General features: G+C 43.9%; 1 protein-coding gene across 2 annotated transcripts; it reads left to right on the plus strand.

Annotated features, from left to right (window-relative positions):
* Positions 1–42,545: 42,545 nt before the first annotated feature.
* CEP78 (centrosomal protein 78) lies at positions 42,546–112,700 on the plus strand. 2 transcript variants are annotated; one of them, XM_068236727.1, is made up of 16 exons: positions 42,546–42,701; positions 45,650–45,930; positions 52,888–53,063; positions 55,381–55,453; positions 65,479–65,582; positions 67,552–67,726; positions 69,493–69,606; positions 71,419–71,483; positions 75,131–75,230; positions 78,304–78,436; positions 83,229–83,268; positions 94,144–94,290; positions 98,691–98,768; positions 103,395–103,561; positions 105,419–105,554; positions 112,012–112,700. In XM_068236727.1, the coding sequence occupies exons 2-16, from the start codon at positions 45,666–45,668 to the stop codon at positions 112,504–112,506; spliced, it is 2,268 nt and encodes a 755-aa protein (XP_068092828.1). In that variant the 5' UTR covers positions 42,546–42,701; positions 45,650–45,665; the 3' UTR covers positions 112,507–112,700. The 2 variants fall into 2 exon arrangements, with proteins under 2 accessions (XP_068092828.1, XP_068092836.1); XM_068236735.1 differs by having other exon boundaries at positions 42,547–42,701; positions 45,650–45,918.
* Positions 112,701–123,309: the final 10,609 nt, after the last annotated feature.

The following is a 123,309-nucleotide window of genomic DNA, read 5'->3' on the forward strand; positions in this document are numbered from 1 at the left end:
TGCACTGGAAGAGATGTTGATGTCACAGGTTTTCTAGTGTATGAGGCATTGTGGCTTAGCGAGCTTCCTCTGCACTTTCAGGGAGTGTAAATGAAGCTGTATAATCTGTGACATCTCATTCTTCTAAATAGCTAGGGGTGTTATCCATCGTCTTTATTGCTGCTGTATGCGTAGCTGTCAGTTTAACAGAAGTAGAGGCCAATAAAAATGTGCTATACTGAGGACCATAATTTCCTCTAGTAACCTAAAGCTACATTTAATGTTAAAAGTGAAGCTGTTCAATTTTTCCATATTTTTTTTAGCATTTACTAAATATGAATGATAAAATGTCTTAAACATTAAATGCATTTGGTGAGAGAAAAGCAACTGTCTCCAGGCAAGTCCCACTGCACAAATTTTAGGCTGGGTTTCCACTAGCCACCGCGCGTCGTACAAGACACAGGCGGCACTTCCTCTTCTGCGAATACGCAGCCGAATCCCAGAAGCCGTGCCATGCACTGCTATGGGATTCGCTGCCACTCACACTAAACCTGATAGCAATGTCGGGCGAATCGCTATGTTAAGCGATTCGGCAGGCGACACCATTATCCTTTATGGCAGAGTTTCCCCGTGCGATTTGCCTACTGGGAAACTCGGCCTGTTTTCCGCGCTAGTGGAAAGGGCGCTTAGACAATTTCTTGTCAGGTTCTTCCCTTATTAACCACTTGAGGACTGCGGGCTTTACCCCCTTAAGGACCAGACCCTTTTTTTCCATTCAGACCACTGCAGCTTTCACAGTTTATTGCTCGCTCATACAACCTACCACCTAAATGAATTTTACCTCCTTTTCTTGTCACTAATAAAGCTTTCTTTTGGTGCTATTTGATTGCTTCTGCGATTTCTACTTTTTATTATATTCATCAAAAAAGACATGAATTTTGGAAAAAATTATTTTTTTAACTTTCTGTGCTGACATTTTTCAAATAAAGTAAAATTTCTGTATACATGCAGCACGAAAAATGTGGACAAACATGTTTTTGATTAAAAAAAACCCCATTCAGCCTATATTTATTGGTTTGAGTAAAAGTTATAGCGTTTACAAACTATGGTGCAAAAAGTGAATTTTCCCATTTTGTAGCATCTATGACTTTTCTGACCACCTGTCATGTTTCATGAGGGGCTAGAATTCCAGGATAGTATAAATACCCCCCAAATGACCCCATTTTGGAAAGAAGACATCCCAAAGTATTCACTGAGAGGCATAGTGAGTTCATAGAAGATATTATTTTTTGTCACAAGTTAGCAGCAGAGGCGTAGCTAGGGTTTTCAGTGCCCGGGGACAAAGACTATTAATGCGCCCCCACGCCAAAAGGGGGCGTGGCCACATAATAATGTGGGTGTGGTTATGGGTGGAGCCAAATGTATATGGAGGTTAGCAGGCTCACGCTCACCCACCCTCCCTCAGTATGTACCTTCCAGCATGTTCCAAAACATATTCAGCAATCATGAGCCCCCCTCCATCAAGACAAATTCAGCAATCATGAGCCCCTCCCCCCATCAAGACAAATTCAGCAATCATGAGCAAACATGAAGCCCCCAACATGACCAACTCAGCAATCATGAGGCCTCCAACAAGACAAATTTAGCGATCTTGAGGCCCCCAACAAGACAAATTCAGCAATCATGAGGCCCCCAACAAGACAAATTCAGCAATCATGAGGCCCCCAACAAGACAAATTCAGCAATCATGAGGCCCCCAACAAGACAAATTCAGCGATCTTGAGGCCCCCAACAAATCATGAGGCCCCCCAAAAATTGGTAGCCCCAGGTCTATAGGTGTCCCCAGAATAGGTGGTCAGCAGTATAGATGTCCCCAGAATAGGTGGCCAGCAGTATAGATGTCCACAGAACAGGTAGCCAGGGGTATATGTGCCCAGTATATGTAGGCAGGGGTATGTGTGCCCAGTATATGTAGCCAGAGGTATATGTGCCCAGTATATGTAGCCAGGGGTATATGTGCCCAGTATATGTAGGCAGGGGTATATGTGCCCAGTATATGTAGGCAGGGGTATATGTGTCCAGTATATGTAGGCATGGGTATATATGCCCAGTATATGTAGGCAGGGGTATATATGCCCAGTATATGTAGGCAGGGGTATATATGCCCAGTGTATGTAGCAAGGGGTATATATGCCCAGTATATGTAGATAGGGGTATATATGCCCAGTATATGTAGCCAGGGGTATATATGCCCAGTATATGTAGGCAGGGGTATATATGCCCAGTATATGTAGGCAGGGGTATATATGCCCAGTATATGTAGCCAGTGATATATATGCCCAGTATATGTAGGCAGGGATATATATGCCCAGTATATGTAGCCAGGGGTATATATGCCCAGTATATGTAGCCAGGGGTATATATGCCCAGTATATGTAGGCAGGAGTATATATGCCCAGTATATGTAGCCAGGGGTATATATGCCCAGTATATGTAGCCAGGGGTATATATGCCCAGTATATGTAGGCAGGGGTATATATGCCCAGTATATGTAGCCAGGGGTATATATGCCCCGTATATGTAGTCAGGGGGTATATGTCCGCAGTATATGTAGGCAGGGGTATATATGCCCAGTATATGTAGCCAGGGGTATATATGCCCAGTATATGTAGCCAGGGGTATATATGCCCAGTATATGTAGGCAGGGGTATATATGCCCAATATTTGTAGCCAGGGGTATATATGCCCCGTATATGTAGTCAGGGGGTATATGTCCGCAGTATATGTAGGCAGGGGTATATATGCCCAGTATATGTAGCCAGGGGTATATATGCCCAGTATATGTAGCCAGGGGTATATATGCCCAGTATATGTAGCCAGGGGTATATATGCCCAGTATATGTAGCCAGAGGTATATATGCCCCGTATATGTAGCCAGGGGTATATGTCCCCAGTATATGTAGGCAGGGGTATATGTCTCCAGTATATGTAGCCGGGGGTATATATGCCCAGTATATGTAGCCAGGGGTATATATGCCCAGTATATGTAGCCAGGGGTATATATGCCCAGTATATGTAGCCAGGGGTATATATGCCCAGTATATGTAGCCAGGGGTATATATGCCCAGTATATGTAGCCAGGGGTATATATGCCCAGTATATGTAGCCAGGGGTATATATGCCCCGTTTATGTAGCCAGGGGTATATGTCCCCAGTATATGTAAGCAGGGGTATATATGCCCAGTATCTGTAGCCAGGGGTTTTTGGAGACAAATAATTACATTTTTACATTATACAATGGGTTCTCCTGTAACACTAGACCCAATTCTTTGTATTCTGGGTGTTATTCAGGATGAAAGTCTGCAACCCTGCACCAAGTTTTTCATCCGTGAGACCCTGTTTGCGACAAAAAACTTGTGACAAAAAATAAAATCTTCTATGAACTCGCCATACTCCTAACGTAATACCTTGGGGTGTCTTCTTTCTAAAATGGGGTTATTAGTGGGGTTCCTATACTGCCCTGGCATTTTAGGGGCCCTATACCGTGAGGAGTAGTCTTGAAACAAAAATGACCTGTGAAATCCTAAAGGTGCTCATTGGACTTTGGGCCCCTTAGCGCAGTTAGAGTGCAAAAAAATGCCACACATGTGGTATCGCCGTACTCAGGAGAAGTAGTATAATGTGTTTTGGGGTGCATTTTTACGCATACCCATGCTGAGTGGGAGAAATATCTCTGAAAATGGACAATTGTGTGTAAACAAAATCAAACAGTTGTCATTTACAGAGATATTTCTCCCACCTAGCATGGGTATGTGTAAAAATACACCCCAAAACACATTATACTACTTCTCCTGAGTACGGCGATACCACATGTGACACTTTTTTGCAGCCTAGGTGCGCTAAGGGGCCCAACGTCCTATTCACAGGTCATTTTGAGGCATTTGTTTTCTAGACTACTCCTCACGGTTTAGGGCCCCTAAAATGCCAGGGCAGTATAGGAACCCCACAAGTGACCCCATTTTAGAAAGAAGACACCCCAAGGTATTCCGTTAGGTGTATGGCGAGTTCATAGAAGATTTCATTTTTTTGTAACAAGTTAGTGAAAAATGACACTTTGGGAAAAAAAAACAATAAAAATCAATTTCTGCTAACTTTTGACAAAAAATAAAATCTATGAACTCGTCATACACCTAACAGAATACCCTGGGTTGTCTTTTTTCTAAAATGGGGTCACTTGTGGGGTTCCTATACCGCCCTGGCATTTTACGGGCCCAAAACCGTGAGTAGTCTGGAAACCAAATGTCTCAAAATGACTGTTCAGGAGTATAAGCATCTGCAAATTATGATGACAGGTGGTCTATGAGGGGGCAAATTTTGTGGAACCGGTCATAAGCAGGGTGGCCTTTTAGATGACAGGTTGTATTGGGCCTGATCTGATGGATAGTAGTGCTAGGGGGGTGACAGGAGGTGATTGATGGGTGTCTCAGGGGGTGGTTAGAGGGGAAAATAGATGCAATCAATGCACTGGGGAGGTGATCGGAAGGGGGTCTGAGGGGGATCTGAGGGTTTGGCCGAGTGATCAGGAGCCCACACGGGGCAAATTAGGGCCTGATCTGATGGGTAGGTGTGCTAGGGGGTGACAGGAGGTGATTGATGGGTGTCTCAAGGTTTATTAGAGGGGGGAATAGATGCAAGCAATGCACTGGCGAGGTGATCAGGGCTGGGGTCTGAGGGCATACTGAGGGTGTGGGCAGGTGATTGAGTGCCCTAGGGGCAGATAGGGGTCTAATCTGATGGGTAGCAGTGACAGGGGGTGATTGATGGGTTATTAGTGGGTGTTTAGGGTAGAGAACAGATGTAAACACTGCATTTGGGAGGTGATCTGAGGTCGGATCTGCGGGCGATCTATTGGTGTGGGTGGGTGATCAGATTGCACGCAAGGGGCAGGTTAGGGGCTGATTGATGCGTGGCAGTGACAGGGGGTGATTGATGGGTGGCAGTGACAGGGGGTGATTGATGGGTGATTGACAGGTGATTGACAGGTGATCAGTGGGTTATTACAGGGAAGAACAGATGTAAATAATGCACTGGCAAATTGATAAGGGGGGGTCTGAGGGCAATCTGAGCGTGTAGGTGGGTGATTGGGTGCCCGCAAGGGGCAGATTAGGGTCTGATCTGATGGGTAACAGTGACAGGTGGTGATAGGGGGTGATTGATGGGTGATTGATGGGTAATTAGTGGGTGTTTAGGGTAGAGAACAGATGTAAACACTGCATTTGGGAGGTGGTCTGAGGTCGGATCTGCGGGCGATCTATTGGTGTGGGTGGGTGATCAGATTGCCCGCAAGGGGCAGGTTAGGGGCTGATTGATGGGTGGCAGTGACAGGGGGTGATTGATGGGTGGCAGTGACAGGGGGTGATTGATGGGTGATTGACAGGTGATCAGTGGGTTATTACAGGGAAGAACAGATGTAAATAATGCAATGGCGAATTGATAAGGGGGGGGGGGGGGTCTGAGGACAATCTGAGCATGTAGGCGGGTGATTGGGTGCCCGCAAGGGGCAGATTAGGGTCTGATCTGATGGGTAACAGTGACAGGTGGTGATAGGGGGTGATTGATGGGTGATTGATGGGTAATTCGTGGGTGTTTAGGGTAGAGAACAGATGTAAACACTGCACTTGGGAGGTGATCTGATGTTGGATCTGCGGGCCATCTATTGGTGTGGGTGGCTGATCAGATTGCCCGCAAGGGGCAGGCTAGGGGCTGATTGATGGGTGGCAGTGACAGGGGGTGATTGATGGGTGATTGACAGGTGATTGGCAGGTGATCAGGGGGGATAGATGCATACAGTACACAGGGGGGGGGGTCTGGGGAGAATCTGAGGGGTGGGGGGTGATCAGGAGGGAGCAGGGGGCAGTTTAGGGAATAAAAAAAAATAGCGTTTACAGATAGTGACAGGGAGTGATTGATGGGTGATTAGGGGGGTGATTGGGTGCAAACAGTGGTCTGGGGGTGGGCAGGGGGGGGGGGGGGGTCTGAGGGGAGCTGTGGGCGATCAGGGGGCAGGGGGGGGGGGAATCAGTGTGCTTGGGTGCAGACAAGGGTGACTGCAGCCTGCCCTGGTGGTCCCTCGGACACTGGGACCACCAGGGCAGGAGGCAGCCTGTATAATACACTTTGTATACATTACAAAGTGTATTATACACTTTGTATGCGGCGATCCGGGTGCTAGTAACCCGCCGGCGCTTCTGAATGGCCGGCGGGTTACAGCGCGAGGGGGGCAGAGCCAGGCGCCGGTGGCTGATCGCGTCACGAATGACGCGATCGCTCCGCCCATGCCCGTACAAGGACCACCGCCTCTGTGCATGCGGCGGTCCTTGCAGGATCCACTTGCCGGCCGCCTCTGTGCAGTGGGCGGTCAGCAAGTGGTTAAAGGATACCCGAGGTGAAAATAAATTAATGAAATAAACAATTCTTTCTATCCTCCTTCTCCTAAAAATGACTTTATAAGATATTCCACAGTTTTATTTCATATTTAAAACTACTTTTTAAAGGGACTCCGAGCAGTGCAGAAACTATGGAAAGATGCATATAATTTTAAAGGTCTCTTTCTCCTCTTTCCAATGATATATAAACCGCTGCCCTACACCTTTTAGTTTTTGCTATTTTCACAATTGAAATTGCTGCGGACGCGATTTCGATCGCGAAAATAGAAAAAACTAAAAGGCGTAAGGCAACGATTTAGGTGTCGTCAGAAAGAGGAGAAAGAGAGCTTTAAAATGATATCCATCTTTCCATAGTTACATTGTATTACACAGGGCGACTTTTTCTGCTGAATGGAGCTGCTGATTTTGAGAAAAAGTCGCCCTGTGTAATACAAAGTAACTATGGAAAGATGGATATCATTTTAAAGCTCTCTTTCTGCTATATCTGACGACACCTAAATCTTCGCCCTACGTCTTTTAGTTTTCTCCATTTTCGCGATCGAAATTGCGGCTGCAGCAATTTTAATTGCGAAAATAGCGAAAACTAAAAGGCGTAGGGTGGCGGTTTATGTATCATTGGAAAGAGGAGAAAGAGAGCTTTAAAATGATATGCATATTTCCATGGTTTCTGCACTGCTCGGAGTCCCTTTAAGTTTTTAGTGTTTTATTTCTTTTGCTCAATCGAGCAATCATTTAAGTATGCCAGAGCTAAAATCTATGAACTACTGGCCCTTTTTATCTCTTTCCTGCTCTCAGAAGCCATTTGCTGCTTGGAGAGTGTTTTATAGTTGTAATTTTATATCAGTGAGGGTCACACTGTAGTCCTACCCAGTCCTGACTCACAGGAACTGCCACTTACATTTAACTCTTTCAGTCAGAGAAAGAAAAAAAATGAACACAGCATAGTTATTTGTGTGCTAGGCACTGTACATACACATGTCTATCTCATCATGTCACCTTGGGTATCCTTTAAAGCTGCTAGCCAGGAGTAACTAGTGTATTTCCTGGCCCAGATTTGAACCTGGAACCCTAATACTGCGAAGCTAAAGTGCTATCCACTATGCCACCACAAGGCCACCATGACAGCAACACTCTGTACTCAATGGAGCAATCCTTTTTTTTTTTAATTTGTACTATGCAGAAGATGACACACATTTAAAAGGTAACATACTGTTTGAGCATTAGGTTTAGTTTTCAAGAGCCACTACAGGTAGTCCCCAGTTAAAGAATGAGATAGGAACTATAAGTTTATTCTTAAAGGACCACTGTGGCGAAAAAAGACAACCGACAGGTTTTGGACCAGCCCATCTCCACGAAGGGGCCTTAAAGTTACGCAACAGCATAATAACCTTTAAAGAAAAACATTTCTTTGTTACAGCTGACACAAATCCTGCAATAAATCTGCAATGTATCTACTTCCTGCATTCATGGAATCAGACATAATCCTGTGTTTACAAATTAGCTGCTCTGCCGTGGCAGAGAAGATTTTAAACTGACAAGCTGAGAGATCAAATTGCAGTCACAGATGGGGGGGGGGGGGGATTTGACAGGCTAAACCCTCTAAACACATACAGGGTGCATTTATCAATGTTTAACTTCTGCCCTGAGCAAGAGTTCAGGTTTACTTTAAACTGAATCTGTCCATATTTTGAAACACTGTGCAGTCTCTGTCCCCTGTACCCCCTATATGCCCCTCATGCATCCAGTCTCCCCCTCTGTGTCGCCTTCTTTCCCCCATTCCTTCAATGTCTATCTCTGTCCCCCCTCTGTGTCACCTCTGCCCCTCTGTGCCCTCAGTGTACTGCAGCAATATGTATTTTTTAGATTGGTTTTCCACAGACTCAAATTTCTCATTTTCAGGCCGTTTGTATTGGCAGGCTGTTCGTAAGTTGGGTGTTCGTAAGTCAGGGACTACTTGTACAATGAAAGTTTTGACATTCAGCTACTCTTATATTTGTGCAAAAACACACTCAGCAATGCTACTTTGCCAAATATCTGACAGCTATTAATTTGTTTTCAGGGAAGCTGAGAGGGAAATAGATCTCTCTTGGTCTTCACTTGGTCTCTTCCACCTGACAGGATGTCAAATGGCCATTACTTCTCTGTAAACAACTGCTTACTTGGTCACATTAAAGGTAGCCATACACTGGTCGATTTGCCATCAGATTCGACCAACAGACAGATCCCTATCTGATCGAATCTGATCAGAGAGGGATCGTATGGCTACCTTTACTGCAAACAGATTGTGAACCGATTTCAGCCTGAAACCGATCACAATCTGTTGTGGTGGTGCTGCCGCCGCTCCCCCCGCCCGCATACATTACCTGCTCCGCTGGTGCGACTGCCCCCGGTCACCGCTCTTCTTCTCCGTCTCCGCTCTGGTCCGCTCTGGTCTCCGGCATGCTTCCTTTCTTCCTGTCTGGGGGAAGTTTAAACAGTAGAGCGCCCTCTACTGTTTAAACTTCCTGCCGGGACAGGAAGAAGGGAAGCATGCCGGAGACCAGAGCAGACCAGAGCGGAGACGGAGAAGAGCGGAGACCCGGGAGTCGCGCCGGCGGAGCAGGTAATGTATGCGGCTCTATTGCGTCGGTCGTCGGGCACTCGAACGCCGCTAGCGATGCGCTCTTTACCCGCGGGCGATCGACGGTTATTTTCCGCACGGCGCGATCGACGGGATCGGACGGAATGGATCGAAATTCGGCATGTAGCGTGAACGATTGGCAGCAGATTCGATCCCAGTGATCGAATCTGCTGTCGAAACGGGCGCAAATCGGGCCAGTGTATGGCCACCTTAAAGTTCTAACAGCCATTACAACAGCCATTACCTCATTACAGTAAGTGACAGAATAACAGGTGTGTGTGCAGCAACACAATGGGCCTGATCCAATTCACTTTTTCTACTAAGTTTTCTCCTACGAGATTATTTGTATCTTCTGTTTAAAATAAAGGTAGCCATACATCAGGCGACTTGGAGGCCGATCGACCATCCGATTCGATTATTATAATAAAATTGGATTAAAATCGGTGCCACCAAATGCATGGCCAACCGACAATGCGATCAATTTCGGGCCAAAATTGGTTGCATTAGTTGATTGCACATGCTGCAAGATGTAGGGCCGACATGCTTGATCGGGTGGTAACGGCGTGCAATATTGGCACAAGCGACGGAAGCGACAAAACCCCCAGCACTGTCCCCGCAATGTTAAAGAGAATCTGTATTGTTAAAATCGCACAAAAGTAAACATACCAGTGCGTTAGGGGACATCTCCTATTCTCCTCTGTCACAATTTCACCGCTCCCCGCCGCATTAAAAGTAGTGAAAAACAGTTTTAAAAAGTTTGTTTATAAACAAACAAAATGGCCACCAAAACAGGAAGTAGGTTGATGTACAATATGTCCACACATAGAAAATACATCCATACACAAGCAGGCTGTATACAGCCTTCCTTTTGAATCTCAAGAGATCATTGTGTGTTTCTTTCCCCCTGCAGTTCTCATGCATTGAAGTTTCAGGCTGCTTGTTTTTCTCCTGCAAACAGCTTTGCCCTTGTCTGTAATTCCTCAGTATGTGAAAGCCCAGCCAGCTCAGAGGACGATTTATCCAGCTTGTAAAAGATAAGAGAGAAGAGAGAAGCTGCTCTAATCTAAATAATACACAGGCAGTGTGCATAGAGGGGCCTGGAAGGGTGAGTTCATAGCAGAACCACAACACTGAAGAACTTGGCAGCCTTCCAGACACAGGATGACAAGTCTGACAGGGGAAAGGTACATTGATTTATTACAGAGATAGTGATAGCAGAAAGTGCTGCAGTAAGCCAGAACACATTAGAATAGCTTTTGGAACTTGTAGGATGATAAAAAACAGGATGCAATTTTTGTTACGGAGTCTCTTTAAGTAAATGCTCTGTAGACTGCTACACCAATTTCTCCTACTGCACCGGCATTCTCAAGGCCTATACGAGCGTCAACTGATTCAGCTAACTATAAGTCTTCCCATTTCCATAGAAACATAGCATCCATAGGCCATTGTTATTGAATATCTACAATTAAAGAATCAACCGATCTGTCATTATTATATGTTTCTTATCAGAGGCTTCCTGTGCAGTGCTGGAGTGATAAACCCACAAATGTACAGAGATTTTGAGGATTTTCAGCATATAACAAGAATGCTTCACCAACTTTCTTTGAATCTGTAAAGGTAGTGAGGAGTTGTTTTTGTTGGTACATTTTTGGGAATATTCCACTTCTCTGTGTTTCTGATCATCTATTCTAAAGCTTCGTATACACGCTAGGTTAAAAACGGCCAAGGCGCCTGATAATGACAGCCTCTGCCAAAAATCTAGCATGTGTACCGCAGCCCCAGAGCCGGTTCTCTCATGAAGCAAGGTGAAACACTTGCATCATGCATAGAGATTACAGGGCAGCATGTTTGTATTGTGTTCACACTTACAGCATGCAGGCAGAGTAGGAGGAGAAGCGAGAGGAGAGTGAGGTGAAGAGGTCATCATTGGGGAAAAGCAACTTGTTGTGCTGTGTGAGGAGTCTGACAGTGAGGGGGAGGCAGGAGAGCAGCAGTGTCTCATTTGACTCGCACAGCAGAAGGGAGGAGATGGCACTGCTGTCATGACTGAGGGGGAATGGAGGATGGCTGACGGTGAGCAGTTTGTTTGTCACAGACTCACAGCCAGCCAGTGTGTTATTGTGTTGAGCTGCAGCATGTCATTTCTCAAGTTGTTGCAAATTCTCCCTCACTGACTGAGAACATTAAGGGAAGCAGAGTAAATTGTTGTGTGCTGTGCGATCACCGGCTGAGAGCATTGTTCTCTCCACTCACCTCGCTAGCCATGTGACATCATTCCCATGCCGCTACATCAGCCCTCCCTCCTGCAAATCAACATAACATGTTGCTAGACTACAGGCTGTAGGCTAGCAACACATCTGTACAACCTAGGCTCTGCAATGTCACCCGACGGAAGAGGACCTGTACCCCACTAGGTGACATGCCTCGTATGTGTGCATAAGGCTTAAAGCGGAATATAACCCTGCATTTCAACTTTGCTCTAAAACATTATTTACAGCATATTATATGCAAAAAACATTTTTTTTTTACTAGACCAGCATTGGAAGGGTTTAACACAGAGGCTTAAAGTTCCATGGAGAGATATGCAGAAGTTCAGATTGTTACATTCTATTTAGTTAAATGTATCTATTGAGAAATGTTACACACTCTTTGGCTGTCCTCCAGCTCCTTCTCAAACAAAATGTATCTATGTCAGCTTCTGATGCGTCTGCAGAAATCTCCAGGAACTTTAAAGCACTGTGTAACCCTTCCAATGCTGGTCTAGTAAAAAAAAAATGCTGGTTGCATATAATATACTGTAAATAATGTTTTAGAGCAAAGTTGAAATGCAGGGTTATAATCTGCGTCCATCACTATTTACAACCCATAATAAAAAAATTATATTAATATACTCCTTTGACATGTATATTTAAAAAGTTCAGACCCTTAGGTAACTATTTATGTTTTTTTAATTGTATTTTTTTTTTATTAAAAATTTTATTTGGGTAATTTTTGGTGTGGGAGGTAAACAGCTAATTTTAAATGTAAAATAATGTATTTATTTAACCACTTGAGGACCATGGTGTTAAACCCCCCTAGTGACCAGGCTATTTTTTTGTATTAAAATGGCCACTGCAGCTTTAAGGCCAAGCTGCAGGGCCGCACAACTCAGCACACAAGTGATTCCCCCCCCCCTTTTCTCCCCACCAACAGAGCTCTCTGTTGGTGGGGTCTGATCGCTCCATAGTTGTTGTTTTTTTATCAATATTTTTATTATTTTTTTTAATAAATGTTGCTTTTTTTTCTTCTTCAGTCCCGCTCCCTCCCTCCCCCCGCCAGCGAATCAGCATGATCACTCCCAATCACTCCCCGGCCTATGGAGGGGACAGCCGTGTCACCCGGCTGTCCCCTGTACAGCGTTGCTGCTGACTGCAGCGCTGTAGGGGGTAATTAGACAGCGGTTTCGCCATCTAAGTCTCCCGAGCGGTGACTGCCGCTCGGAGACTGAAGATGTGGCGGAGCTCCACCCCCCAAGCAGGAGATGCACGCGCAGCATGCGCGCGATCTCCTGCTAGCCCCATAGAAGACCGTTCACGCCAATCGGCATGGAGCGGTCCTGGGGCTGCCGCACTGCTCACGCCAATTCACGCCATGAAAGAGGATGGTAAACTTTTTTTTTAACTCTTTTCTGATAAGAGGCGGTCGGTTTTCCTGCGGGGAACTTCAATCAATGAATGGGAGCTATAATACCGTTCATTGATTGCTGGGCTAACGGCCGGCGGCGGGAGCGAGCGCGGGAGCACCCAGCATGGCACTACACATAGAGTTGAGCCGAAATTTTAGTAATTTCGCATTACTAAAATTACGCATGCGAAATTTGCGATTACGATGCAAAATTACGGTAGCGTAATTGCCATTAAAATCGTAATTGAAAATACCGTAAGCGTAATTTTCAACGCGTAATTTCGCGTTTCGTTCATGCCGTAATTTCGCATTAAACGCTACCGTAATTTCGCGTTAAACCGTAACGCTCCGTATAATATAAAAAAGCCGCCGACTTTAAGGGTTAATAGCAAAGTCCCCTTAAATGCTAAGAGCCTCAAATTTGGAGAATATATTAAGGAGATCAGGAGGAATAAGAGGAAAAATTTTTTTTTCAAAAAGACCTTATAGTTTTTGAGAAAATCGATGTTAAAGTTTCAAAGGAAAAATGTAAACATTTAAAAACCCGCCGACTTTAACGGTTAATAGCAAAGCCTGCTTAAAGTTTAGGAACACCAAATTCCCAGGGTATATTAAGGGGATCAGTGGGAATAAGAGGAAAAATTTTTTTTTCAAAAAGACCTTATAGTTTTTGAGAAAATCGATTTTTAAGTTTCAAGGGCGAAAATGTCTTTTAAATGCGGAAAATGTCAGTTTTTTTTGCACAGGTAACAATAGTGTATTATTTTCATAGATTCCCCCAAGTGGGAAGAGTTTTACTTACTTCGTTCTGAGTGTGGGAAATATAAAAAAAAAACGACGTGGGGTCCCCCCTCCCAGACCTCTTTAACCCCTTGTCCCCCATGCAGGCTGGGATAGCCAGAATGCGGAGCTCCGCACCCTGACTATACCAGCCCGCATGGTCCATGGATTGGGGGGTCTCGGAAGGGGAGGGGCAGCCAAGCTTTCCCCTCCCCCTCCGAGCCCTTGTCCAATCCAAGGACAAGGGGCTCTTCTCCACCTCCGATGGGCGGTAGAGGTGGAGGCCGCGATTTCCTGGGGGGGAGGTTCATGGTGGAATCTGGGAGTCCCCTTTAAACAACAATAACAATAACAATAACAATAATATTTATATAGCGCTTTTCTCCCTGGGGACTCAAAGCGCTGTGACCCTGCATTATGCAGTCTCAAAGGCTCGGGAAAAGAGGTCAGTTTTAAGCCTTTTTTTAAAGCTGTCCAGAGAAGGAGCCTCTCGTACTGATTGTGGAAGTGAGTTCCATAGAGTAGGGGCTGCGTAGGAAAAGGCCCGAGCACCAAATGTTAAGTGTATCCTGGGAATAACCAGCTTCATCTTGTTGGCAGAGCGGAGGGTGCGTGAAGGGGCATAAAGTTCCAATAGATCCGCTATGTATTTGGGTCCCATGTGGTGTAGAGCCTTGAATGTCAGCAGGCAGATCTTAAAATTGATTCTCCATTTTACTGGCAACCAGTGAAGAGTTTGCAGTACTGGGGTGATGTGTGAGCTGCAGGGGGCATTGGCTAGGAGTCTGGCTGCAGCATTCTGTACTAGCTGTAAGGGGCGCAGAGCCTTATCTGTAGATCCGATGAACAGGGCGTTGCAGTAGTCTAGGCGGGAGGATACAAATGCGTGAACCAGGGCAGGTAGGTCTTCAGCTGGGATAAGGTGTTTGATTTTCGCTATATTTCTTAGATGGAAGAAGGAAGACTTGACGACAGCTGATGCCTGCTGTCTGAGTTTTAGATTTCCATCCAGGATCACCCCAAGGTTTCGCACAGAGTCTTTATACTGTACAGTATCTCCCCCAATTGCTAGTTTGAGGTGGTGAGCGTTTTGAACTTTATCCATCATGTGTGGACCACCTACCACCAACACCTCTGTTTTGTCAGAGTTCAGCCTCAGCCAGCTGGTGTTCATCCAATTTTGTAAATCCACTAGACACGCATTTATGGATGCTGATGGGTCTTGGGTGCCAGGCTTGAAGGACAGATACAGTTGTGTGTCATCTGCATAACAATGGTATCCTAGGCCATAGTTCTGGATTATTTTGCCCAGTGGGAGCATATAGGCTGCAAAGAGTAATGGTGATAGTACAGAACCCTGTGGAACTCCATAGGCAAGTGGCACTGGATTAGAGTAGTGTGTGCCCAGACATACTTGCTGTGTCCTGCCAGATAGGAAGGTCTGAAACCATCTAAGAACAGTACCCCTTAGGCCACAGTAATTCTTCAGTCGCTGGATAAGAATTTCATGATCCACAGTATCAAATGCTGCTGACAAGTCAAGAAGAATCAGAATTGAGCAATCACCCTTGTCCCTTGCAGTAAGTAGATCATTCATTACTCGGACTAATGCTGTTTCAGTGCTGTGCCTTTTCCTGAATCCTGACTGAAAAGTATCAAAGATGTTGTTATCTGTAAGCCTGGCTTCTAGCTGGTTGGCGACTGCTTTCTCGATAACTTTTGATAGGAATGGTAAGTTCGCCACAGGTCTGTAGTTGGTTACAGAATCAGGATCTAGTGATGGTTTCTTCAGGAGGGGTTTTATGATTGCTTTCTTTAGTTCTTCTGGGAAAAGTCCACTTTGCAAAGAGCACTGAGTGATTTTGTGAAGTGCTGGCCTGATCAGCTCTGGGCACTGCATTAAGGATCCAGTTGGGCCAGGATCCAGGTCGCAGGTAGTGGGGCGGAGACTTTGAATGAGAATTCCAAAATCTTCTACACTCAGAGTGTCAAAGACTTGCCATGGTGGTACGGTAGTAGGCATATGCAACGTCCAGTGGTCAATTGATGTAGTTGGTGTAATGCTGGCACGGATGGTAGACACCTTGTTTGTGAAGAAGGCAGAGAATTCTTCACACCTTTCCCTGGAGTATGTGGTTGGGGCTTTTAGGCAGGAAGGATTGCAGAGTGATTCCACTGTGTGGAAGAGTTAAGCAGCTCTGTTGTTGGCTGTAGATATTTTGTGCGAGATAAAGTCTGATTTTTTCTTGGTTATTGCTTGTTGGTATTGTCTGAGGTGTTGAACTAGGATAGATTTGTGCTCCTCAGTCCCTGATTTACGCCACTGTCTTTCTAGTCTGCGCCCTTTCTTTTTTAGATCCATGATGGTTTTGTCAAACCAATTAGCTTTCTGCTTTTTGGTTGCTGATTTGGTGCGCCATGGGGCAATACTGTCAAGTGTTTCATATATCGTGGTGTTGTACTGGGTTACTAGAGTGTTTGGGTCCATTTGGCTGTGGAGCAGATTTGTAAAATCCAGGTTGGCAGTTATCCTCTCCGGTGTTAATTTACTCAGGGGACGGGTTTTGATTGTTTCTTTAGGGAGCTGCTTGATAGGGTGATGTTCAATAGTAAACTGTATTATGTGATGGTCTGACCACACCACTGGGGTTACTGTTATGTTACTAATGTCCATTCCAAGGTGGAACAGTAAGTCTAGCGTATGCCCTCCTCTGTGGGTAGCTGATTTTACAACTTGTGTGAAGCCTAGTCCACCCATGAGATTTATTAGTTCATTTGCATCTTGTGATTGAGTGTTATCAGCCCGGACGTTGAAGTCACCAAGGATGATCCATCTCGGATAAGACAGATGCCCACCCCCCCTCCCAGGAGAAATGAGTATAGAGGTACTTGTACCCCTTACCCATTTCCTTTAAGAGTTAAAGTAAATAAACACACAGACACTTAGAAAAAGTATTTTAATTGAACAAAAAACATAACCACGAAAAAAGTCCTTCAATATTCTTAATTAACCATTAATACTTACCTGTCCCTTTAAATAAATGATCCCTCGCAATATCCTCGGAAATGTTCTATCAGTTACAATGTAACAAAGTTATTACAATGTAACAACTTTGTTACATTGTAACTACGCCGCACCCGACGCCACTCGCCGCTCAGCCGCCGCATACGCGTCCTACACGGACCCGACAGAGCTCTGAGCTATATAGCTCAGAGCTCTCTAAGCATCTTTGTATTTGGGCTCCAAGGAGCCCCATTGGTCCTTAGCAGACCAATGGGGTTCCTTCTGATTTAAAGGAACCCCATTGGTCTGCTAAGGACCAATGGGGCTCCTTGGAGCCCAAATACAAAGATGCTTAGAGAGCTCTGAGCTATAGCTCAGAGCTCTGTCGGGTCCTGCAGCACAGACGCGGCGGCGGCGGCGAGTGACGTCGGGTGCGGCGTAGTTACAATGTAACAAAGTTGTTACATTGTAATAACTTTGTTACATTGTAACTGATAGAACATTTCCGAGGATATTGCGAGGGATCATTTATTTAAAGGGACAGGTAAGTATTAATGGTTAATTAAGAATATTAAAGGACTTTTTTCGTGGTTATGTTTTTTGTTCAATTAAAATACTTTTTCTAAGTGTCTGTGTGTTTATTTACTTTAACTCTTAAAGGAAATGGGTAAGGGGTACAAGTACCTCTATACTCATTTCTCCTGGGCGGGGGGGTGGGCATCTGGGGGACCCCTTTTTAAAGGGGACTCCCAGATTCCACCATGAACCTCCTCCCCAGGAAATCGCGGCCTCCACCTCCACCGCCCATCGGAGGTGGAGAAGAGCCCCTTGTCCTTGGATTGGACAAGGGCTCGGAGGGGGAGGGGAAAGCTTGGCTGCCCCTCCCCTTCCGAGACCCCCCAATCCATGGACCATGCGGGCTGGTATAGTCAGGGTGCGGAGCCCCACGCGGCCGGTGCTCCGCATTCTGGCTATCCCAGCCTGCATGGGGGACAAGGGGTTAAAGAGGTCTGGGAGGGGGGACCCCACGTCGTTTTTTTTTAATATTTCCCACACTCAGAACGAAGTAAGTAAAACTCTTCCCACTTGGGGGAATCTATGAAAATAATACACTATTGTTACCTGTGCAAAAAAACCTGACATTTTCCGCATTTAAAAGACATTTTCGCCCTTGAAACTTAAAAATCGCTTTTCTCAAAAACTATAAGGTCTTTTTGAAAAAAAAAATTTTCCTCTTATTCCTCCTGATCTCCTTAATATATTCTCCAAATTTGAGGCTCTTAACATTTAAGGGGGCTTTGCTATTAACCCTTAAAGTCGGCGGCTTTTTTATATTATACGGAGCGTTACGGTTTAACGCGAAATTACGGTAGCGTTTAATGCGAAATTACGGCATGATACGACTGTAATGCGAAAATTACGCGAAAATTACGCTTACGCGAAATTTCACGAAATCCTTCTTCATTACGATTATGTACTTACGGCCATAATCGCAATTACACTAATTACGCGAAATTTCGCGAAATCGTAATTAGGTCATTACGCTCATCTCTAACTACACAGCACCCAGCATGGCACCACAGCCACCTAAATACAGGCAATGAAAAGTACGTCTCCAAATCATTACTGAGCATGTGCAAACAGTCCACCGCAGCTAATAACGCGTATAACGCACAGCATACTTTATAATATTGCTACACGTTACACACAAACGCAACGTGTGCACTGTGAATGTCGCATAGACTTCCTATTGCTGTGCATTAGTCTGCGTTGAAACATTTTCTAATGTGCGACTTTAACGTCGCACTGTGAAAGAGGCCTAAAATAGGCAGTATGATTCAACCTTTTCTGTCTGTGCAAGGACTTGCGGAGGGAGGAGCAACAGATGATGGAAAGCAGATAAAAAAAAAATCACCTAATTAGACTTACCTGACCACAAACATCCTTGAGTCTTTAACCTCCCTGGCGGTAAGCCCGAGCTGAGGTCGGGCTATGCCGCCGGGAGGCACCGCTCAGGCCCCGCTGGGCCGACTTGCATAATTTTTTTTTGTTACACGCAGCTAGCACTTTGCTAGCTGCGTGTAACCTCCGATCGCCACCGCTACCCGCCGATCCGCCGCTATCCGTCGCGCCGCAGCCGCCCCCTCCCTCCCCCAGACCCCGTGCGCTGCCTGGCCAATCAGTGCCAGGCAGCGCTGTGGGGTGGATCGGATTCCCCTTTGACGTCACGACGTAGATGACGCCGGTGACGTCATCCCACCCCATCGCCATGGCGACAGGGGGAAGCCCTCCCAGAGATCCCGTTCTTTGAACGGGATCTCTTGATCTCCGATCGCCGAAGGCGATTGGAGGGGCTGGGGGGATGCCGCTGAGCAGCGGCTATCATGTAGCGAGGCAACATTTTTTTTTTTTTTAACGTATTTGCTGCCCCCTGGCGGATTTTAATAAACCACCAGGGAGGTTAAACAAAAAACATTCCTGTACTTAAAACAGAAAACATTAGTCACACTTGAAGAATTTCACACCTAGCATGGATAATGGTAGTGGAAAGGTAGCAGGGGGGTGAAAATCTCAAACATGGCAGACCTATCAGCTATTTGAAGCCAGGAGCTGCTTAGATCCCTTTAAAGTGGACCCAAAATTAAAAATACAAGATTTCAGAAATAAAATCTATTTTCTAAATTATAATAATAAATAGCAACCTTTTTTCAGCTGCATGATGACAAATATAAAACATTTTACATTTATTGGAGGAACCCCTCCCTTCCTTTCATATTGCCGGGACAGAATCCGACAGACTGGTGGAGTAGGAAGTGTCCGGCAAAGGATGAATTGCTAATGGCTGCCACCTGTATAAACCTAGTTATGGAAAGAGAAGGGTGAAAAGCATGCACTGAAATGAAATGCTCATAGGCTCGAAGGAGTGTTTATGTATATTTGTATGTGTCAGAGTGGTGCAACTAAATATTTAGAATTAAAAAAAATGTTTAGTTTGGGTCCGCTTTAAGTGACACTGCCTATTTATGTGATATGCTGCATGTTTGGGAGTTTTTTGTATTAATGGAGAGGGAAGCTTCATCCAACAGTTTGCTGGGCAGGCCTACTTAGGCTGTTGTTAAAGTCATGTAAGTTTGGCTCCACCCATGACAACACCCACATTCTGGTGCATGGCCACATCAATTTATGGCTGAAGTGCCCAAAAGTGCCCTGGATCTCTTAGGATCCTAGCAACGCCCCTGACACAGGGCCAGATTTAGGCCTAGACCACCTAGGCCATGGCCTAAGGCACCACAGGAGGAAGGGCACCAAAGCAGCAGGCTAAACTGGTGCAGCATTTGCAAGCTTGCCACCCTCTACATTTTCTCTTCAGATGTGAAGAACTGCAGACCGACATTTTGGAGACGCCTGCAGAACAGCAGACTGGGACTGTGGAGGTGCTGGAGAATTAACAGACTAGCAAGTTCATTCATTCACTCACACACACACCCTATACTCGGGCCTATCATAGTAGTGTACGCTCTGAAGTTACGTGTGACCGTTCAAATTGCCACACGATAGTGTTGTAGCGCGACCGCGTAGTAGCAGCTGTCTAGTGAAGTCTCGCGGGCGTGCTACTACAGAGTCACAGAGAATGTAGTGAAACAACTGTAAGGGCCCTTTTCCAGTACAGCGTTTGCGATTCCTCAATCGCAAAATCACAAATCGCTAGCGATTTTAAAATCGCTACGGTTTGCTAAATAACATAGGAATCGCGGTAGGTAATTTCCACTACCGCGATTTGTTTTTTACTAAATCGCGATCGCGCCGCGGAACGATTTTTGCCTCGATTTTTCCATGCAGTGCATAGCATAGCAAAATTGCGACCGCAAACGTCGGGAAACCGCTAGGAAATTTTGTACTTTTGCTGAATCGCAATCGCTAGCGTTTAGCGCAAACGCTAGCGATTGCTAGTGGAAAAGGGCCCTGTTGATCTTGGCACCAGTGGTAGGCAATGGGCTCTCCCATGGTGTGGAGACTAGGGAGTTGTTGCTCTAAAGTACGGTACTCACCCGTTCGGCGGTACTACGGCTGCTTCTCCTGTTGTCTGCACCATCCCTGCTCGCCTGGCGCTCATTCGGAGATCAGAAAGCATGGGTCTTCCTGTTAAAAGAAAAAGTGTATATAAAATTGGTCTGGAAACACTGTTGTCTTCTCTTGAGCTTAATTTTCATAGAATTAGGTGAAGTGGAAAACTGTCCTCTGGCCTGAGGAATCAGAATTTTTGATTATTTTTTGGAAATCATGCTCATTGAGTCCTTTAGGCAAAAGAGGAGAGGGGCCATGCAGCAAGTTATCAGTACACAGAATTTGTTATGGTATCGGGTACATTAACCACTTGAGGACCGTGGACTTACACCCCCCTAGGGCCAGGCTATTTTTTCCTAATTAGACCACTGCAGCTTTAAGGCCTTGCTGCAGGGCCATCCAACTCAGCACACAAGTAATTCCCTCCCTTTTCTGCCCACCACCAGAGCTTTCTGTTGATGGGCTCTGATCGCTGCTGTGGTGTTTGTTTTTGTTTGTTGTAAATATTTATCCCTTATTTTTAATTAAAATGTTTTTTTTTTCCTGGATCCCATTCCCTCCCCCCCCCCACCAACCAATCACAGTGATCAGCTCTCATAGACATCAGCCTATGAGAGCCGATCACTTCCTGCGCTATCTTAGATCGCAGCGATATACGGTGTAAATAGACGGCGTTTTCGCCGTCTTACAGTCCCTAGCAGTTAGGGATCGCTGTTGGGAGACTGATGACGGAGCGGAGATGCGCGCGCGATCTCCTGCAAAACACGCCCTCAGGACTGCAAGCCAATCGGCGTTAGGAGGTCCTCGGGCTGCAGCTTCGCTCACGCCCATTGGCGTGAGGCAGACGTTAAGTAGTTAATGGACATGGTATGGGGAAAGCAGCATTAATGCTCAATGATACAAGTTTTTGAGCATTATATGCTACCTCCCAGGTGGCTTTTTTTCAGAGAAGGCTTTTCTTATTTCAGCAAGACAATGCAATTTGCATGTTGCACAACAATACGGCTCGATAATGAAGGAATCTGGATGCTAAACTGGCCTGCCTGTCCTGTCACTCATATGAACCATAAAATACAACAAAAAAGACCCCGACCAGACAAGAATGGGACAACAATTCAAATTCAAATGTATATAAGTTGTTCTTCCCAGTTCTCAAGTGATCGCAGAATGTTGTGGGAGAAGAGGTAATGGTAAACATGCTCTTGTTCCAGAGGCCTCTTAAACAATTCAAGAGATTCCGATTTGCGATTTTGACACAATTTTAGATGCAATTCAGTTCTGTGATTTTGAATTGGTACTGCATGCTGCGTTTTCCTTTTTGTTTTGATAGCATCCAGGGAAAATCGGAATCTCAAATCTGAATTGCAAATCAGATTTGCAGTGTGCAGGGGCCAGAGATGGATTAAGAGGGAGCTATAGGCAAGGTAGTAGATTTGGGTCCCTTTGTGGTCTTTTTGGAAAGTTGAAGTGGAGAGAGGTCAGAGAAGGTGGCTGGTGGGCCCCTTGACACACACTAGGCCCCAGGTATCTGCTTGGGTTGCCTGGTGGATGATCCTGCTCTGCCCTGTCCCCATTTTTTTTTTTTTTTTTCAAATATTTTTATTGATCAAATTCCGAGACAGCACTGACATTACATTCAACTTATATGACATGTATAGTACCAGATTATAGCACAGTTGTCAAACCATGTATAATATAACAGCCAAATTGTCAATAACAACACGTCATGTGTCCCAGAACTCCATTTTAGTTTTCTCCCTTCCCCCCTCCCTCATGGGTCCCCCCAACTCCCACTTGTTCGTCCTCCCTCCTCCCCCCCCCCCCCCCCTGCATGTCTCAACTGTTAGTTTCCTTGTACCATTCTTGTTCAGACTCTGATGGGTATAGGACCATGTCCATCTATAAGTTTGGGTAGTGGGTCATCCTACCTCGAGCGGGCCCAGTGTACCATGCATATGCTCCGTTAGATACCATTTGGTCAACTTAAAGTTCCCCATTAAAGCAATTCTTTCCTCCAATGATAGTTGTATGACTATATACTTTTTCCAGACTCTGAAGAAGGCCTTGGTTCTTTTATCTTTAGCATGCAAAGTATTTAATTTATCTAAAATGAAGAGGCGGTGTAGTTCTTGCTGTACCATGGTCACTGTGGGCGGATCTTTGTCTAACCATTTCATGAAAATCGTTTTTCGGGCTACCATTAGCAATATATGTAATAAGGGCGTTGATTTTTGGTTGATGTCATTGATTTCTTTGGGGAAATAATTAAATAAGCACAAATATTGATCTTTCACTAGTTTTTTTTTACATAGACGGTTGGCATAGAGCAATACCCTCTCCCAGAATTTCTCAATGGCAGTGCAAGACCATATGCAGTGAAGTAAGTCTGCCTCTTTAAGTTTACATTTTGGGCAATATGGGCTGTAGTGCTCTGGCGGTTGTCTATATTTGATATTGAATGCGAATTTCGCTTTGTGGAGTCCCCATTTGTTTAAAGAGTATTCCTACCATCAAAATTGGCATATTTAATTTTCGAAATACAATAATGTTTCTGAAGTTCAAGATTTGCTATGTTGTGTTTGTACTATGTAAGTACTATTCAGATTTATTTACATAATGTCTCGACTCTTTTGGAAAGCATTTTGTGAAAATTCCCATTTATTTCTGTGTAATTACTGTCTGTACATCCATGTCACCATCAAAAGAAAAGGAACAGAAAAACAGAATGAACACATAAGGCAGAGATTGCCAATGTACGTAGAGAAAGAGTAATACAGAAGAAATAGTGTTACTGTTATCTACATGCAATCTTCACCATCATTTCCTTTTATCACATGACTTACCATTTGCTCACTTTAATGCTTTTCATACAACGTGTTATGGGAATGTAACAGATTTCTTGTCACTATCAGATCTGATGATGATCAGTCAGACTTTCTTTCTAATGTTAGCAACGGTTAAGTTTGAAAGGTTAACATTTTCTGAGTAATATAATCTTATTTAAAGTGGCTTCAGGTGGTAGAAAGGGGCTCAATATGATTTGCTCATACATCTGCGCTGGAGTAAATATTTTTATTCCATTTGTGATTGGATCCCCATAATAGATCTCTCAGATAGCGCATAGTGACCTAGAACTGCTAGAAAAGTATAGGGGATCAAACAGACCAAAAAGCCCTCTTGCTTAAAGAGGAGCTGTTAGGTATAGGGTCTCAGAGAAAATAAACACATATATCAGTAGCTAAACATTGGCTGTACTTACATTACATATGCATTTCACTGTCCACGTTTGGATTTCACAGAATTTGTATATAGTATATGCAGAGATTGATGCTCCTGACAGCTCATGGCAGGTTCCATGTTTGTCTGTCTCCTATGAAGCCAAATGTGTAGTCATGTCCTGCCTGCTTCCTGATGATTAGACTCACACAAAAGATCGGTAATGTAAAACACTACTGTGCAGTGAATATTAATTAGCCATGTGGCTAGGAACAATAGCGGACTCCTGCAGTGTACTCTGCTGGGAGTTTTTTCAGTGCTGTGCACTGCTGCTGTTGTTAAGTCCAATCTACATGATACGATTCTTTATACGATTCGATTACGATTCTATTTACGATCCGATTAAATCCGACATGTCCGATCGGGATTCGATTCCATTCGATTTGCCATTGCAAAACAATGGCAAACCGAATTGAATCGAATCGAATCCAGATCGGACATGTCTAATTTAATCGGATCGTAAATAGAATCGTAATCGAATCACACAAAGAATCGTATCATGTAGATGGGGCTTTACACGAGCCCTGTAACTTATCACTAGCAGCCGAGGGGAGGGCCCCAGAATGCTTTGCTGTATGGTATGCGGCTCTCGGCTTCTTAAGAGCTTGGGTCTAACATCCTTGCAGTTCAGCACACATCAAAACTAAGAGAGATTTTTAACTTCAGTATTGCCTTTTTGGCTTCCTTCTAAACTGTTTAACACGGGAGAATAGAGGTTTAAATTAGCTTTTGCAGCCTGACAGTTACTCTTTAAAAAAACTACGCTTAATATAAATTTGCCTTCTTAAAACAGAAGATATTTCAACCATTCAGTTTAAGGTGAACAAGAAAGATCTCCCATGATACATCACTGCTGAATATGCAAACCATCTCTTTATGTCCTTCAAGCATACCTGACCCAAGGCAAAGCTGCCTAAGGCAAGCACCAAGGTACTTTAACTACTTGCTGACAGGTCCACGGCAATTGGCGTGAGTGTAATGATCGCTGCTGCAGCAGGTGTTGCTGGAAGTAGTAGTGCTGCAGCTCAGGCAGTTCTGATGTCTTTCCATGCAAGCTGCATAGCTTTGTCTGTCTTTCCCTGCTGTCAGCTTGTGACTGATTATCATTCACCTGTGTGGGAATCTGCATGTCTGCTCCCATTGGATGACCTCAGTATAAAGATCTGCTTCCTGCAGGGTTTCCTTGGGTTTTCATAGCTTCAGTTTAAGCCTGTCTTGCTGTCGCTTCAGCCCTCGATCGTGTTTCTTGTTCTAAAGATACTTTGCTGGTCTTTGCATCATATATTGGTTCATTGCCAATATATATGCATACCAGCACGTTTATTATTTTCCTTGTATTTGTGTTACGTTGATACATCAGTGTCGCTGATGTATACGTACACAAACTGTTTATATCCTGTGTGCAGTTAGTCAGCTTTCCAGCACGTTTTGGTAGGTTGCGCGTACCGTGACCACCCGTGCTGAGGTAGTTACCCTGCTCCTGGTTCTGTTTGTGGATTGCGTTCATCTCTGTGAAGAGATAACGAATCCTTCTGAATCCTGTTCTGTTACCGTTTGTGGATTGCGTTCATCTCTGCGAGGAGATAACGAATCCTTCTGAATCCTGTCCTGTTACCGTTTGTGGATTGCGTTCATCTCTGCGAAGAGATAAAGAATCCTTCTGAATCCTGTTCTGTTACTGTTTGTGGATTGCGTTCATCTCTGCGAAGAGATAACGAATCCTTCTGAATCCTGTTCTGTTACCGTTTGTGGATTGCGTTCATCTCTGCGAAGAGATAGCGAATCCTTCTGAGTCCTGTTCCCTGTTTTACTCCAGTCCTAGTCAGCGTTCCTGCTTATGTCATATATCGGTTCATTGCCGATATATACATATGTTAGTCAGACGTTACAAATAGTTTCATTGATAGCTGTAATTGTAATACGCTAGGAAAACATACTTATTGTATATTTGTCTGTGTTACGTTCATCTATCTTGATCCTGCTATTTCCTGACTATCCTGTCCTGTCTTTGTGAGGCACGCCATCGCTGCAATCGCATTGGCTGCCTCATTCCAGTCTGTCTTGTTTTTTGGACGCTTGCTGTCGCTAAGTAGCCGCTAGCTAGCAAGCGTTCATTCTGTCTACCTGTCCTGATCTCCTCAGTTCTGGTTTATGCGCTCAGCGCTACTTTGCGCTGAGACGTTATAACGAAAGCATTGTTTGTGGCTGTCAGATCTGCACCGGCTCTGTGCGCCACAATCTCCTATTGGAGTCAGTCCTCCCCTCCACTATACTAGGGATAGCCTGTTTCCTTGTGCTGGTGTGTGTACCTCCTCCACGCCAGCTTATGCGTTGCATGCTGACTGTGGAGAATACACCACCAAGCCTTACAGTGAGCAGTGCAGCAGCCCCAGGACCGCTCCATGCCGATTGGCGTGAACGGCCTTTTATGGGGCTAGCAGCAGATCGCGCACAGGCTGCGCGTGCATCTCCTGTTTGGAAAGCTTCAGTCTCCGAACCGCTCAGGAGACTGTTAAACGGCGACCCCACTGTCTAATTACTTTGTACAGCGCTGCGACCTGGGACACAGGGAAGCGATCCCTATAAATCTTTATAAAAAAAGAAACACACATTGGGGGAGCGATCAGACCCCACCAACAGAAAGATGGGAGAAAAAGGGGGGGGGGGGGAATCACCTGTGTGCTGAGTTTTACGGCCCTGCACCTTGGCCTTAAAGCTGCAGTGACCTATTTAACTAAAAATGGCCTGGTCACTGGGGGAAGGGGGGGGGGGGGGGTTTAACAGTGCAGTCCTCAAGTGGTTGTTGCTCAATCCGCATACTTCTGTGCATTGTTAGTTCCTGTCCTTGTTCCCCCTGGTCCCTGCAATCACTCCTTGAGTTTTCTGACAGGAAGAGGCTGGCTTACCACAATGCTCCCACCTATCACCCTCCCATTCCCTCATATTTCCTGCCCCATTCACTCCCCTTAAAAGGAGGAAATGGGAGGGTGATAGGAAGTAACATCACAGCAAGCCTGCCTCTTCCTGTCTGAACATTTGGCTTTAGCCAAAAGTCAAATTTTGCAAGGAGTGATTACAGGAACCAGCAGGAACAAGGAGAGGAACTGACAACATACAGAGGTATGTGGATCTAGCATGAACATACTTCTGTGCTTACCTGAGGTAGCTTTGCCCGGGTAAGGTATCCTTTAAATCCAGACGCTCATCCAGAATTGCAGGTGTACACTGTGCCTACAGAGCCATACTAATCCAACATGTATACAGCTGTTTGAGAACTATTGTTCTTCATCAATGCAAGACATGGATGAATATGGTGCTATTAGGTAGGGCTTGTACTGTGAAAAAGAGAGAACACCCAGTTTGCTCATGGTGAACCAGAACCACTAGGTAAGCAAAGGGACCTTAAAGGCAACACAAAAGCACTTGAACAAAACAGCTATGCTTAATATAAATCTGTCTTCTTAAAGTAGAAGGTATTGGAAATCATTCTGTAAAATGTATAGGCTGTAGGCACACTGTACAACAGCAGGTCTGGATGTATATCTAACTTTCAGGGGGATAAAGAAATGTTTTGCATATTCATCAGTGATGCATGCATCATAGGAGATCTCTCACTCCCAGCTGAATGACTTGAAGGGCACATCTCTAAAAATCTCTCTCTCCCACTGTTTGGAATGAGTATGGAGATACTCATTCCAGCAAAGAGTTAAAGTGTACCTGAGACGAGAAGCGTCTCAGGTACCATACTTACCTGTGGCTTTCTTAAGCCCCTTTAAGGCCGCTTGTCCCTCACCATCTCCCTGGGTGGCTCCGGTTCCCCTGTAATTCAGTCTGAAAGCCTGGGCAAATCATGCTTTGCCGTGTAAGTGTGTACAGGCGCACTCTTCTGTCTCGCTCCCGCGGCTGGGAGCCTTATGCGCTTTCAAATTAGTACTGTGCAGGTGCAAAATGCTCCCAGGGATGGGAGCGCGACGGGAAGTGCGCCTGGCCTGGCCACGCATGCACGATGAAGCACGACTGACTCGGTCAGGCTTTTAGGCTGAATTACAGGGGACTGGAGCCACCCGGGGAGACAGCGAGGGACGAGCTGCCTTAAAGAGAACCTGTACTGAGTAAAAATATTTAAAAATAAACACATGAGGTAACTTCAAATGAACATTACATAGATACCTCGCCATCAGTTCCTCTCAGAAGCTCACCATTTTCTTCTGACAATAATCCCTTCCAGTTCTGACAATATTTTGTCAGATCTGAAATATATTGCTGTCAGTTATAACTGAGAGGAAAACTGGTGTACCAGGTAATGTCCATGTTTCCCTATGGCTCAAGTGGGCGATTTTACAGTTTAACTGTGTGCTGACCAGAAAGCTGTTATGGGTAATGGCCATTTTCAAAATGGAGGATGGAAAATTCCCTTGATCACAGTGAACAACCAGGATGCGGGAGAGGAGAAAGACAGACACTGAGAAGTAGATTATATGGAAGGTAAATATGACTTGTGTATGCTTATTTTGACTTTTAATTTTCAGTTCAGGTTTTCTTTAAAGTGAACCTCCGGACTAAAAATCGACTCAGCAGCACTGAAAAGGCCTAGTGTTTCTTTAACAGTTTCACAGCATCAGAACTTTGTTTCTCCTATCCAAGCCTCATTTTTTAGCTGCACAGAAGAAAACTGCCCGGGCTTTTTTCCCCTGATGCTGTGCAAAGCATGATGGGATTTCTGATGTTGTTGCTCTCGTTCTGCTGTTTTGGTGCAAAATTATTTTTTTTTACATTTTGAATTTGACATTTGAAGCCTAGCGTGTGCAGCTGGGAGGGGTTATCAGGACACAGGACAGTTGGAACTGTGTCTCCTGCTCCTTGTCACCTCCTTTTAACCAAAAACATGGCTGCCCCATGACAAAGATGGCAGCCCCCATCAATCACAAACATTTGCCTGTTCTTTTAAATCAGGGTGGGTAAAAAATTATATTACCTATCTATTCTAATTAACATAACTAATATAACTTAATGACAGCATGTTTGTTTAGGCTGAAGTTCCCCTTTAAGGATGATTAAAGGAATCATCAGAGAACTGAAAAAAATGAGGTTCACCTACTACTTGACAGTCAGCTTTCTAGCTGTCGAGGTTCACCAAGGTTTACTTAGCTCAACTTTTCAGCTGTTTGAGCTTTACTTACCCAGGGCTTCCTCCAGCCCCTGGCAGCCGATATGCCCCTCTGCTCAGCTTCGGAGTCCCGGTATCCCATTCTTTTCTGGCGAGGTCGGCATCTACTGCGCCTGCGCAAGCACCGCTGTCAATCACGCTCACGTTGTCGGGAGTGTTCTGCACAGGAGGGATCTTAGGTCTACACAATGATGTCCACTGTTGAAAAAAAATGTAAAGTTTTTGTAAAGCAGCAGATACATTTAAGTGATGCACATGTACACTCACACACCACAGGGAGAATTCTGTTTATGCAGTCAGGATTTGTTTTAAGGAAAGCATAATTTTCTTGTGATTTGCAGTGGCAGCTGTAGCCCATCTTTGCTGCCTGATGTTGAAGTCAGGACTTTTTCATTTTTCACTGGTTGGGATCAAAGCTCTGCTTATCACGTAGCACATGCTCTACTGCTTTAATGTTCTACCAATTAGCATCTCTTCCAATTTCTATGATCAAGGTCAAGGCCCACATGAAGTTTCTTTGTAACTGATGTGTTATAGAAACCTTTACTTGTGTATTTGAGAAGAGATGAATAAATGGTTATGGTCCACCTATTCCTAGCCTTCATTTTTTAAGAAAGAAGGTTTACAAATGATTTGACATTTATTAAAATGGAACCTACAAGTGGTCAAATGACCAGGAATATTGTAAAAGTAGTTTTATTTATGTAAATTATGAACAGTCATTCTGAATGTTAAAAAGGCTGTACAACATACAGTAAGGCCTGGAACCACTAGCAGCGCTCTTCTAAGCCTTTTCTAAGTGCTTGTGATTTGAAAAGCTCTTGCTAATGTAATCCTATGTGTGTGATCCCACTTGTAGAATGTGATTTAAAAAAAATCCCCCATAGCATTACATTAGCAAGAGCATTTCAAATCACAAAGGCTTAGAAATGTGCTGCTAGTGGGTCCCAGGCCTTAGGAAAGGTTCATACTTATTCCTGCCATTTTCAGCTGCATTTCTCTATACCATTTTCCAGACACTATTCACGCTCCTATGTGTTTTTTGTGTGTTTTTGTCTGCAGGTAATGGAAGTCAATAAGAAAATGCATGGGATGTGCGAATTTGTGCTGCAAGAAGTACGTTTTTTCATGCATGCTAAAATCCCAACACAAACACCTGAATTTTTGCAGACGTGCAATTTTCCATTGACTTTCATTCTATGTGCAGCAAATCTATCTTTTTCTTCGCCTTGCTGTAGAAGTCATCCCAATTTCAGTTTCAACTTAACGCATTGTTTAACATTGACACCCAAAATTTACTGTTAATGTAATTAAATTCCTTCTTTTCTCTACTCCAGGGGTGTCAAAACCTTTTAGACCAAGGGCCATATCACCATTCTTGAGATTGCTAAGGATCCTAACTAGTGAAATGTGTTCCTTCGCTGTGTCCCCCTATACCTTTAGTAGTCCCCTCTGCCCCATGTGACTCCACTGTGTCCTTCTGTGCTACCTCTATCCTCCTGTGCCTCGGCTGTGTAGGTGAAAACTGAGAAACTGTATATTTCCAATGTTCTTCTTCTTTTTCTTTTCCCCTTAAAATGCGTAGTAAGTGAAATAATTACTGATAATTACCCATGCATAGATCACTAAGGTGTCAAAAGTAGTAATACAATTAATGCAGATTAAATAGGGACATAGTTAAAATGTCAGAACTGCTCTAGTAAATAAGGAGAAAACAGGCCTACATGCGAAGTGGTTAGAGGATACATGTCAAACTCCGGCCCACGGGCCAAATCTGGCCATCAGAGCCATTAAATTTGGTCCTCAAGTGTTTTTCCCACTTTGCATTATGTTTGGCCCACTCTAGACCAACAGGGAAGCTATAATGGCCGTCAGAGCCATTAAATTTGGCCCTCAAGTGATGTCCCACTTTTTATTATGTTTGGCCCACTCTAGACCAACAGGGAAGATATATTGGAAGTGAAGGCGTAGAACACCAGAAAAACCATATGGGGAGGTGGGGGAAAGCCCTAAACACTAGGGAACTGTATAGGATAGGGATGGCCACTAGACATCAGGGAACTGTATAGGGGTTAGAGGGAGACTATTAGACACTTGGGACCTTTCTAAGGGAGGAAGGTAACCAGAAGATATTGAAGGTGGTCCGCGACTAGGTTCCAGTATTCAATTTCGTCCCACTTTGTATTTGAGTTTAACACATCTGGGTTAGAGTAAGGTTTCTACAACTGCAGGGGTACGACAAAAATGCCTCTGGTAATCACATCAAATGAAATGCAATGCAATCCACCAGTGGCCTACCTGGAGGACAGTCAAAAAAGGGGGATATATGAAAGAGGGGGATGCATAGAAGGAGGGGGGATAAAGAGGTAGAGACACAAGACAGAGAGCCTGGTGGGAGAGGAGAAATGGCAGGAAGACCTCTCTCCAGGACTTCAGATATCACCAGTGCTGTTTAGCAGGGACATGCTGTTAAAGCGGGATTGTCACCATAAAAATCAAGTTTCAAAAGCAACTGGTTTGAGTATATTAAGTGATAAAGATGCTAATCCTGCACTCAAAACTTTTTCTGCTGTTATGATTTGGAGTTATCACATACTTAAGGAGCACTGGCCCTTTAATAGTCAGTGCCAAACAGTTGCATGCTGGGGGTTCTTTTTATCTACAATATATTCCTCCTCTTCCATTTATTTCCCTGCCTAGCTGCCTATCTGAAACACGATCCCCTGCTCACTTGTGTTTACAAGCAAGTCTGAGGTGACTCAGCGATTGGAGGAGAAAAGAAAAAAACGTAAAGGGCAGAAATGACATCAGGATTTAGCCTAAACTGTGGGCAAAAGACAAGGTTCCCACCAGGAACAGAATTCTCTTCATTTACTATATAACATTCACTGAAATCAAAACGTGGACAGTACAATACATGTGTTATGTAAGTAGATCAAGTATTTATCTACTTATATATGTGTTTTTCCCCTGGCATGGTATGGCTAATCCTACTGCTTTGAAAGAAGCCACTAAAATCTGAAAAAAGGAAAGGGTCATGGAAGGGCCGGTTCTCATTATGGCGATTAGCGGGTGATTTCCGCTAACCACCGAAGCGCAAGCATTTTTTAAAGCACTGGCGCAATAGTAACCTACAAAAACAATTGCTCCGGTGCACAAATCCTTGTAAATCATATAAGCATACCCCACATCATATGGGGGAAGGCAGGTCCATACAACAATGCACTCAACCTAAAATTCAAGGACCGCCACTCAATAGCATTAAAGACATTTTATTGTATCAAAAAGATAAGACAGCCCAATTCCGTCCCACACCCCCTCCCTTTAAAACCCCAATAGCCCGCACCGGACATACATAGGAGCGCTCCTATAGCAATACAGAACACACAATCAATCACACCCCATTCATCTTCAATTGGATTGGCCAATCCTAATTTTTGAGACGAATAGAGGCTAATTTGCTTTATATAATTTCCAAGGAGTATCTCTGTTGTAATACAGTGATAGTCTTATCTCCAGGGCCGGATTTGTACTTTTCACCGCCCAAGGCCAACTATACCGTCTGTTTGGTTGTTATCTCTATGTGCCCCAATGAGAATTCTACTTACTTTCCCTCATTGGATGTCATTTGTCACAGATGACTATTTTAGTAATATGCGTATAGATTATATGTTAATTCATTATTATTAATTATATGTTATTAATGTTTTCCTTAAGAACTTTTATGTTAGGTTTGTCATCTCGTTAATGATGGACACATTGTGTCACCGTGAGAGTTAGGCTGAAGTGTACCTGCAGGATAGAGCTTACAGGTCTTGCAGGGACGACACAAGTACAGGACAGGGAGTTTGAAGGTTAAAGGTTGTTCTTGTAGATATGGATGGCTGCATAGAATAGCTTTACTGCCCCTCACTGAGCCGCCCCTAAATTTCTGGTGCCCTAGGCCATGGCCTATGTGGCCTTGCCAGAAATCCGGCCCTGCTTATCTCCAGAGGATTACCATAGATTTTCAAAATTATGGCACATGGTATAAAAGTCCACAAGACAGCGCTCCTAGATTCTAATAAGCACAGTTCATGTCCTCCATGTGTGAATAAGTTCACTGCTCGTATCGGCACCAGGCCCAATCAGCATGTCACAACTGCATATTCTTTAGCCGAATCTCCACACATCATTAGATCTGCGTCAGTCACCACCAGGTATTCCGGCTTTACCTTACATCCAGTGCGTGGGTATAATCTCAGCTTCCATGCTGCGGCGTCCCACAGTATACAGGTACCTGTAACAGCCCTCTGACTCCCGGTAATTATTGCACAATGTGTCGCTCCGTTAGAACGCCAAGTTGCTCCTCGTGTCCAGCGCGTTCAGCCACGCCCACATACGCGTTACGCCCACCAACGTGAGCTTCGTCAGTGTGATGACGCTGCGTCATCACACTGACGAAGCTCACGTTGGTGGGCGTAACGCGTATGTGGGCGTGGCTGAACGCGCTGGACACGAGGAGCAACTTGGCGTTCTAACGGAGCGACACATTGTGCAATAATTACCGGGAGTCAGAGGGCTGTTACAGGTACCTGTATACTGCGGGACGCCGCAGCATGGAAGCTGAGATTATACCCACGCACTGGATGTAAGGTAAAGCCGGAATACCTGGTGGTGACTGACGCAGATCTAATGATGTGTGGAGATTCGGCTAAAGAATATGCAGTTGTGACATGTTGATTGGGCCTGGTGCCGATACGAGCAGTGAACTTATTCACACATGGAGGACATGAACTGTGCTTATTAGAATCTAGGAGCGCTGTCTTGTGGACTTTTATACCATGTGCCATAATTTTGAAAATCTATGGTGATCCTCTGGAGATAAGACTATCACTGTATTACAACAGAGATACTCCTTGGAAATTATATAAAGCAAATTAGCCTCTATTCGTCTCAAAAATTAGGATTGGCCAATCCAATTGAAGATGAATGGGGTGTGATTGATTGTGTGTTCTGTATTGCTATAGGAGCGCTCCTATGTATGTCCGGTGCGGGCTATTGGGGTTTTAAAGGGAGGGGGTGTGGGACGGAATTGGGCTGTCTTATCTTTTTGATACAATAAAATGTCTTTAATGCTATTGAGTGGCGGTCCTTGAATTTTAGGTTGAGTGCAATAGTAACCTAATGGTAGTGATCTCACTGTCGCGGTTGCCGCCGATCGCGGGTGTCTCCGCGAAGAGCGGCAATCGCAAGCGCATTGCATGCAGCATTTTGCCACGATTCTCAAGTGATCGTGGTACTGTGCTTAAACAAGCACTGATTGCGATCGTTGGGAATCGTGAAAGTGTACAATGATTTTACCGCGCTAATCGTGGTATAATCACCTGCACAAAAAGTTTTGCGCTTTTTAAGTGTAAATATTCCCGAAGACAACTGGGTGGGAGGGGGGGGGGAGGAGCTGGGAAAAGAGATAAGATTACCTGCAATCAAGCTAATCTAAATTGCCTGGAGCTTGCTTCTCTGCTCACTACAGAAGTCAGCTGACAGCATCTGTATCACTGGCTTGTGCAACAGCAGACTGCCCAGCATTATTGATTAATTACTCTGATCAGGATAAATCATCAATAGTGCAGGGCATGCTGGTATTACAGTAGCCAGTGCACAAGGTTAATAATGACAGGCAACTACTGAAGTACTAAACACATCCTGCCACCTCTCCCAGCTAATGTCACAGCTGCAGCACAGCAATCATTCTCTCTACTCACCCTGCTGCTCTGCACATTCACTCACTGCAGGCTTTGTGTAGAGAGCGAGGAGACACATTGCCCCTGGAACACGAAGGGAGAGAAGTGCTACATCTAGTGCAGGAAGTAGTACAGTCCCAATTACTGCCTGCTGCTATTTTCCCGAATGTTGCCCAAACTATGAGAAAAGATCCCAGGTGGAAGAACACAGTGGCTGAGCACCACAGCGGCACTTCTAGCCATTACTACACCCGGTGCTGTGAGTACCTGCAGCCCTATAGTAGGTACACCACTGCAATCCACTCCTCAGAAAAATCTAGAAAAGAAAAATTGTGCCCACCTCAGTATAGGTATCAAATGTGCCCCCAGTATTAGGAAGACCGCCAGCACAGTTTACATAGCCATATGTGCTCCCAGTATTAGGTAGATTCCGCCCACCAAAGTATAGGTATCCAGAGGTGCCCCCAGTATTAGGTAGGTTTCCCCGAAGTATAGTTAGTCAGATGTTTCCCCAGTATTAGGCAGTCCTAATAGCCAGATGTTTACCCAGTACAGTATTAGGCAGCCCCCTCCACAGTATAATAGCTAAATGTGCCACCAGTATTAGGCAGGCCCTACCCAGTACAATAGCAGGGGCGGACTGAACATTAGGGCACTCGGGCATGGACCAAGGGGCCGTGATCAGTAGGGGACACAGCCCTGGCATGATTGAGAGGCAGGGAGGGGCACAGTGGTGGGTGGGAGCGCGCCTAGTAGTTACAACTCACCTTCTGCCACCGATCCCCCCACAGCATCTATCTCCTTCCTCTCTCCCAGGTGTCCATTGTGTTGGTTACAGCACCTCCCTGTGATAGCATGACCTCATGTCATCACAGGGGGCGCTGTCACCAATGTGACAGACGCCGGGAGAAAAAGGAGATAGAGGCAGTGATGATCGGTGGCGGAAGGTGAGTTGTAACTACTATGCCCACTCCCCTGCCGCTGCGGGGCACCTACCTATCTAACCTATACTGCGGGCACCTACCTATCTAACCTATACTGGAGGCACCTACCTATCTAACCTATACTGCGGGACCTACCTAACATATACTTCGGGCACCTACCTATCTAACGGATACTGGGGGAATCTACCTATCAAACCTATGCCGCGGGAATCTACCTATCTAACCTATACTGGAGGCACCTAAATATCTAACCTATACTGCGGGCACCTATCTAACCTATACTGGTGGCATCTACCTATCTAACCTATACTGGGGGCTCCTACCTATCTAACCTGTACTGGGGGCACATACCTAACCTATACTGTGGGCGCCTACCTATCTAACCTATACTGGGGGAACCCACCTTTCTAATCTATACTGGGGGCACCTACCTATCTAACCAATACTGGGGGCAACTGTACTGGCTACCTATATTGGAGGCACCTACGACTCTGCCGCGCAAGCGGGTGTGCCTTGCGCGTGTACGGGGGCCCCATAATCTCCTATTGCCTGGGGGCCCATGAGTTGTCAGTTTGCCATTGTATAATAGCCAGCTGTGCCCCTAGAATTAGGCAGCCCCCTCCCCAGTATAATAGCCAGATGTGTCCCCAGTATTAGGCAGTCCCCTAACCAGTATAATAGCAAAATGTGCCCCAGTATTAGGTAGCCTCCCCCATCTGCAGAGTACAGAGTGCCGAGGGCAGGGATTACAGCAGCACACACTTGACTCACCCCCTCTGAACTCCAGGTGCTAGAGGTCCAGGTCCTACCGGCCTTCTCTGCAGCGTCGCTGCTCTTTACTTCTTGATTCACAGATCAGGAAGAAGAGTGGGCAGCGCTGCAGAGAAGACAGAAGGGACCTGGACCTCTCGTGACTTGGTCTCCTTTACAATTCCAAAGTGCTGAGGATTGCCAACCATTCTCACACACAGACCACCGCTTCTTCAGTCGGCTCCCATCAGGTCGAAGGATTTGGGCCATCTCCCCCAGGACCGCAAGGTCTAGAAACCTTTTTTCTCCTTGGCTGTCAACCTCTTGAACTCTCTCCATGCCCCCTCACTGCCCTTGGGTTATGCAGTCGCTGGCTGTTGTATCAATAAACTGTTTATAAAAAATGTTTGTCACTGCCTCTTTAATGTATTCTGCTTACACTTCTTATACTGTGTCCTATTGCCTACTTTGAGTACTGTGCCAAACCCAATTTCGGGCACCATCCAGTCATATTTGGTGAATAAAATAATTCTGATGGCCAGCAATTCAGTCCAACTGCCACAATAGTTTAAATTTAGGAGGTCTGTGCACTGAGATAGTCCAGTCACGTTTGATAAAAGTTGAACTAGAGTTGGAAGATTTTATGAGGGATTAGGTGATTCATTTTTGCAGTGTTCCTTAGTTGAAAATAGGAAGATTTCACAACGGAGATTTGATTTCTGAAGTTTAATTCCTCTTTAGTGTAATACACCCAAACTGTGCATAAGGCCAGGGCTATTTAGACCAGACCTCAGTGGTGCTGACTGGGAGGGTTTTGCTGCCAGGTGCTGACCTCTGATGACAAGAACTTCAGTTTTGTTAGCATTCAGTTTCAGCCAGCTGTCATTCATTTTCTCCTGTACTGTAGCTAAGCAAGTGTTTATTGTTTGAGTAGGGTCAGTCATGACAGGCTTGGATAAATATAGCTCAGTATCATTATGGCAGTGGTATGTCAGACCATCTTTTTGGATGACTTTTCCAAGTGGCAGCATATATAGCTAAGGAGATAAATTTGAGCCTTGGGGCACACCATATTTAATTGGCACAGGTTTTGTCCTCTAGCAGCTAAGAAGGATCTAAATTAACGTATAATGAATCCATTACTACCACTGTACTGCTGTAGCCTAAGCAGCACAGATTTCATGGTCAACTGTATCAATAGCTGTTGAAGGATTCAGAAGAATCAGGATGGAACTGAGCAGATTATTGCAAATCAAGGTGTAAGCTGTGCCCAGTCACTCAAGGATGAGGCCAGTAGTGTAGGGGTCACCATAACAGCAGTAGCAGCTGTTATAGGGCCCGGCGTGCACAGTGAAATGGGGGTCCGCAGCAGCCTCCCCCCCCCCTTCCCCGGTGCAGAGTATTGGCAGCAGGAGCATACAAGAAGTGACTCACTCAACTCTCCAGGCAGCGATTAGCAGTCTTCTGGCATACCTGTCTCCATGACTACAGCGCCCTCTCCCCATCACATTACAATAGTGCGCTCTATCGCCCGTCACATTACTATAGAGACTGGAGAGGTAAGTGAGGTGAGTCACTTCTTGCACACTATTGCTCAGTGTCAGACTGGGAGATGGAAAAGCTGACGAAATACACCTGCTGGCAAAGCAGCTGACAGCATGTGTTATCTCTCAATAGAAACCTGTAGAAAGGCTTCACATGATTACTGCTGCTGCTGCTTGGTCAGAAAGTGGATTTCCTCAGCTTTACCACCTCCCAGGGCGATACTGCTCTTGCTGTCCATGGGAGGGAGATGGCTATCTTTACTGAGGTACCTACTGTATATCTGGCTATCTATACTGAGGCATCTAATCCTGGGGCATCTAATCCTGACTATCTATACTGAAGCATCTATTCCTGGCTATCAATACTGAGGTACCTATCCCTGGCTATCTATACTGAGGCACCTATCCCTGGCTATCTATACTGAGGCACCTATCCCTGGCTATCTATACAGAGGCACCTATCCATGGCTATCTATACAGAGGCACCTATCCCTGGCTATCTATACTGAGACACCTATACCTGGCTATCTATACTGAGGCACCTATCCTTAGCTATCTATACTGAGGCACCTATCCCTGGCTATCTGTACTGAGGCACCTATCCCTGGCTATCTATACCGAGGCACCTATACCCGGCTATCTATACTGAGGCACCTATACCCGGCTATCTATACTGAGGCACCTATACCCGGCTATCTATACTGAGGCACCTATCCTTAGCTATCTATACTGAGGCACATATCCCTGGCTATCTATACAGAGGCGCCTATTCCTGGCTATCTATACAGAGGCACCTATCCCTGGCTATCTATACTGAGACACCTATACCTGGCTATCTTTACTGAGGCACCTATCCTTAGCTATCTACACTGAGGCACCTATCCCTGGCTATCTGTACTGAGGCACCTATCCCTGGCTATCTATACCGAGGCACCTATACCCGGCTATCTATACTGAGGCACCTATACCCGGCTATCTATACTGAGGCACCTATCCTTAGCTATCTATACTGAGGCACCTATCCCTAGCTATCTGTACTGAGGCATCTAATCCTGGCTATCTATACTGAAGCATCTATTCTTGGCTATCTATACTGAGGCACCTATCCCTGGCTATCTATACTGAGGCACCTATCCCTGGCTATCTATACTGAGGCACCTATCCCTGGCTATCTGTACTGAGGCACCTATCCCTGGCTATCTGTACTGAGGCACCTATACCTGGCTATCTATATTGAGGCACCTATCCCTGGCTATCTGTACTGAAACACCTATCCCTGGCTATCTGTACTGAGGCACCTATCCCTGGCTATCTGTACTGAGGAACCTATCCCTGGCTATCTGTACTGAGGCACCTATCCCTGGCTATCTGTACTGAGGCATATATCCCTGGCTATCTGTACTGAGGCATCTATCCCTGGCTATCTGTACTGAGGCATCTATCCCTGGCTATCTATACTGAGGCACCTATCCCTGGCTATCTGTACTGAGGCACCTATTCCTGGCTATCTGTACTGGGTCATCTGTTCCTGGTTACCTATACTGGAGGCACCTACTCCTGGCTATTTAATGTAAGGTGGGAAGGCACCTATACCTGGCTATCTATATCGAGGCACCTATCCCTGGCTATCTGTACTGAGGCACCTATCCCTGGCTATCTGTACTGAGGCACCTATCCCTGGCTATCTGTACTGAGGCACCTATCCCTGGCTATCTGTACTGAGGCACCTATCCCTGGCTATCTGTACTGAGGCACCTATCCCTGGCTATCTGTGCTGAGGCATCTATCCCTGGCTATCTGTACTGAGGCACCTATCCCTGGCTATCTGTACTGAGGCACCTATCCCTGGCTATCTGTACTGAGGCACCTATCCCTGGCTATCTATACTGAGGCATCTATCCCTGGCCATCTATACTGAGGCACCTATCCCTGGCTATCTGTACTGAAGCACCTATCCCTGGCTATCTGTACTGAGGCACCTATCCCTGGCTATCTGTACTGAGGCACCTATCCCTGGCTATCTGTACTGAGGCACCTATCCCTGGCTATCTGTACTGAGGCATCTATCCCTGGCTATCTGTACTGAGGCACCTATCCCTGGCTATCTGTACTGAGGCATCTATCCCTGGCTATCTGTACTGAGGCACCTATACCTGGCTATCTATATTGAGGCACCTATACCTGGCTATCTATATTGAGGCACCTATCCCTGGCTATCTGTACTGAGGCACCGATCCCTGGCTATCTGTACTGAGGCACCTATCCCTGGCTATCTGTACTGAGGCACCTATCCCTGGCTATCTGTACTGAGGCATCTATCCCTGGCTATCTATACTGAGGCACCTATCCCTGGCTATCTGTACTGAGGCACCTATTCCTGGCTATCTGTACTGGGTCATCTGTTCCTGGTTACCTATACTGGAGGCACCTATCCCTGGCTATTTAACGTAAGGTGGGAAGGCACCTATACCTGGCTATCTATATCGAGGCACCTATCCCTGGCTATCTGTACTGAGGCACCTATTCCTGGCTATCTGTACTGGGTCATCTGTTCCTGGTTACCTATACTGGAGGCACCTACTCCTGGCTATTTAACGTAAGGTGGGAAGGCACCTATACCTGGCTATCTATATCGAGGCACCTATCCCTGGCTATCTGTACTGAGGCACCTATCCCTGGCTATCTGTACTGAGGCACCTATCCCTGGCTATCTGTACTGAGACACCTATCCCTGGCTATCTGTACTGAGGCACCTATCCCTGGCTATCTGTACTGAGGCACCTATCCCTGGCTATCTGTACTGAGGCATCTATCCCTGGCTATCTGTACTGAGGCACCTATCCCTGGCTATCTGTACTGAGGCACCTATCCCTGGCTATCTGTACTGAGGCACCTATCCCTGGCTATCTGTACTGAGGCATCTATCCCTGGCCATCTATACTGAGGCACCTATCCCTGGCTATCTGTACTGAAGCACCTATCCCTGGCTATCTGTACTGAGGCACCTATCCCTGGCTATCTGTACTGAGGCACCTATCCCTGGCTATCTGTACTGAGGCACCTATCCCTGGCTATCTGTACTGAGGCACCTATCCCTGGCTATCTGTACTGAGGCACCTATCCCTGGCTATCTATACTGAGGCACCTATCCCTGGCTATCTGTACTGAAGCACCTGTCCCTGGCTATCTGTACTGGGTCATCTGTTCCTAGTTACCTATACTGGAGACACCTACTCTTGGCTATTTAATGAGAGGTGGGAAGGTCCGTGTCCAAATTCCGCATCGGGGCCCAGAGGTCTGTAGCTACGCCACTGACTGCAGCATTGCACTGTTTGATACAGTGCAATGCTACGGGCCGTCGAACTACCGCCACTCCACCGCTGTGTCCAATTGACCAAAATTTACCGTTTGGTAGTAGTCTAATCTGGGGATACATTTTTGTACGGATTAATCAAAATTATGATCAATGTCACTGGTTGATAACCAGCAGATTCGATCATAGTTAAACAATCTGTCGGTAAAAATCGATGCATGTATGGCCAGCTTTAAGGTTAGGGTTACTAATAACAAGATTGGGGTGATTAAATTGTGAGGGTAAGATGGGGGGGCAAAGTAGAAAATGACAGGAGAAAAAAAAGGGAGAGGCAGTGAAGAGGAGAAAAACTGAGAGCGAAGAAGATATTTGCCTCAGCAGCACTGCACTTTTATTAACGGCTTTCACACTAGCGCCCATTTCCTGCGTTTTGACGCAAAGGCGAAACTTTGCTTTAACCAAAGTAAAATAAAAGTCCATGGACAACTTTCATTTTGGCTTTCACACCTGACGCTGCATATCTTTCCTGTATGACAAGACACAGACAGCCAGCATTATTAGGGAACAGGGAACCAAAGGTGAATGAGGGAGAGAGACTGAGTATAGCCTGAGATGGAGCATAGAGCTTATCTGTATTGCAGTAGGGACATGATCAGAGATTACTAGCCAGTAATAGGACTTCGGTCCCTGACAGTTTCCCACACAAGCTGAAAGCAGCCCTCCTGGAGTTTAGGGACTGTCGAAAACTTTTCAACCTGTATACCTTATCTAGCTGTGCAATACCTTACCTAGCAGTGCAAATGGAGTGATTATAACATTGGCAGTGGGAGAACAGACATATTATTTTTCTATGGACTCTGCAAACAAGGCAAGCCTCTGTTCTGCTTCATGCTGTGTACATTTACCAGCTTGCCCACCCTCTAATTGCTTTTTTAACCCGAGCCTTATAGGTCAGTTTGCTAGGCGTTGCACATATAATAGAGGACAATGAGGATCCAGCCTATTATTCAGGGATGCTTTGTTGGAATAGCCAGCGCTGGGTGAGTGTATTATCCTCATATTATGGCACACAGGACTGTGGCTGCAACAACAGAGCTGATACACAGTATAGATCAAGCAGCATGACACCACGAGGAGGAAGTGAAGAAGTTGGAAACTACTGTAGAACGCCTGGCTGGCTCTGGCTCACTCACTGGAGTCAGAGTGAGGAAGAGGAAGACAGGTCAGGGGGAGGAGAGCAGGAAATCGTATGGGGACAGGGCGGTCCTCTGTCTGCAGACCGTTTGGAAACCAAGGGAACACAGCACGCTATGGAGGAAGCCAGAGGGAGATAGACAGACAAGGCGGTGCTGCTGAACAAGGGAGCAGCTTCTACTGCTGGTACAGGTACCCGGCCTCTTCTGCATCAGCTTGCACTGGCATATGTAAGTATGATCTTACTGCTGATCTGCCCCGCTCTTATTTATTAAAGGACTGATCACATATAACACATCACTGTTTATTGGCAGATGCAGGTTTTAGTTTTGAAATACGGTGGGGGGCGGGATTGTTCAGGCGACAGATGGTAATCACTGTCCTACCGCATTTATCTATATGTACTACTATATATGTATTTATACATTTACTATGTAAACAATATTATTATGCCTCCGTTGTCTGTAAGCATTATGCTTGTGTTCTTATGTATCACTATCCATACTACCAGATTCAATTGAAACTGATAGGTTTAGTTTTGCAGTAATTCAGGCTCGAAAGACCATGCATTGTTTCCGTAGAAATATCCCTATTTTGCAGTCCTCTCTATTTATAAAGGATGATTGCTGCTTTTATACAGATTTGTCACTTTATAGTCAACCAGTCAAAAAGCCCACCCGTTTAATAATGATTGCTAAACAACTGGTGCGCGCCATCCACAGCCCCCTGGATGACACCTGCTGAGGGGATGATGCTGTAGACCTTGCCACTGACCGGTTTGGCTGGCACACTCCTCCCCTGGGTGACACATGGTGAGGTGACGATGCTGTAGACCATGCCACTGGCCGGTTTGGCTGGCACACTCCTCCCCTGGGTGACACGTGGTGACGTGACATTGCAGTAGACCATGCCACTGACCGGTTTGGCTGGCACACTCCTCCCCTGGGTGACACCTGGTGAAGTGACGATACAGTAGACCATGCCACTGACTGGTTTGGCTGGCACACTCCTCCCCTGGGTGACACCTGGTGACGTGACGTTGCAGTAGACCATGCCACTGACCGGTTTGGCTGGTACACTCCTCCCCTGGGTGACACCTGGTGAGGTGATGATGCAGTAGACCATGCCACTGACCGGTTTGGCTGGCACACTCCTCCCCTGGGTGACACCTGGTGAAGTGATGTTGCAGTAGACCATGCCACTGACCGGTTTGGCTGGCACACTACTCCCCTGGGTGACACCTGGTGAAGTGACGTTGCAGTAGACCATGCCACTTACCTCTGTGACCAGTGTGTTCCTTCCCTGCATGATGGCTGGTGAGGTGGCAATGCAGCAGACCATTAAAATTACCCAAGTGACTGACTCTTACTGAAGGGACATAGTTTGCTGCGTTGCCACCTCGCTAGGTGGTAAGTAACATCATGATCTGCTGTGACAGTCGCCCCTCTCTCTCTGCACCCCATCATCACTCTCAATAGCCTAAGCTTGTACTAAACACTATTTTCGACCTTTTGAGGAGGATAAATTTTAAAGCAATTTATATTAAAAGTTACATTTTAATTTATCCTTCTCAATGGTCAAAAATAGTGTGTTTAGACTCCTAATTACACCACAGCAAGAACACACAGGCTAGTGGGTCTCCAGCAGCTGGCAGACTTACCCTATTCCTGCAGGGTTTGCATCACGGATCAGCACTGCAGTTGAGTTCTCTGGCCTGGAACCCACTGAGGCCTAGTGCACACCGAGCGGTTTTGGTAGCGTTTTTAGGGATGCTTGTGGGTGAGGAAACGCTTGGATAATGTATTTCAATCGGCTGGTGCACACCAAAGCGGTAGGCGTTTTGCAGAAACGCATACTCCCAGGTTGCAGCATTTTTTTTTTATTTTGGAGGCGTTTCTGCCTCCAATGTTAAGTATAGGAAAAACGCAAAACGCTTGATAAAAACGCCAGATTAGAGTGGTTTTCCAGGCATTTGTGTTACAGTAGCTGTTCAGTAACAGCTTTACTGTAACAATATCTGTAATCTGCTACACAAAAAAATGCACCGCAAAACGCTTCATAATAAGAAAAAACGCTTCAAAAATTGCTAGCGTTTTGCGGATCTGCTAGCGGTTTTTGGTGTGCACTAGGCCTAACAGCTCTTTTCTAAGCGCTTGTGACTTGAAATGCACTTGCTAATGCAATGCTAAGGGGGATTTTAAAAAAATCTTCTGTGGGATCACACACATAGCATTACATTAGCAACAGCTTTTCAAATCACAAGTGCTTAGAAAAGCACTGATAGTGGGTTCCAGGCCTGTCTCCTTCTTCTGGCCTCCCCAAGCTGTCCTGCTTCTCATAACGATGCCAGCTGCCTCTCTCCCATTCAAACTGTGCACTGGGCTGGTCAGCACAGTGAAGGGGGCGGGATGGAGCAAGTCAGCATCTCTCTGATCTGTAGGATCTGCCAGGTCAGTGGTCAGGGTACATCCAGTAAATAACTATGCAAATGGGGCCTATTATAGCCCTTATAGGGGGGTGAGAACTCAGGATTGTACAGAGAGGGGGCGGGACAGGATACTAAACTCCGGCTTTACCATGCACCCAAGTTTCCCTGCGCCTTCATTATAGCCTGTACCCACCACGTGATTTTCCCTGTGATTAATCGTTTTTTCTGACCAGCGTTTATTTTTTATTGTTTTTTTTGAGCGATGACCAGTAATTTCCGCAATCTCACGACATGGGTACATGTGCGTTATCATGCGAATCTCACGTTTAGTGACGTATGCCAATAACGACAGTCACGGCGAATCTTTAAGATCCCCGGCGACTCCACACAAAGTACCGCAGTTGCTTGACGTCATTGTGATGTTGCGCGCAGGAAGAGGCGTCCCTAAACGCTTGTTGTCAAGGGGACGACGCTGGACCCGTTGGGTGATGAGCACTAAGCTTTACATGCACACATTGTAAGCAGCTGTGTTTAAGTGGTACTTTGAAAGTAAAAATTCCTAGACATGGGGGAAAAAAAAACCCTTTCTTTTCACGTCTGACTAAACTATTGTTTACATGTTACTTTGAGTGACTTAATCACTGACTGTTGTGTACTTCATAAAAAACGAATGTATTCATAAAAATATTAAAATAAGAGACCATGCTGGATGTAACTTCTGCTTATGTTTTCTTTTTCATTCTTTTCCAGAGAACTATAGTTAAAAATGATTGACTCTGTTCAGATACGCCGCCAAGGGGCTGTGGACTTCAAGTCTTATTATGAATACTTGTGCGTCTTACAAGATTCTGTACCGCTGCAGGCTGTAATGGCCAATTTACGACGAGATGCCCTCGGTTTTAATGCAGATCGGATCCGATTAGCTGACTGGCGTCCTATTCTGAATACTCTAAAGATTAATAAAAGTCTGACAAGTGTGTCTATAAAAAGTTGCCATCAGCCGGGACTTGGAGAGTCAGGTCAGGAGAAAGGTCATCTTTTGCTTAGCATAATATTATCTTCAATAATCTATTATATGAATAGCCTGGCAGGTTATCTGCATGTTTGGAATGTTAATTTATTGTAGTATGGTATAATTCAATTCCAGCCAGCACCGAATACATCACTGATCAGAGTTGTGCTCTGTTAAACTACAGACTCTTTCTTAACCAGTGTGGTACATGTACACCAGGAACTAGTTCAGGCGGTATTTTGCTTGCTGAAGGGAACCTGTGGTGGGAGACATATGGAGGCTGACATATTGACATATTTATTTCCTTTTAAACAATTCACATTGCCTGGCTGTCCTGCTGATCCTCTGCCTCTTATACTTTTAGCCACAGATCCTGAACAAGCATGCAAATCAGATGCTTGTTTCAGGTGTGTGATTCAGACTTTACTGAAGCTGTCGGGGAACTGGTATTGTTTCAAAAGAAAAATATATGGCAGCCTCCATGTGTCTTTCACCTCGGGTTCCTTTTAAAGTGGATCCAAGATAAACTTTTACTCATTGCATAATTGTGTTCCTTACATATAGTTTATAGGGCATTCCTCAAGCCAAATACTTATTTTTTTTTTGTTTTGTTTTAATACTCTAATTCCCTATAAACTAAACAAACCCACAGCTCAAAGTGCCTTGGCACTCCATGTAGCAAGGGCTTATTGGAGCTCAGTCTGGGCAGGAGGAGGAGGCTACTAGCCAGAGATTTCAGAGGCAGAGGGGAGGAGGGAGCAGGAGAGGGGAGTGAGCTGAGGGCTGAAGATGCAGTTGCAGCTTGCTTGTGTGTAATGCGACAAACAAAACATGGCCGCTATCATTGTATCGCAGGAATAAATAAACATGAAATTGTTAAATAGACACTGAAGCGAAAAAAAAATTATGATATTATGATTTGTATGTGTAGTACAGCTAAGAAATAAAACATTAAGATCAGATACATCAGTGTAATTGTTTCCAGTACAGGAAGAGTTGAGAAACTCCAGTTGTTATCTCTATGCAAACAAGCCATTAAGCTCTCCGACTAAGTTAGTCGTGGAGAGGGCTGTTATCTGACTTTTATTATCTCAACTGTTCCTGGACTATTTACTTTTCCTCTGCCAGAGGAGATGTCATTACTTCACAGACTGCTCTGAAAGAATCATTTTGAATTCTGAGTGTTGTGTAATCTGCACATATTATAGAATAATGCAATGTTAGAAAAAACACTATATACCTGAAAATAAAAGTATGAGAATATTTTCTTTGCTGCTAATCTTCTAGTAATTATTCATAGTACACAACCAATTCATTATATCATATTTTTTTTTTCCGCTTCAGTGTCTCTTTAAAGCTGTTTGCAGCTAGATTTGCTGTGTAAACTATCTAAACTTTAGATAAGATATATAGACAGTCAGTTAAAGGACAACTGAAGTGAGAAGAGTATGAAGGCTGCCAGATTTATTTCCTTTTATACAATAGTTTGTTGCCTGGCAGCCCTTCTTATCTAGATGGCTGCAGTAGTGTCTGAATAACAACAGAAACAAGCATGCAGCTAATCTTGTCAGATCTGTCAGTAATGTCAGAAACCCTTTTTCTGCTGCATGTTTGTTCAGGCTCTATAGCTAAAAGTATTAGAGGCAGAGGATTAGCAGGATAGCAAGGCAACTGGTATTGCTTAAAAGGAAATAAATATGGCAGCCTCCATATCCCTCTCACTTCAGTTGTCCCTTTAAACAGAAGAGATCTAGAAAACAATAAACTACACCCTGAATTAATGGTAATGGAAATTGAGTGTATGATGAAAAATATATCATCTGGTTTTTACCTTCAGTGAAACCTATAGGATTACATCTTTGTTGGTTCCAGATTTGAAAATATGTAATAATGCAAATTGGATTTGAGAACTGAGCTTTTCCAATTGATCAGTGAGCTTGCCCATCACATTAAAAGACCAACAGGCATTGTTGAAACAAGAGGGGATTTCTCCCGCACTGGGGAACTTCCTTCTGACACTCTAGGCCAGGTGTCAAACACAAAGCCCGCGGGTTGAATGTGGCTCTCTTTGCTATTTTATGTGGCCCTCCAGAGCTTCAGATGTTCATCATTGTAAGCAGGAAAATAACAGCATACTGCCTCCCAGGGACGGTTCTAGACTTTTTGCTATCTGAGGAATGATCGCACAGTACACTAATATTCTCACCCTCAGTATAGGTAGGTAACTAGTATAGTTGCTGCCAGTGTAGGTAACTAGTATAGTTGCCCCAGTGTAGGTAACTATTATAGTTGCTCCCAGTATAGGTAGCTGCCCCAGTATAGGTAGTATAGTAGCCCCAGTATAGGTAGCTAGTATAGTTGCCCCCAGTATAGGTAGCTGCCCCAGTATAGGTAGTATAGTAGTCCCAGTATAGGTAGCTTGTATAGTTGCCCGAGTATAGGTAGTATAGTTGCCCCAGTATAGGTAGCAGCCAGGAAGGGGTCCAGCGGGCACAGCAATGTTGAGGGGGGGTCAGACCCCCCTCCCCACCACTGTGCCCGCTGCCCCCCCCCCCCTTTCCTGGCTGCTACCCCTTCCAGCTCACCTCCATGCAGGGCCCTGAGGAAGATGCCTCTCTTGGCATCATGGGTGGGCCGGGCCTGCTGCCTCCCCATTTAGAGAAGTACACTGGTGACAGTGTTTTTGGTTAAAATATTCTGTTGGAGCAACTCATGGGACCCCTCAGCAAAATTACCATGGGGCCCTCCTCTGGGGATCCAAACCTCGCGTAGCTGGTAAAACTTAACACACACACCTTACCAAAAAGACTATTGGGGAAATGAAGGCATCATGCTTTGAGTCACATTTTATCTTGATCCTTTTCTGATGAAGCTGCGATGGGGCAGGCAATATTAAACTGCTCCACTGCGTTACTCTGCCCCCATGTTAACCATAGTTATGCCACTTTATTTGAGACTGGTACCTAAATCTTAACAAGCAATATGGCCCGTGACTAAGACTGGGTTTTAGTTTTAGATTTTTGGCCCATTACGCAACTGAGTTTGACACATTTCTCTAGGCAATTATACTAACTATAAATCATGCTTTAGCACAATTTTCTGGAACTCAGTGATTCTGCCAATCAGTTTTCATCTAAGGTAACCACTGATCATGTATATTACTACTACACACTGTGGTTGCATTGATGTGGTTTTTTTCCGGCTCACTATAAAGCCCAGTTCACCAAGCCTGCTCTTCTAGGGGCCACACAAGTAGCTGACAGCTGTGGCTGACTGAGGTGTGAACATGTTTGCTAAGCACAGTGCAGTTGTACCTGAAGTTTGGGAGATGTCTACCCAAACATGACTGGATCACTGCCATCTGTTGACGTTATGCAGCCATAGTTATGAGTAACGTACACCCAAAGCCATCCAAAAAAAGAAAAACCAATAACGGCCGTACATAGTGCTAACAGATTGTCACTTTGATTGCTATTTTTTAATATCAGATAACACCTTAAAATTTACCATATTTAAAAAGGGAGTATCTGATTCTATCTATAGTGGCAATCAGTACTTTGATTGCCTCCACTAATTACCTTAAAGTGGACCTGAACTCAGAACGTCCTCTCTGCTCCAACAGATACGCAACAGCATAATAACCTTTTAAATAAAACACATTTCTTTGTTACAGCTGATACAAATCCTAAAATAAACCTGCACTGTTTCTGCTTTCAAATGGCCTTATCTGCCATAGGCAGTCATGTGACACAGGGGAGAGATCAGATTACAACTTGTAAATAGACAAAGATGAGGGGGAATTAAACAGGCTAGACTCTCTAAATACATACAGGGTGCATTTCTCTATGTATTTCTTCGGTTCAGGTCCACTTTAAGATAGCAATCTGTTGCTTCAGGCACATGAATAGATCTGCCGATTGCATGTGGCAAATGGATCATTGGCGAAAAAATGTCTGCCATTCACATTGCATTCTCACTGCTGGAGAGATTTCTTCTTCGTTCCTGTTCTGGTGGCACCTGTGCCTAGGACAGAGATTCAGAGATGGTGAATAAACCGCAATAAAAACTAACATGAGTGGGGATCAGATGACTTACAAATGTGAAGAATGTCTGCATTTTTGCACTTGTCAGAGGTAGCCGCAGAATGAAGCTGGTACTATGATGTCTACTGAATTAGCATGGCTTCTTCATTTACTTCTATTAGCCCATGCAGAGGGAAGGTGAGAGATAAGAGGTAGAAACGTAAATGGTTTGGAATGTATTAAAGTGCGCCTGAAGTGAGACCCACATCGTGGCTGCCATATTTATTTCCTTGTAAGCAATACCAGTTGCCTGGTGGTCCTTCTGATCTCTTTGGCTGCAGTAGTGGCTGAATCACACACCTTAGACCAGCATGTGGCTAATCTAGTCAGACTTCAGTCAGAGCACCTGCTCGGCATGCTTGTTCAGGGTCAATGGCTGAAAGTATTAGAGGCAGATGATCTGCAGGACAGTCAGGCAATTTGCATTGCTTAAATGGAAATAAATGTCAGCTTCCATATTACTCTACCTTCAGATGTGCTTTAAGCGTTATTGGCATTCTCTTAATTTGCAGAACGCAAGATTGCAGCGCCCATAACACAGATACAATATGTTCTGCAGCTCTGGTCAACAAGATTAGATGGCAGTGTGCATTAGTAAACATTAAGGTATAAAAACATGGCAGATGCAAGGAAAGTACTGTATGTGTATGTGTTCCCCTGGTTCATGTCTCCTTCCCACCCCCTCCCACGGTAAATATAGTATGTTCTGGGAGAGAAACATCACTTCACTGCAGAGTTTTGTGCCCCCTACACCACTGTTAGTTTTAGAACTGAGGACAGCATGAATCACAGGAACAACTATTGTGTTTAGACGGCTACCGCCCCAGGATCATTTCAGGCTTACGGGAATGAGCAAGAGTAGACCCTGCGTATCTCAGGAGAGACTGTGATGCAGCAATTGGGTGAACCTGTTCTGTTATGGCCATATTCATAGTGAGAGCCCTTATAGACACACCCCAGCCACCTTCCTTCATCTCTTAAGAACCCAGGAAGTGTGTGTGTGCGCGCGGCATACACAGTCCCTTGTTTTAAAGCACAGCTGTAACGAGGGATATGGAGGCTGCCATATTTATTTCCTTTTAAACAATACCAGTTGCGTGGCCGTCCTGCTGATCCTCTGCCTCTAATACTTTTAGCCATAGACCGTGAACAAGCATGCAGCATATCAGGTGTACCTGACATTATTGTCAGATCTAACAAGATTAGCTTCATGCTTGTTTCTAGTGTTATTTAGACACTACTGCAGCCAAATAGATCAACAGGACAGCCAGACAACTGGTATTGTTAAAAAATAAATAATAATGGCAGCCTCAATATCCCTCTCACGTCATTTGTCCTTTAAATATTCTTGTTGATTTTTGAATAAGGTTGCCTTTTGATAATGGAAGCAGAGTCACTTCATATGGGTTAAAGGATACCTGTAACGAGAGTTTTATGGCGACTGCCATATTTATTTCCTTATAAACCATACCAGTTGCCTGGCAGCCTACTGATCTATTTAGCTGCAGTGGTGTCTGATTCCAGAAACAAGCATGCAGCTAATCTTGTCAGATCTGATAATAATGTCAGATAAACCTGATATGCTGCATGCTTGTTCAGGGTTTATGGCTAAAAGTATTAGAGGCAGAGGATCAGCAGGATAACCAGACAACTGGTATTGTTAGTCATTGGGAATTGATTAAAAAAAAAATCAGCACGATACTTACCTAAGGAGAGGGAAGGCTCTGTGTCCTATAGAGTGTTCCCACTCCTATCTCGGTCCCCGATCCAGCGCTGGCTCCCCGGTAGCAGTATTCGACCAATTTGGTCAAATACTGCTCTCTCTTTGCTGCAAAGAAGGCATTGGGAGTCTTCGGGAGCCCAAGTGCTTCCAAATGCTCCATACTGCGCAGGCGTGAGCGCCCTCTCTCGTGCACTCGCGCATGTGCAGTATGTAGCCGCCTGTCTTTGGGAGGACTCGGCTCTTGAAGACTTCTGAAGTCCCCCGCCATGGGGGATTCAAACGGGACAGCCAGCGCTTAACAGAGGGGACTGGGAGATAAGTGGGAATGCTCTATAGGACCCAGATCCTTCCCTCTCCTTAGGTAAGTATCTGCCTGTTTTTTTTTTTTTTTTTTTTTTTCTTATCGATTCTCAATGACTTTAAAGAGAACCTGTAACAAAAAAAAAGTTCCCCTGGGGAGTACTCTCATCGGTAGGGGGAAGTCTCAGGGTCCCAATGAGGCTTCCCCCTCTGCTGTAGCTGCAGGCAATCCAGCGCTGGCTCCCCCGAAGTCTCCTGGAATCCATGCTCGACAAGCCTGACAAGGCTTGCTATATTTACCTTCCCTAGCTCCAGCGGGGGCGCTGCTGCGGCTCTCCGCACGGAGATAGGCGGAAATAGCCGATCTCCGTCAGGTCCGCTCCACTACGCAGGCGCAGGAGACTTGCGCCTGTGCAGTAGAGCGGCCTGACAGTGATCGGCTATTTCCACCTATCTCCGAGCGGAGAGCCGATACTGTGCCTGCTCTGGGGCCAGGAAGGCAAATATTTACATCCTCCCTTTCGGAGTGCCAGAGCGAGACCGCCGTTGGACACAGGAGGAAGGAGAAAGCCTATCCGGAGGCTTCCCCCTACTGAGGTGAGTACCCCCCAGGGGAACTTTTTGTCGTTACAGGTTAAAAGAAAATAAATATAGCAGCCTCTTTATCCCTTTTGTTACAGTTGTTCTTTAAGATGTGCATTATTTGACTGTAATGTTGCTTCTACTTTGCAGTTGCTGAACCCTATTATTATGTGGTTCAGATAGGCAGTAGTTCTGCTATTTTATGTTTTAAGTTCTGCCAGAGTTTCAACAACAAATACTTTTGTTTTAGGTCATAACATTTGTAACACTTTTTTTTTTTTACCGGCAGATCTGGACAAGTATGGAGTCCACTTTCGGAGACGTATTCCCCCTATTCGCTCAAAGGACATGACTGTTCAGCTTTGCAGAGCCCTTGCAGCATGTTTGCGTGTGTCAAACTCGTTAAAGGTGTTGGAGCTCCATGGTTTACCATTACGAGAAAGAGATTTACACACTTTAGCTAAAGCAAGTATTTTTTTTTTTTAACAGTATTTAAATGAGTGATAATGGTTTATTGTTCACCAGTTAGTTGCAATGCAAGTAGTCACTGGAAAGAGTTGATTGGATGTACTCTTCTCAATTAGTCCAATTAAGCTTAACAGTAGCATATCTCCAAAAACTGAAATATAACCGACGGTTGAATCAAATCATCTTAAAATTTCCGTAACTTTCTAAAAGATAGTATTATTTAAAGTGAAATTCCAGGAGTACATTTACTGTATATTAAGCTTTCACTCTGGGCATATACAGGTTCGGGGTTGTTGGGTTTGGGTGTTAAAAAACAGCAATATGGTTGCCCGTACTCGGGTGCTTTATTTGTGTAATGCCATTTTTGGTGGTAATATCACTACTCCCCATTTCCTGGCTAAATCTAAGCAAAAAAAACCTCTTCTTAACTGTAACCTCCCTTCCTAATGTCTAATTCTAACCACGTTAATGTTAACTTCTTCCTGGTGCCTCGCACTAACTTTCTCACACAACATTCCATCCCTAACAACTTTCTATCCCTAACATCGAAAGCTAACTACCCCTAGCCCAAACCCTCCAAATCTATGATCTATGCCTCATTTTAACCCATGCTCCTCTTTTTTTTTTTTAGTCTCCTTCCTCTATACTGTCATACCACTGTAAAATCACAATGTCAAGTATACCGAAATAGCTAGCTACCCTCTTCTCCAATTTGACTGTCCGGCATATACTGTATCATTAATACTAGTGACAGCCACTTCTTCTTCTCTTGTACCAGGGAGGGGAGGAGGTGGTACGTGATCGCAGGACCTTGTTTGAAAATGCTAAAATCTATTTTGGAGTACTTGGAGTTTAATCCAAAGTAAAGATAAATCATGAAATTCTACTTTAAAGTAGGCACATCAAATTACAAAACTGTAATGCTGGGCATACACAGCTCGTTTTTGCCACCTCGATTCTCCCGTTCGATCGTTTCGCTGCTCGATTCCGCAGTCAATTCTCTTATCTTCCGCTTGTTTTTCTTATCTTTTTTCATTCACTGCAATCCGGAATCGAGCGTCGAAACGATGGGGCGGGACATGTCGGAAATTATCTATCGAGCCATCTTAATAAGATGCCATTGGGGAATTACTTTTAAAAAATAATCATGGACATTCATTCTGATACTGACACAACAGGAGTGAAGAGGCACCCAATGGTAATAAAATAGCGTTGAAACCAAATAAAATAGAAAAATAGAGCTGGTTACCTCTTAAATGACCCTTGAAAAACTGCATAGAGTAGATATTTATTAGCACAGGCAACACCTTATGTGGTTGCAAGCCCACTTCCTCAGGCCAAGTAAACCGCCAGAGTTTATATAGCCAAAAGCTTGGAGCACCTGTAAATATCTACTCTATCCAGTTTTTCTACGGTCATTTAAAGAGGAACTCCAGTGAAAATAATGTAATAAAAAAAGTGCTTCATTTTTACAATAATTGTGTATAAATGATTTAGTCAGTGTTTGCTCATTGTAAAATCTTTCCTCTCCCAGATTCACATTCTGACATTTATTACATGGTGACATTGTTACTGTGGGCAGGTTATTTAGCTGTTTCTAGCTGTTAGACAGCTGTAAACAGCCATTTCCTGTCTGTGAACATTGTTACATTGTGGCAGTTTGCCCAGAGTACCGCGGTATTCAGAGCCTCTTGTAGGAGGGGTTTCAGCACAAAATTAGTCACACAGCGCCCCCTGATGGTCTGTTTGTAAAAATCATTCTATTTCTCATGTACAAGGGGGTATCAGCTACTGATTGGGATAAAGTTCAATTCTTGGTTGGAGTTTAAGCCACCTCTATTTTTTTATTTTAGTTGGATTTAACACCATTTTATTACCATTTAGCGCCTCTTCACCACTGTTGTGTCAGTGCTTCCTCTCTCTACTAGGGGGCTATTGGACTACAGTGGCTTTGCTACCCCTAGTACCAATTACTTTTTTTAAGAGTGCGACCACCCCCATCCAGCAACAACTGGCGTGCCTGAGTGGAGACGGGCCTTATCTCTCCACCTGCTTATTGTTGGTTGCCCTTTGTTGTAACCCACCTTTTGTGAGTATACTTCATACTATTACACTTTTAAGATACTAATAATGTATTGGGCTCCCGTTGTCTCTCTGTTTTCCCTAAAGTGGTTTCCGCCTCATCCTTACTCCATTCTGATACTGACTTCTAGCCCCATGAATCTGTAAACAGGACAAAACAAATGATTGAGCTGATGCAAATCTAGGTGTGGACTTCTGTAAATATTTTATGTGCATTTTTCTCCTACTAAAGGGCTTGACTGCATCATCTTCATTGGAGAGCTTATCATTGCCATACTGTTCATGTGGGGATGAAGGCCTAGAAAGTAAGTACTTTTCTGTGATAACTACACCTGTACTGTCTTCACTTGCACTGAAATTTAAAATAATTTTTGGGGTACTGTAAATACAAGTATTCTCTTTTAACCTCTTGAGGACCGCGGTATTAACCCCCCCCCTCCCAGTGCCCCTCCCAGTGACCAGGCCATTTTTTGTTAATAGGGCCAGTGCAGCTTTAAGGCCAAGCTGCATTCCACCCCCACCCCCCTTTTCCCCCCACCAACAGAGCTTCCTGTTGGTGGGGTCTGATCATCCCCTCCAGTGTTTATTTTTTTAAATAAATATTATTGTTATTATTTTTTAAATAAGAATGTGTATTTTTTTTTTCTTTTTGAATACCCCGCCCACCCTCCCCCCGCTGGCCAATCATTGTGATCGACTGTCATAGGCTTCAGCCTATGACAGCGGATCACTGCCGACACTCTGGAGGGGACAGCCGTGTCACATGGCTGTCCCCAGTACAGTGCTGCCCTAGATCGCAGCACTGTTACTGCCCTAATAGACGGCGATCGCTGCACGGAGACTGAAGGCGGGGTGGAGCTCAGGCCCCCGGGCAGGAGATGCGCACGCAGCGTGCGCCGCGATCTACTGCTAGCCCCGTAGAAGACCGTTCACGGTAATGGGCGTGGAGCGGTCCTGGGGCTGCCGCACTGCTCATGCCAATTGGCGTGGAGCAGTCGGCAAGTAGTTAAAGGGGTTCTGTGGGGGGGTGTTGAAAATAAAAACAGACACTTACCTGGGGCTTCTATCAGCTCCCTGTAGCAGTAATGTCCCACGCCGCCCATGGCCGCACGCCTGCTCGCTCCCGCGCGCGTCATCAGAAGCTTACTGTGCAGGCGCAGTACAAGGAAACTTCGCACTGCGCCTGTGCAGTAAGCTTTCAATGACCTGAGCGTGAGTGCGCTTTATTCGTCTTGTTAGACCAATAATTGCCCAGTGCTGGCGGCGGGGAACAGCGGATCGAAGGAGGACGGCGTGGGACATTATTGCTACAGGGGGCTGATTGAAGCCCCAGGTAAGTGTTTGTTTTTATTTTCAACACACCCCCACAGAACCCCCTTAAGTGCTTAGTCGCCAGAGGTGGTGCAAGCACAGATGCATATTTAAATCCCTTCGTATCATGTCCCTTCCAGTGCAGTATACAAATGTATTACATCATATCTTAATGGTTGGAACATAAGTGAACTCACAAAGCCTTCCCCATATGCTGCTGTATCACTTGCTTTTTTTTTAGTTGCACATTGCAATGGAAAGATCATTCTAAGTAGAATTATGGTGACTTGCAAAAAAAAATATTTGGGTAGCGCCAATATATTTATCGTAATGATTGTAATTTTAGAATTGGTGCAAAAAAAAAAAAATAATAATAATTTTGGCCAGTACCAAATATTCTGTAAGACTTTTTATTTCGTTCAAGCTAGTTTTTGATTTTATTTCAACTGAAGGGCGAGAGATCAGGAAACGGCCATATTTATTTCCGTTTAACCACTTAAGGACCAGCGGCCTTTCCATGTCAGTTCACGGAGGGTGTCTCCATGAACAGCCGGAGAGCCGCCGATCGCGGCTCGCAGGGAAAATGTAAATACGTGGGGAAGAAATCCCCGCTGTTTACATCATACGGCGCTGCCGTAGAGCAGATCGGCGATCCCCGGCCTCTGATTGGCCAGGGATCGCCGTCATTTGATAGGCTGAAGCCTATCCTACAATGCGCAGGACGGATATCCGTCCTGCGCTGCTTACAGGAGGAGGGACAGGGAGAGAGCGCCGAAAACGCTGCCGAGGGGCGTGTTGAAGAGCCCCCCCCCCTGCAAGGCGCAGCAAGCCGGCGGCGATCAGACCCCCCCCCCAGGAGGACATCCCCTAGTGGGGAAAAAAGTGGGTAAGTCTGATCGCTCTGGCTATTTCCTGATCGGTGCTGCAGGCTGGAGAGTCCACGCAGCGCCGATCAGAAGAAAATCCCCTGGTCCTTAACCACCTTAGCGGTATGGACGAGCTCAGCTCGTCCATTACCGCCGGTGGCTGCCGCTCAGGCCCTGCTGGGCCGATTTGCTCGCTGTAAAAAGCAGCACATGCAGCCGGCACTTTGCCAGCCGCGTGTGCTACCTGATCGCCGCCGCAGCGCGGCGATCCGCCGCGTGCAGCGGCGAAAGAGGGTCCCCCCAGCCGCCCGAGCCCTGCGCAGCCGGAACAAACAGTTCCGGCCAGCGCTGAGGGCTGGATCGGAGGCGGCTGACGTCGGATGACGTCACTCCGCTCGTCGCCATGGCGACGAGCAAAACGAAACAAGGAAGGCCGCGGCCTTCCTTGTTACCGCGGATCGCCGGAGGCGATCAGAAATATGGGTTAGGAGCGCCCTCTAGTGGGCTTTCATGCAGCCAACTTTCAGCTGGCTGCATGAAATCGGTTTTTTTTTATTAAAAAAAAACCCTCCCGCAGCTGCCCTGGCGATCTTAATAGAACGCCAGGGTGGTTAAGCAATACCAGTTGCCTAACATCCTGATGATTCTCTGCCTGTAATACTTTCAGCCATAGACCCTGAATAAGCATGTAGCAAATCAGGTGTTTCTGACATTGTCAGATCTGACAAGATTAGCTGTATGCTTGTTTCTGGTGTAATTCAGATACTACTGCAGCCAAACAGATCAGCAGGGCTGCCAGGCAACTAGTATTGTTTAAAAGGAAACAAATCTGGCAGCCTCCATACCCACCTCACTTCAGTTGTCCTTTAATTAGTATTGTTGCTATTCATATCTGGATTTCCTTATTTGGAAACCCGGATTATGCTATCCGAAGCACTTCAGCTATATTACTTGAGGAGAGAGTCGCGGAGCTGTGTTACACTTCATGCTTCACGTGACACCGATGCTTCCTCCTTTATGCTGAGGAGACACGTCAAATGATCTATCTAACCATCTATCTGCCTAAAAAAATGTGTATTTCCAGCATCAGGAAGGAGGAAGCATGGCAACTCTGTGACGCTCCACCAGTGACACTATTAGCAATAATACTCATTACTCACTCCTTGTCATGTGTAACCCATTCCTCCTTTATTTCTGGTTCTTCAGTAAAAATGTTTTGCTACAACAAAATAGTAATTTAGAGGCAGAGGATCAGCTCAATGCTGACTGGTGCATAACGTTCAGCACCACTGCAATCCTTGGAGTATGGAGCTATATGGCTCCATTCATAAAAAGTGAATGAGGCAGCCCAACCCCACTGTGTCCTCCTGGACACATTGTTTTTTTTTTTACAGCTCTGCACTGCACTGCTTGCAATTTAAACTGCTTTGTACAGTACAAAGGGAAGGGAGAGCAGTGGCACTGGTGGGGAAGAGGTGTTGTGGAGTGTTGTACATCACTCTGCACTACAGATATTGTGAACAGGTAGGTGTCTTGATACAAAAAGACTAGTTCAATTTCATTCAATCCAGTTTCGTGTTAATTGGACAGTGAACACTATACTCCCATTCTCTTTGAAAAGTAGAATAATGGGATGTTTAAGGTGTACCAGAGAAGGCCCCGCACAAAGATCTTTTTTTTTTACATACACGGGGCTTCCTCCAGCCCCATAAGCAAGGATGCGTCCCTCGCCGTCCTCCTATAGTCCTCTGTTTAGTGGTAATAGTCAGTCTCGACTGACGTGACCAAGCCAGATACCGGGGCTGATTGCCGCTAAACGGAAGACGGCGAGGGACACATCCGTGCTTGTGGGGCTGGAGGAAACCCCGGGTAAGTAAAAAAAATCTTTGTGAGGGGCCATCTCTGGTTTCCTTTAAACGGAACCTAAACTATGAAGGGTGGGTATGGATTTTTCATTTTAAAATAATACCAGTTGCCTGACTCTACTGCTGAGCCTGTGTCTCTAATACTTTTAGCCACAGCCCCCCAACAAGCATGCAGATCAGGTGCGCTGACTGAAGTCAGACTGGATTAGCTGCATTTTTGATTCAGGTGTGTGATTCAGCCTCTACTGCAGCCAAAAAGATCAGCAGGAAAGCCAGGCAACTGGTATTGTTTAAAAGGATACATCCATATCTCTCTCAGTTAAGGTTCCCTTTAAAGGACACCTGTAGGGAGGCTGCCATGTTTTTTTTTCCCTTTTGTGCAATACCAGTTGCCTGGCTGTCCTGCTGATCCTCTCTCTAATGCTTTTAGCCATAGACCCTGAACAGGCATGCAGCATATCAGGTGTTTCCAACACTAATGTAGGAACTGACAAGATTAGCTGCATGCTTGTTTCTGGTGTTATTCAGACACTATTGCATCCAAGACATTAGCAGGGCTGCCAAGAAACTGGTATTGCTTAAGGAGGAATAAATATGGCAGCATCCTTATACCTCTCCCTATAGTTGTCCTTTAAGCTATGTACACACTCGGGAGCTCAGCTGAGGCGGCTTATTGGAGCCATCTCAAATTCTTAAGAATCTAGCATGTGTATAGGTCTCCTCTGAGGTTGTTTAACAATCTGGCATGCCAGATCTTTAGAGGAATACTATCAATACCCAAGTGTTCTAAAATGACAGTGTGCAAATAATGTCTAAGTAGCTGTGTAAACATTTTCCTACTTTTCATGTTAAATATCAGGCAAAAGCTTTAATTTATTGTGTGTAGGATTTAGCTCGATTGTAACAAATCATTTGCAAAATGGGTGTCTGCTTCAGTGCACAGCAAGTGTTTTTTTGCATATCAGACTACAGAGTATTTTTCTCTGAAAGCAAAAAAGAATGAAAGGCTGTGGTGTCAGGTTTCACATACAATTATAAATGTTTATAACAAGTTACCCTTCCTCTGCTCTCTGCCTACAGCTCAGAGACACAAGACACAGGCAACTGCAGCTGCTGAGAAATTTCTCACACATACAGGGTTAATAGATGTAGTGTGAGGGAATTCCCCCTCCCCTCATGGCTCACTCTGCTGTCATATTTGGCATCAGTTAAGAGTGAAAGAAATTTGATACAGTAAACAAGAGATAAGCAAGTGAAATGTATACATCATTATTTACCAGCACTTCAGGAACTCTCTCAATCCCCCAAAAAACATGTTAATCAATAGTGTTCCTTTAAAAAAAAATTAACGGCCAAGCAGATTGTGTCCCGTCCTTAGGCAGCCTGCTGGAAGCCACTTCATCGTGTGCCATGCTGTCATCCCTCCCCCCCTCCCCATAGCAACAGTTCATGTTACTCTAGCATTAAAGAGTGACGAGTCAGTATAGCCCTCTTCTCTCTGTGTCACCTGCCAGATCAAACTCTATCCTTAAAGTAAACCTGAGATGGTGTAAAAGGAAAAAAAAATATACATATATGGGGCTTCCTCCAGCCCTTTCCAGGCTGATCGGTCCCTCTCCATCCTTCTGCCCCACCTGGATACTCCGCAATTTGCATTGGAAAATCCTTCAGTCTGGGGTGTAGTGCGCATGAAGGGCCTGGCCACTTACACCCTCATTGCACTCCTGTGGCCTGGAGCATTCTGCACCAGCGCAGTACTGTGCCTGCGCCAACTGGCCCTGACTGGGGGATTTTCCGGGGCAAACTGTGGAGGATCAAGTTGCCCTTAGTAGACAGCGAGGGGCCGATCAGCCTAGAGGGTACTGGAGAAAGCCCCAGATATGTATAATTTTTTTCCTTTTTACACCATCTGATGTACCCTTTAAGTGAGATTCTAATTGTGTGCGTATGTGTACACTTTTATTCTAAGGCTCATACAAATTTAGTGAAATCTTTGAAACCGCTAGCTGGGTTATGCACATAGAAAATGGGAAATGATGCAGCATACCGTATATCTTTTCTTTTTCTTTTATATTCTAGTTCTTAGTGTAGGATAGTATTCTTTCTTCATATAAGTGTTTTTTCCCAAATCTTTATTGTATTTCACCTATGCATGTCGGTATATTTCCTCTGTTTCCAGATGCTTACCTGGGAATCCACAGCATTACCTGAGCATTTCTATCTCCTTGTTCTTAGTAACTGGCTGCTCCCAGAAATTTCACTTGTCCACAGTGCCACCTTTCTGTCAGCAGTACAAGTAATGAGTTCCTATGCCCCCTGACCTCTCCCGTCTGAGCAGATTACGCCACTATTATGTCCTGAATGATCTCCCTCTTAATTACACAGTAACATTGTTCTGAGTAAGAGGGTGAAAGTCTTTTCTGCGTATTCTATGACCCTCACAAGCTGTTTTGCTTGCGTGTTTTCATATGATCCTTGCACAGTGGACACCGTGAGTCATTCTCAGCAGTATTTCCTCCAGTGACTTGCTTCTTTTATTTTGAGGAATTCATATCTGCAGTTTCCTGGTTTCCATGGAGATCGGAGGAGTATAAATTTAAAACTGTATTTTTGAATATGTAACGCCTTCTACAATCAGCTGTTTGATGTGCTGCAGTATGTGAATTAATTAACTTTCAATGGAGCAATCACTCTGTGAAGAACAGTGCAGTCTCCCATCTGCGAACCCTAATGTGATATCTTTCTAAGGCTTCCTCGTCTGTCCGTTTGCACAATTCTTTATGAAGTGTAATTCTGTCAAGTGGCTGTGTTTATATTAAGCATAGCTGTTAATGCATAATTTCATCCAGAGATGATATTTTAGTCTTGGGTACATGCCAGTCGCCATTTGTCATCTCGTGTTTCTTGAGAATTCCAGCACGAAAATGTCTGCTTTTAAGATTCTAGCACTGCCCACCAGGCTGTAGCATTACAAAAAGCCTCCCAAGATCTGGGTATTTTGTGCATTTATTATTTAAGCCCATTTCCCGACACAAATCTAAAACACCATCTACATGTTTAACAAACGTTCTGTGGAATGAGACTACTGAAACTGGTTTTAAAACTTTTGATCAGATGAATAGAATCAGCTTAGCTGAGGTAGTAAATTTCAGTCCCTGTGGGAGGGGCTCCTTCCTGGTTTTTATCATCCTACTGTTCAAACAGCATATTGACAAGTACAGACTGAATTTCTCTAAGAAAACTGCAACTTATTGCAATGACAATCGGTGCTGCAGGAAGTCGCCTTTGTCTTGACTCTTGACCAGGTACTTTTAAATATGATTTATTTGACATCTGCTTATCTAGTAGCTTCTACACAGACAAAAACAAGCTCTACACTAGAGTTTCAAACAGATGTACTGTAGTATGACTGCTTTACTAGAGTGGGGCTTTAAAGGATATCCGAGTTGAAAATAAAGTGTCCCCTTTTACTTCCCAGGGTATTTTTCCACCCCCTGTAGTCTTATAGTTCCCTCGCTGTTCTCTTGGTGCTCTTCCTTGATCCGCTGTGCAGCCTGGTAAATGCTGGACTTAGCGAAGTCATGCACTACTGCCAGGAGCGTTCTACGTATGGGCCAGCACATGCACATTAGTGTGTGCCTTAGCTAAGGCGGGACAGCCCATGCGCAGTATTGTGTGCCTAGCTAAGTTGTGCACTTTACGGGCTGCACAGCAGATCAAGGTAGAGGACTGGTAGGACAGCAAGGGAACTGCAAGACTACAGGGACTGGGTAGAAGCCCCAGGTAAGTAAAAGGGGTCACTTTATTTCCAATTTGGGGATCCTTTAAAGACCTAATTTATCCCTGATTTTACATTTTTAGTAAAGGTGAATAGAGAACCATGCCACCACTCAACTTTCATGTGTGATGCAGTTATACCAGAGAAAATTCCTTTGGAAAAATCATTCACATGACCCAGAGATCTCTGCATACAGTTTAGAGCTGTGGGATTTTTTCCTGTGCTAAGAGCTATTACTTAACCCAACACACCACCTTCCTCATTTCTTCACCATTCTGGCCTTGCAAACCTAACCATATACTCATTCTATCATCTTGACTAAACCCGCATCCAGAAAATGGCCAAAACAACTTATGAAGAAATCCAGTGCCCAAATCCCCAGTGCCGAGATCACCTGAAGCCTGTATTAAAACCATCTAGCACTGAAATAAACAAGACTAAGAATACATAAATGATCTGCAATTTTGGTGCCAGTAGCTATGGTGCTGAGGTTCTTTTGCCACAGATGCAGCCAATGCTGTCTGGGCACTTTTCATTTCAACGCACATTTCAAGTAAGAATACCTTCGCTCTGAATCCACCTACTTCTGTGCAGTTCTGTCAAGCTCCCAATGCATGAAAACATGTTACAGGAGAGAGAAACAAAGAGGTTGTTGTTGCTGCTGATTTTCTGTGTACTGCAGTGAGTATGTTTTGGGTCTGGGAGGTGACTAAAACTACCGTATATTAAAATATTTGTTTTATGTGTGTTCAGCAAAGATTGTTTTGTATTTAACTCGAAACATTAAGGCCTCATTCACATCTAAAATCGTAAACGCAAGCATTTTGCGATTTTGTGCGGTGGTTTTTCTTCCTCCCGGCGCTCCACTGCACGCTGTGTTTTTGGTAAAATCGCTTTTCTAAGCGCTTTTCCAAAGCGGTTTTGTCATTCATTCTCTGACGCAAGTCAGGAAGCGAACTCTTTGACCCGGAAAAGAATAAATACAATGTATTTATTCTAAAAACCACGAATACAATCTCTGTGCAAAGCGGACGCAACGTGCTGATATGAACCTTCTCAGAGAGTCATGCACAAGCGTTTTGTGGGCAATTGTGAAAATCGCCTGTGCTGGAAAAAGGGCAAAAACACCCTTATGGTGCCCATACACGATACAATAAAAACGTTTGATTTTCCCGTTTATTCGATCTAAATGATCGAATCGAATGAAAGTTGAAAATATTTTTTTTTTCGATCAAGAAATTTGAACGATTATCCCTTTTTTTTTTTTTTTTTTTTTTTTTTTTTTTCCCCCAGAAAAATCTGATCGGACTTGCTGAAAAATCTCTATATTCGATCTAACGAAATAATCGGAGTAAATTATCTAATCGAAAAAAAAATGAAAAATTTTACCGTGTATGGGCACCTTTAGTGTGAACGAGCCCTAAATGTTTTCAAATACATCCTTCAGGTTTGTAAAGTGCTCCACATGGCACCTTTACTTGGAAATTTTTTTTTTTTTCCACTTGGAAATCGTTTTTCTCAGCTGAAGAGAGTCACTTTACTGCTGCAATAAATACGTTTCTAGTATTGCAAAGTCCTCAGACTTTGTGACAGTAACCATATTGTTCTCTATGGCCATTCTTGTACTTGTAAAGCTTGCCCGTTAGAGTTGGAGTTTTGGCTGTAAATTAAGGCCTCTTTCACAGTGCGACGTTAAAGTCGCACGTTAGAAAATTTTATATCGCAGACTAACGCACAGCAATACAAAGTCTGTGCGACATTCACAGTGCACGAGTTGTGTGTAACGTGTAGCAATATTTAGAAAGTGCTGCATGCTGTGCATTTAGCAATACATTTGCTGCATTACGTGTGTTGCACATGCTCAGTAAGTTTTTTTTTTTTTTTTTTTAAAAAGTAACGCATGCGCCGTTTTCGTTCCATCAGTATGCAATGAAAACGGCGCACCGAGAGACACATAACGCAGTGCAAAATAACGTCCAATTTCATAACCTACATGCGCTGCGTTAGGGGCACATTGTGCGACTTTAACGTCGCATCAAACGCAACGTCCCAATGTGAAAGAGGCCTAATACCACAGTTTGATTTAAGATACATACTTAATAATTTCCTGATTAAATCCAATTGAAAGAACACTTCAAAAACAAAATTTCAATGCTAAACCTAATAAATAAGAAAAATCACTAGACTTTCCTGGAAAGTTCTCCAGCTATATAGGGAGTCTGAATGTTTCCACAATTTCCCCATGACCCAGTGCTGATCTTTGTATTGGTACAGAAGCTAGCGTGTGATACCAGCACCGAGCAAGTCTGCACTTTGATTGCAAATTTGATTTGTTGGGGGGGGGGGGGGGGTGGGACGACACTGAGGAGGACTAATGTTCTCATAAAAGCTTGGGAACTAAGGCTGCAGTATTATTTATTTTTTATTTGTATTTTTACTTTGTACTCATACTCAGACCTGCTATAATAACTTATTACCTGAAAAATTATGAACATGCCATCTTCTTGCAGTCATTTGTCAAAGTGTGAAAAATTCTCCAACAATCAAGATGATAAATTTTACTGGATGCAATCTGACCTATCGAGGAGCTGAATGTATTGCTAATATTATCAAGGTAATTACTAAAATATACATTTTTGACATTTAAACACCTTAAAAATGTGCCATCAAAGTTAAGTTATTAAAGATTTTCGTCTATGGGAGTGTGATGGGGGCGTATGTAGTTGTGCTGTGCATGCGGCATACATGGCGACTGGAGGGAGAGACCGGGGCCAGCCAGCTGACGATCAGAGCATCCCGGGCGGATGGCAAGGGGGCTGAAGGAAGCCCCAGGTAATTATAAATGTTATGATCTTTTTTCATCTCAGGTACACTTTAAGGAGCTGGAAAAATGGAGGGAATGACAGTGAGGGTGATAGGAGAGAACACTGCAGCAAAGCCCAAGTCTTCCTGTCTATATATATATATATATATATATAAAAAAAAAAAAAAAATGGACTTTTTAAGTAATATTTTTTTCAAGCAGTGATTACGGGGATGGGGGGGGAGAAAGATACAGACAGAGGATTTGGACCCAGCATGAGCATACCTTAGGTAGCTTATCTTGTGTCAGCGATGCTTTAAAGTGGATGCGTGGTAAAATGTGGGGTGCTTACTAATGACCTCCTTACATATATTGTATAGTTTATTCTCCCCCTACTGTACAGTTTGTTATCCATCCTATTACCTTATTAGGTAATGTGGCCTTTCCCCAACCACTGTGGCATTTCGGGTTCCAGTGTCATAAATGCTCCTAGGAGCACCTCCTTCAGAAGGCTCCCTGAATCACAAGCGCAGAAAAACTGAATAGATTTTGCGCTTTTAAGATGGTGGTAGCCCGAATTTGATACAACCCATTTAACAGAAATGTTGAACAGTTGGGAAAGTTTAGCTAGTTATTGTGTTAACTTCTTTTTTTTTTTTTTTTTATTAGTTTGGTTCCTCTTTAAAGGGCTGGATTGTTAGATCATTAAGCAGACTTGAGACACATGTACTACCTCTAGATTCTCGCCTAAAGGCTAGTACACACTAGCAATTTTGATTGACCAATGATTGCTCAATTTTACCACCTCCATGTAGTATGAGGGCCAAACAGATTTTCAATTCTATGCAGATTATATAGGTAAATGGTCATACTACATGGAGGTGGTAAAATTGAGCAATCATTGGTCAATCAAAATTGCTAGTGTGTACTAGCCTTTAGACTACCTTGACTGTCCCCCTTGGTTGAGAACAGCCTATAAATAGCCAATGACAGGGAATTACCAGTGTAAAATGAAAAGACAGGTGTGTGGGAATATATGTGGTGACTAGAGATTACCATTGGGTAGTATAGGCCTGTGTTCTGTCTGCACACTGACTTCTCTACACCTAGGCCATGGGGTATATTCACTAATCTGTGGTAAAGCTGGCATGTGCAGGAAGCACATGGAAATTTTACTGGTAACCCCATCAATAAGGAAGAGTGCGTTGCAAAATTAGCATGGCCTACGTTGCCTAGGTAATATGCACATTGCCAAGGTACCATGTGATGCTAATGTATGCACTACCTAGGTATTGCAGGTTGAACTAATTGTGCAACACGCGCTCTGGTGGTGCTGTTTGTTCCTTTCAGTAGCCAATTAGATCTTCTTTGTGTGGTTCAAGTAAAAAGTGAAAGAATGGGATGTGGAATATGGGTAAGCATTCATTTTGATGGGATTAGAATGCAAATTTGATTGAAATTGTGTATAGTATGAGCACATTAAATAGTGTATGGTCATCTTAACAGGTTATTGCTATTGGTCTAGAACACAGATACTTCCTATACAAAGATAGGGTCATTGTGTGTATGGCTACAGAGTCAGCTTTAAAAGGAGTGTGTAATTTGTATGGCTTTTTTTTTTTGCTCTGTTATATATTGCTTTCTAAAAAAAGTTTTGGAGGGAGGTCAAGACTAAAAGTGACACTGGATGAATGGTTTGAGTCTGATACAGTATTTGTCTTTTAATGATAAAGCATCAGTATATGTAGTAGGACTGCTATTACCATAGTTGTTCTATCAGCACCAGGCAACAAGGAGGCACAGTGAGGCTTGGGCAGAAAGTCTACGATACAGAAGACCTGACCTTGATTGTATGACTGGATTGAGGCGAATCTCCCTCAACTACAACCCACTTGTTGATGACCAGGGAGCAAAAGCTTTAGCAGAAGTACTTACAGAGGATCTGTGGTTAAAAGGTATGAGTAATTACGGTAAAATGAGAAATAAGAGGGGGATTGAGATGTTTAAAGAGGCCCGTAACAAAAATTGCATCCTGTTTTTTATCATCCTACAAGTTCCAAAAGCTATTCTAATGTGTTCTGGCTTACTACAGCACTTTCTACTATCACAGTCTCTGTAATAAATCAATGTATCTTTCCCCTGTCAGACTTGTCAGCCTGTGTCTGGAAGGCTGCCAAGTTCTTCAGTGTTGTGGTTCTGCTATGAACTCCCCCTTCCAGGCCCCTCTGTGCACACTGCCTGTGTATTATTTAGATTAGGGCAGCTTCTCTCTTCTCTCTTATCTTTTACAAGCTGGATAAATCGTCCTCTGAGCTGGCTGGGCTTTCACATACTGAGGAAATTCAGACAAGGGCAAAGCTGTTTGCAGGAAGAAAAGAGCAGCCTGAAACTTCAGTGCATGAGAGATGCAGGGGGAAAGAAACTCACAAATGATCTCTTGAGATTCAAAAGTAAGGCTGTATACAGCCTGATTGTGTATGGATGTATTTTCTATGTGTGGACATACTGTACATCAACCTACTTCCTGTTTTGGTGGCCATTTTGTTTGTTTATAAACAAACTTTTAAAAACTGTTTTTAACCACTTTTAATGCGGCGAGGAGCGGCGAAATTGTGACAGAGGGTAATAGGAGATGTCCCCTAACGCACTGGTATGTTTACTTTTGTGCGATTTTAACAATACAGATTCTCTTTAAGTCTCAGTGTCTTTCTATGTAAATATGGTTAACATTTTTAAAGTGAGGTTTTCATCAATAATGCATTATACCTTACATACTTGAAGGGATACTTGTAGCTAAAAAAGTGCTCTAAATGGGGATTCTACAGGGAAGCCTCTGGATACTCAAGAGGTTTCCCCACTTCTCTTCCTCCTTCTCCTCCTGGCCATTCTAGCACTGTGTCCCTTGAAAGACCCGTCTCCTACACAGTAGCACAGACATGATCGGTCTTGGCTTTCTGTGCCTAAGCCTGAGCGGGCCCATGCTACTGTGCAGACGCAGTGTGGCCACGCATCAGGGATCCCATCACTGGAACGGCCTGGTGAAGGATGGGGGACTCCTCTGGAGGATTTTAGAGGCTCCCTCTCCTGAGGTAAGAATCCAACTTTTTTTTAAATTAACCTTGCAGGTTTGCTTTAAATATAAACCAAGATTGCTTTGGGCAAGAATTGGTCTATAATTTGTGACCGTGCTCTGTCCCAGCGCATACAAAGATAAATGTTGATACCCGCTATAGCGTCTTGTAACCACGGTAACGCATGCAATGATACGCGTGGCGGCCTGCCGACTAGCTGGCGGCGGGGGACCAGAGGTTCCGGGAGGGACATAGAGAGCACAGGATGGCTGCAGGGGGCTGGTAAAAGCCCCTGGTAAGTGAAACTTTTTTTTTACTGGGTTTAGGTTCACTTTACGGTGTCCCTACAGTTCTTAATTTGTAGCATCAATATCCGCAACATGGCCACTGACCATGGTTTCAATCGATTTCTACCCAAAATCAACCTGGTATGCTAGAAAGATCTCACTCCAAAGGGGTCAGTCGAGTGTGTGGCGGTAGCAGGGTTTGATTTCAACTTTATGATGCTTCTGTAGAGACTCCAGAAGGTCTAGATGAAACCTCTGCCCAACATTAAACTACTGATATCTTTCTTTGTTGTGCATTGTTTTTGTAGTTCTTGTGGAAGAGAGGATAGATTGATGCCTGTGTCATGTCTTTCTCTCCTCTAGCATTGGATTTGCAGCAATGTGGGATATCCAATGAGGGGGCAAAGGCTTTCATGCATGCCTTGGAAACCAACACAACTCTGATAGTTTTGGATATAAGAAAAAACCCACTGATTGGTAAGGAATATGACTTTGTACTTGAAGGAATTATCAGCCTTAGTGCGGCTGCGCGAAGCGCCGCTGTCAACCACGGCCACGTGGGCCGTGGTGAACTGCGCAGGTGCAGAACTACAGTAGGTAGAAGTAGGTACAGTGCAGGTCTGTAGCTGGGCCAAGTGCCTCTGTGACAGTGTCACAGAGGCACTTGGCCAGATACAGACCTGAACTGTGCCTACTCCTACCTATTGCCTGATGAAGCGGGGTCAAACCTGCACAACTTGTTGCATTTTCCCCTGGAGTATGTAAATACATTTGTTCTGCTGAACTTTGTTGGCATATTTGGTGTCTGTTTGGAGGAGGTAAGTCCACCACTGCTTCCACAAATTTTAAACTTTTTAGACATTTTTATTCTTCTGGCGCCTTTGTATCCCTGTTACATTGTTCTAAGTCCACCCTTGGTGGAGGGGTGACATCCCCTTTTTTCTTGATCTACGGAGAGCAAGTTCTTGATTCTGAGTGGGATCAGATCTAATCTCCCCACCTGCTATTACAGTGGTTACCTTTGAGGTGATCCTGTTTTGTGAGTATATTTGCATTTACTCTACTAACTGTGCTAGGAGCATCCACTAATAAGCCAGCAGCAGCCACCACTGTAACATTGCTGTACTAACAGCATCCACCACCGTGGCAGCAGCAGCCCCTGCCGAATAGCAGCAGCCACTTATTAGCAGCCACCATTATGCCAGCAGCAGCTGCTACTGATCCAGAAGCAGTAACATCACTCATTTACAGCCACACACCAGCAGCCAACACTATGCCAGCAGCAGTAGCAGCCACTCATTTTCAGTGGCATTTATACTAGCAGCAGTAGCAGCCACACACTAGCGGCCACCACTATGCCAGCAGCAGTAAAAGCCATTTACCAGCAGCCGCCACTAAGCCAGCAGCAGTAACGCACTCACTAGCAGCTGCCACTATGCTAGCATCATTAACAGCCACTTACTAACAGCTGCGACTATGCCAGTAGCAGTACTCACTAGCAGCATCCACTATGCCAACAGCAGTAGCAGCAGCTATTGATTAATAATCGCAGCCACTTGTTATCAGCTACTACTGTGCCACCACCAGCAGCCACTCATTAGCAGCCACTGTGCCAGCAGCAATATGCTTGCCTACGGAAAGGGATATACTAACTGCACACAGTTTATGGTTTATTTCCTGTTTAAATGTTCTGCTTAATAAAGTAGGCAGTAGTAGTAGGCATTGTGTAACTAGGGGCAATTAGCAAAAATTGTGATTAGGTCGGCCCCCTAGCAATCTCACCAGCGATATGGCCCCAGGCCTTTTTTACACCTCTGCCATAGAGCCTTCTCAGTCATCTCTCCATGTCCTTGGTCCACTGCTGCTGCCCCCCCCCCCCCCCAACTGGTTGAATATGCCTTTGAGAGTCCTCAAAAGCCTTCAAAAGCACTTGTTCCTGATCCTGAGTACTTCTGAAAGCAAGCGGATCAGTACTGCGCATGCGCTAGTGAACACTCACAGTACAGAGCCACCCATCTTTGGAAACACTCTGAGACATGAGTGCTTCCGAAGGCATGAAATTTAAACGGTGGACCGCAATGGTTCGAGGACTCAGAGAGATGACCAGGAAAGCTGTATGGGATTCAGAGTATTCCTTCTCCATATGTGACTATCTGTTTTTTCTTTTTGCTTCGCATTTGCTGTAATAGTAGGGTCCCTTTACCTATGCCTAAGGCTTCTAGACAGCACAATGTATTCGCTATATTCAGCTTTGATCTGAACTCTTAGCCTATGTCTTTTTCCTTTTAGATCATGCTTTGCTGAAGTCTGTCATTGAAAGGGTACTTCTAAATGGGCATGACACCAACTCAGAGGTATGTTTCATAAATGACATTTATTACAACAAATGCAAAAATGTTGAGTTTTTCTTTGTATAAATTACAAACATGCTTTCACTGCAGTCAAACTGCTTTCTAGCTGTGAAAGATTAGCAAGCTAGTGCCTATTCATAAACCTGTCACCCGAAATGATCGTTCCAGGTGACAGTTATCGAGCATGTGTCCTGATATTTACACTACAGAGTGGCAGGCCAACCACAGCCTCTACCAAAGCCCCCTATTCCAGATCCAAGTTTAAATAGAAAATCTAGATTACCTTTTTTTTTAAAAAAAAACTGATGATTAATTTGATCATGTTAGTTCTTAAAGAGAGACTGAAAGAAAATTCATGTTTTTATTTAAAAAATGTGTTTAACATTATAGCCCTACCTAAAACACCGCATCCCCGTGGCTGTAATCTCACTGAATCCCCCCCAAAATCCCTGGGAATGCAATCTGGGCAGCGCTTCCACGAGAGGCAGAGCTTTCAACTGCAGCTCTGCCTCTCCACGCGTCTTATCAGCCCGGAACGCCACCTCCGCCCGCCCCTCTCAGTCTTCCTTCACTGAGAGGGGCGGGGGAGAGTCGGAGATACGCGGCTGAAAGCTCTGCATCCAACAGCATCAAAATCCACGACCAAGAATGTTGTGGATTTTGCGGGGGAGAGGGAGGGGGGATTTAGTAAGATTACAGCCGCGGGGATGCAGCGTTTTAGGTAGGGCTATGATGTTAAACACATTTTTAAAATAAAAACGGGAATTTTATGAGACTTAGGAGTCTCTTTAAAGAGAACCCGAGGTGTGTTTAAAGAATGTTATCTGCATACAGAGGCTGGATCTGCCTATACAGCCCAGCCTCTGTTGCTATCCCAAACCCCACTAAGGTCCCCCTGCACTCTGCAATCCCTTTATAAATCACAGCCGTGCTGTGAGGCTGTGTTTACATCTGTAGTGTCAGTCTCAGCTGCTCCCCCGCCTCCTGCATAGCTCTAGTTCCTGCCCCCGTCCCTTCCCTCCAATCAGCAGAGAGGGAAGGGATGCAGGCGGGGACTAGAGTTCTGCAGGAGGCGGGGAGAGCAGCAGACTGACTTTTTTTTTTTTTTTTTTTTTTTTTTAGCTTGTCTTGGCTCCTGTTGCATGCAACAGGAGTCCCGGTCAGCAAGGCTATTAGCCCCGTGCACGGAAAAAGCGTGAGTGCCCTAAAGCACCCCCACAAAACGTGCACGAGTAGCCACGGGCCCCACAATACAGCAGGGCCCTTCCGGTTGTTCCCCGAAGGGAACCTTCCCCCTTTGCCATCGGCTCAGGGGGTGGCATCCTCCAACACCCGAGGGGTTGAAGGATCCTGGAGTCCTCCGAGGAGGACCCCTACTGTGCCCAGTGGTTACCCAAAAGGCCTGGCCATGTGGCATCCCACATGGTCCGGGTGGCTCCCCCGAGAGGGAGCCGGGTGGGAACCAAAGTCCCCGGTGTCAGCAAGCTGGCCCCGACCTTGCGGCCGGAGTGATAAAAATTCCGCACTCTCCCTAGCCAAAAGGGCGGGGAGCTGCGTTAGTTGGCGATGCATATGGGCAGTACAGACTGACACTATAGTGATAAACACAGCCAGCTCTGACAAGCTGTTTGTCAGCAGTGTGGCTGTGATTTATGAGGGATTGCAGAGTGCAGGGGGACCTTAGGGGGGTTTGGGATAGCAACAGAGGCTGGGCTGTATAGGCAGATCCAGCCTCTGTATGCAGATAACATTCTTCAAACCCACCTCGGGTTCTCTTTAAAGGGAAGCTTAAGTGCACTAGCAGCACCATGTGGTAAGAAAGGGTAATGCAATTCAGGTTCACAGTGCCAGTGTGCAAGGATTCTCAGGTTCCATACTTACCTGGGGCTTTCTTAAAGAGGAACTGTAACGACAAAACGGCCCCTGGGGGGTACTCACCTCGGGTGGGGGAAGCCTCCGGATCCTAATGAGGCTTCCCACGCCGTCCTCCATCCGTCAGGGGTCTCGCTGCAGCCCTCCGTGCAGGGGTGACGTAATATTTACCTTCCTGGCTCCTGCGCAGGCGCTCTTGACGGCTGTCGGCGCCGAAGTAGGCGGAAATACCCGATCGCCGTCGGGTCTGCTCTACTGCGCAGGCGCAAGTTTCCGGCGCCTGCGCAGTAGAGCGGACCCGACGGAGATCGGGTATTTCCGTCTATTTCCGTGCCGAAAGTCGCCACAGCGCCCCCGCTGGAGCCAGCAAAGGTAAATATTGAACTGACAGTCGGCTGCAGCGAGACCCCCGTGGGACAGAGGACGGCGTGGGAAGCCTCATTAGGATCCGGAGGCTTCCCCCACCCGAGGTGAGTACCCCCCAGGGGATCTTTTTAATGTTACAGAGTCTCTTTAAGATCCCTTGAGACCCTCACAGTCTCCTGGGTGGCTCCTGTCCCCAGCTGGACAGCCCAGGAGTCTGGTCGAGTCGTGCATGCGTGTCCCGGCCCTGCGCGTGCTGCTAATGCACTCCTGTGGCCGGGAGCATTCTGCCCATGCGCAGTGCTTACTGCAGCCCCAGGTAAGTATAAAACCGGAGACCTTTTCATCTCAGGTATACTTAAAGTTACACAATACAATAGCCTATCTAAAATCTTTTAAATTATAGAACGGGAAGGCAGGTAAATCATTTCCCCCACTGTTTTCCTGTCCCTGTTTATTTGCAAAAAAAAATAAAATCCTGAGCTAAACTTTTTCTTAACCTGGATGTCTAGTGTTCGTTCTATATCTAAATAAGATTGGGCTACTTGAGCACATTGTCATCTTGCTGCTGTAAAATGTGCTGTCAGTGTTCCATTTAGCAGCCATCTTGCTTTTTGCAAATCCTTGGCATTGCTTTATTTGCAGGATAGGATATCTTATACTTGCTCTAAGCTCCTGTTATTGGAATGTATATCAAGGTCAAGTAAAATCAGTGCTGCCCACTCTTCACAGCTTTTCATGTGGACAGCAGTGACAAAGATCAATTGCAAGTGAACAGCATCAAATGTATAAAAAAAAGGCTTTTGTGGAATCGTTTTTACTTTAGATCACAGGTGCCGGACTCTAGGCCCGGAGGGCCAGATCCATGCCAGTGTATAGGGTGAACTAAGAAAGAGAGGAATGTGTTCTACCTGATGGGCCACACCTTTTTTGATTCAGACCCATCAATTCATTTGAGCTGTGTCAAAAATGTGTGAGGACCTCGGCCCTCGAAGGACCGGTTTGTCATCTCTGCTTTAGATGGATTTAAAAAAAGAAAAAGAAAAAAAGGTGGCCATTAACAGTGCAATTTTAGCAAATGATCAAACTTCGGTCCAATAATAGTGATCGAAAGGAAACTATCGTAAATAATTGAATAGCCCCATAAATGGAGTTGAAAATATAAACAATTTAATCATTTAAAATAGAATTTATCCGCAAAATGTATTGATAATTCAATTGATAATAGGATAATTTGTGGTTGATTTGCACCATTATCACTCTACAATCTGATTGCAGTTATTGTACCAGAAAGTCGATCGTTTGCTAAAATTGCACCGTTAATGAGATTCTTTAGAGGCATTGTACTCATTCAGCAGAGTGGTCAGTCCATGAAGCCTATGCTGACTTTCATTCATATTCTCCTTTTCTAACAGTACAAATGGTTCTCATCTCCGTCATCAAAAGAAGGTCCAAAAACCAGGAGGTCTTCCAGTATGTGGAATGGGCTGAAAGGGAAGAACACTATACGTATTGGTATGAATATTATTCCCAGCACATAAAACTGTGATTGATTGTGGAAAATAACTATACTATACTGCATATCATACTGGAGTTGCATGTGTTACTGCTTGACAAGCAGTTGTCATTGCCTCTGAAGCCACACTGCCACTGTTGTGCCTAGATGCAGAGTTGTGTAAAAAAATTACAAAAAAAAAAAAAAAAAAAAACTACAAATACATTGTAGCTTACTAAGCCAGCATTCTTAAAAAATTAATACTGTTTCAAATTTCAGTAATATGCAGATAATGTCTTTGACAGACATACCGGTATTTCAAATGCAACCAACAAAAGAGTCAGATAGGTACTCTTTTTGCAACCAGACCAAAAACCTACAATCTTGTTCAAGAAACACCCCCTCCCCGCACACAAATTGACAATGGTTTTGCCCCTACTGAATTCCTCTTATTGTCTGTTGGCAAATAAGAGGAATTCCCTAAACAAGAGACCACACTCCTTCTGAAAAATCAGCCAAAACTTGTGTACAATGCCTCTTGTTGGACAACCAACCATAAGGTAGAACAAAATGTATCCTCTTCATATACTTGTCATTTCTTTTATTTTCAACAAGCACTCTCTGCTTTCTAACCTTGGTTATACCCCTTCACCATGTAATTCTGAATCAAATTAAAAGCAGCTCCACGATACTCGGCGTTTGTGGACGATATCCTGGATCAGGTCGCGGCTTGGAGATTTTATCAAGCTGGGACCAGTGACGTCCTGAGACCTACCAAGGCTTCCAAGTGAGGTGATGATACTGGAGGCAGTGGAAACACTTAAAAAAATTCAGATTTCTAGGAGGAGGTGACAAGTCAATTTTATAGTATGAGGCTGAGATCAGTTATGATGGTATTTTTCGTCATTGATCAGGGCACCGACAGAAAGGCATTTTAAGCACACGTTTCATATAATTTTTGTTTATTAAAAAAAATGGGAAACTCCTAGAAAACAAATGATATTTGATGAGCTCCATTACTCAATGAATCAGCTCATATAAATACATATACAATTACAATAAAAGGAAGCTTGGACATCTATCTTCTGCATCATGAAAGTGTCAGATGTGTTTTTCCCATCAGATCTATCATCTAGACCAGGGGTCAGGAACCTTTTTGGCTTAGAGAGCCATAAATGCTACATATTTTAAAATGTATTTTCCTGAGAGCCATGTAATATGTTTCAAACTGGGACAGTGCGCATGTGTAGTAGAGGGCTTATGTCCCTGTTGCCATGGTGATGTGTATATAGTTTATCCTCCGGGCAGCGGAAGTGTCAGACACTTCTCTTGGGTTTCAGCAACATCAGCAATTTACCCGAGAGCCAGGCAGGAAAAATACTAACTAACAGCTTGTACAATTAGCTAGTTGACTTGGGGGTTGATTCACTTTGTAGGACAAGATCCCTGTAAGTGACAGGCAGCCTATTGGGCCAATCAAAGTGTGGGGATCTCGTCCTACAAAGTCACTGGACCTGACAGGATCCAGAGTGGGACAATTGGAGTAGCCGTTCGTTTTGGGGGGAGTGCCAGTAAGTTAGTAGTGCATACTACAGCAGTAGAGTGCCTACTTTGAAAATGTTACTTACGCTGCCACACTAAGCTGCGCATCTTGAGCAGTGTAGCTTAGTGAATCAACCTCTAACTGGTTTGTCTGTGAGCCAGATGTAGCCATCAAAAGAGCCACATCTGGCTCCCAAGCCATAGGTTCCCTACCCCTGATCTAGGCTGTTTCAGCACTAAGGGTTATGCCAACAGTCTAAAGGATGTGCATCTCTGCCACCACAGTCCTTATACAGGATGGCGCATATAAATCCTGCCTCGGCTGCCTGCCACCAATGCGTGTATATAGGCTCCTTACTCGCTCCCATGTGCGTTTTCAAGGTTTGATGAATCAAGTTTTCATAAAGGCCCCTTGTGCACTGTCGCACCACGTTGCTCTCCACCATTCGCAAGGGCCCTGCAAGTCTATAGAGACTTGCACACTTCACGTGGTGCAACGCCATGGAAGTATCCAAATCGATGCAATGTGGATGCAAAGGCTGCAGTGCGTTACCGCATGATCTGTGCTTACCGCACAGATTATGCAGTAATGCAAATCAAAGGGTGACGCAGTAAGTTTGCATGGCGGGAGTGCAGGGCAGCATGCATACACGAACTGAAGGGAATCCCAGTGATGTACTTCCTGCCCAGCAGAAGGGGAGGTACTATGCATATGACCCTGACTCCGCACCGTGGCGCAGGGTCATATGAAGGGTGATTTCTCACCGCTGCTATTAGGTGTGCAACCGGCCTAAGATCATGTAGCTGTAGCTTTGACAAAGACCACCTACATTAAGATTGCTGCAAGCCATCTACACCTCTGCATAGCAATGGTATTCTATGATGGCAGATAACTTAAAGTATGTGCTGATAAAGTCTTGGTGCAGATAAGACCATACACTAGAAGTCCATCCTTAAAAGGATCAGAGCTGTTTTAGAAGCACAAGAGAGATATACAGGTGGTTTTAAAATTCAGGCTCATGATTGTGTTTATTAGCATGCTAATTATTTTATGGGGAACATTCAAGCTCATCCTGATTTCACTTTCCTGCTTAGTCAGGATATATGTCAAGCACAACGAAGACTCTTCCACCAAAAGCTTAAGTTGGCCACTAACGGTCCAATTTCTAGAGAAAAATCGTTTGAGCGAACAGAAATTATGAACGGAAGTGAAATCGTTCACTATACCATCAACAAGCCAATCTTTGCTTCCTATCTATCACAAGCAACAAGGAAATCCAAATTGGACGACTATTTTTACAATCATTCGTAATCATTTGTGCCCATTTATTTACAACCAATCCGATCAGAATTTCTGAGCGTTCTAACAATTTTTTGCTAGAAATTGGGTCTTTAGTGGCCACCTTTAGAGACATTTTACGCACACTTAAATACACTAACTCAACAGTAAAGTGCTACCATAATATATCTTCATTTCAAAAAATAAAATCTCTGTATTACATACAGTATAATATTAAGCGCAGCAGCTCATCTTAATGCATTTATTTACAGGTTTTGCTACTAAGAAGCCCAATGTTTCTGGAAAAAAATGCACAGCCAAGGAACTTTATGCCCCAGAACCAAAGCCCCCTGGAGTCAAGGGATTTCTTCCCTGGAGAACTGCGGAGAGAGCAAACAGACACAGGTAGAGGAATCCTATCACTGCTAGGGCTGGTTCACACTCGGATTGCAAAATGCAAGTGATAGCAAATACTGAAAAAACTGCAATGGAAAAAATGCAATTTGCGATTCTTGTTTGGGGTATGAGAATCGCATCACCGTTGCCCCCCAAATGCTATATGCATCGTGTTTGCAATTTATACAAATCGCTGTAGCATTGACAATGGTCCCACAGGGATATCATGTCGCAATGTTTTGCACATAGCCCGGCTTAGTGGTAATGTGTTTATTTGTTAAAAGAAACAAAAGATGCTGTAGATAATGCCTTTAAAGGAAACCAGAGACGAGATTACCTAAAAGATTTATACATACCTGGGGCTTCCTCCAGCCCCATGCGCACGGATCGCTCCCACGCCACCGTCCTCCGTCTTCTCCATCTTCGGTATTGCAATACTGAATATGTTGTATATATGATCACCTGTCCCTGTGGCCTTATGTACATAGGGATGACAGAAAGAGCTTTGAAAGCACGTATATTAGAACACGTGTAACATTACAAATAGTAATATGGATACAACACTTGGCAGACATTATTCAGAACAACATGGATCTAGGTTGCGGGGTACACTTTTTAAGGGGACTTATAAACTAAGGATTTCTGGGAGGCGAGGGGATTGGAGGAATGAACTTCTCTGCAAGGAATGTATGTGGATTTTTAAAATGGTACTCACCTCGGGTGGGGGAAGCCTCAGGATCCTAATGAGGCTTCCCATGCCGTCCTCCGTCCCAAGGGGGTCTCGCTGCAGCCCTCCGTACAGCGGCGACGTAAATATTTACCTTCCCGGCTCCTGCGCAGGCGCTCTGGTGACTGTCTGCTCTGAAGGAGGCGGAAATACCCGATTGCCGGCGGGTCTGCTCTACTGCGCAGGCGCAAGTCTCCGGCGCCTGTGCAGTAGAGCGGACCCGACTGAGATCGGGTATTTCCGTCTAGTTCCGAGCCGAAAGCAGCCACAGCGCCCCCGCTGGAGCCAGCAAAGGTAGATATTGAATTGACAGTCGGGTCTGTCGCCGGCTGTTCGGAGGGCTGCAGCAAGACCCCCGTGGGACCGAGGACGGCGCGGGAAGCCTCATTAGGATCCTGAGGCTTCCCCCACCCGAGGTGAGTACCCCCCAGGGGATCTTTTTGATGTTACAGTGTCTCTTTAATTTGATTTAAAACCTTTCTTGAAAAAAGCAGTATATAACTGAAAGATTTTGGGGGATAGGCTTTAAGATAGATCTGATAATAGAAATAGGTGTGGTGCATGGAGGGTGCATGAGTGAGAATATGTATCTCTCAGCACTGATGTGTTACCCTATGCTGTACTTGCTTCTTTCCCACTTTCATTGGCCTCCCCTGTAAATGATATCCCTGCATTGGTACTCATGGCGATATGCATGACCACAATAACCTCTTTTATGGATTTCTGTAGAGAAAAAACTAATTGGGGAGTGGACAATATTTGCTATAATATAGGATGCATGTCCTATATAAAGATGAGGAAATAAAGAATTATGCAGACTCCTTGCATTGAACAATGTGATGTCCCCTTTAAATGGCTTGCTGAGTTGCTTCGAGCTCCTGTGTTGATGCTGTGTGACATGTGACCAAGGGAGGAGGAGCCATAGGAAAAAGGAGGTATAAAGACAGACTGACACTGCCCCAATTTACATCCTGACAAATCGCCCAATCAAGGTGTGGGAAACGCGTCAATGGGCGGAGACTGTCACTGGAACACCCTCTGTATGCTGCATGCTGACTGAATGGCGGAATCGCTCTTTGGTGTCCATGTGTTCCGGCAAAGTTGCGAGACAGCTCAGTTCATGTAAGCAGAAGTGAGGGCTGCTGCATCAGCGCGGGATTTATATTGCTGGACTCTTAACCGGTGACTCAGTGAGCTTCAGTGACATCTGGCAACAGTGTGGGTACCAACTGAAGTGGATCAAGTGTCGGAGGTGACGAGATAAGAATACTATTAAACGGCTGTTTGTCCTTGTATTACTCTGACAGTGTTGTTATCTAAGCACTGGCTTGGAACTACAGTCTCTCTGCTGCAGAGTCGCTCCCACGTATTGCTGTTACACAGGTGGAACCTTTTGCCCCCTATGGGGTGCTTACTCGCTGGTCAAGTGACATCTTTATTGAACTGTGGCCATTGAAGTATGCAATGGGCGCCCAGGTTGTATGAGAGTGCGGCAGTGTGTGATATGCCGGCTTAGATTAGGTGGATACTGGTCAGAGCTATGTACATATCCTTTTAACGGAAAAATACAATTATTTTAATTTGTTTTAGATGGCTAATTTTCACATGTATTTAAGCTATATTGTGCAGTATTGAAATATTAATAAATCGATTTACCTGGCAACATATCGAGAGCCCTAGCCGTGTATATATTGTTCATTCTCCATCTTCTGTACCCAATCCCGTAACTTTAGCCAGTCTGCACAAGAGAAGTGCGCCCTCTACGTATCTCTCCAGCGGCTGCCAGAGAGATATGTAGAGGGCGCACTTCTCTTGTGCAAACTGACTACGACTGGCTGAAGTTTCAGGACCTGGTACCGAAGAGTGAGAAGACTGAGGACGGCGGCGTGGGAGCGATCTATGCGCATGGAGCTGGAGGAAGCCCCAGGTATGCATAAAACTTTTAGGTAATCTCGTCTCTGGTACACTTTAAAGACTAACTGCAGTTTTTTTGCAAGCTTTTGAAACCCTAAGTTTCTTCATTAGACATGATACATTCACCTATTGCTCTGAGTGGGATAGTTATTTGCAGCTGCCTTCTCTGTGTTGTAGGTGTTAGATGGTTCCACTTCCATCAAAAGGTGTACCATTAGCTCAGAACTATTATGTTCAACACAAGGAAATCACTTTTCTTTTCTTAAAGAGAATCTGTATTGTTAAAATCACACAAAAGTAAACATACCAGTGTGTTAGGGGACATCTCCTATTACCCTCTGTCACAATTTCGCCGCTCCCTGCCGCATTAAAAGTGGTTAAAAACAGTTTTAAAAAGTTTGTTTATAAACAAACAAAATGGCCACCAAAACAGGAAGTAGGTTGATGTACAGTATGTCCACACATAGAAAATACATCCATACACAAGCAGGCTGTATACACCCTTCCTTTTGAATATCAAGAGATCATTTGTGTGTTTCTTTCCCCCTGCATTTCTCATGCACTGAAGTTTCAGGCTGCTCTTTTCTTCCTGCAAACAGCTTTGCCCTTGTCTGTAATTCCTCACTATGTGAAAGCCCAGCCAGCTCAGAGGACGATTTATCCAGCTTGTAAAAGATAAGAGAGAAGAGAGAAGCTGCTCTAATCTAAATAACACAGAGGCAGTGTGCATAGAGGGGCCTGGAAGGGGGAGTTCATAGCAGAACCACAACACTGAAGAACTTGGCAGCCTTCCAGACACGGGCTGACAAGTCTGACAAGAGAGAGATAAGTTGATTTATTACAGAGACTGTGATAGTACAAAGTGCTGCAGTAAGCCAGAACACATTAGAATAGCTTTTGGAACTTGTAGGATGATAAAAAGCAGGATGCAATTTTTGTTACGGAGTCTCTTTAAAGAAATGTTGCAAGCTGAATGAGGCATTTAAGTTACATGCCTTTAAATGGAATCTCTTGTCAGATCTAGTAATATCTAGATTCTAATTTTCCACAAATATACAAAGATGTACAGTCCAGCATTGGAACCTTCCAACTGAAGTGAGTTTGGTTTGTGGGGAGTATTTAAATGTACTCTCCAGGAATGCAGGGAAATATCTTCCACTCAGGCCTTTGATTGTACACCCCTAGTAGTTACTCCCCTAACTGTAATGGGTGTTAAAGTACTAGTAAAATGAGACACTTCTAAAATATAGAGGGTAAGGAACACCATGGGGGAAGGGGAGGAAGGCGATGTTAAAATTATTACCATGGTTTGGAGATAGACCACTTACCTTTTATAATGAGCAGCTGGTAAATATAACACACAATTCTTTAAGGCCCCGTTCACACTACACACGTTTTCAACAACGTGTGCAATAAGCGTTTTGTGAGGTCCATAAAAAATCGATGATTTTCTATGGGACCGCATTCTATCCGTACGCGGTTTTGACATGCATTGTTGCATGCATGTCTGTGCGTAGCACACAGAAACGCATGCCAATGCAAGTCAAGTCAATCACTCAAACGCATGTGAAAAACGCATACAAACGCATGCATTTTTCTCTGCTCGTTTTTGATACGTTTCTGTGCGGAGACAACGCGAATGAGGCCTAATGGCACAATAGACAGTGTTTCACGAGTTTTATGCTCACAACATCTGGTACAGTGCCGTTTGTTTGGCTTATCTAGCATAAGCGCTGACTGTTTCGTTGTTCTTTTACCTGTAGCTGAATTAAAATATTAGTATTTTATGAATGCTATACAACTCCGGGAGAAATATTTTCTGGAATGTATACAGTGTTTTTATAATTAAATTATATGTAGTAGCTAAACCATGGAAACTTCTTTGCCTTTGAGGAACAAAGGAACACAGGGTTATTAATATAAATGATTCCTTTTAGAGTCATTTTGTTAGTTGGCTGCATGTTGTTTATATAGAGTCTGAATTAATAATCTTTGCAGAATTTTTCCCAACATTTTGTTATATAGTAACATACTGCATGTTCTTTAGATGTATTGTTTAGGCAGGTCCTTATACTACATGCATGTGGTGTAATATTGGATAATGTGTGACTAGTTATACAGATGTAGATGCAATAAAATGAATGTTTGTTTTGCTTCTAGAGACATGTCTCCAGAGCGTAGTCAGTATTCTCCCATGCAGGTAGGTGAAGTTTAATCTTTTTGAATACTTTTGTATTATATTGTCAGCATTACCATAGCAATCTCTTAGTGTGCAGTTATCATACAGTAACTGATATTTTAGTTAGATTAAATGTTCCTCATGCTTGTGAACTGCACCCCTGACCAATCATTCTTTGGCTACCAAAAGTAAAGGCAGCTTGGGTTTTTAAGAGATTTTTCAGGACAGAGGGTAACAAGAGACATTTATTCAGTGCTTTGGAAATGTATGATTGCTACGTGTTTAGCCACTAGAGGGCAGCACGGTTAAAGCAACAGAAATTAAATTTATATAAGATTATAATTTAGGATTATAAATTTTTATGTAAATCACCTGTAGCATTATATTTTTCATTGTCTCTGCTAAAAATGTTTTACTTTAGTTTCTTTATGTGCAGAAAATAAAGGCAAGTCTATTTATTTATACATCACAAAAAGTATTATTATGATGTATTTATATAATGTATTTATATAATGCTGACATCTTCCGTTGCGCATTTACAGAGTACATGGTCATGTCACTGACTGTCCTCAGAGGAACTTACAACCTAACCATACCACTAATCTAATGTCCTACAGTACCATGCTTTTATACAGGGGAAACCCAAAAAATTAGAATATTGTGCAAAAGTCCATTTTTTTCAATAATTAAACTTAAAAGGTGAAACTAATCTATGAGATAGGAACCCTTTGCAGGTGTTTTGGATTAATTAGCTGATTAGAGTCTGACACTTTGAGACTAGAATATTGAACATTTTCACAATATTTTAATAATCTGAGATTTTGATTTTTGGGGTTTTCACAAGCTGTAAACCACAATCATCAACATAACAAATAAAGGCTTGAAATATCTTGCTTTGCAGGTAATGAGTCTATTTAATTTTTCAAGTTTCACCTGTATAGCGTTGACATCTTCTCCAGCACTTTACAGAGTACATAGTAATGTCAATGACTGTATTTAAAAGGGCTCACAATCTAATCCCTACCGTAGTCCTAGTCAGATGTCCTGCCTTATAATTATTATGCATTTAGATAGCGCTGACAGCTTCTGCAGCACTTTACAGAGGACATAGCAATGTCACGGACTGTATTTAGAAGGGCTCACAATCTAATTCCTATTGTAGTCCTAGTCAAATGTCCTACCATATTATTATTATTACTATGTATTTATATAGCACTGACCTCTTATGCAGCACTTTACAGAGTGCATAGTCATGGTCAGGAGAATTGATTATCAGTACGATGGAGTATACAAAGTAATTCAGATGATTGTTGGATAATGCTATAACAATACTTTAACCTTCACTTTTAACCTGGTTTTTAATGTTAAGTCTAGAGAAAATACACTATTGAGGTAATAGACTAAATTACTTAGCCTTCTTTTCTCTGTAAAGTTGCAGAGAAGGCAAAACAAAGTAATTGAATAACCAATTTTTCTTCCCCCTACCTGCACATACACACGCCTTTTCCTACCTTGCAGGTATGCCGACAGAAATGGAAACTGTAACCATGTAGTCCTAGTAATATTCTGAAAGCTGCTAGAAATACAAACAGAAGAAATCTAAACCTAACATGCTGGGAAAATTCTGTGATGTCAGTGTTATGGAAATTGTACACACTAATAATCATCAGAAGTTCTGTCATTTCACTGCACTCCTCTGTCTAGAAGTAAAGCAAACAAATAAGTAAAGTAAGCAAGATCTGCCTGTCCATAAAGCCATGAGAAAGGACAATTGAATAAGAAGGCAGGAAGGATACACTGCATAATATATTTGTTGTGTTTGCTTTTTATAGTAATATCTGAAATATCCTATTACGCCAGGCAATTGAGGATTGTTGGTTGGTTCGTTCTTGATATCATCAAATTAGGATTAAATTCAGATCTGCCCGGTCTATACAGGGCTAGTGTTAATTGTATGTTTCCTAGCTGCTACCTCTTGTATATCAGTGTTCTCCCCAGGCTCTTTTAGCTGGGTGCTCCACCCGGCTAGTTTTGATGAGCACTCGGCTGTCATCGGCTCACCTCCTCCTCTGCTGTAAGCAGAGTTGTGCAGAGAAGCACTGGCCTTGCAATCTCTTATCTCGCCCCACCCGGCTCCTTTTTCATGCCACCCAGCTGGAAAAATTTCTGGGGAGAGCACTGTATATGATCTGCTTAGAGTAGGTTCACACTTGTTAAAAAACGTATCTGTGGCTCCAGTTTTTGGGCCGATTTGATTTTAAAATGATTTTAAACAGAAACTAGCTGGAGGGGGAGCAGGGAAAGGGAGACCCAGGTGAGGAAGGGGGATGACGACGACCCCCCTCCGCCCGCTGCAAGCCCCCGTCCTGGCTGCTACCCCCTCCAGCATGGCGGCCCCCACGCCCAGGGCTGGAGATATGTTTCCAGGAACTGGAAACGTAGGCTGCAAAAAGGTCAATTTTTTTAGAAAACGGGGAGGAAAAAAAATTGTTTGCAAAAACAGATCAGTTTGAAACGGATCCGATCTGCAACCCACAAGTTTGGACCTAGCCTTATTGTGAACTGGGCAATGGGACTTGCAGCGTTTCCCTGCATCTGTGCCGGACAGGTAAACAATCAGAATTGCATGCTGGTGCAATTCTGGACGGCATGCTACAGTGGTTCGTAGCACGCATCCCAATCTCTCTAGCCGTGCATGCCATGGCTATAGTGATTCAGCTGCAGCTTTTCAGCAGCATGGGTCTTGCGTCCAATTCAGAAACTGATGCATCACCCAGTTTAAATAGGCCCTAAACCTCTAACACAGCCACTAAAGGATTTATATGTAGCCAAAGCAAAGAAGTAAAGGCACTGCTCCCTTGTCCTACCCTCCCAATTTAATAGCTGCCTAGTTCTCAAGGTGTGGGGTATCCCCTCAGCCCCCTCCAAACAATAAGAATAAATGAAAAAAGAGAACAGCGCTGATGTCTAAGTTTCTAATTGTTTATATATTTATTTCTCCTTGTATAAAATCCTTTAAAAAGTAAAATCATAAAAAATCAAATCATAAGAATTCCTCAGGAATTCAGACAAATATCGATTATGCAAACTCCTTCATATGTCTCATAAAATTTAGACAATAAGCCCCTCACACATCCACATACGTGCTTTCATACATACAATGGAGCCACCTGAGTCTCTCTTAGAACTTATTCCATGTAAAGGTCCCCAGAAAGGATAATTCTCTCCCCTTTTGGTGTAAATGGGTATGTTAAACGAGTCTTTGTTATAAATGCTATTCACTCCCTTCCGTATTGTAGAAGATTTGCCCCCTTCTCTCCAGTGGGGGGCACGCTTACAGTCACTTACGCGTCTCGCAGCTTTGATACTATTCCATGCGGGCTCCGGCCGGTAGCCTCGCGGGTCAGGGTCTCCTCTCGCTACGTCTCGCCGCTTCCACCGGTAGAGCGTCCGCCTCTGATCTTCTCGCGGCTCCGCTCATTCTGGCTGTGCGGCTTCCGGATAGTTGGCTAGCTGGGAGTGATGTCCCTTCCCTTCCGGGTTTCTGCGTCCCACTCTGCGTTCCAATGCGGCTGCTGCTTTCAAAGCGTACATAGGCAGACCGTATATTGCGTACTTGGCGTACTCTGTTGCAAACTGTGGATACAACTTCTTAACTTAAGTTTTAAAGGGACTCCGAGCAGTGCAAAAACTATGGAAAGATGCACATCATTTTAAAGCTCTTTTTCTCCTCTTTCCAATGATATATAAACCGCCACCCTACGCCTTTTAGTTTTCGCTATTTTTGCGATTGAAATTGCCGCGGCTGCGATTTCGATCGAGCAAATAGAGAAAACTAAAAGGCGTAGGGCAACGATTTAGGTGTCGTCAGAAAGAGGAGAAAGAGAGCTTTAAAATGATATCCATCTTTCCATAGTTACTTGTATTACACAGGGCGACTTTTTGTCAAAGTCAGCAGCTGCATTCAGCAGAATGGAGCTGCTGACACTGGGGAAAGTGTCGTCCTGTGTAATACAATATAACTATGGCTTGATGGATATCATTTTAAAGCTCTCTTTCTCCTCTTTCTGGCGACACCTAAATCGTTGCCCTACGCCTTTTAGTTTTCTCTATTTTCGCGATCGAAATCACGGCCGCGGCAATTTCAATCGCGAAAATAGCGAAAACTAAAAGACGTAGGGTGGCGGTTTATATATCATTGGAAAGAGGAGAAAGAGAGCTTTAAAATGATATACATCTTTCTATAGTTTCTGCACTGCTCGGAGTCCCTTTAAGTGTAGTTCCACTTTAGGGGGTGCAAATGACACTTTTACTACTTCACATGAGACGTATCGGTTTATATACCGGTAGCTAAAGTTTTAGCTTATTCACTCAACACATTATTATATGTGTTGAGTACTCCAGTACTTGTAGTTTATCAAGTGTCATTCCCATGCTGATTCGCAACCATAAAGTTATACTACACTGTGTTGAGCAAAATTAAAAATGGCATTTGTTAAAACATCCTAGTTAATAGAAACCTTAATGTCCAAAGAATAAGCTCTGATGAGGCCTGCAAACGCGAAATAATCTGCCTACATCTGTAACTTTTAAATAAAGAGAAAGTCCTTCTGTTTTTGCTGCTAGTGTTTGGGATAGCATTAGGACGCTTTCTAGGATAAATGTTTCTGGGGGAGCTCCCCTTTAGTGTTGCCCGCTCCTCTGTAAAGCTGGAAGCGGGGTGACTGCAATAATTTCCTGTCCACACTGTCTTCCTCCTCCATAGTCTGCACCTCCTGTGCTCACTGCTTCCCTTTATACCATGACCATGATGTCGAGAACAGGGAGCAGAGCAGTCAGAAAGGCCCAGCCATTTTGAGTTCTGCAAGAGGGAGATGGACCGTTGACATACCCCAGTTTTGTGATGGACAGGATCATTCAGGTCACCTGATTCTAAAACCAGACCCTGGCAGTATCTTCCATCGGATGCTGTACTCCATACACATACCCATCTTCTTTCATATTACTGCATGAGGAGTCTTACACAATTATCTGGGAGGTATGACTTTGGGTTAATGTCTAAGCAGAGTCTTCTATTGGAAATTCAAGGGATGCATTTTATTAATAAAGACTCTATTTCTTGCTATTAAAATTGATGGTGTATATTATGATTTGAAAGCAGTCTGTACCTGTAGACTGGACATTTTGGTTAAGGTGAGCTTAAAGAAGAACTCCAGTGAAAATCATGTAATTAAAAAGGTGCTTCATTGTTACAATAATTATGTATAAATGATTTAGTCAGTGTTTGCCCATTGTAAAATCTTTTAAATCCCTGATTTACATTCTGACATTTATCACATGGTGACATTTTTACTGCTGGCAGGTGATGTAGTTGCTGCATGTTTTTTTTGGCAGTTGAAAACAGCTGTAAAAAGCTATTTCCCACAATGCAACAAAGTTCACAGACAGGAAACTGCCAGGAGTACCTCGGTCCTCAGAGTTTCTTGTGGGAGGGGTTTCACCACAATATCAGCCATAGAGAGCCCCCTGATGATCTGTTTGTGAAAAGGAATAGATTTTTCATGTAAAGGGGGGTATCAGCTACTGATTGGGATGAAGTTCAATTCTTGGTCACGGTTTCTCTTTAAGATGTGGTTACATTAAGCTTGACTAACAGAAGTGCACAAATAAGAAACTGAGCATGTTCTGAACAAGGACTGAGTAATGGCGATCTTTTTTATTTAAATGTGAACACATTATTGGATGGAAATACGTGAAAATTTTTCAATTCCACCATACATCAGCCCCATGGAATATGTTGGCCTTTATAAATTAATAATAAAATTAATACATGCAATTGTTTTGCAAATTGTATGACGTTTGGAGATTGGACCAATCACATTTGACAAGGAATTCATTTGATTGGCTTACTTTTCAGCCTGCATAAAATTTGCTGAAAGCCAGAACTGCTTTCAGCTCATCTCTAATGGTACTCATACACTATTTCGACCAAAACGATCGAATCGAATGAAAGTTGAAAATAATCCCTTTTTTAAAAAAATTAAGAAAACAAACGCTTATTCCATTTTTTTTTCTATAAAAATCCGATCAGACGTTGTAAAACTTGTTATATTCGATCTAATGGAATAATGAAACTAAATTATCTAATCGAAAAAAAGTGAAAAATTGTACCATGTATGGGCACCTTTAATGTGATCACATTTTGAGTTGTTGAGTGCTATCCGTTTTTAATTTATCATATAAAATCAAATTAAAATCTATTTTGGCCAGCACTAGTAGTGTTCTTAAACCTGTTTATCTGCTTCTTTATCTCTTGGCTTGCTATTAGTCTTCTTACTTGGAAGAGAAATGTCCTTTCTAAACCTATGTTGCAAGATGTCACTTTTTGTTGTAATAAAAATGATTCTCGCACTATTCGCAATATATGTCTTATATAGAAATCCCCTGCCAGCAAAACATTACCTCTGCCTCGCCGTACTTCATCAGTCATCCACTTACACTATAGACAATGGCCTCAATTCACTAAGCTTTTTTAAACACTTTATCAAACGTTTGATAATTTACCTCATGGGTAAAATTTAATTTTGAATTCACTAAGGTGTTATAGATTTATTGAACGTGTTATCGATAAAACATTTGATAAATATACAACACCTTAGTGAATTCAAAATTAGATTTTACCCATGAGGCAAATTATCAAACGTTCGATAAAGTGTTTGATAAAGCTTAGTGAATTGAGGCCAATGTATCCATTTACTATACTATTAAAAGGCTGTCTCACATTTACTTTTCCAAGCTATCAAAATGTTCATTGTGAGTCTGAAGAAGTATTCTTGTATATTACCCATAAAGCACCATATGGAGCTCTGCTTCCATGCATTGTAATGTGCCAAGAGTGGAGGTACTCCATTACAGATGACTATTGAAACTATAATAATTTGAAACTATACATTTCAGAAGCCTTAATTACATTGTTTTTAATATTCACCATGTTAGGATAATACAGTACCAGAAACTGCTCTGGCATGCGCTACATTGTGGGGCCTTCCCTTAGTAACAGTATGAGTTGCTTGGCTGTTTCCGATACACACCTGTATTAGTTTGTTGCCAGAACTGTTGCTCTAGGGATGGAGTCATGATAGTAGTTATTTGCATGTGTACAACCTATAGTATGTTTAAAGCAGGGCTGTGGAGTCGGTCCAAAAATCCACTGACTCCGACTCCTCAGTTTAGGATTCCTCCGACTCCGACTCCACGACTCCGACTCCTCTAATTTGCATATTACAATTTTGTTGATTAAAAGTATGTAACATGAAATTCGTCTCTTAACTGCCAACGCTTAGGAATTTTACAAGACAACTGAAGTGAGAAGGATATGTAGACTACTATATTTGTTCCCTTTAGACTAAAACTAGTCCTTGGTAAGAGTACTTGTAAAAGGTACAGGCCGGAACAAAGAACATCTATCAGGCCCTAGGCAATGTAAGTGTGGGTACATGTAAGAATGATGTGCAGGTACTCTGCAGGGGAATGAGGAGATTGTAAACAGACAACACCTCTGTGTTCAATGTGCACAGCATTCTCAGTGGATTCCCTGCAGCTCTGTGGGGAATGCATATGTAGAGTATAGTACTACTGTGTAACAAAGTAAACCTGAGACAGATGAAATTAAAGTTTTATACATACCTGGGGCTTCCTCCAGCCACCTTCAGGATAATCAGTCCCTCGTTGTCCTCCTCCACCACCTGGATCTTCTGCTATGAGTCCAGGTACTTGAGCCAGTCTGGCGTAGTGCGCATGCACACACTCCGCCGCCAGGAGCATACTACACCTGTGCAGCACTATTGCGCAGGTGCAGAATGTTCCTGGCTGTGGGAGCAGCATGCGGCCGGACAGAGCTGACTGGCTGAATTACCAGGACTCATAGCAGAAGATCTGGGTGGTCGAGGACAGCGAGGGACTGATTAGCCTGAAGGGGGCTGGAGGAAGCCCCAGGTATGTATAAAACTTTACTTTTCATCCGTCTCAGTTACCCTTTAATTTGTAGTCACCAAACCAAATTTTAATAACATATCGAATTATTTGATTTCATCAGCAAAGGTAGTGCATACATTTGCATAAATCAGCATCAATGCGGAATTATTTCCATCTCGTTGACCATCTCTATTAGTGACACAGCTACACATCAGGCTTTATACTTACAGCATAGATGTTATTTAGTATATATAAGAGATTCCTGTGTACACATCATATATACAGTCACAATCAGATATGTATATCTGACCTTAAAAATACGGGGACTGCTTTATTGAAGCAGCACAAGTAACTAATTTTGATTGGTTTATTTCATTTTTGTGGACAAAGCACAGCTATTACTGTATATATACACATTATTTTTAATGACTATTATCTGAGAAATAGAACATTTTATCATATTTTCTATTTTAATTACAGTTACAAATTCATTAGGAGTCGGAGTCGGTGCATTTTTTCCCGACTCCGACTCCAGGCACCCAAAATTGCCCGACTCCACGACTCCGACTCCACAGCCCTGGTTTAAAGTAACCTAAAATGGTCCTGATCTATAATGCTATATACTTGCATTATTTATGTTGCATCCTTTAAGATACAAACCAGCTGCAGTCTGTGCTGATCTTTGCATGAGTAATCTGTGTGAAGCTTCCCCACTTCATCTACAGGGTTAAACTGACTCTGTACACTGAAAGGTATGGTACTGCTGATAACATCTGTAAGCACTGGGTGGACTGCAATGCCAACAGAAGCAGTAGCTAACACTACTAGAAGAAAAATCTGTAATACAAAGGTATTACATTATTGATCAGGCCCTCATTTTCTGTGTGTTTTTTTTGTTGTTGTTTTTTAGCACACTTAATTGTAAGTACACTCCCACTTTAGGTTCCTTTAGAAGGGCAACCATTCAAGTTTTATCATCCTAATGGGGTTGTATTGAAAGCAATACCTTGTATGAATATATTATTTGCACAAAAAAGTAGATTTGTGTTTTTTATTTTGTATACAGTGGCTTGCAAAAGTATTCGGCCCCCTTGTACTTTTCCACATTTTGTCACATTACTGCCACAAACATGAATCAATTTTATTGGAATTCCACGTGAAAGACCAATACAAAGTGGTGTACACGTGAGAAGTGGAACGAAAATCATACATGATTCCAAACATTTTTTACAAATCAATAACTGCAAAGTGGGGTGTGCGTAATTATTCGGCCTCCTTTAGCCTGAGTACAGTCAGTTGCCCATAGACATTGCCTGATGAGTGCTAATGACTAAATAAAGTGCACCTCTGTGTAATCTAATGTCAGTACAAATACAGCTTCTCTGTGACAGCCTCAGAGGTTGTCTAAGAGAATATTGGGAGCAACAACACCATGAAGTCCAAAGAACACACCAGACAGGTCAGGGATAAAGCTATTGAGAAATTTAAAGCAGGCTTAGGCTACAAAAAGATTTCCAAAGCCTTGAACATCCCACGGAGCACTGTTCAAGCGATCATTCAGAAATGGAAGGAGTATGGCACAACTGTAAACCTACCAAGACAAGGCCGTCCACCTAAACTCACAGGCCAAACAAGGAGAGCGCTAATCAGAAATGCAGTCAAGAGGCCCATGAGATCTACAGCTCAGGTGGGGGAATCTGTCCATAGGACAACTATTAGTCGTGCACTGCACAAAGTTGCCTCTTATGGAAGAGTGACAAGAAGAAAGCCATTGTTAACAGAAAAGCATAAGAAGTCCCGTTTGCAGTTTGCCACAAGCCATGTGGGGGACAAAGCAAACATGCGGAAGAAGGTGCTCTGGTCGGATGAGACTAAAATGGAACTTTTTGGCCAAAATGCAAAACGCTTTGTGTGGCAGAAAACTAACACTGCACATCACTCAGAACACACCATCCCGACTGTCAAATATGGTAGGGGCAGCATCATGCTCTGGGGTTGCTTCTCTTCAGCAGGAACAGGGAAGCTGGTCAAAGTCGATAGGAAAACAGATGGAGCCAAATACAGGGCAATCTTGGAAGAAAACCTCTTGGAGTCTGCAAAAGACTTGAGACTGGGGCGGAGGTTCACCTTCCAGCAGGGCAACAACCCTAAACATAAAGCCAGGGCAACAATGGAATGGTTTAAAACAAAACATATCCATGTGTTAGAATGTCCCAGTCAAAGTCCAGATCTAAATCCAATCGAGAATCTGTGGCAAGATCTGAAAACTGCTGTTCACAAACGCTGTCCATCTAATCTGACTGAGCTGGAGCTCTTTTGCAAAGAAGAATGGGCAAGGATTTCAGTCTCTAGATGTGCAAAGCTGGTAAAGACATACCCTAAAAGACTGGCAGCTGTAATTGCAGCAAAAGGTGGTTCTACAAAGTATTGACTCAGGGGGCTGAATAATTACGTACACCCCACTTTGCAGTTATTGATTTGTAAAAAATGCTTGGAATAATGTATGATTTTCGTTCCACTTCTCACGTGTACACCACTTTGTATTGGTCTTTCACATGGAATTCCAATAAATTTGATTCATGTTTGTGGCAGTAATGTGACAAATTGTGGAAAACTTCAAGGGGGCAGAATACTTTTGAAAGCCACTGTATATTGATGTACATGAGCTTGATATTACACATGGGTGATCCGATAAGATGCCTATTGGTGTGGTTGGATTTTTACTGCTAATTGCCATTTCCATCGCTCTAATAAATAAGAGATGCCAAAAAGGCTGAAAAGGCCTTGACACTAGGGCATGCAGTTCCCTTGTATATTAACTTGACACTAATATTTTGAACTGCTTGGCCCATATTGTTTTTAGTCATTTATTTATTTTTTGATGGTGTACATTTATGGAACATTTTTGCATTTTCTCATTAGACAGGTTCTCTGGTGAAAGTGACTGTGGATAGTGAGACCTCATCAGACAGTGAAGAGTCTGAGGGTTCTGCTGACCACATTAATGCTAGACCAGTGGTGTCTGACTCTCTAGAAAAAAGAATGTCTAGAAACTACAGACGCTTGCAGGTAAGTCTTTTCCTAACATGGCGTACTGAACATTCTTACCACTTCTGCCTGCACAACAGTATATGCACATCTTCTGTGGTGCCAGTGTAGGCGCAAGGACCTAGATATTCCTATACCATGATTACTGAGAACGATTGCCCCATTTTTACCAATAAAAATATCTTATATCTACAGTTCAAGGTGAAAAAGAGTGCAATATAGCAAAAATCCACCTTTATTTCAGTATCAAATATCATCACCATAAATTGTAACAGAAACATAATTGTATTTTTTTTCCTATTAAATTTGATGGAAAATGAAATTCTTAGGAAAATATTGACCAATAAAAGTCTCCTTTTTTTTCTAGAAAAGAAACAAAAGTAGTTATTGCTGATTAAATAGGGAAATAGCTAAGAAGTTAAAACTGCTCTGGTCCATAAAGGGAAAACAAGGTTTAGATGTTAAGTGGTAAAAAAAGGTGCAATATACAGTATACACTACTAGAGTAGCACAGCAACATGCCATAATTCACAGCCTCAACCGGTCTCTCCCTTCCGATCAGGTTTGCCTTCTGGGGAGTTAAAACAGAGCCCTATGTGATCTCCAAAGTTTTCCTAACCATTGGAAAACATATAATGCTCTCTTATTAAGGTTATTGCATTCCCATCACACACCAAGACTTACCTTGAGAATTCTACACAACAGTTTGTATCAATGCAAGAAGTATTTAACTTATGTACAGGGTCAGTCCATTATTTTACACAGAAGATCACAGCAGTCTGTACTAGCCCTACATTGTTTTCCTTTGATTCAGCTCGCTACAAGGGCTGTGTGACAAGCAACGAGCCTCCACCATTAAGACAAAAGCCAGGGACTTTATTTTCTATACATTTTCAATATAATCCCTATACAGCAGAATGCAACTTTCAGATCTTTCTTTTAAGGCCCTTCTGCCCTTTGTATAGAATATCTCTCAACATGTTGATCCTCAAAGTCCTCAAAAGCCATGATGACATCATTATTACAGTCAAAGTACTTCCCTTGTAGGTATTTATTTGTGTAACTTGTGTACTGGTGCATTGTCCTGGTAAAACAAAATGCCTTTTGGCAACTTTCCCCATCTTTTCACCCTCAATTGCTTTAACTTTCTTGTCAATGTGGAATAGAAGTCCTTGTGATTGTTTGACCTTTTTCAAGAAAGGCAATTCTCCTAGTTATCAATAAATTGGATCCCAGTGTCCCAACCTGTTGTTGGTACTGGTACCTTAATGCATATTTTTTGGGAAAGTATACGTATCCTACATTTTTGTAAATCCGTCACCCAACTATTAAGTGAGATCCTAGGGATACCGGTGGAATGTAAACCGCTTACTTTGCTCCTAGGCTACCCACTTCCAAACTTATCATGTAAAACAAATAAGCTTGTGGCCATTATCCTTAATGCTGCTAAAAGATCCATTGCAGCGCTGTGGCGTTTCCAATTTCCTCCAACAAGGGACATGTTACTTGAGAAAATTCTTGATGTGAAGGGGTTGGAGGAAATGACGGCTAGACTAAATAACAGGGTAGATTTGTTTGATGTTTGGCGGTTATGGGACATTTGGAAGATTGAACAAGATTATGGGCCAATTAAGTAACTAGTTCAGACTGAGTAAATATTCAGACCTTTACATATTCTCTGCATCCACCTTTTGTTGGTTGGACAATAATCGTACCTGATGTTACCTAGACCTTTTCCTGACGGGCTGATATTTGTTCTTACTGATCATTTTCTTTTTGTATGTATAAAATTATTTGTTCTTATGTTCTTTGTAATCTGACTTTTTTTTTTTGTCAATGTAATTTTCTAATTGTTTCGAAAAACTTTAATAAAAAGATAATCTATAAAAAAAAGAAAGTCAATCATCAGTGCATCTTAAATATTCCAGAAGACAGAGGCTATGACCTTCATTGAGGACTTGTGATCCTTGCCTTCTTTGGGGTGTTGAAACTGCTGCTTTTTTTCTGGATCAACTTGATGGATCCAAGTCTCATCCACTGTTATGAATTTTTCAAGAAATTACTTCTCATTTTTGTTGAAATGCTTGAGAACAATGCTTCTTGGGTTCAGTCTTCTGTCTTGAAAGGACAATATTCTGAATTCTGTCAATACTTTCCTGAGTTGTGACAATTTTGGGTGCCCCAGACCTTTCCTCACCACAAAGGCTGTTTTGACCAGGTTTGATCTTAACAACTCATCTTTTGATAGTGGAATGAGAATCATCCATTAACACTTCTTGCATCCAGGGCTGTGGAGTCGGTACAAAAATCATCCGACTCCTCAGTTTATGAAACCACCGACTCTGACTCAAACTCCGACTCCAGGTACTCAAAATGGCTACGACTCTGACTCCTTAGTCTAATACTTACCAGGGCTGTGGATTTTTTATAAAAATCATCAGACTCTGACTCCCGACTCAGACTTCTCAGTTTATGAAACCTCCGTCTCCAGGTACCCAACATTGCTCCGACTCCTTGACTCCGACTCCACAGCCCTGCTTGCATCTCATTATGAATTTCCTTAGTGTTTAGGTCCTTTTAAGTGAAGGAATTTGATGACCACTCTGTGCTCGATTTTCTTCATCAGAAAATAATCACCAACATACATTTTTAAATTTAGTTTTAAAAAATATATAATGGATATACCTATATGTTTTGATCAAATTTTAGCTAAGGCTTTATATTTTATTAATTTACAGAGTTTTTACAAATCTTTCATTTTATGTTCGACTCACTACTTGTCAAACAGCCCTTGTACTTAGTTTTGCACAGAGATTTCCTGCTGGTTGCATTACATTGGTCTCACATATCCCTTCTATTTTATTCTCTAAAATTGTGTTTGTTTCCTTGCTACAATTTTTTGCATTGCTGATTCTATTAGTAGTAGGTTAAGTGTTGCAGTAACAAGCTTGGGGCAAGTGCTGCAGTAACAAGCTTGAGGCAAACGCTGCAGTAACAAGCTCGGGCCAGTCTCTGCAGTAACCAGCTCGGGCCAGTCTCTGCAGTAACCAGCTTGGGCCAGGCGCTGCAGTAACAAGCTAAGTCAGGGGTTGCGCTAACAAGCTAAGGAAGCAAAGCAAGCAGTTATGTTAATAAGCTCAAGCCAATCATTTCAGTAACCAACTCAGGCCAGGCGTTGCATTACTGAGCTCGGGCCAGGAGTTGTAGTTACAAGTTTAGGCAAGGTGCAGCGGTGACCAACTTGGGCCAGGCATTGCCTTGATGGGCTTGGGCCAAGGGTTGCTGTGATCAGCTTGGGCCAGGTTTATCTGTGACCAGCTTTTTGCCAGGAGGCCACGTGTTGCGCTGACAAGCTAAATTAGCAGTGGAACTAACAAGCTATGCAAGCGGTTATGCTAATAAGCTCCAGCCAGTCATTTCAGTAACCAACTCAGGCCAGGCGTTGCATTACCAAGCTCGGGAAAGGAGTTGTAGGTACAAGGTCAGGCAAGGCGCAGCGGTAGCTAGCTTGGGTCAGGCATTGCGATGACAAACTTGGGCCACGTGTTGCAATGACAGGCTTGGGCCAGGCGTTGCCATGACAGGCTTGGGCCAGGCATTGCCATGACAGGCTTGGGCCAGGCATTGCCATGACAGGCTTGGGCCAGGCATTGCCATGACAGGCTTGGGCCAGGCATTGCCATGACAGGCTTGGGCCAGGCATTGCCATGACAGGCTTGGGCCAGGCATTGCCATGACAGGCTTGGGCCAGGCATTGCCATGACAGGCTTGGGCCAGGCATTGCCATGACAGGCTTGGGCCAGGCATTGCCATGACAGGCTTGGGCCAGGCATTGCCATGACAGGCTTGGGCCAGGCATTGCCATGACAGGCTTGGGCCAGGCATTGCCATGACAGGCTTGGGCCAGGCATTGCCATGACAGGCTTGGGCCAGGCATTGCCGTGACAGGCTTGGGCCAGGCATTGCCGTGACAGGCTTGGGCCAGGCATTGCCGTGACCAGCTTCGGCCAAGCGTTGCCATGATCAGCTTGGGCTAGGCTTTTCTTTGACCAGCGTTTTGCCAGGTGTTGCGGTGACTAGCTGGGGCCAGGCGTTGCTGTGACAAGATTGGGCCAGGCGTTGCTGTGACAAGCTTGGGCCAGGCGTTGCTGTGACAAGCTTGGGCCAAGCGTTGCAGTGACAGGCTTGGGTCAGGCGGTGCTGTGACAAGCTTGGGCCAATTGTACCAGTAACAACCTTAGGGCAGGTGTTGCAGAACCAAGCGTGGCCCAGGAGTAGCAGTAACAGGCTCAGGCTAGTTGTTGGAGTGTCAAACTCAGGTGAGGTAATTTAACACTGTGTTATGGTAGGTTATTTCTTTGGATACTTCAGTATTTATTTTATTAACACATTTACTTTTGTCTGTGAATTATTGCTGACAGGTTGCATTGGAGGAATGTCAGCTCAGATTGGAAGAAGAAAGGAAAACCAGATTAAGAGCAGATGACAGGATAATGGAGGTAATTTATTAGCAACAGTATTAAAAGCAATTTTCACATGAAAGTAACCTGTCCTTGTGAAATAATTATAGATGCCTTAATTTACAAAGTGGCTTATTTTATCCTCTGTACGTATATTATGTAGTAATAGCACCTCTTTCATTATCAAGAGGTGCTGTTAAAGTGACCATTGGCAACCTAGAGATGAAAGACCACTCTCATTCTCTCTGTATAAACTGTTGATTTCCAGTTCATTTACCAAGGTTTGATTGTTCAGAAGATTACTTGGAACTAGTTCATCTAGAAGTGGAACATTTCATATTTAGGTAGATTTATATAAAACCGACTTAAAAATGATGCCATAAGGTGTTTCTACTAATAAAGAAACTTCAGGAAGTTACAGTAAATAAATAAAAACCGAAAAATACCTGTGTGGTAAGTTACATGCTGTTCTCCCACAGCATTACAATTGTAAAAGGCATCCCCAGAATCCGGTTAGATGTACATGTTATAATAATGTTTGTTCTACTCCCTCTGAACCTGTCTATTAGCCTTTATTAACATTTTATCGAATAGCCACAGTTTAGATGAACTCTTAGTAAACATTAAACATACCATGCTTAGCTGATTTCCCCACTAGCTCCTCCGCATCTTCAAACAGGAACCTAAACGGTTAAACGTAAAGGCTGCAGGGGAAACCTTGTTTATTCCGATCTCTCTCCTCCGCTACCTGGAGGGTAAAGACGCTTGACCCTCCTGAGTAGGTGTTGCAGCCTATCAAAGGGAGTAGCAGCAGAGAGACACTATTCCTATTGGTTCTCTGCTCCTGTCAGTCATGGTATATCCACTCTGAAGGTATGCGGACGCTGGTTTATGCTACATCAAAGCTGCCGATAATTAGGGAACTTGTTACTGGGCTTTACTGCATCTTTTAATCTTTGTGAATTGATATTTTACTGCCATGTGTTGAGGTATTTACCGCACACGTTGATAATTTACCTCACTGCTTGGTAATTTCAGATTTCCATGCGGTAACAGACTTAGTGAATTGACATTTTCCTAAGTGCTCTGTAAAATCAGCGGTAATGCTTTGTGAATGCTGGCATTTGTCTTTAGCAGCAATTCTCTTAGGAACACTTGCATTCAGCTTCTGAATGTTATGTGGTAGGTCAATTCAAATAGGGATGATCAATAAGATGCAAATACTTCTGCGTTTATGCAGGATTATATAAGTTTTGAATGCAAATATATGCGGCCTGAAAGTGGACCAATCAATTTAAACCATGGTGGTACTTGATTGGTCCATTCCCAAGCTGTGTATATTTGCATACAAAATGTACATAATCCTGCATGAACTTGAAATATTTGCATCTTATTAATCATCCCTAATTTTTAAACAGCCTGGAGAATTTAAAGTAAACCAGAGCTGAAGATATAAGAAAAATCGATACTTACCCGCTGCTTGCGCAGAAGACCCAGACTGGACGGGACTGAGACAGTAACCGAGGCTGTTCGCGGCTGAGTGGCAGACTGTGGGAGGACGGCGAGGGACTCGTGTGTTTATGCTGCTGGAGGAAGCAGAGGGTAAGTATCAATTTTTCTTATATCTTATGCTCTGTTACACTTTAAAGAGACTCTGTAACTTGAAAAAGATCCCCTGGGGGGTACTCACCTCGGGTGGGGGAAGCCTCCGGATCCTAATGAGGCTTCCCACGCCGTCCTGCGTCCCACGGGGGTCTCGCTGCAGCCCTCTGAACAGCCGGCGACAGGCCCGACTGTAATTTCAATATTTACCTTTGCTGGCTCCAGCGGGGGCGCTGTGGCTGCATTCGGCTCGGAAATAGACGGAAATACCCGATCTCCGTCGGGTCCGCTCTACTGCGCAGGCGCCGGAGACTTGCGCCTGCGCAGTAGAGCAGACCCGACGGCGATCGGGTATTTCCGCCTACTTCGGAGCCGACAGCCATCAGAGCGCCTGCGCAGGAGCCAGGAAGGTAAATATTGCGTCACGGCTGTACGGAGGGCTACAGCGAGACCCCCGAGGGACGCAGGACGGCATGGGAAGCCTCATTAGGATCCTGAGGCTTCCCCCACCCAAGGTGAGTACCCCCCAGGGGATGTTTTACCGTTACAGTTCCTCTTTAAGGATAGAAAAAGCCCAAATATAGGGCAGGCAGAAAAGCAATGAAGTAGCAAATCGTGTATCTATAAAAATACACAACTCATCTGTCCGTTATTAAATTGGGAAGCGTATGTCACGAAGCATAAAAGTAAAAGCAGATACCTTGTTATACATAGGCATAAGGTTACATATGCATGTTAAAAAGGTGTGTGTAAAAAAGCTGATAATACTTTATATTGAAGAACCACTATCACGAAAAATGTTGCATACTAAAAAATGTTACATACCTATAAATGTTACATACGAAAAATGTTACATACCTATAAATGCAGTATAAATGAATTTTTTCTTATGTTGCTGTCACTTACAGTAATTATTAGAAAGCTGGCAGATTCAGAATTAGTCCACCTTCTCACGTGGGATTCTCAGCATCCACTGGATTGCTTGTCATTGAAGGAGGTGTCAAACAAATCATAGTCACTGGCCAGCCATATCCGACTCACCGAGTAATCTCCAGTCACTTTACTCCAGTTTCAACAAGTATGGACATGTCTCACTCCTTTCCTGGTTTTATACTCGCAGATGTGGAGTCGATCAGAGAAGTCCAAAGGCACCTGATTAAAAGCTACCAGGCTTCTTGGGTGGCCAAGCCGTGCCTCACCAGCATTGATACTAAACTCGAGTGTGAAACAGTAGCTTTGTCACCTATATAGGTTGACATCTATGATCTCTATGGTGTTGACATTTTATAACATGAATATGTTTGTGTCAAAGAACATATCTGCTTTTACTTTTTTGATTCATGTGATAATAGATCTTTTCTATGGATTTGGATTTTGCTTCTTTGCTTTGCTACTACCGTAGTCCTTTTTTTCTTCTCCTTTTTAGTGTCCTGACCTGTATTTGGGCTTTTTTACCACTGTATTTGATGTTGGGGTATACTACATTTATATGCAGCTACTAATTGATTGGCACCCTCAGAGCCCTTTGTGTAATAAACAAGAGTATTTGCTATAGTTATAGAACAGAATACATGGACATGACTAAATTGAATTGCAACTATTGCAAACATAAAGGGTTAGAGATAGTGTAATGCCTGCAAATGTGTAATCACATGATTCTGCTGAATAAAATTGCTTGTGAGACATGAAAGATTTGTTCTGAAAGTTTGAAAAAAAATAGTGGGGCACAGGAACACTTACTTGTACAACTCTTCCTGCTGCTATTAAGGCTTCCAACTATAATATGATGTCACTGAGCGCAGCCCCCTGGAAGATTAGCAACAAGCCATTGTCACTAATCATAGCTGACCCGCGCACCTCCTCTTCCTGCAGTGTGGCCATGCGAGCCTGCCCGTGCATGCACAGTAAAGCCCGGTTCACATTTTCGTTTTTCCTGGAACGTATACTGTACAAATGGAACGTATGTGAATGGATCCAATGTTAACCTATGGATCCATTCACATGCGTCCGTTGGTACGGATACATTCCGGCCCCCGGATCCAAAAAATGCTGCAGGCCCTAATTTTCCGGACCGTTCTGCCTAGCGGAACGGATCTGGACAAAAAATACTGCAGCATTGGGGCCAATGGGAATCAGAACGTTTCTTCACACTAGTAAAGAAACGGACTGTTCCATGGGGGATGGGCCGATGTGATCCTGAGCGACGGGAGGGTGAGGGGAGGGTGCAGCAGCCGGGCGGGTGGGCTAGGGAGGCTTAATACATACCTTATCTTCATAGGCAGCCGGTGGTAGAGGCTTCAGTCCTCTTCCGCGTCATTTGACTAGTCACATGACGCGCTGTGTAGTCAAAACGGAAGAAGAGGAAGCCTCTACCACCGGCTGCCTATGAAGATAAGGTATGTATTGACAAGTGAAAACTGATCCGATCAATCATTGATCAGATCCGTTTTCACTAATGTGAACAGAGCCACGGACTAGCCATCCGGATCCGGTGAAGCGGAGACCGAATCCGCTCACTGGATACGTTGGCTTAAAACGCAAATGTGAACCGGGTCTAAGCCGAAGTCGCGGGCTTTGTGCTACTGCGCAAGCAGGCTCACACGGCCATGCTCGTAACAGAGGGGGAGCGTGGGCCCGATCTGGAGGGGAACCGTGCTCAGCGATGGGGGACATCAGAATAGCAAGGGAAGCCTCAATAGGATCCTGAGGCTTCCCTCTCTTACGGTAAGTATCTCATTTTGATACCCAGATGATGCAGAATCAAGACATGATTATGACCAGCCAATCAGAGACTTGCTGCTTTTCCCTGAATTTTGGAGGATTTTTGTAGGAGAAACTGGTCATTGGTATAAAACAGTAGTAGTCTGAATTATAAAATACTGGCAACAGCTGTTTCTGTAAAGTGTCAGTGTGCTCTGAAACGCATCCCACTTGTGAAAGATGTGTTCCACATTTCAAGTCTACTTTGTACACAATATATTTACTAGATGTAAGGTGAAAATAAATTATAACTAATGCTTATGATTGTTGTTTTTCTTTTTTTTTTTTTTTTTTTTTTTTTAGCTGGAAATTGAGAATGCTCGTTTAAGACAAATAAATCATACTCTTTCTGAAGCACTGGAATCGCGGACCGTTACTTCTGTGCTTCTGGAAGATGAAGGTGTTCTTGACAGCATAGAAAAGTCTTTTAGTAAATTTCATGCCTTCCTGGATCTTTTAAAAGACGCTGGGTAATGTCTATAGAGAATTTTAGTGATATCTCAAATTACAAATCAACTATGTACAGTATGTACAGTATTTGTACTTGTATTGCTGGATGACATGATCGTACAGTGCCTTCTCATGTATCTATGTTACCCAAATATTTGTCTTGTACTATGTTTAGCGCTATGAAGATGTTGGGGCTATATAAATAAAAAATAATAATAATATAAGAAAGTCTAAAAAGGAATATCCCAGATAATGTAGTTAAAGGACTATTATTACAAACATTTGTAAAATTCAAAACTATATACCTATAAAATGTACATTGTAAATGTAAAATGCCAACCTGCCTCCTTCTGTGTTGCACACTATTCTGGCAGTTGGACTGAGCAATTGCCGTTCAGTAAGTGTTTTTATAAATAAGACAAATAAGACAAGACAAATACGGTAACATTTATATCGCGCTTTTCTCCTGGCGGACTCAAAGCACCAGAGCTGCAGCCACTAGGACGTGCTCTATAGGCAGTAGCAGTGTTAGGGAGACTTGCCTAAGGTCTCCTATTGAATAGGTGCTGGCTTACTGAACAGGCAGAGCCGAGATTCGAACCCTGGTCTCCCGTTTCAGAGGCAGAGCCCTTAACCATTACACCATCCAGCCACCATATAAATACATGATAAACTCCCATGAAGTGATGGACTAGACTAAAACCTGATAGATTTTTTTCTGCCTGCTGTAAGTGACAGCAACATAGGAAAAATTAATTTATGGTGCATTTTACTCGGGGGGGGGGGGGGGGGGGGGGATATACATTTTATATGTATGTATTTTAAATTTAACAATGTTTGCAATAGTTGCTCTTCAAATAATGAAGTAGTGTTAAAAATGTAAATCCTTATCATTTATAAGGCGCTGCGATTAGCTCAGCAGACAAGCAAGTTCCACAAGTATACAATAATCTAATGATGGAATACATGAAACTACAATAAAATCCTGTATAATTTTATCAAACAAACAATTATCAAAACCAATTAGGAGCTTTTCCACTAGTCGCGATGCGCTTAAAAAAGCTGATCACCGGCCTTTTGCCGATCGCTAATGCATCTTGATCTACATGAAAATTGAGTTGCATTATTCCATTAGCGCATTTCGATGTTTCCCAAATTTCAATCGTCAGGCTGCACGATTATTGGTGTGATCGTGTTTCACTCCCGATGGCTTACAGCGCATTCGCAGCAAGTGGAAAAAGAAGCTTTTGTGATCGCAAATGCAATTGTGCTTGCAAATCGAAAAGGGCCCTAAAACAGTGGTCTAATGTAAGGCCGTAAACCGAATGTGTGATTTTCACAGTACTCTATATTGAAATCAAGGGAAAAAATTAATTATAAATGAAGAAGTATAGATTACTTTGCCTGCCTTCTGCCAGGTAGCTCAGTTGTAACTGTGTGATCATAATCCTGTAGTACTTTATTGATTTTCACTGCACCTAATTATGGTATTTATTAACTACATCAACTTATTTCCAATTGGAAGGAGTGTTCTAACCCCCCACTTATTCAAGTGGAGTGGAGTGAGGTGCAATAAACCATGCATGAAATAGGCAATCACACCTTTATGGAAAGTGAAAAATAAAAACAAAAAAGAAGACAACGAAAGCAAAAAGCAAACAGCGGAAATTCGGTAGTTTCACGGAAAACGCCTTTAGACGTCATAGATGCAGAAATTCCGCAGTGCGTAAAGACGTCGGCGGCAGGCAGGGGTCACTTTTGCGGAAAACATCTTTACATGTCTGCAGCATAAAAAGACGGAAATTCAGAAAAGTCTAAAGACTTTGGTTTTTTTCAACTTTCCTCTAATTTCTGAAATGTGTTTTTTGTATTTACAGCTTGGGCCAGCTTGCCAGTATGGCAGGCATTGATCAGTCAGACTTTGCCTTGCCAGGGGATCCACAGTTGTCCTCTACCATTGGAATAGCCCAGCAGACAGACAAAGGCTTGCAAAACACATTCCTAGTTGGTCAGGTATAGTTTTCCAGAGATTACATATATTATTATTATTACTTCTATTAATGTCAATGACCTGATGATCATAGACTTGATCTTCTATTGCTTCATGTTTTACCTGATGTGTAAAGCCACTGTTCCACAATGGAGAGAGCTCTCCTGGACTTCTATTGTACAAACCTTTGATTGGAGGGAGTGGAGGCTAGTGGTCAGTGACCTCTATTTCACTCAACAACAAAATGTTTTCAGGCAGCTTTTTCTATTATCAGTCAAACAATGATTAAAGGCTGCACTCTAGTAATACTAACTTATAATCAAAGCTAAAGGTGATATCAAGGCAGATAAAAAAAAGCCAATGTTAAATACCGGTGGGTGTAAATCTGCTGCACTGCCCACACACTGATGTCAGTGTATCTTTAATATGCTCCAAAGGTCCGCATCATTATACTTTGCAATGGAGCAGTAATGTAAAGGATAGATAACGCTGTGATTGTTAGAGATGTTGCGAACCTCCGATTTTCGGTTCGCGAACCTTCGCGGAAGGTTCAGGTCGCGGAAAAGTTCGCGAACCGCAATAGACTTCAATGAGGAGGCGAACTTTGAAAAATAGAAAAAATTATGCTGGCCACAAAAGTGATGGAAAAGATGTTTCAAGGGGTCTAACACCTGGAGGGGGGCATGGCGGAGTGGGATACATGCCCAAAGTCCCGGGGAAAAATCTGGATTTGACGCAAAGCAGCGTTTTAAGGGCAGAAATCACTTTGAATGCTAAATTGCAGGCCTAACGTGCTTTCAAACATCTTGCATGTGTATACATCAATCAGGGAGCATAATTAGAGTTCTGCTTCACACTGACACACCAAACTCCCTGTGTAACGCACCGCAAACAGCTGTTTGCGTAGTGACGACCGTGCTGGACTGGTTCTCACTCAACACAACAGGTAGTTAGATGCAGTGAGCTGGGTTCACTGAACAGTAAAGGTACTTAAGATGCAGTGAGGTGGGTTCTCACTCAACACAACAGGTAGTTAGATGCAGTGAGGTGGCCAGGTTAGTTCATTCAACACAACAGGTAGTTAGATGCAGTGAGCTGGGTTCACTCAACACAAAGCTAGGTATATGCAGTGATGAGGTGGGTTAAAGAGACACTGAAGCCGAAAAAAAAATATGATATAGTGAATTGGTTGTGTACTATGAATAATTACTAGAAGATTAGCAGCAAAGAAAATATTCTCATACTTTTATTTTCAGGTATATAGTGTTTTTTCTAACATTGCATCATTCTATAATATGTGCAGATTACACAACACTCAGCATTCAAAATGAGTCTTTCAGAGCAGTCTGTGAAGTAATGACCTCTCCTCTAGAAGAGGAAAAGTAAATAGTCCAAGAACAGTTGAGATAATAAAAGTCAGATAACAGCCCTCTCCATGACTGACTTAGTTGGAGAGCTTAATGGCTTGTTTGCATAGAGATAACAACTGGAGTTTCTCAACTCCTCCTGTACTGGAAACCATTACACTGATGTATCTGTACTTAATGTTTTATTTCTTAGCTGTGCTACACATACAAATCATAATATCATCATTATTTTTTTTCGCTTCAGTGTCTCTTTAAGTAAACACAACAAGTACTGGGGTATATGCAGTACTGGGTAGTACAATGTGCAGCTCCCTGTCACACACACAGGTAGTCACTGAGGGCCCTTTTCCACCAGCGCGTTTGCGCTGGCTGAATCGCAAAAACGCAAACCGCTAGCGATTTTACAATCGCTACGGTTTGCTTTTTAACATGGGAATCGCGGTAGGTCATTTCCACTACCGCGATTCGTTTTTGCCGGGAACGCGAACGCGCGGCGGAGCGATAATTGCCGCGATTTTGCTATGCAGTGCATAGCATAGCAAAATCGCGGCCGCGAACATCGGGGAATCGCCGGTAATTGCGATTCAGCAATCGCTAGCGTTCAGCGTGAACGCTAGCGATTGCTAGTGGAAAAGGGCCCTGAATGTGCTGGGCTGCTGGCAGTGGCACACACACTATCAATTAGCAAGGCTGTGCATGCAACAGAAGTGTCAGTTTGACACACAGAAAAAAAAAAAAATATGTACAGGATGAGCTCTGAAAAGAGCTGTTGCTGTTGATGAGTGCTTTAAAAGCAATAATAATCAGTCAGGAGCAAGCAAAGCAGCCTAGAACCTAACTAATCTGTCCCTAGGAGAAAAAGTCTGCAGCAGCTGTCCCTTTCCTCTCTCTAGCAGGCACACGAGTGAGGCTAATGGCCGCCGGACCCTGCCTTATATAAGGGGGGGTGGGGCTCCAGGGCTTAGTGTAGCCTGAATGGCTACAATGTGCCTGCTGACTGTGATTCAGAGGGTCAAAGTTGACCCTCATAGTGCATGATGGGGCGAATCGAACTTCCGCAAAAGTTCGCCTGGTGCAGGCGAACGCGAACCCCTAAGTTTGCCTGGAACCGTTCGCCAGCGAACCGTTCGCTACATCTCTAGTGATTGTGTACTACTGCTTAACTTGGAAACACTACAGCCGGCACCATGGCAATGTTAACACCATTCCATACTATACCTTACTTAAAGAGAAACTTTAACCAAAGATTGACTTCTTCCCAATCAGTAGCTGATACCCCCTTGCCCATGATAAATCTTTATCTTTTCTCAAATAGATAATCAGGGGGAGGCTGTATGGCTCATATTGTGGTGAAACCCCTCCCACAGTGTGATGTCATGATCAAGGTCTTGACAGTTTGCTGTCTGTAATTCTCGTTGCGCTGTGGGAAAATAACATCGTCTTCCAACTGACAAGCAAGCTTTATCCCTCTATGCATAGAACTATCAGTAACAAACAATCCGTACAGATCACCTGGTAGAACTAAAAATGTTACCACCAAGGTTAAATGTCAGAATGTAAATCAGGGAGTGGAAAGATTTTACAATGGGCAAACACTGACCAAATAATCTATAAATGAATATTGTAAAAAATAAGCAACTTTATTCACTATGTTAATTATAAAGGACAGATACGAGAAGTTAAAAAAAAGTGATCTACTTATCCGGGGCTTCCTCCAGCCCCTGGCAGCCGATGTGTCCCTCACTGCAGCTCCGCTTCCAGCCGGGGTCCCCTCTGTTACAGATTCCAACCGGCATCAACTGTGCCTGTGCTGCTCGCGGTCACGCTCACGTGTCCTGGACTCTTCTGCGCAGAACACTGCAGACCTCCTCAGCGTGATCACGAACGGTGCTCTATTAAGTGCAGTAGATGCTGACCTGCCACTTCCATGTAGTGTGAGGGCCAACAGATTTAGTAATGTATGAACTGATTGTATAAGTAAGCTCTTGGGGACCCTTTCCACTAGCTGCAATCTACTACAAAAAGCGGATTGTGGATTTTTTGCCCATCGTAACAGCACCGCGTTTAACAAGTAAATTGTGGTGCTATTTTTCCACTAGCATGATTTGTTTTGTGCTGAATTGAAATTGCCGGTGTTTGCAATTTTCAGTGCGGTTGCTCCTGTACCCAACGGTTCATGGCACAATTGCAGGCGCAATAGCAGAAGTGGAAATGGAAGGTAATACAATCAAATTGGAAAGTGATTGCACATACAGTTACGTTACCTAGCAGGGCTGTGGAGTCGGAGTCGGGCAATTTTGGGTGCCTGGAGTCGGAGTCGGGAAAAAATGCACCGACTCCTAATGAATTTGTAACTGTAATTAAAATAGAAAATATGATAAAATGTTCTATTTCTAAGATAAGTCATTAAAAATAATGTATATATACAGTATATATACAGTAATAGCTGTGCTTAGTCCACAAAAATGAAATAAACCAATCAAAATTAGTTACTTGTGCTGCTTCAATAAAGCAGTCCCCGTATTTTTAAGGTCAGATATACATATCTGATTGTGACTGTATATAGGATGTGTACACAGGAATTTCTTATATATACACTAAATAACATCTATGCTGTAAGAATAAAGCCTGATGTGTAGCTGTGTCACTAATAGAGATGGTCAACGAGATGGAAATAATTCTGCATTGATTTTGATTTATGCAAATGTATGCACTCCCTTTGCTGATGAAATCAAATAATGTGATATGTTATTAAAATTTGGTTTGGCAACTACAAATTAAAGGGTAACTGAGATGGATGAAAAGTAAAGTTTTATACATACCTGGGGCTTCCTCCAGCCCCCTTCAGGCTAATCAGTCCCTTGCTGTCCTCCACCTCCTGGATCTTCTGCTATGAGTCCTGGTAATTCAGCCAGTCAGCGCTGTCCGGCCGCATGCCGCTCCCACAGCCAGGAACATTCTGCACCTGCGCAATAGTGCTGCACAGGTGTAGTATGCTCCTGGCGGCGGAGTGTGTGCATGCGCACTACGCCTGACTGGCTCAAGTACTTGGACTCATAGCAGAAGATGCAGGTGGTGGAGGAGGACAACGAGGGACTGATTATCCTGAAGGCGGCTGGAGGAATCTCCAGGTATGTATAAAACTTTAATTTCATCTCAGGTTTACTTTGTTACACAGTAGTACTATACTCTACATATGCACTCCCCACAGAGCTGCAGGGAATCCACTGAGAATGCTGTGCACATTGAACACAGAGGTGTTGTCTGTTTACAATCTCCTCATTCCCCTGCAGAGTACCTGCACATCACTCTTACATGTACCCACAGTCACATTGCCTAGGGCCTGATAGATGTTCTTTGTTCCGGTTTGTACCTTTTACAAGTACTCTTACCAAGGACTAGTTTTAGTCTAAAGGGAATAAATATAGTAGTCTACATATCCTTCTCACTTCAGTTGTCTTGTGAAATTCCTAAGCGTTGGCAGTTAAGAGACGAATTTCATGTTACATACTTTTTAATCAACAAAATTGTAATATGCAAATTAGAGGAGTCGGAGTCGGTGGAATCCTAAACTGAGGAGTCGGAGTCGGTGGATTTTTGGACCGACTCCACAGCCCTGTTACCTAGTGGAGTCCATTCATTATCAGTGATGGCCATTTTCAGAAGATTTTCAAGGGTTAAAAAGTAGTCTTATAGGCCAGAATATACAGTATATAGTTGTAATGTTCGCCACATTGTGTAAGATTTGTTAAAGAGACCCTGTAACAAAAAAAAATGTTCCCCTGGGACCTCTTACCTCGGGAGGGGGAAGCCTCTGGATCCTATCGTCCCACAGTGGTCTCGCTGGGCCTCTCCAAAGCCACAGCCAACAATTTGTCAGGTTGTGGCGCAATCGCAGTAGCGCCTGTAATATTTAATTTCCCTGGCTCCAGCGCGGGAGCAGTAGCGGCTCTCTGCTCGGGATAAGATGGAAATAGCCGATCCCAGTCGGGTCTGCTCCATTGCGCAGATACAGGCGACTTGCGCCTACGCAGTAGTAGGGCGGACCCAACTGGGTTGGCTATTTCCGCCTTATCCCGAGCTGAGAGCTGCTACTGCGCCTGCGCTGGAGCCAGGGAAGGTAAATATTTACATGCTCGCTGTTCGGAGGGGCACAGCGCGACCACCATGGGACAGAGGACAGGGGAAGCCTCGATAGGTTCCAGGAGTTTCCCCTCCCAAGGTAAGTACGCCCCAGGGGCACTTTTTTCTGTTACAAGTTTTCTTTAAAAGACACCTGAAGTGAGAGGGTTATGGAGGCTGCCATATTTATTTCCTTTTAAACAATGCACTGGCTTTCCTGCTGACCCTCTGCCTCTAACACTTTTAGACCCTGAACAAGCATGCAGATCAGGTGCTCTGACTGAAGTTTGACTGGATTTGCCGCATGCTTGTTTCAGGTGGGTGATTCAGACACTACCGATGCAATAAAGATCAGCAGAGCAGCCAGGCAACTGGTATGATTTAAAAAGAAATGATTATGGCATCCTTCATATCCCTCTCACTTCAGGTGTCCAATTAATTTTCAATGGTGGAAGGATGGATGCACCTTAGTGCCTTTCAAAAATGCCACTTGCTTGGCTGTTGTGTTGATTTTATCCCATGAATCCCTGACCCAGAATGATGGTACAGATCACATGATGCAATTCCAGGTGCGTAATTCAGAGTCCCCTTAATGCTGGGTACACACGATACATTTTTCCGCTCGATAGATGGATTCGATAGATAATTCCTGTCATCTCCAATATTCCTTCCGATCGATTCTGCGCTCGATTTCTCATAGAAGTGAATGGAAAAAAGATAAGAAAAACAAGCGGAAGATAAGAGAATCGAGCGCAGAATCGAGCGGAAAAAACGATCAGGTGGAAAATCAAGCGGAAAAATGTATGGTGTGTACCCAGCATAAGACTGGAAATGAGCATGACATTCAAACGAGATTAAAGATGGCAACCTCCCTATTGCTGTCACTACAAACTACCTGTAAACTTGCATGTTGTTACGTGGCCAGTTCAGATGTACATAGTCCTGAGCAGAGCTCCTCTTTTATATCAACCTCTTATCTATTTTTCTTCAGAGAAGAGATAAGGAAGGTGCCTCTATATGTCTGGCAGAGGAACCCCACATCATGGCTGCCGCTAGCCTTCTTCCTCCAGGTGGATCTGATGAAATTCATGCCAGCAGCTTGAAGAGCAAAGGGTTTGATCTTTCCATAAGGGATGCTGAGTCACATAAGAACAGCAGGCTTGCTTCTGAACAGCAAAACATAGATAGCTTAAATAGAGCTAACCTGCCAGAAAAGAAAGGCTCCGATAACGAGAGCTCCGCATCACATTCCAGCAAGAGTAGAAAAGGCAGCAAAAGTAAAAAGTCCAAAGAATCGTCTAGCGGAAAAGACAAAAAGCAGTCATCAAAAAGGAGCCACTCTGCAGGCTTGAACAAGGCTCATCCCCAGGAAGCCCTAGATCAGAACAGTCACAAAAGTTCTCTGTTTTCTGATGCCAGTGTTTTACAATCAGAAATAGCAGAAAACCTTCAGTCTACTGGCAATAATCACAGTGATATGGATTGAACAGTAAGCCTTGACGTTTCTTCACAAGGACCAATTTTTCATTTCAAAGGATTTGTTTAACTAAGAATGACTTAAACCTGTTGAAAAATGCTAATGCCATCCCTTCATCTGCATTACAATGATCACCCTCTGGTATTGAGAACAAAACGTTAGAAATACAATTTAGCCAGCTGACATAGTTGGCTTAAAGGGATACTGTAGGGGGGGGTTGGGGGAAAATGAGTTGAAGTTACCCGGGGCTTCTAATGGTCCCCCGCAGGCATCCTGTGCCCGTGCAGCCACTCACCGATGCTCCGGCCCCGCCTCCGGTTCACTTCTGGAATTTCAGACTTTAATGTCTGAAAACCACTGTGCCTGCGTTGCCGTGTCCTCACTCCCGCTGATGTCACCAGGAGCGTACTGTGCAGGCACAGACCATACTGGGGCTGCACAGTATGCTCCTGGTGCCATCAGCGGGAGCGAGGACAAGGCAACGCAGGCGCAGTGGTTTTAAGACTGTAAAGTCTGAAATTCCAGAAGTGAACCGGAGGCGGGGCCAGAGCATCGGTGAGTGGCTGCACGGGCACAGGATGCCTGCGGGGACCATTAGAAGCCCCGGGTAACTTCAACTCATTTTCCCCCGACCCCCCCCCCCCCCCCCCCTCCAGTATCCCTTTAAATAATATATAACTGAAGGGTATATTCAGTTCTGCTTTGGTCTTTGCCTACTAGCAATAGACTGGATGGGCAAGAAGTAGTTTCCATTGGCAGCTTTATTATTTGACAAATAAAACAGACCAAAGTATGTATTTTTTATAAGGAAAATTTGATTTATGTAAGTTTGTCTGTTTTTCACTTTTCCTATTTTTTTTTTATTTTTTTTTGCAAATTGTTTTGATTCTGATGTGTTTGGAATTTTTTTTAGCATTTTATATTTATTACCAGTATTTTTCTAAAAAGGTTTGTAAATAAAACTATTTATATAATTTATAGTCTCCGTGTTTTCACATTGTTTTAATGCCCTGGCAAAATTATTTCTATAGCTTTAATGCAGTGCTTTCCAGATAGCGATGAGGAATGAATTCTCCAAACAAGCTTATTAACTTTACCTAAGAAGGGGAAGTTGGAGCTAGCAAATCACTGAACAAACTAGCACAGCTCCTGGGTAACTGACTCGCTTGCTAGAAGCCGTGATTTACTGATCCCAACTTCTGCCTCCTGGGTAAGGCTAATTAGGAGATTTCTTCCTTCTCTATGTACATTATTCCAAAGGTGTTATCTTAACCTTTCCCAGACTAGAAGTCTCTGACCAAAGATGTTCTTTTTCTGTTTTCGATTGTGATCACTGTGATTGGCCAGTGCACAGAGCTCAGCTGTCATTATGCTAGTAAAACACGATGCAACTTGTGGGTTTGATTGATGGGAATCGGACAATTATTTCCAACCTGTCTGATCTGTTTCTGATCGATAAAGAGATCGATTTTGTGAAGTTATCATCAGAATATCGATACCTTTGTCAATCGGGAGCAGTTTGAACACGTACACATGATATCAGATTATCCGTCGATTGGACGGGAAATTGCATTGTGTGTTCCCAGCATTAAGGCTCGTACACACGCTTGATTTTATGGAACGATGTGTCAGTCAGACCCTCCCGCTGGGCGGGCGTTCCAGTGACAGTCCAGTGTGTGTACAGTCTGTCAGGCAGACTGATAAGGCTGTTTCTGAACGATCCGTCTGACGGACCCGGCGTTCCATAAAATCAAGCGTGTGTACGAGCCTTTAGACAGCTGAGATTAGCGGCGACAGATTGTCAGTGGGAGATTGAAATATACGGCCTAGCAGGGATAAGAGGCTCCAAATGGCATATATACAGTTGCACAAAGGAGACAGATCTGGTTCCAGCTTACCTCAGGGAATAGGTGAAACAATTGTGATCGGATGAAATAATACAATCAGGTTGGTTGAAACTTTCCCAAACTTTTCGTTCCCCTCCCAACTGAATACAAAAAGGAATTAGCTAATGTTCACTGTAGCAATTGCACACCCAGTGGCATTATGTAAATTAAAATATCACTTTTATTGAAATAAACTAAAAAATGGACAATTCAACCTCCCTGATGTGTACATGAAATGGCAAAGCTTGAGCAAATATACACATGCCATCAACTCTATCTGTGCTAATCAATTCACAGACGTAATTCAGAGTCCTGGTAGCAGATGAAAAAATGTAATCAGGTTGCAACCATATAATATCTGGTATCATCTTATGCTCAGAGCATAACACAATGTATACAGGATCAAGTGATTTTCCTATTGCTCAAGTTCTTCAGCCAATTGATATTCACGTAGTGAAATGGTGTGTGGATAAATATAAGATAAACCAGAATGGTCTCACCCGATGATGTAGTTGGTAGCGATTTTCCAGTCCATCAGACTCTGGGTAATTGAGATCATCACCAGCATGGTGCAGGGAGTGCGTCTTATCCACACATGTAAATTGTCCATCCACATTCATATGATGGTTAGTTTGTGTGAGTGTCACGTTGGATAAAAGCAGAGGCTGCCGCCAGTATCTCCTTTGGGACCTGGCGGTAAGAGCTGCTTATTGAGCTGCAAAAGGTCCTTAAAGGGTACCCAAGGTAAGAGGGATATGGAGGCTGCCATCCATATTTATTTCCTTGTAAACAATGCTAGTTGCCTGGAAGCCCTGTTAATCTTCTGGCATAAGTAGTGTCTGAGTCAAAACCCTGGAACAAGCATAATGCAGTAAAACCTGAGTCAGAGAACCTGATCTGCTACATGCCTGTTCAGGGTCTATGGCTAAAAGTATTCAAGGGGCAGAGGATCAGCAGGACTGCCAGGCAACTGGTATTGCTTAAAAGGACATAAATATGGCATCCTCCATATCCCTCTCACCTCGGGTTTCCTTTAATGACAAGGCACAACATGGAAGGGCTGTACAGGCCAACCAGTTTCACCGGACACGCCGGCTTTCTCAAGGCTGACCCCTTCCAAGTAGCTTTGGGTAAAGTATACTATACAGACATGTGACCCTTTATCAATATATCTGAGTGTAGCATATAGTCATATGAATGGCCCCAAGTCACAATATGGACTACTGTATATGTACTGCAGAATTAAAGCCTTAGAGGAAACCAGACTCCTGGGTAACAAATTAAAATGCCTTCTAGCTTAATTGCTCGTAGATACTTGCAGCTTTGACTGTTCAAAATGTTTGCTTCTGAACATTTGGGCACCTCTGCAAAATAAGTAGAAGAATGCCTCAAAGGCCACAGACATACTGTTTAATAATCAGCCTTAAAAAAAACATGCCGATTTGCTATTGTTGTGCTGTGCTGCAAATTGATCCCGTCCAATTTCCCAAACACCCCCGCCACAATAGGGTACAACATGGCATCAGACCAACAGCCAAGCAGTGTTTTTATACAGGCAAAGTTTACACAAACTGACCTAAATGGATCGTTTGGGGTGACTATTACTGCCGGTCTGCGTTGGTTTCAAACTATGCACATTTACGTTGTCTAATAATTGCACAGCATGCTGCACGCTATTCTGATAGAAACTGCCGCACCGCTGCTACACCGATGTAAGCGTACCACAGAAATATAATTGATATACGGAATGCAATGGATGCAGTGTGAAACAAACCTAAGGCCTAGGTTCACAGTGCACAGTTGCGCAATTCTGCAAGTCCACTCACTGCCCATATAATTCTATGGGCTTGTTCACAGTAAAGCGTTGTAACGGATCGCATTATTCTAACTTGCTGCTTGCACGCTTTGTATTTAAGTATATGTCCAGTCTCCATTGCAGTCAACACACATTTTAACCTATTATAAAGCATGCGGTTTTCAAATGACCACTGTGTATTCAGCCTAAATACAGTACATCTAGGCAGCTGTAATGCCATACTAGGTTGTAACTCCAGGGCAGGTTCATACTAGTAAGGGAAGCTGTGCTCATCCTACGGACAGCCCAGAATATAAATGGTACAGAAGGTGCTGAGGGGAGTCGTCAATTTACATACAAGCAACAATTAACCCTCTGCACTCGTTCACATCAAGCAGGAGCCTCTAGTAATTATAAAAACAACTTGCGTGAAATTTGCACTCAGTTGCACTATTTTGCATGACATTTTCATTAAATTGCACTAATGGAGGATGTTGGCTTCCAAAATGGTATGCGTGCAAAGGCATTTTGTAATAGACCTTTTCACCACGATGAGGTCATCCTATCAAAAGGTACCCTACTCTACCCACACCAGTTAGCAAAGCAAGCAAGCAAACACTGCATACTTATACTGGAAATTCACACTGAGGCCTGTAAGGTTCTACCACTCTAGGGAACAAATTCATGCACATAAAGCAGTCTACGATCTCCAGCGAGCAATAAATTGCACCATTCACACCATTATGTAAAAGGGCTGCACTGGCACAGGAGCAGGAGAGACACAGCCAGACCACAATGGCTTATGAAATATACACACAAGCAAGTGAAGCTGTGCTCATCCTATAGAGGGCCTGCAGTCAAGCATGGTGGTGGGAGTGTCATAGTTTGGGGCTGCATGAATGCTGCCTGCACTGGGAAGCTACAGTTCATTGAGGGAACCATGAATACCAATGTACTGTGAAAAACTGAAGCAGATCATGATCCTCTCCCTTCTGAAACTGGGTAAAGCAGTATTTCAACATAACCCCAAACACACCTCCAAGACAACCACTGTCTTGCTGTAAGGCCTGACAAGTTATGTCGCCAATCAGTCTCTATGGCCCAATCTATTACCACGGCTCTGACCCCGGCCCACGGTCTTCACCTATAGACAAGCCCCCGTGTGAACAAGACACGTTATTTGTCTCCTGACTACGGTTACCCCCAGGTCTTAACGTGCAAGGCATACAGACTGAAGTAGAGGACAATAACCCACCAGAACCCCAATGAGGCTAGTAACACAGTTCAATAGTTCAAAGTATCACAGAGGGCTATTACTTTGATTCAGGAGGATGAGGCTCTCAGCGTTGATTGTCAGTAATGACAGATGCATCACGAACAGGCAGTGAAGGATCCAGGTATATATGAGAGAGTTTATGCAAAGTCCACATGCAAGGTTATTCAACAGGCAGTGAATGATCCAGGTAATAAGACAGTTCAGGGAAGGTTCACATGCAAGGTTATTCAACAGGTAATGGATAATACAGGTAATATATGAGCGAGTTCACGCAAGGTCCACATGCAAGGTTATTTAACAGGTATTAGATGATCCAGATAATATATGAGAGCGTTCATGCAAAGTCCGCCTGCAAGGTTGTTTAAGCAACAGACAAGGATTGGTTCAAGTATACTTAGAATGTCCAGTCCAGGTAGTATGCAAGAATATCCAGTAAACAGGCAGTAGTCAGTCCAGGCGGCAGACAAGAGAGTCCAGTAACAGGCAGAGGTTAGTCCATGTGGCAGACAAGGGTATCCAGTTAACAGGCAGAGGTCGGTCCAGATGGCAGGCAAGAGTATCCAGGAATCACAACAAGGGTTAATAACAGCAGACAAGAATAGTCAAATACAAGCCAAAGGTCAAGATCCAGTAATCTAATTATGTGAGTGTGCACCCGGCAACTAGCCAAAGCTATGCTTATCACGGGTGATGACTGGGAGCACTCTGCAGGTTTAAATACAGCTTTCATCCAATAAGTGGCCGGCCGCACTCAGCACATCCAATCACACAAGTACACCTACCTGGGTGTCAGCTGTAATGTCAGCTGACTATTGTTTACATATGCGGAGGGCGTACTGGTAAAGCACCCTCCGCCTATCAGAATGTGCGGCCTGTGTGAGCAGCAGCGTCATCATCAGTGGGGAACAAGTTCCGAGGCCCGGAAGCAACGGATTCCGCCCGGGTCTTGGAGGAAACATCATCAGAAACAGGCAGGTTCCTTATACTTGCAACAGAAACTGAGAATAAAGGTGCTGATCTGACCTAAACCCAATTGAGCATATGTGGGGCACCCTGCAATGAACGGTGGAAGAGTACAACATCCACCAGCTTTGTGATGTCATCATGGAGGAGTGGAAGAGAATTCCAGTGGCAACCTGTGAAGCTCTTGTGGATTTCATGCCCAAGAGAGTTAGAGTACCTAACTTTAAACTGACAGGCTCTGTCTTGATTGGGAACGGGGGGGGGGGTCACAGGGTTAAATACTCACCTTTCAGACAGGTGATCATTTTGCCCTCCTCAGAGAATGGGCCCTGGTGATTTTTTGTTCCCCCCCAAAATCCCCGCAGAGGCTCTGGCCATGTCCATCTGCATAGGTGCGGCCTGTCCCCAGCTCGGCAGCTGGCAGGCCACAGTGACACTGACTGATGTTTCCAAAGAGCTTCGGCAGTCTCTGGAAACATGGCCGCAACTGCACAGCTGACGAGGGGGCTGAGCAGCACCTGTGACCCGAAGCCTTCCGGACAGGTGAGTCTTTAATTCTGATATCGCCCCTCCCTCCCTCTGATCATTGAGAGGCTCTGTATTTTTAAGTTTAGGTTTCTTTAAGGTAGTGCTGGAAAATAATAGTGGGCACACAAAATATACACTTTGGCCAGAATTTTGATGTTCTTCATTAGCGGTTTAAGGTGCGTACACACATGCGACTATAGTCGTTTGTAACGATCGTTCCCCGATCTTTACCAACGACGATCGTTACAAAAAACGAACCAACGACTATTAAGGCAAACGACGAACGAGGCAAATCGCTACAAAACAAAGTTCTGTCTTGGCGGATTTTTACCACCGACGATCGTTAGCAAAAGTGGTACATCGTTGGAAACGATCGTTCGTACCAGGCTGGACATGCGTACTTCACTTTTTCTCCAAGGAACTTTACAATTTTATGCGCAGGCGCATTAAGTGCTTTTACGTGGTGTAACGTTCGTTCTAACGATGTGATCGTTACACACTTTTTACAACTAACTTTACTTTGGTCGTTCTTTCGTCAATTAAAAGTTCGTTCGTCGTCCTCAACGAACGATCGTTGTCGCATGTGTGTACGTAGCATAAGACATTACTGGCACCTTTACTTACTTTGATAGGGCAGCAAATGTACACTGTTATACAATCTGTGCACTGATTAGTGGCTGGATGGTGTAATCGTTAAGGGCTCTGCCTCTGACACAGGAGATCAGGGTTTGAATCTCGGCTCTGCCTGTTCAGTAAGCCAGCACCTATTCAGTAGGAGACCTTAGGCAAGTCTCCCTAACACTGCTACTGCCTATAGAGCGCGTCCTTGTAGCTGCAGCTCTGGCGCTTTGAGTCTGCCAGGAGAAAAGCGCGATATAAATGTTATTTGTCTTGTGACAGTGCATCAAATAGAGTAGGTAGTTTGGAGTTGCACACCTTACTGTTTGTTTTAGGTGCATAACAACACCCATAGTAACGTGGTACACCCATATAGCTCTTCCTGGTGGTCTCCCGATCTCCCTCACAGTATTCCCTGGTGGTGGGTCTAATGTACCCCCCTTATCCACATAGCTTTTCCTGGTGCTCTAGTGGTCCCCCAGTAGATGCAGAGCTACGTGCTGCAGTGGGTTTTGAGACAAGACCTTCACCTCCTCCAGTGCTGGATGTCTCACCCATCCTCTGATTTAACTGGCCACTCTCTGCCAGTCTAGATTTCCGGCAGGAGAACTGAGTAGTAGACAGCTGGTGGCTGCTGCAGAGGATGGACAGGACATCCAGCCCTGGAGAAGGCGTGGCCCTATCTCAGATCTCACCACTGCACATAGCTCCGTGCAAGCCTGGAGAGCAAAGGAGGTAGGCTAGGAGAATGAGGATCTGCCTGCCCGATTGCTTCAACTGAGCATCATCCAAGAACTTTGTTCTCCCCACTCACCTCACCCACTGTCTCAACTGTTCTGCTCTATTGGCCCTACGACCCTCACCCACATAGCAACAGAACACATCACTAGCCTGCAGGCTAGAGAAATGGCTGTAAAGGGTCAGCCTAGTGTCGCCTGAGGGATAGGGTACCGGATCCTTGTCGGGCGACATTCCTCGTACATGTGTATGCAGTTTTAAAGTTAGGCTAGAGATATCTGTTACGGGAAAGAAGTGATTTAAGAATGCAAGTGGGAAGGAGTTTAAGTTAGGTAAAAGTATCTAACATGGAGAAGGCCAGGAGAAATTAGCACTTAGACAATTTAGGGTTTAGATAGTGATTATGGGAATATGGATAGTTAAGGGAAGGTATAAGGGCTTGTTCATACTATCAGTGTTTGGTGATTTTTTTTTTTTAAGCACTGGCGATTTTGCAAATCACTTGAGTAATTATTTCCTGACAGTGTTCACATGTGAGCATTTCGATTTTATTAAAATCTCAAACGCGTTACATGTACCATTTTCTGAGCGTTTTGGCTCAATGGAAGGTATAAGGAAATCGCAAAGCACTTGAAAAAGCGCTTTGTATAGCAATTTCCCGAGCGCTTTCATGAATAAATACATTGTATTAATTAATTTCCGGGTCAAAGACTGACGTCAGGAAGTGAAAACAATCCATCGCTCCACAAAAGCGCTAAGAAAAGTGCTTTTCTAAGCGCAAATCGCAGGGATAAGCTCTTCAAAAATCACAGTATAAATCATTCAGCGCTTGCAATAGTGCTGGCGATTTGTAATGTGAACAAGGCCTTAAAGAGACTCTAAAGTCTCCCGAAAATGAGGTTTTTACTTTAAAAACCTCATTAACATTATTGTCCCTCTTAAAACGCCACAGAACAGCGGCTGAAAACCCCCTCAATCACCCCAAACTCGTGGGGGTACATCACGGGCTCCTTCCACATCAATCAGCCTGGATCGCTGCCTCTCCCCCACCCCTCTCAGTCTTCCTTCACTGAGAGGGGCGGGGGAGAGGCGGAGATATGCGCTGATTGATGCGCATAGAGGCGGCAGCAAAATCCACGACTTTGCCTGCCGTGTACCCCCGTGAGTTTGGGGTGATTGAGGGAGTATTCAGCCGCGGTTCTGCAGCGTTTTAAGAGGGACAATAATGTTAATGAGGTTTTAAAGTAAAAACCTAATTTTCGGGAGACTTCAGAGTCTCTTTAAAGAGACACTGAAGCGAGAATAAATCTCGCTTCAGTGCTTATATTCAGCAGGGGCATGTGTGCCCCTGCTAAAACGCTGCTATCCCGCGGCTAAACGGGGGTCCCTTACCTCCCAAATCCCCCCCGTTCTTTGCGGGGATCTCTTCCGCATTTAGGCAGGGCTAATGGCCGCAGCCCTGCCTCACGCGCGTCTGTCAGCGCGTATCTCCGCCTCTCCCCCGCCCCTCTCAGTCTTCCTTCGCTGAGAGGGGTGGGGGAGAGGCGGCGATACGCCGCTGATAGACGGCGCTGAGAGGCAGGGCTGCAGCCGTTAGCCCTGCCTCAAGAGCAGCAAAATCTACAACCAAGTTGGTCGTAGATTTTGCAGGGGGGGGAGGGGGGGTTGGGGGTGAAGGGACCCCCGTTCAGCCGCGGGATAGCGGCGTTTTAGCAGGGGCACACATGCCCCTGCTGAATATAAGCCCAGTTGCGAGATTTATTCTAGTTTCAGTGTCTCTTTAAGGTGGCCATACATACATGGATTTTTGCCCCATGTGACAAACATTCCCTCTCCAATCTTCATCTGATCAGATAGGGATCGATTCTCCCTATACACTGCACACAGATTTTTAATAATTTCACCTTGAAATCTTTTGAACTGCAGCATTGCACAGTTTGATACAGTGCAATGCTATAGGCCGTTGATCTACCACCACTTCACCGTTGTGTCCAATCAACCAAAATTGTGATAGATGTGGCTGGTTGATAACCAGCAGATTCGATCATAGTGGAAAAATCTGTCAGTAAAAATCGATGCATGTATGGCCAGCTTTAGGTAAGAGTTACTAATACCGGTAACAAGATTAGGGTGGTTAAATTGTGAGGGTAAGATGGGGGACAAAATAGAGAGCATAGCTCCCAACTGCCCTGCTTTTGGAGGGACAGTCCCTCTTTGGGAACCCTGTCCCTCAGTCCTCCTCATTTGTCCCTCTTTCAGGACTTTGTCCCTCTTTCTATGTAAACATATGGATTTCTCTACAGAAAAATGTGTTTAATTGGCTCTAAACTTTATTCCCATCTTTTAAATTGATATATACCTTATTTTCATATCTTAATATTAAGGAAAATGGATGAATATCTAAAAGACCAGTGTGGTTTTAATTATAAAACAACATATTTTTTTTATGAAATCTTTATGGTATGTGTGACTAGGGGTGTGATTCCGAGTGTGGCAGCGGGGTGTCCCTCTTTCTCATCTCAAAAAGTTGGGAGGTATGAGAGAGTGACAGAGGAGAGAAAAGGGGAGAGGCTGTGAAGAGGGGAGAAAAAGTGAAAGCGAGGAAAGAAGATATTTGCCTCACTATTATTGCACTTTTAGTTAGCTTTCCTGTATGACAAGGAGGCACAGGCACTCCACACTAGGGGAAGGAGGCGGAAACAAATGTAAATGAGGGATAGAGTGAGAATAGCCTGAGATGGAGCAAGGAGCTTAACTGTAGTGTATTGCAGTCCCCCACATCACACAGAGGCTAAGGTGACCACTAACGGTCCAATTTCTAGCGAAAAATCGTTCGAGCGATCAGAAATTCTGATCGGACAAAAAATCGTTCTCTACACCATCAACTAACCAATCTTTGCTTCCTATCTATCACGACCACCAAGAAAATCCAAATTTTCATTCGACGAAAATTCATTCGGGCGACATTTTTTTCACTCGTTCATAATCGATTGAGTCCACCAATGGAG

This window comes from Hyperolius riggenbachi, chromosome 1, assembly GCF_040937935.1.
Source record: "Hyperolius riggenbachi isolate aHypRig1 chromosome 1, aHypRig1.pri, whole genome shotgun sequence".
Taxonomy (NCBI): Eukaryota; Metazoa; Chordata; class Amphibia; order Anura; family Hyperoliidae; genus Hyperolius; species Hyperolius riggenbachi.

Bases quoted from the DNA above. Each gene is read 5' to 3' on its own strand.
- CEP78 (XM_068236727.1), top strand. From the start codon at position 45,666: ATGATTGACTCTGTTCAGATACGCCGCCAAGGGGCTGTGGACTTCAAG. The intron at 65,583-67,551 runs GTAATTACTAAA...TTGTTCTATCAG, and splicing joins GTATTGCTAATATTATCAAG to CACCAGGCAACAAGGAGGCA. The intron at 67,727-69,492 runs GTATGAGTAATT...TCTCTCCTCTAG, and splicing joins AGAGGATCTGTGGTTAAAAG to CATTGGATTTGCAGCAATGT.